This window comes from Felis catus, chromosome B4 (assembly GCF_018350175.1).
Source record: "Felis catus isolate Fca126 chromosome B4, F.catus_Fca126_mat1.0, whole genome shotgun sequence".
NCBI lineage: Eukaryota > Metazoa > Chordata > Mammalia > Carnivora > Felidae > Felis > Felis catus.
In genome coordinates this window covers 79,970,299-80,114,477 of record NC_058374.1, presented here as the reverse complement: position 1 = coordinate 80,114,477, position 144,179 = coordinate 79,970,299, and the positions used below count along the sequence as shown (strand labels likewise).

Sequence of the window (144,179 nt, the reverse complement as noted above, 5' to 3'; positions counted from 1 at the left end):
CTTGATGATCTTTTCTGGACTATCTGACCATGTGTTACCTATTCTAGGCCTTCCCCACCCCTACTCATCACCCTCAACATTGATTTCCCTCATTTTTGGAAAATTCCTCCTGTGGCTGAATCTCAGTCCTTCATTGAAGTGGAGGCCTTCCATTTCTGGCTAACACCCACTTCCCTCCAGGGCTATTTGTCGAGGAGGGGGTGAGTAGGGACTTAATGACATGCTTTCCTTAACAATCTTCCAAACCTATCATCTAGGATAGATTCATCAACAACACCCTAACAAAGTAGGTTAGTAGGATGAACCCACTACCTGTTTAGGAATCTGGAAGGCTGAGAAATATTTTTTGGGACTCAGGACTCAGGGGTTTTAGCCCCAGCCCCTCCTGTACCACGTGGGCTTCAGTAATTGCTCAGCTGCTCTGCTTGTCCATCTTCTACTTACCTTCCCTCCACCCCCACTGCCATCATCTCTGTGGCAGAATGAAGGCTAAGTTTTGCCTTACTTCCCACAGAACTAATTAAAGTCTACAAAGTACTTTGAGAACATTCAGTGTGGGGTTCTTGCCAAGACAGAATTACAGGTGGGAATGGCAAGGAATGTGAACAAACTAAAACTAGGGTAGTTGACTTGCACTACAGAAGGCTCCAATAAGCCTCTCTCCACTGAATCTTAAGGCTCTTTCTTTCCTGTTTGTTCAGCCGTCTCAAAGAAGAGTTTCACTTCTTTTCCCTTTTCACAGCCTCAGACACGAGGCAAAGCGGTACCTGAGTTCTGCAGCTCTGTTTGCCCTTTCCCCTTAAAATCACACACAGACCCTTTAAGTCAACACTTATCTTAGGAAAAGGGAATGGTTGGATTATGTCTTAGACTGGAACAAAGTCCTCAGATGCAGGATGTTGATTGTTTTATTTTCTGGGCTTTCAGCTGTGGTTGGTTAATCACTGCTCTTGAGCTTCTGCTCTAGCATCTCCTTGACATGGGCACCTCTGGGGGGAGATTAAAAAATTCCTCTGAAGAGTCAGGCCCTACCCAGGAGTTTACCTGTGGAGGCAAAACACACACAATAAAAGCAACCCAAGAACAATTACAAAGCAACACATTACTATAGGCAAATGAAAAAGCACTGGAAGGATTAAGGTTAGACTCCAGAAGAACTTCCTACCCATAACAGGTGTTATGGATTCTTTGTTTGGTAGGTTTAGGAATATCCCTACTTGAAAGCAGGAGCCTTTTGGCTTTTTTGAAATTAAAATTAAAATTTTATTTTAATTCCAGTGTAGTTAATATACATTGTTGTATTTGTTTCAGGTGTATAATAGAGCGATTCAACAATTCTATATATTATTCAGTGCTCATCAAGGTGTTTTCTTAATCCCCATCACTTATATCACCCATCCCCCCACCCATTTCCCCTCTGGTAACCATCAGTTTGTTCTCTATATAGTTAAGAGTCTGTTTCTTGGTTTGTCTCTTCCCCCCTACCCCCCATGTTCATTTGTTTTGTTTCTTAAATTCCACATATAAGTGAAATCATATGGTATTTGCCTTTCTTTGACTGACTTATTTCACTTAGCATAATACTCTCTGGCTCCATCCACGTCATTGCAAATGGCAAGATTTCATTATTTTTAATGGCTGAATAATATTCCACTGTATATATATATATATATATATATATATATATATATATATATATCACATACTTTTTTTTTTTATCCATTCGTCTTATCAGTACACTTGGGCTTCTTCCAAAACTTGGTTATTGTAAATAATGCTACAATAAACACAGGGGTGTATACATCTTATTGAATTAGTGTTTTCATATTCTTTGAGTAAATACCCAGTAGTGTGATTGTTGGAATGTAGAGTAGTTCTGTTTTTAACTTTTTGAGGAAACTCCATACTGTTTTCCAGATGGCTGCCCCAGTTTGCATTGCCACCAACAGTGAATAAGGATTCTTTTTTTCTCCACATTCTCACCAACACTTGTTTCTTGAGTTTTTTATTTTAGCCTTTCTGACAAGTGTGAAGTGGTATATTGTGGTTTTAATTTGTATTTCCCTGATGATTGGTGATGTTGAGCATCTTTTCATATATTTGTTGGCCATCTGGATGTCTTCTTTGGAGAAATGTCTTTTCATATCTTCAGCCCATTTTGAATTGGATTATTTGTTTTTTAGTGTTGAGTTGTATGTAGGAGTTCTTTATATTTTTTTGGATACTCACTCTTTATCAGATATGTCATTTGCAAATATCTTCTTCCATTCAGTAAGTTGTTTTTTAGTTTTGTTGATTGTTTCCTTTGTTGTGCAGAAGCTTTTTATTTTGATGTAGTCCCAATGGTTTATTTTTAAGGATTTTTTTAAATTTTAAGTAATCTCTATGTCCAACATGGGGCTTGGACTCACAATCCTGAGATCAAGAGATGCATACTCTACCAACTGAGCCAGCCAGATGCCCCCCAATAGTTTATTTTTATTTTTGTTTCCCTTGCTTTAGGAGACATATCTAGAAAAATGTTATGGGCAGGAGAATTTTGGCTTTAACATATTTTATGTTACAAAAGCCTCAGTTTGGAGGGCCTTATGTCCAGTTTTTAAGTAGGTCAACTGTACTTTGGGTGTTTCTGCCATTTCTTCTCTCACTGTCCTATAAAACATTTTCTGGCTTCATTTACCCCTTTCCCATATCCCAAATAGCAAAAGCCTTCTGCTATCCAAATCAACATACCCTTTTGTGGGACATGTCATAGAACTTGTCAGTATACTACCAGGTGAGCAATATCATTTAATATTCTTTATTACATGTCTCAAATGTACAAATGCTGACATCATGGGGCAGGGAGGATTAAGGCTGGCAGAGATGTCTACACCTCCTAAATTCTCAGGGATTAAGTTCCACACTCTTTAAGCCAAAGGCCTCCAAGGCCTCCAAGGCCTCACTATTTTAGGAAGGGTTCTCTGTTGTCTCAATTGTCCACACTTCTGGTGGCAAACTACGACACTGATAGCCAAGATAGGAGATCTCTGATGCAGTGTGGAAAGGGTCTGATCTAGCAAGAAGTGTTTATCTACTAGTAATGGATATCAGGAGGGATTTGTTTCATTGTGGGCTCACAACATGATAGAGTAAGCAGACGGCCAAGCTCAAAGACGCAAAGTAATAAGGACAAGCTGGACCAAGACAAGACATTTGCTGCCAATGATTCCAAAAATGGAGAACACACACAGATTCCAAAAACGGAGAACACCCACAGATATGGGAAAAAAGGAACAGACAAGGAGAAAAGGAAACTCATCAGAAGAAGAAACAAGGGAAAATAGAAGTCTAGTTTGGGGAAGGGAAAGGGATTAAGAAGATGACCCCCAGCACCAGGATTACCCTGAAGCTGTGTTTTCAGGCCAGAGTTCATGTTTTCAGACTGGCAAAGCTCATGCCTGTAGCCATGGAAGAGAAGATTCCATTCAGTGTGTGGGCTCAGCCAAGTCTAATGGGCCAGATTTTCTCATCCACCCCTATTTACTGCACAAGTTTTCTATTCTTCCCTACCACCTTCAGTGTACATGTATGTTCCTACCTTCTGTTTTCTTCGAACCACATATAAGATTTTTGGACTCCCCTAGATGCATTTAGGAAAGTGGATCAACTGTATCTTAATACAGAGCAAGATCCTCTGATATAGATCAAAATAACACATTTCATGGATTTAAACTGGCAGGTGGGCCAATAATAATTATTTGGTACCTGGGCAGGAACCCTGCCCTAAAACCTTTTGTGTAATTCAAATATATCAAAGAATAATATCAAAGCATACCAGCTCCTAGAGGAGCTTACAGTCTAAGTGGGAAAACAAAACACAAAGGTACATGAGAACAATCACAAAGCTCATACAAATCTAGGCAAAATTACATAATGCACACTAGAAAAGGAGGGACTGAAGCTAGTTTGGTTTTTTCCTCTTAACTATCATTTTTGAGCATTCACCATCAGCCAGGCACTGTGCTAGGAGGTACCTTATGTCCTTCTTTTCTATTAATCCTCACAAACCTTTGTGGTAGGTATTGTTACCACCATTTCAGAGATAAGATTAAGTGACTTTCCCAGGAATGTGAGTTGGAGCTCTCTTGGATTGAAATCCAGATGTATATGACTTGAAATTTATGCCTTTAATCACCATGCCGCATTGCCTCCTTCTTCAGAGGAGCTTCCTACCTTAAAAGAAGTCATAAACTCTTTCCTTGAGAAGAGGCTGTACAACTCTGAGGCAATAGTGTAAAAGTAGAGAAATATTTTGCATGAACTTCTATCTTCTAGTTGCCTGATGGGCCCACCCAGCACTAACCCCTGAGCTGAGAGAAGAACAAAAACAGAAACAAAAAACTATAAGCTCAAGAGTTATTAAGGTTGCATGAGCTTCCAGAAGCTTTGGGCTAAAAGGCACTTTGAGAAATCATTCTCCTGCTTTCACATAAAAACCTCTTTAGACTCCATAGTATTCACTTTAGGAAAGTGGATGAACTACATCCTAATACAGAGCAACTTCCTTTGACAGAGAAGATCACATAGAACATTTCACGAACCACTAGATTGATTAGTCCTCAGTGTAGCTTTCATTGTTCCACTGGACTCAGGAAAATTAACAGAAAAGGATATTCTAGGAATCTGTCCATTGACTTTCTAGCAGGCAGTTTTTCCTTATGTCTAGTCCCAATCCTTGCTGCTGCAAAACAAGCACAAGAATTTTACTCAATATACACTCCATGAAATATAAAACTATGTAAAATAGTCATTATTGTCCAAGAATGTATGCCCCTATACATGGGTAATTATAATAGAGGCAGGATTCAATATGGGAAGAGTATGAAAACAGCCCTTGGCTCTTAGTACCAACAACCCCTTTAGTCAATGATATTTACCTAGATGCCGGTGGAGCCATAATCTATTTGAGAAAGTTTTGAGTAAGAAAGCAGGACACTTGGGTCCTGTGCTTTAAGCCCACCTTCTCCCAGAATTCATGGAACATTTACTGGGCACTTACGGTGTGCAAGTACAGGGAATACAGATATGACTGTGATGTGACCCTACCAGCAAGGCGCTCCCATTTACAGTGGGGAGCTGTGTCCCATCCAACACATCCACTTTCAGCAAGGAAGTTAATTTGGGAGTGTAAGGGGAACACAGACATTAATGCTAAGAGTGCTGAGTCAACAGTTTCTCCACTCCCACTTCCTCAGTAAGTGGGGGAGTTAGAGGAAACCACATGAGTTTCACTAATCCCCCATCAATAGTACCCACTGCATTACTGGCCTCATTATTTCTTAATGGGACCTTGTTGATTACAGACTGCTTAATTACAGTGACAGCTTCCCTCTTGTTTGGCGGGGGGGGGGGGGGGGAGCTGGGGCAAGAAAATAAGGGTGAGAAGGTATGGGGGAGGGAACTATGAGTACAGGCAACCCCCCTACTCCTGCTATCCAGGGCAGGAGCTAAGGTGAGGAAGAAGTTTCTGCCCAGCAATATTGGCCCTCTCATCACTGCCTGCCCCCCAAATAGCAAAACCTCCAGGGATAGGGAAAATTAATCAACTTCTTCTTACAGCTGTTTTCCTAATATAGCCTTCTTTATTAAGATTTTTATTTTTTTTAATTTTTAATGTTTATTTTTGAGAGAGAGAGACAGAGTGTGAGCAGGGGAGGGGCAGAGAGAGAGAGGGAGTCACAGAATCCAAAGCAGGCTCCAGGTTCTGAACTGTTAGCACAGAGCCTGATGTGGGGCTCAGACTCATGAACTGTAAGATCATGACCTGAACTGAAGTTGGATGCTTAACCGACTGAGCCACCGAGACGTCCCTTTATTAGGCTTTTTAAATATCTGCTAATTAGGAGAAACAGCAATATTGTGTCACTATCAAACCACGAGTACAATATAATTCTTGGTCCATAGTAAGAACCTAATAGGTATTTGTTGAATAAATGAAAGATTACAGAGAAACAAAATAAAAGAGGCAAAAGCATACAAAAAGCAAATTGACAGTGGATCTATGTTGGGCTACTTGAATCAAGCTGCCCTTTCAGGAAAGCACTTTTCCCCTACTAAAATTACCAGTTGCATGACAGAGTTGACAACACTAAAAGGCATTTTTACCTCTTTTAAGATAGGATTAAAATTTTTTTCATGTTTATTTATTTTGAGGAAGAGAGATAATGATTGCAAGTGGGGAGGAGCAGAGAGAGGGAGAGAGAGAGAGAGAGAGAGAGAGAGAGAATCCCAAGCAGGCTCCACACTGTCAGTGCAGAGGGGCTCAATCTCATGAGCCATGAGATCATGATCTGATCCAAAGCCAGACACCCAGCAGACTGAGCCACCCAGGTGCCCTAATCTCAGACAACTCTTGATCATTCAAAAAAAATGAAGTGGACAACAAAATATTAGAAATTATCAGACTAATTTTTAAAAAAAATTTTTTTTTCAACGTTTATTTATTTTTGGGACAGAGAGAGACAGAGAATGAACGGGGGAGGGGCAGACAGAGAGGGAGACACAGAATCGGAAACAGGCTCCAGGCTCTGAGCCATCAGCCCAGAGCCTGACGCGGGGCTCGAACTCACGGACCGCGAGATCGTGACCTGGCTGAAGTCGGACGCTTAACCGACTGCGCCACCCAGGCGCCCCCAGACTAATTTTTAAATTTGGCTTTGCCCAGGGAGTTTACCAGAGCAATTATGATTTTTACATAAGCATCATTGCAAAGGGTTTGCAATGCCAATTTGGGAATGACCGGAGTAGGGTAGCCAAGATGCATGCTGACAGGCAAGGAACAGTCAGGTTAGGATTTTAAATTTTCTAAAGATAATTTATATGCCAATATTTATGAGTTGACTATTTGTACCCACATTCTGAACTATATAATTTATAGAAATTTTTCTAATGTCCCCATCTTTCATTTGTCATATCCATCATCAGAGGCAGATATATCTCAGTGTTCTTTCTGTCTTCTTTTATATAAACTGGCTTATTCCTTATGCTGGTAGAGTATTAAACTGTCTATAAAACTCCATAAATTAATCACCCAATAGTTTAAACATAATAAACATGTGAACTGCCTCTGTTAATTGGCCCAAGAAATTGTGTTCAACCCTAGAATCATATTTTTCTCTCTCTCACATTTCCCCTGTCACCCTGAGCTAATGTCATAAGCAAGAAAAATTGTTCTTGACAAATGCTAGATTCATATCCAAAATTAGAGCCAGAACTTAAATAAGAATTTCAGCAATAATTCGCTGACTTGGAGAATCATCAGATGATGTGTGGGCCAGTCACTTCTGAGATGGCCACCTTGTGTTCAGGGAGTAGAGGGAAATCCAGCGGTAGGCAAGGATATAGTCCCTTCCACCAGAGTTCAGTCCTATGGTGGAGATGGGATGGCACTCATGACATAGGGACCACAGTAAAGGGAGACAAGGACAGCCCAGGAGGCACCTTACTGAGCTCCAGAGATAAGTGCTGGAAAGCTGTGGAAAAACTAAATTGAGAGAAGCCAAGTCAGGGAGTAAAGGATTAAAATGGAGGCCTATGCACAAGATTTTATGTGTGTGTCTACATGTGTGTTTTGCAAGGAGTGGCAGGAAAAAGCAGTGAAAAAAGAGTGAACTTAGATCTGTAGAGAGAAGCAAGGAAAGGGTTCTATGTCCAGGGAAGAAAGCTAGGAGATACGAGACAGGAGGGCAAGTTGAAAAGGCTGGGGAAAACCAGGCCAGCAACATTCTGTCCTCCCTGACTGTCTATTCAAGTCCACACTCACCGCCAGCGGGCAGGCCAGTAGCTTTTCGCAAGGCTATTTGACCCATGTGAAGTACGTCTTCTGGGTCCAGAGAATGAAAAAGAGTGGACCCACTTACATTATGCCTCTTAGCCTCCACTGAGAAACACTTGGAGTTAAGTCCACTCTCATGTGAAATCATGGGGACTGGGGGACAACGGTCTTCAACAGCACAATGGGCTTCAGAACTCTGAAGAATTATTACTCACAGGACCACCAGCAGCTATTCTTCATTCTTTCTGGGGAAATAAAAATCATAAGGAAATAGAAAAAAAGCTGCAGAAGCAGGGATTGAGTTAGAGGAAACATTCTCTGAGTGAAACAACCCCACTCTTTGGTAGCTTATAGGGCAGTCATCACAGCCACCTATCAGGATGACTTAGACACCAATTAGCAGAGCTTATTAGAAAATAGTGTTAAATTCAATGTTTCATCATATGATCCAAACATATGTAAAATGGGTAAAATCTGTAAAATGGGTAAAATAATAACTTTTCACAGAGATGATGTGTGAGAAAATGCATAACTCTACGAGAGGCCCCAGTAAGGTGTGTGTGTGTGCGTGCGTATGTGTGACAGAGGAAAAAATCATTTCCTCAGCAAGTAGTGATCCTTTTTCTTTGTTTCCCCTCAGTTTTCTTAAATAAAATGGGCATGGACTATATCCTTCAGAGGGCTTGGTATGAAGATCAAAGGGGCTCAATGGATGGGAAACATTTAGAAATTGTAAACCACGGCACACAAAGGCATATGTTGTCCTTAGATCTCTGTGACAGTGTTTTACCAGCTGCCACAATACACAGACCCCTTTTGTTACAGGTCAGTGTCTTAGTTTCATGAATGTGGGCTATATCCATAATGCTTTCCACTGGCTCAGAACAACACCCCTGCACTGCTGAAGAAAAACCAGACCAAAAACTCACACATCCCTGCAGGTGGCTCACTCCTAGCATGGGAAAAGAAAGATCATAAGCTAGGAGTCAGTCAGGTCTGAGTTCAAATCTCAGTACCACTTTTTTTTTAAGCTTATTTATTTATTTTTTGAGAGAAAGAGAGAGAGGATGACAGATGGAGAGAGAGAGAATCCCAGGCAGGCTCTACGCTGCCAGTGCAGAGCCAATGTGGGGCTCAAACTCACAAACTGTGAGATGAACCTGAGACAAAATCAAGAGTCAGACCCTTAACAGATTGAGCCACCCAAGCAACCCCCGCCAAGACCGCTATTACTTAATATTTTTTAATCTTGGTTTCTGCATTTACAAAATGGAGGTAAGTAATATCTACCATTTGTATAGTTTTGAAGTTTCAATAAAATAAAATATATAAAGGGCCTGGTCTATTGGGAATGGTCTTTAAGTATTTGTTCCCTTTCTCTTTCTCTTTGACCATCTCATTTTAAAAGTTGCTTCACAGCACTCTCAACAATAGCCAAATTATGGAAAGAGCCTAAATGTCCATCAACTGATGAATGGATAAAGAAATTGTGGTTTATATACACAATGGAGTACTATGTGGCAATCAGAAAGAATGAAATATGGCACTTTGTAGCAACGTGGATGGAACTGGAGAGTGTTATGCTAAGTGAAATAAGCCATGCAGAGAAAGACAGATACCATACGTTTTCACTCTTATGTGGATCCTGAGAAACTTAACAGAAACCCATGGAGGAAGGGAAGGAAAAAAAAAGAGGTTAGAGTGGGAGAGAGCCAAAGCATAAGAGACTGTTAAAAACTGAGAACAAACTGAGGGTTGATGGGGGGTGGGAGGGAGGGGAGGGTGGGTGATGGGTATTGAGGAGGGCACCTTTTGGGATGAGCACTGGGTGTTGTATGGAAACCAATTTGACAATAAATTTCATATATTGAAATAAATAAATAAATAAATAAATAAATAAATAAATAAATAATTTTTTTAAAAAGTTGCTCCAGTGTGAGTACATGATACTTTTCTGAGATTCTGCGCCTGAAAAAATGGACCATGTTTGCATATCCCATTCCATGCTAGAGAAAGGAGGAAGGCGAAGTGGAGGAAAAGCCAAAGTCTGCAGGTGTGTTCCAGGTGCACCCACATGCACACACATTAGAAAATGCATCTGAATGGGGAGAGAAGGTGGCATGATTTGTATCTCATATCTTGTAATTTGTATCTTGGGAGGTTTGATATTTGGGTGAATGGATGATTAATGAGTGAAAACATTAGGTAACTATTGAAGTGTAGTGTGTGTATATAGATACCACTGTCTACTTAGCATGGCATGGGCATAGGTGTCAGTGTTCATTACTGGGAAATATGATGACAGAAAGCCACATGGAGATAGAACTCAATTAACAAATCAAAGTGGAAAGACAAAGATATGTAGAGAGAGAGATGAGAGAGAGACCTGGAATTAAATTTATCAGACAAAAGGCAAAAAAACTCACTTTTCCATTCTCAGTCTCTCAACCTAATTTCAGACTAAATCACTAGAATAAAAGCATCATGAAAGCAAGGATTTTGATTACCTCGTTAATTGATGTATCCTCAGCACCTAGAACCAAGAGTACCTGGCACATAGTACATGTGAGATAAATATTGAGATAGATATTAGAATAAATATCTTATAAATGAACACATTATTTACTTAAGCCACCCGTGGGCCCATTCCAGCCCTGCCAATTAATGGGGATTTGGGATGATGGCAAGGACAGACTACAATCAGATGAACACTGATCCTTGAGGAAGAGAAGGCATGTGAGGAATGAAGCTGGAAGAATCAATCCAGGCAGGCACCTTGGAGGGTTGGAGGGATAGAACAGAGAGCTCTCAACATTCTATGCAACAAGTTATCCACTGAGTGTTTATTCTCTAACATTTATGAGTATCTGCTGTGTGGAGGACTCAGTATTTGGTGGTATGGTTATAAAGATGAAAAGGCTGTGGTCTTTTTAAAAAAGTTTTTAAATTGTTTTTTTATTTAAAAAAATTTTTTTAATGTTTATTTATTTTTGAGAGAGACAGAGTGCGAGCAGGGGAGGAGCAGAGAGAGAGGGTGAGACATAGAACTCGAAGTGAGCTCCAGGCTCTGTGCTGTCAACACAGAGCCGGATGTGGGGCTTGAACTCACGAACTGTGAGATCATGACCTGAGCTGAAGTTGGACGCTTAACCGACTGGGCCACCCAGGTGCCCCTAAATTGTTTTTTAATTTATTTTTGAGAGGCAGAGTACAAGTGGAGGAAGGGCAGAGAGAGAGGGAGACACAGAATCCGAAGCAGGTTCCAGGCTCTGAGCTGTCAGCACAGAGCCTGATGCAGGGCTCGAACTCATGAACCATGAGATCATGACCTGAGCCAAAGTTGGACACTTAGCCCACTGAGTCACCCAGGTGCCCTGAAAAAGCTGTGGTCTTGAGGTATGCATTTTAGAAAAGACCAATATGAAAACATACAACCATTTAAAAATGGACATAGACCTTAGCAGAGGTTTGTAAAAAGTGTCATAGGAGCAGATAGGTTGGGAGAGGAGTCAGGCTTTAAACTATTTGAGCTAGGTTTTGAAGCATGAGTTCTCTTTCACTTGGCAAGTATAGAAAGGGAAAAGGTTTTCCAAGCAGAGTAAGGCCAAGTCCAGCAGGAAGGGGCTCAGCTTATTGTGCTGGAGGCAATGACACAGAGAATGTACCAGGAACCTAGGTTTTTAGATGCAAAGATTTCCTAGAGATGTTGTCTTGAAGTCAGATTATCTATAAAGCAAAAACCTAACAGCACATGTGCTCTATCCTAGCTGCATATGACACTGCTTTCATACTTGGAGTCAACAGCAGAAAGAAACAATGTGTGGAGAAAGGTTTTAAGAAGTTACATGGTGATTTTTATGAGACAATATCAAATGAACAGAGTTATAAAATGCAAATGAAAGGAACAAGGGAAATGGCTACCATAGAGACCATCTGAAAGAACATAAATCCACTAAGGGTACATGGGACACGGTAGAAAAATGGCTTGAAAACACTTGCAAAGCAACATATAAGTAAGTGTAAATAAATACAGTACATACTGAGTCCCTAGTGAACATGGAACACACAAGAAACCAAAATTGGGTGAGGAGGACTAGGGGCTGCTTCCTGGATGATGGAAATTTAATTATTGGAAATGCTGGAGTATGTGTACACCACATAGAGTTACCTGGGAATGAATCAACCCGCGGTCAAATAATAGAGTGAGAAAATTGTCAGAGACCAGCCAGAATTTGTCCCCCTGACTCACTTCCAACCTGGGTTGATTTTTTGCCTACCACAATGAACATGTTACTCATTGGCCACTTTGAACAGTCTGTTTTCATTTCTTATGCTGCAGACACCTCCTCAGATGCCCCATTCAGTTTCTCACAGACAATTATGGCTCTCAGATTTTCTGTGGCTCCAATGGTTCTAGGGCTCAGGTTGCCCTAGACCACAACGAGGCAATTATCCAGGTAATTTAGGTGTCAAACTACTTTATTTGAATAATCAAGCTCCTCCATCCAATTTTCTGTTTCCCAGAACCCTGGCAGCTAACTATCCTGAGACCAGCAACAAAGCACAAACTCTTGGACAACCTAACAACCTGCAATAAAACATGGCTGTGTGGATATTGTGTGGAGTATTTTGGGTCCCTCAACCCCCTTTTCTCTCTGTCATTTGTTTTGACATGCACAGAAACCTTCAAGAGCCTATGTCAATGTCCCACAGATGGAAGTGTGCAGACAAGCTCCTGGTTTTATCTGCTAGGTTTGAAAATCAATGTATGTTACTCACCTAGATGAGGAACGTGAGTCCTCACCATGGGGATCTCTAAGCTGGAAGATTTTAGCGCAGACTCCCATCAAAACAGCCTTCCTCTCCTAGAAGTAGATTTGAGAAACAATGAAGAGTTAAAACCGAGAGGGTTTCATCATTTAAGTAATGGTGGAAAGAGAGAGAAGGAGTCAAGAATGATGACCAGGTTTCTGGCACAGGCAACTGAATGTGCCCTACTGAAGTAGGGACGTCAAAAGGGAGAACAGGTTTAGAGGAAGCAGAGACGTTGTGCTTTGGAGCACCGTCAAATCTGAGCTACTTGAGGGTGGACAGCAGCTGGATACTTCAGTCTACACGAGACTTGCTTGCTCTGTGTACATATTCGGGTTCCTTTCATTCACATGGTCTGGCCCTCCTACCATACTTCACATCCTCAGAGGATAAGTCAGAGGGCTAATATTTCTTTAGTATTCAGCTTCAGAGCTTGCATTTGGAGCTAATACTTGTTGTTGATGAATAGGCTGGAAAAAAATATTTGAATGACCTTAAAAAGAAGCCTCCTCCCTCACAGCTCCAATCCTTTGTTTGTCTGTCTGTTTGCTTGTTTGTTTGTCTCAGGGGAGAGTGTTTCTTTGGACCCAGCATAGCCCAGTTTAGATAAAAGGCTTTACTGCTTTGGTCTGCTCATTTTCTTTTTTGAGATGGTACTGGTGTATCTAGTCATTGGGTTTTTTAAGTTGTTAAACTAGATATTAAGCTGAAGATAGGGAAGGTGATTTCATAAGTCTGTCATCCTGACTGCATTTCTTTTTATTCAACTTTATGCCACAAAATGGATCAAGAGCCAAACCCAGCTTGTTCAAACCCCATTGCAAATGTACACAATCAAATAGTAATACAAGGATACCGGGAAGGACTCTGATCCAGGAGACTGGAGACTTTTGAACCACCTTTTTTGTGATACAGACAACTTAAGTCACCACACATTAAGGAGCACTAGGGTTGACGCTTATCTCCTCACTGCTATAAAGAATACCTTTACCCACCTCCATCCCCAGGCCCCCAGGTCCACAAACTTGGAGCTAATTTTTAAATTTACCTTAATATTTGCAATATATAGTCAAGTCATTACCAAATCCTTCTCATTCCTCCATCGTATTCTCCATTGGACTTCCACTCTTCTGATTTCTTGGCTCTAGAAATCAGAGCCTGGAGCACAAGTTTATGGGACAATACCTTATTGAGAAATGCAATCCCAGGGAAGAAAGAGTGTAGGGAAAGGAAAACAATGCAGGAAAAAAGAAAGAGCAAATCAAAAGGAATGTGTTACATAGCTGGCCAGAGCTTCTTGAAAAGTGGGTTTCTTCACATGGAAAGGTGTCTTCTTACAGGCCACATGAAGCAATGCATCGCCAAACTGTATTTGAGGGAAGTAGGAGAAGGATTTAACTTCTAGCTATTATTCAATTTGTGTTCCTTGAGGTGTTAACTAACTACCCTACACTTCTGTGTGTTGTACACATATGTACTGTGCACAAGCTTCTTACTCATCAGTGGCAACAGGGAAGACCCAGGGTGGGGGACAAAAGATGCATAGCATAGGTGTGAAGTGAGGCCAGTCTGTGCATGCCCACAAATTACCTGAGTGACCTTGTTCAACTGTAATCAAGCTGCCTGACCCTCCAGCAACAGCAGACACCCCAGCCAGAAGGCAGAGCAAGACATAGATCTGGCCTGGCCTGGCCCATCAACTGAATCTGACATTTGCGTTAGTCCTAAATGTGGTCTAGACCAAACTGGTTATGTCTGGATTATCCTGACACACTCCTAACCACCTTTCACGCATCCAGTCTTTCTCTTCTTTAAATTAACCAGTCACTGGTAAAAACTCAACAATCCATAAAAGCTGTTTCATGCCAGTCAGAGTGGCCAAAATGAACAAATCAGGAGACTACAGATGCTGGCGAGGATGTGGAGAAACGGAAACCCTCTTGCACTCTTGGTGGGAATGCAAACTGGTGCAGCCATTCTGGAAAACAGTGTGGAGGTTCCTCAAAAAATTAAAAATAGATCTACCCTATGACCCAGCAATAGCATTGCTAGGAATTTACCCAAGGGATACAGGAGTGCTGATGCATAGGGGCACTTATACCCCAATGTTCATAGCAGCACTTTCAACAATAGCCAAATTATGGAAAGCCTAATGTCCATCAACTGATGAATGGATAAAGAAATTGTGGTTTATATGCACAATGGAATACTACTTGGCAATGAGAAAGAATGAAATATGGCCTTTTGTAGCAACGTGGATGGAACTGGAGAGTGTTATGCTAAGTGAAATAAGTCATACAGAGAAAGGCAGATACCATGTTTTCACTCTTAAGTGGATCCTGAGAAACTTAACAGAAGACCATGGGGGAGGGGAAGGAAAAAAAAAGGTTAGAGAGGAGGGCACCTGTTGGGATGAGCACTGGGTGTTGTATGGAAACCAATTTGACAATAAATTTCATATTTAAAAAAAAAAAGCTGTTTTAATAGGGTCCCCTCCTTATGCTGTAATGTTCATCATATCACATCAGAGCTCCTCGGTTTGGCTTTAACTCACCTCTTGTACTGCTTCCCCCTTCCCCCCAACTCTAATCCCTCCCTCTAATGGATTTCTTTTTTTTCTTAAGTTTATTTATTTTAAGAAAGACAGAGCTAGCACGAGTAGGGGAGGGGCAGAGAGAGAAGGCGAGTGAGAATCCCAAGCAGGCTTGGCACTGTCATCATAGACCCCAACACAGGGCTTGATCTCACAACTGTAAGACCATGACCTGGGCCAAAATCAAGAGTCAGATGCTTAACTGACTCAGCCACCCAGGTGCCCCTGTAGGTTTCTTTTCTTATGTCTTTGTATGGCTTTGATATCAGGGTAACCCTAGCCCCATAAAATTAGTTAGAAAGTGTTTCCTCCTCCTCTATTTTCTGAAATTTTTAGCATTGGTATAACTTCTTCATTCAGTGTTTGATAGGATTCACCAATGAAACTATCCAGGCTTGGTATTTTCTTCAGAGGAAAGTTTTTAATTATAAATTGTTTCTTTTTTCTTTTCTTTTTTTTTTTTTTTGTTTAATTTAAATTCAAGTTAGTTAACATACAGTGCAGTCTTGGCTTCAGGAGTAGAACCCAGTGATTCATCTCTTACATATGACATCCAATGCTCATCCCAAAAAGTGCCCTCCTTAATGCCCATTACCCATTTACCCCATCCTCCCCCACCTTCCCTCCAGCAACACTCAGTTTCTTTAATAGAACTAGAGTTATTCACATTTTGTGTTCATTGGTCAGTTTTGGTAACTTGTGTCTTTCAGGAATTTGTCCATTTTATCTAAGTTATCAAATTTATTGATATAAAAGTTATTTGTAATATTCCTTATTAGCCTTCTAAATTCTCTTGACTCTATAATTATATCTCCTGTTTTATTCCTGATATTTATAATCTGTATCTTCCTTCTGTTTCTCTTTCTTTCTTTCTTTTTTTTTTTTTAAGTAATCTCTACAAACAATGTGGGACTCAAGATCAAGAGTCACATGCCCTACCGAATGAGCCAGTCAGGTGTCCCTTCCCTCTGTTTTTCTTAATCAATCTAGCTAGAAGTGTATCAGTTTTATTAACTTTTTCAAAGGATCTACTTCTAGTATCATTGATTTTTTCTATTGTTTATTTTCTATTTCACTGATCCCCACTCTAATCTATTATTTAATCCTTCTACTTACTTTAGGTTTATTTTGCTCTTCTTTTATAGCTCCTTACAATGGAATCTTAGAACACTGATTTGAGACTTTTCTTCTTTCCTAATATAAACATTTAGTTATACATCTTGCTTTAGGTTCTGCTTTAGCTAGATCCCACAAATTTTAATATATTGTTTTCCTTGTCTTACAGTCAAAGAATTTTCTGTTTTATCTTGTGATGTCTCCTTGTTTCACAGACTATTTAGAAATATCACATTTAGTTTTCTAAAATGTGGAGATTTTCAGGGCTCCTGGGTGGCTCAGTCTGTTGAGTAGAGAGCCCTTGGTTTCAGCTCAGGTCATGATCTCACAGTTCATGGGTTCGAGCCCTTAGTCGGGCTCTGTGCTGCCAGTGTGGTGCCTGCTTGGGATTCTCTCTCTCCCTCTCTCTCTGCCCCTCCCTGCTCTTGCTCTCTTTGTCTCTCTCAGAATAAATAAATAAATACACTTTAAAAATAGATAAATAAATAAATAAATAAATAAATAAATAAATATAAAATACGCGGATTTTCCAGATGTACTTTTTGTTAGGTTTTTAATCTAATTTTGTTGTAGTCAGAGAGGATACTCTGTAAGATTTCAATCTTTTTAAATTTAGTAAGACTTGTCTTATGGCCCAGTAAGTGGTTTATCTTTGTGAATGTACCAGTACTTGGAAATAATATATATTCTGCAGTCACTAGGGTAATATCCTATAAATAACTAGGTCAAATTGATTAGTAATATTGTTCAAGCCTTCTCTATCCTTACTAATGTTCTGACCATTTGTTCTATTGATTCCTGAGACATGAGAGTTAAAATCTTCAATTATAATTGTATATTTGTCTGTTTCTCCTTACAGTTATGATAGTTTTTGCTTTACGCATTCTGATATTCTGTAATTTGCCAACTGTTTATTATTATTATTATTATTATTATTATGTGCTTCCAATGACCTAAATATTTTATTTATAAAATATTTCTTTATTTCTGATACTATTCTATGTTTACTTTCTCTGAGATTAACATAGTACCTCCAGCTTTCTTGTAATTTGCATTTGCATGTCACATCATTTCCCACCCTTTAACTTTTAACCTGTCTGTGTCCCTATATTTAAAATGCATTTTCTGGGGGCACCTGGGTGGCTCACTTGGTTGAGCATCTGACTCTTGGTTTCAACTCAGGTCATGACCTCGCACCTCGTGGGATGGAGCTCTAGCACAGAGCCTGCTTGAATTTTCTCTCTCCCCCTCTCTCTACTCCCCCCCTGCTTTCTCTCTCTCTCTCTCTCTCTCTCAAAATAAATAAAAATAAGTAAATAAAATGCATTTTCTCTAGACAACATATTGTTTGGTCATGATCTTTTAATTTTTTCTGACAATTCCTATCTTCTAATTGGAATATTTAGGCCATATATATTTAATGTAATTATCAATATAATTGAGATGAAGTCTATTGTTTTCAACTGTTTTTTGTTTCCTCTTGCTTCTTTTTGAATTAATTTCATTTAAGATTCCATTTTTATCTTCTCTACTGGCTTAAAAGCTATACTTTTTATGTTATTATTTTATTTGGTTGCTTAAGGGTTTACAATATGGATCTTTATCAAAGTCTACATTCAGGGATGCCTGTCTGACTCAGTTTTTGGAGTGTGTAACTCTTGATCTTGGAGTTGTGAGTTTGAGCCCCACATTGGGTGTAGAGATTACTAAACAAACAAACAAATAAAATAAAATTTTTAATTTTTTTAAACATTTATTCATTTTTTAAGAGAGAGGGACAGAGTATGAGCGGGGGAAGGACAGAGAGAGAGAGAGATACAGAATTGGAGGCAGGCTCCAGGCTCTGAACAATCAGAACCTGACAGAGCTAGATGCAGGGCTCAAACTCACGAACCATGAGATCATGATCTGACCCAAAGTCAGACGCTCAACCGACTGAGCCACCCAGGCGCCCCAATAAATAAAAATCTTTTAAAAGTCTATATTCAAATATTATACCATGTCAAATATAATGTAAGAACTTGACAACAGTTTACTTCCATTTCCTTTGTGTTATTCTCATACATTTTATTTCTATGTATAATCCCCATCATGTATTATTATTTTTGCTGCAAACATCCAGTTATCTTGGGGCACCTGGGTGGCTCAGTCGCTTGGGCGTCTGACTTCGGCTTGGGTCATGATCTCATGGTTTGTGAGTTTGGAACCCGCGTCGGGCTCTGTACTGACAGCTTAGAGCCTGGAGCCTGCTTCGAATTCTGTGTTTCCCTCTCTCTCTGCTCCTCTCCCGCTCATGCTTTGTCTCTCTCTCCTTCAAAAATAAATAAAAACATTTACAAATTAAAAAAAATAAACATCCAGTTATCTTTTTTTATTTTTATTTTTTCCAGTTATCTTTTAAAGCAATTAAAAAAATTTTTAGTGTGTATTTATTTTTGAGAGAGAGAGAGAGACAGAGCATGAGCAGGGGGAGGAGCAGAGAGAGGGAGACAGAATCTGAAGCAGGCTCCAGGCTCTGAGCTGTCAGCACAGGGCCCAACACGGGGCTCGAACCCACAAACTGTGAGATCATGACCTCGGCCAAAGTCAGACGCTTAACAGGCTAAGCCACCCAGGTGCCCCTTAAAGCAATTTTTTAAGAAGAATATTTGAATATTTACCCACACATTTACCATTTCTAGAACTCTTATAGGTCCCAGTTTCCATCCAGTATCATTTTTCTTCAATCTGAAAAAGTTCTTTTAACACTCAAAATTCAGTCAGCTTCAGTTTGTTTGGAAAAACAAAATTTTTTTTATTACATCTTCATTTTGAGAAACATTTTCACTAGACATAGAATTCTACGTTGACATATACTTTCAACATTTTCAAAATGTTCTTCCAATGTCTCCTGGCTTTCACTGTTTCTGGGAAAACATCTCTAATGATTCTTATCCCTGTTCCTTTATATTTAATGTCTTTTTCTCTGGCTACTTTCAAATTTCAAGCAATTTGATTATGATGTGCCTTGGTGTAATTTTCTTTTCTTTCTTTCTTTTTTTTTTTTTTTAAGTAGGCTTGACACTCAGTGTGGAGCCCAAAGCAGGGCTTGAACTCAGGACCCTGAGATCAAGAACTGAGCTGAGATCAAGAGTTGGACACTTAGCTGACTGAGCCACCCAGACATCCCTACTTGTCTTTGTATGAGGCCAGCTTGAAGTTCAGGCTCTTGAATTTGTAGGTTTACAGTTTTTATCAAATTGGGGGGGAAATTGGCCATTGTATCTTCAAATATTTTTTTTGGTCCCATTACATGGATGCTAAACTATTTGATATAGCTTCATGGGTCATTAAGGCTCTTTCTTTTTGTTTTTCAGCATTTTTCCCCCTCTGTGCTACGGTTTGTATGGTTTCCATGTTTTTAACTTACTGATTTTATCTTCTGCAGTGTCTAATCTGCCCATCAAGTAAATTTTCCCTTTCAGATATTATATTTTCAGTTACAGAAACTATACTTAAAAAATCTACTTCTGTCTTCTTTATGTTCATGTCTTCTTTTAAATCCTTGTGTATATTTATAATCACTCTTTTAAGGTCATTGTCTATTAATTCCATCATCTTTGTTATTCCTAGGTCTGTTTCTGTTGACTGATTTTCCTTCTGTTTATGGATCAAAATTTGCCTCCTTTTGTGTGTGTCTAGTAATTTGCATTGAATTCTGACATTGTGAATGTTACATTGCTGAACATTTGGATTTTGCTTCCTCCTTTAAAAAGATGTTGAAGTTTGTTTTGATAAATATTAAATTACTTACAGACAAGCTTTACCTTTTTGAAGCTTGTTTTTAAGCTTTGTTAGGGATGAGCCTGGGCTAGTTTGGCCTTAATACTAAGGTATCACCTTTCTGGAGCCTCTACTGATTACTCCAGATGTTTAATGATGTCTCTACTCTGAGTGGATGGAATTGGAATGTTTCCCAGCCCCATGTAAACTCTAGGATTTGTTCAACTTACCTGCTGTTCTTTGTTCAGCATCAAGGAGTTTCACCCTACCCATGCACAGATTAGTATTCAGCCAAAGACTCCAGGAGACTGTATTCAGACTTCTGAAGCTCCTTCCCTACATAGAGGCCTCCTCTCAAGCATTCTGACCCACCAGTTCTAGCTTCCTTTGCTTCTCTGAACTCCAATTTCTATCTCCTCAACTTAGAATGACCACTCTACTCTGCTTGATGCCTCCTCTCTATTGTTTGAAAATTGCCTCCAGGTTAGAATCCAGAGTAATTATAGAGTTCATCTTGTTTGTTTTCTCTCTGTCAAGGATCACAGTCCTGCACTGCTTCTTATTCCAATGTCTGAAAACAACTTTTCATATAGATTTTTTAGGTGGTTTTTTTTTGTTTTTTGTTTTTGTTTTTTTTTGTTTTTGTTTTTGTTTTTGTTTTTTAATAGCAGGAAGACAAGTTCCATATCAGTTACCTCTTTGTGGCCAGAATCAGAAGTCTCTTACCTGGCTCTTTCACCATCCCCTCCCACACACACACCTTCATTTGTCATGTTCTGCAATTTCACATGTTAGGTGTGGATATTTTTTTTCTTTATCTTATTTAAAGTCCATTGGGCTTCCTAGTAACTTTAATCAGTTTTAGAAAATTCTGTCATTATCTCCTCAAATATTGCCTCTGCTCTATTCTTTCTCTCCTTTTGTTTTGGAACTTTAATTAACGTGTGGTAGGTCTTTTCACTCTGTCCTCCATATCTTTTAACCCTGTTCCATATTTTCATACTTTTGTCCTCTGTGCTGCATTCTGGTTTTCTTCTAGTTTACTAATTCTCTTTTCAACTGAATCCAGTCTGCTGTCAGACCCAATCTACTTGGTTCTGTTTCAAATCCACTAGGTCATTTTTCATATTTTCTTGTTCCTTGCAACTATTTTCAAGCTTGTTTTATAATACATGCCTGACAATTTTGATATTGTCCAAAGCCTTTGTGAACCTGTTTTTGTTCTCTATTGTTTTTGGTGATTCTCATTCATTTGCCTTTTCTCCCTGTGTGCTTGCTTATTCCTTGCCTTTGAAGATTATTTGCGGGGATTCGAAGTTTAGGATGAAGGTGCATTCATTGAGGGAGGATTCTCATATATGCCTTTGCCAGGTGCTGAGGGGAAATGCTTGACTGGAATCATTTTAAACCAAATTCAAGAGTTGAGGTGTTTCCCCAACTACTTAGGTAATGCAAATTCAGGCTGCAAACCAGTTTGGCTTGGAAAATTTCCCCCTGCTCTGCTCAGCACCAAAGAAACCTTTTTGCAGTCCTTAGGCTGGAAGCAGAGGGGCTAGGTTTACTTCTGTTTCACCCCTACCTTAAAGGTGTAACCCTTTGATTCTACAGTTTAATGTGGGGAACATCTTCTATTAGACTCCCCACTTTGAGATCACATCGAGTTTTAACTCTTGAGACCATCCATCCAAACCAGAGTTCAAGTTTGCCTTGATCAGCAAATACTCTCTGGTGAAAAGTGGCCTATTTGTTCTACCTACCAGTTTGAGTTTTCAATTTCCATTAAATTTGGCCCGGCATTTTCTTACTATCTTGTCAGATTTTTGATGCTTTTAGGTGTTTTAAATATTTTATCCAGCATTTTAGTTGTTTTCAGCAGGAAAGTTGATTCGAATAACATACCTTGTCATGTTCCCAAAAATTAAAGTGGTTTTGGGGTTTTTTGAAAACAGATTCCATCAAATTGCCTCTGTAAGCAATCCAAACTAGCATTGATTCACTTTTTTGTTTTGGAGTTTTTGTGTCTTTGGTTGTTGTTTTTGCCAATTAATGTATCCTTCCAGAAAGAATGTAATTTTTTCAAAATCAAGTAATTGAGAACATATTCTATAATATAATATGAGACTTTGTAAGAATTCAAATACAAAGCAACTTCCTCTTTTCTGAGTAATTATTTGGAGAAGATAAAACTTCACCTTATATTTTTTAAGGAAATATGGTATATGAAGGTTCTTTCACAATACCCAGCATAGAGCAAGTATTTAATAAATATTAGTCTTTCCCACCTCTCTTCAGCTCTTCAGGAACTCCCCTTTATAAAAAATCTAAGTGGTCCAGTTGTTTAAAATAATGTAAGACTGTTCCTGCTTTGGGTAAGTAGCATGGTCAGTATGACATTTCTCTGTTTCTTTCAGTCCACATTGGTAATCACATGAATTGTTCATACATGCGCACACACATACATATATGTGGCCATATAACTTTATAAGTTACTGAGTTTTACAGGGATTACTAGGAAGTATAACAACCAATATATTATATAAGAAACTTGAGTTTCATTTAGAAAATAAAATTTTTAGTTCCAAATATAAATAGTCGTCTTTTTTCACTTATACAGGACTTGTGAAGTTTTAAGAAATAAATGAATAAGAACTTAATGTAGTGCCTTTCTTCAGTGATTTAGTGAGGGTGGGCCAGACTTTCCACGGTAGAATAGGCATATGTCTAGATACCAGGCCACTGGGCAGAGAATGTAAGGCTTAGGCCATAGCCACTTCACCATCATCTAAAACACATCACAGCAATTTTTGTTAAGATTGCAAGAGGATAAGGAGGCATAGGAGACTTCCCCCATCCTCACTAAAGGTTCATAATTGTTATCACCAGAACAACTTACACATTAAAATGGCTTTTTAAAAAAATCAATTATGTCTTTTTATTTCTGGCTTAAACAAAAATATTTATCACGGTTCTGAAGGCTAGAAGCCCAAGATCAAGTCATTGGCAGTTTTGGTTTCTTCAGAGTCCTGTCTCCTTGGTTTGTACATGGCAATCTTCTCTTTGTGTCTTCACATGGCCCTTCTTCTGTAAGTTCCAATGATGTCTTTTAATTTTTTCTTCTTCTATTCTGTGATTTCCCTGCTTGCAGAGTTCTGTCCATATTGGAGGAGACCAAAAAAAAAAAAAAAAAGATTCATAACATATTTAAAGTTTGAAGAATTCTTAGAGATGACTTAATTAAATACTTTCTTGTCCAAATAATTAAACCAAAAGGCCAGAGAGGTTATGAATTTTCCAAGGTTACAGGTCCACACTAGACTCCTGGACTTCTTGACTTCCTTGCCATTCACTACATATCCTTCTACACTATGCTGCCAGTTCCCTATATGCACCTCAGGGCTTTTCTCATCTGGACTTCATACTTAGAGACAGTAAGGTGAGGGCAGATATTGAGGCCAGCTGAATGAAGTTCTTTACATTGCTAGGGGAATCAGAAGCATTGGGAATATAGAAGGTTAGAAAGAGTTAGAAAAAGCAGGCTAGAAAGAGTTAGAAAAAGCAGGCTAGAGAGAGAGAATGGAGCAGGGTTAGGAAGTAATGGAAGGTCAGGACTGATGAGAGAGGGAAAAGCATTCCAGGTGGAGAAAACCAATGTTTGGAATCTCAGTCCAAAGCAAGGATGAGATATGTTGGGGGTGGAGTACAATAACAATAGTGATAAAAATACGGAATTCTAATTCAAGTCAACAATGCTCAGCTAACGAGGAAAATTTCAAATAATACTTTCCTCTTCTGGCATAAGGAAGATATGAGAACAAACTAACATTCAAGAAACATTATAAAAGAACTAAGACACTTTTATCTGGAAAGATATGAGGGACATGGATCTCCTTTCCACAAAGGGAAGTAATGGCTAGAATTGCCATAGGAAATTAACAGGACAACAAGGCAAACAGATGTGCACATTAACCAAAAGACCCTGAAAATTCAGGAAATCTTGAAATAAGGTCTGGAGGAGACACCCTTCAGTCTGGGATGGGTTAAGTTCAGTCCTGCCTGGAGGCAGAGGGAGGGATGAAATGTCCTGTCACAGAGTCTAGAAGTCTGGATCAGGGCCGATTCATGGAAACAAAGCGTCTCATTATGGAGAGAGGTGGAGAACAACAGGAAAAATCCCCAACCTATTTGCCTGGGGCTTCAAAGCAGTGTAGAAGCTCTCTGGCTTGATCAATTTTAGGCTCTGATTCTCACAAAAAAAGATTTCAGTTAAGCCAAAATGAAAGAACTCCTACGGTACTGCAGTGAGACTTGGATCTCTCTTACTAGGAAGTTTAGCAATTAGGAATAACTTGCAAGAACAGTTTAGACACAACTGGGAATGGAAACAGAGAGAGGGATAAAATTATCACTTGGTTTGGGACTTTCGGATTCGGCTCTGAGGCCTTGATAGTTGTCAGAGGAGGTTGGTTAAGGGTCCTCCCAGCCTAGTGGCTATGTAAGAACCTGCTTCTGGGAACCCACAGTGAAGGCAGGGTGTGTCAGAGCGTGTGCTGAATTCCTGGCTTCAATTACAGACTACTAGGCGGCTGAAGAGTCTGTCATTGCCGATGTCATCACATTTACAAGATTCATAGGTCCCCTTTCCAGTAAGACACAAGAATGAGGGCCTCTCTGCACCTGCTGACATGTCCACCGCTGTGTGCTCGATGAAGCACATAATTGAGGGAAGTAGAAGTGAGGGTCTCTCCGGTGTGTTCATTCATTCCCACCAGGAGAATGAAAGGAAATGGGATCTTGGAGAACTTATGCTGAGCCTCCACTGCCCCGATGTAGCCTCCGTGTTATAGGCTAGAAAATCTTCAAGGGGAGAGATTTTTGTTTATCTGGAATGAAGGCAGAAGCCTGGATAAGATTATCTCTCAAACTTCAATTGAAACACTCTATGATACTTTGCTGGTCTATGAATTGTCCTTTGCCCATTCAAATCCATTTAAATTCCTCTACTGCCAACATCCTGGAGGACTCAAAAGAGTATGGGTGCTCAGTCTGTCTTCTTCAACTAGTTGTTTCTAGGCTCAGCCCCTGGAGATACCATTAGAGAACTGGCAGGTATGGGGAACTGGCTTCTCCTTGCAAAGTGAAACTCCCAAACAACCAGCCCCACATTCTTCTCTGACTCATGCCACCAAACCCCCACCATGCCCTGCAGGTCAGTGGGCTGGGAACCCTGCCACATCTGGAACAATTGCAGCTGGGATAAGATGCCTATTCTGATAGCCAGGACACACCTCCTCTCATCCCCAGCCTTGGATCACTCTGTGGCCTGTGCCCCAGGTATTATGATAAGATGCAGCCAGAGATGGGCAGAGGACAGTCAACAAGAGGTCTACCCTAGGGCTGCTGGCCTCATCTGCAGAGATCTGATCAGTCTCTGTGGTTCACCTCTGATTCCTCCACTTGCCATAATACAGAATCCTCCAAGCCCCTGAGAAGTAGGCGATTCTCATTGTCCTAGTCAATGGATAAGAGCAGAGGCACACACAATTTTTTCACTTGTTGATTGTCTACCATGTGTCAAGTCCTGTGTTAAGTGGTGAGTATACAATGATGCACAAAATAGATGTACACCTTCTGTGTAGCTTACTGTCTAGTGGCAGAGACCACAATTAAACAGATTCATAAATAAATATATAAGCTCAAATATAATTGGTATTTAAAAAAGTGAAGTAAATTCACATTATGTTACCTACACAGAGTCATTCATACACATACATGTGCAAACATTCCATCTGTGTCCATCCCCAGTCCTAACACAATGTTTCTGCCAAACCCAAGGCAGTGAAAGTATGGAGTCTGCAAATCAGGAATGAAGAGTTGACCCAATGTTAGTATGAGAATTCACCTTGGCTATTCATCTAGATATGAAAATCATATCAAAAGTGGCCACAAAATTCTATTTGCACATCTAGGTTGAATACATTTCATCCTCAATTCCTCAAGGTCTTCCATCTCTGAAGCAGAAGGGCAAAAAAATCTTTGAGGAACCAGAGAGTCATGCAGTCTTAGGGAAGAGAGAGGCCTGAAAAGATCAGTGCAAATCACTCTAGCTTCCCATGTCCTATTCAAAATTCATTGAGGTATAGGTCTGAAGGGAGAACTTTGGAGATAGTTTCATCCATTCCATTGCTTCCAAAATCATACAGATAGTTGGTATTTGACCTAATTCTTGTAGCTCCCCAGATAAACTATACAATTTCCTTCCATCACCTCAATAATCCACTCTACTGGGAAGTTCTTTCTTTGGAAATAGAAAAAAAAATAGCATTTTTTCTTTCTCTATAAAATTTAATTTCTTTCTTGGTATTTTGTCTTTTTTTTTTAATGTTCATTTGTTTTGAGAGACAGAAATATCAGGGGAGGGGTGGGGGGGATAGAGAATGCCAAGCAGGCTCCACACTCAGCATGGAACCCGATGTAGGGCTCGATCTCACTACCCAAGTCAACTTCAAGAGTCAGACACTCAAGCAACAGAGCCACCCAGGAACCCTGGTATTTTGTCTTTTAAGCCAAATTTTAAACCTAAATTTATTTATTATCTTTCCCCCCTCATTCATATTTAAACATTATATGAAAAGTGGTCACCCTTTCCTTCTGCTTCAGAGGAGAGACCAGAAGACATCCAAGGTGGAAATATTTAAGTCTGGGAAGTTAGAGCCAGGACTCTCCTTCCAAGTGGTTAGTTCACATAACCCATTAGTTAGTTTACATAATCATATTAGGAAGACCTCCCTGTAACAGGCTGGGAAGATCTAGAGGCAGTGTATATTTCCTCCCTTCAAGCATGATCCATCCAGAAAGGTAGAGGTCAATGGTCATGGGGTGCCTGGGTGGCTCAGTTGGTTAAGTGTCCGACTCTTCGGTTTCGGATCAGGTCACGATCTCATGGTTTGTGAGATCAAGCTCCGAGTCAGACTCTGTGCTGACAGTGCAGAGCCTGCTTCAAATTTTTTCTCTCTTCCTTTCTCTCTGGCCCTCCCCCACTTGTACTCTCCCTCTCTCTCTCTCTCTCAAAATAAATAAATAAACTTAAAATTTTTTTTAAAAGGCCAATGGACAGATAGCAAGTGTGAACGTTTCTTTGCTTTACCACTAAATCTTGTTTTACAGGAAAAATGGGTAGACTAAAGAATGCAAGAAGCAATGTGACTGGGTAAGTTAACTTCTGCAGAGTCATTCTAGGATTCCAGAATAGAACCAAGCAAAATGAAGTACAGAGTCCATTTGGATAATTACAGCTGATATGTAAGCAATATTTAAAAAAAAAAACAAGCAAAAAAAGAAAGAAAGAAAGAAAGAAAGAAACCCCTAGACCTTAAGAGTAGAGCAGAGACAGGTGTAGGCCCTTATTAATATAACTGGCCTTTATTCTTTACCACATTTAAAGGACCTTGGTAGATAGTAACCAGAGTCTCCCAAACTTCCATCCGTTTTTCTTAAAAGCTAAGGAAAAGAATAAAAATTTTAGTGTTCCAAAATTGAGCCTGGGTTAAGTGGCCAACTATTGATTTTGGCTCAGGTCAAGTCTCACAGCTCGTGAGATCTGTGATTTTCAGCCCAGGATTCTCTCGATTCTTTCTCTCCTCTCTCTCTCTCTGCTCCTCCCCTCCACTCTCTCTCTCTGTTCTCTATCTTTCTCTCTCTCTCCCACAATAAATAAACATAAAAAATTTTTAGTGTTCCTAAAGTTATCTTATTTACTCCCCTGCCTCCAGCTGTGTTGGTCATCTAGTTTCTCTACCATTTCTACCTTAATCTCTCACTAGACCCATGTCTTTTGGTTTTTTTCTGCTTAGACCTTTGTGCTTCAACCAAGATAACCCATTCACCAAGCCCCACACCTTGACTCATCCCCACATCCAAGCCTGTGATTGAACATTGTCTCCTATCCCCAAGAATGTTGTCTTCCTGGCCTCTACTTCCCACAGTCTCCCATCAAAATCCAGCTCAAAACTCTTTCCTCGAAAGAGTCTTCTTTATTAACTCCAACTGATCTAAATGACTTCTTTGTCCCTGTTGCATCTCAGTATTTAGTTTCCAAAATATTTAATTGCATAAATTAGCACATGTGTGTGGTTTTATAGGATAGCTTGAGAAATGACGTTTTCTGTCTCATTTGTTATACTATAAGTTCCTTGAGGGTGAGGACCACGGTTCCTTTTTCTTTCCTTTTTTTAAAGTTTATTTATTTATTTATTTTGAGAGAGAGAGAGAGAGAGAGAGAGATGGCACAAGGGAGCGAGGGGCAGAGAGAGAGGGAGAGAGAGAATCCCATGAAAGGCAGAGAGAAAGACAGAGAAAGAGAGGAGAGAGAGAAGCGGGGCTTGAACTCACCCAATGCAGGGTTTGGGCTCACCTGATATGGAACTTGAACTAACAAACCATGAGATCATGAACTGAGCCGAAGTCAGATGCTTAACCAACAGAGCCACCCAGCCTCCCTAAGTTTATTTATTTATTTATTTTGAGAGAGAGGAGGAAATAACCAGAAGGGGAGGGGCAGAGAGAGAGGGGGGGGACAGAGGACCTGAAGTGGGATCTACACTGACAGCAGAGAGCCTGATGCGGGACTCAAACTCATGAACTGTGAGATCATGACCTGAGCCGAAGTCAGACGCTTAACTGACTGAGGACCCAGGAGCCCCATCTTGTTTAAAAAAAAATCTAGTCTCCCCACTCCAATCCTTAGAGTTCTTCAGTAAATGCTAAAATTATGGTTGAGATGGACTAACTGCTCATCACAGAATGAGACACAAAATAACCTTTTTGTATCAAGTTCTGAGAGATGGACAAATAATGAAAGCAATATCAAGAATGGAGAGAATGGCTAACAAAGAATAGACATCCTAATTCTGTGCTTCATCAGAGACTTCCAAACTTTCAATATTGTTTGGGAACATTTGATTAAGTAATTTCCCAAATCAGGCCAATACCCAAACACCCACTCAGAAAGAACATGGAGCATAAGCTATATACAGGAGAAAAGCATGGTAATGTGAGCAGCGTCTAATACATAGTAGACACTCCGCCAGTATTTGTGGAAGGGAGGGATCAAGAAAGTCAGCAGATTCTAAATTTCTCTTTATTGTTGCCTGTTAATGTTGGTTGACTTTCCAAGCAAGAGAAAGCTGGTTGACTTCTCTGACTAGAGAAACTGGAGGCTATGGGATGGGTACCGAGTTAAAAAAAAAAAAAAAAGTAATATCAATGTGGGGAAATGTGCTGTATGACAGGAAATAAGATACAGATAAACACAGAGAATAAACAGAAACATCACTAAAAGATTTGGGCTGAGGTCTAGTAATCTATGCTATAGAAGATGAGGAAAGGTTAAGGGCATTCCTGGAAAGGAGTCAGAGGATGCTTTCTGGAGGAAAAAGAGGAGATAGTAAGCCAGAGTTTGGCAAGAAGGTAGCTACAGAATTGAGCACCGAGGAGTGGTACTGAAGAAGTGACCCATGTGGGCCATTGGCAACAAGAGAGGCTATCAGCTTATCTTAGATCAGAAAGGCCTTGGGGAACCTGGGTGGTTCAGTTGCTTAAGTGTCGTGATCTCACGGTTTTGACTCAGGTCATGATCTCACACTTTGTGGGTTTGAGTCCCACATCGGGGTCTGCACTGACAGGGTGGAGCCTGCTTGGGATTCTCTCTCCCTCTCAATCTCTCTCTCTGCCCCTCCCCGACTTGCTCTCTCACTCTCTCTCAAAATAAATAAATAAACTTAAAAAACAAAAACAAAAACCAGAAAGGCCTTGTTGGAAGTCAGGAGAACTAATGGGGTGGGAGAGTGAGAAGTTGATGGGAGGAACTGGTAAGAGGCCTGGGAAGTTTAGTTTTGTCTTCTCTTAAGTATATGAAACATAAGCAGTCAAAAAGTATCCCATTCTTCACGTCCTACCAACAAGCAAATGGGAGCAGAGCTGTGATCCCTTCCTTAGACACCTGACAGGAAAAGTGCTCTCAGCGACGTTATCACAGCATAAAGAAACAAGCTTGGCACCAAGAGCAAAGTGAATACCTCTAAGCAAAGACACAGCCCTTTTTGGCGACATACAAAATCCTTAAACTAATCTCATTCCTAGAAATCAGTTTCTTCCAATATTCAGCTGCTTCTCCCTTGATCCTTGTTTCTCCCTGAGTGTCTCTGCACGACATCCCTTCAAAAGGCCTTTGTCAAGCAGGAAAGCTAATCTCAACCCAGTCCAGAAACCTTCCAAGGATGAATCTGTTTTCAGGGCCTTCTCAAACTTTTCAGCTCTACCTGCAGTCTAACTTAGATTACTTTAGATGCTCTGTTTTTACTATAGACAGAAGTTGAGAATACCCAAAGACTGATTTGGACAGCACAAGATGGTGACATGTTTGGGGAAAAACTGTAAGAGTAAAATAAACATAAAAACACAGCTTTTTCATCCAGTGAACTGATATTTCTTAAGGACCCACTGTGCAAAGCATTATGCTAAACACAGAAAGGAATTTAAAGTTAAAGTATATATAAACTCCACCTTCCAAAAGCTTACCATCTAGTAAAAGAGGCAAAAACATATATACATTACTCCAGTATAAAACAGTGCTACCATAGAGGTTCAAATAATGTGACATCATAGTTGGGGAGAGACAGAAATAATTGTCACTAGAGAGATCTAGAAGTATTCTTGGAAAATAAGATTTTAAGCTGGGCTTTAAATGAAGGATAGGACCTTGATAGGTTCATAAGGAAAGGAATGGCATTCTAAAGAGAAAGGACAGCATGTGCAAAGGTCTGAGGGCAGAAGAGCATAGAACAAGTTCAAGAACCTCAAATAGACCCATGAGGGATAGTCCAGGTTATATGAAGGGATGGAGACATAAATATAAGTAGTGTCACAACAGAGTTTGGATTTTATTCAGTGTATAATAGAGAATCAATGAATTATGATGATCCATGTTTCTTTGAAATTCCCAGATAACTGATTCAACTTTTGAAGTTTGAGGACAAATAAACTTCAAGTTATCATATGGAAAATGACATTTCACATGGACTCCACCATGGAAGCTACTGTCTTTACTAAATTCATCTGCACCTATATAATTTCCCTGGAAATAAAAACGGGGGGTCAAGGAGGACTATAAAATCTCCCACTTTGAAAGGCCTTTAATAGAAAAGAAATTTTTATTCACCTCAAAGGTGATGGTAATAGTTTTGTTTTCGGTCAGAAGGCTCATTCAGCTGGCCACAAAAAGTCTTTTCATGGATACAGGCAGACAATAGGACAGATACTAACTGCAAATAATACAATATTGAGGAACTATAGAATAATGGAGTCCTAGAGGCCACCTAAGGCCAATAAGGCAGCTCTCTGGTGGAAGAGACTTTAGGGCCAGTTATACAAAGAGGAAAAGGCCAGGGCTGAACAGAGAGGACAGAGAAACCTCCTAAGTTTGAAGGAGGAGGGAATTGCCTGTATAAACGTTTGGAGACAAGTCCCAGCAAGCACATGTGGTGAGTGTCATGTGTGGGAGACACAGAACAAATGAACTCAGCTGGAATGGACAGTCTGTAACAAGAGCTAACAAGGATTCAGTCTATAGGTAGACCAGTTTCCAGCACAAAAGCAAGAGTCAACACTGAATGCTACTCTTGGCCTCTCTAGAAAGAGAGGTAAGGGTTTTAGTCTCCATTTTCCCCTTACACTTTCATGAGATGTGGGTTACATTCCTGGTTGTTCTGGACATTGACTCATCCTCCTGTAATGAATCTGAGTGTCCTAGGGTATGATGCTGTCTATTGTACTGAGGGATAAAGTGAGGCCAGGGAAGAGAAGACTGTTGGAAACACATTCAAATTATACTTAAGAACTAAGCTCTGCTTGGGCTAAATTTACATTATTAGAACTTCACTCCTCACCCTCCTTTTCCTCTGTTTCCGCTGAACATCCCTTAAGGGAATGCTGAATTCTACTCAAGCCAGGTAAGGGAGTGGTTAGATGTCAAAGCAGAGGTTATTACAGAATGACTTCCATGATTTGGTTAGCTGCCTGCCATAGCCCAGACTCCCTAGTCTCATTTCTAATCCCATCTGCATTCACAGATGCAAGTGGCTACCATGGAAATTTCCTGAAAAGTCTGAATGCTGGAGAAGAAACTGCTCATTGACCATTGTGAACAATCAGTGAAGCCATGTTAGCCCTAAACCATGAAGAAAAACTGAGTTCAGTTTTGCTGAGTAGAGCAAAACTATCGTACAGCCCAACTGCAATTAGATGCTGGGGAGTAAGGCGTCCCTGAAACCCAGCTGGGGAATCTCTCCCTCATGTTCTTTCTGAGCTCCACATTCTACCACAGAAGACAGTAAAAAGGAGGTTGCCCCACACCCTTCTGCAGAAAAAAGGTACATTTTGGGATGGTTTGGAGGCATCAAAATGGTAAGCAATTTTAGGGTACAATTAAGACCTGGCTGCTGAACCCTACAATAAATTACCATCAAAGGCACTCACACGTCAATAGGGGAAAAAAACACATGTGCTTGCAAGACGATGTGTGTTTGATGCTCATAAAAAAGATAAAAATATAGGTCATCATCATGTAACGAGCTTGTAGGTGTCAGAACGTGTGCTGTTGGGGGAGGTAAGGGAGTGGAAATGGAGAGGGATCAGCAAACCAGAAAGAAGCTGAAATCAGACTCCTATCTCCAAGTTCTTCCCTTTGGTCGAAGTCCACAGATGCGCCATGGGGGCACAAACAAACCCTTCCCCCATTTTTTTTATTTCAGGGGACATCCCCTTCCTTGCACCCCCCAGCCAGATTTCCAACATATTAATCACCTCTCCCATTTTGAAATCAGCCGGTCAGGGTATTATTCAAGCATTGTTAATGACACCATCGGCCAAGGTATCAATTAGGCAAGTTGGGATAAGAAGAGCAGAGAATAGGGCTGGCCAGAGAGCAGAACAAGTCTGTTTTGGTGTAAGTAACCCACATGTCCACAAGAGCTCCTAGCTCCCCTTAAAGGCAACTGCAAATGCACTGAATTCTCCAGTCAAACCAAAACTCTACTTCCTAAGTATCCCCTACCATGCCCACTCAGTCATCCCTTAACTGGACTTTACCTATTCACATCAAATCACTCAGGATATGCAGGCAAAGGGCTATGACTAACCAGCTCTGGGCAGAGCGATTCCTGTGGTTGGGTCCTAACATGGAGGGAATGCTTCCCCAAACCACATTCTGAACTTACCTTAAAATCTAGCTCAATGTTTTCTCATCCAGGAAGCTTTTTTTTTTTCCAAATAAGGAAAATCTTCCTATTTGTTAATTCTTTATTTTAAAATTCAAGATAAGGATGTTATTTTCCTCAGCAGACTGAGAATTTCATGAAGACCAGAGATTTTTTTTTTTTTTTTTTTTTTTTTTTTTTTTTTTTTTTTTTAGATCTCTCTGCCTCAAACACCTACCTATTCTCCTCTCAGTCAGGACAGGCTCTGTTCAAAGGGGCTGTTCTGAACATGTGGGTGTAACGCTACTGAAATTTGGATTCTGGAGAAAGGAAGGAAACAAAGACTAGAATCAAAACTACAACATAGTAGGAGTCAATTCAGTCATCAAGATGTCAGATTTCCTTCCCATTATATACTTAGGGAGGTTTTCGGAGTGTTTTGTTCTAGACTCCAGTCTTGAGTCATTCCCCAGCTCCTTCTCACCTTTCCACTCTCCAGATGGATATAAGTCCTCCATGGCTTTCTTTCCACACCCACCAATTATCCAGATCTTCAGACAGATGTGAGAGACTAGAGTAGGACAGGAGGTCAATGTTTCATGTTTTTAGTGGCTTTCGTCCAAAAGAAGGTGGCTGGGCCAAACACCACAACCAAAACTAGAAATCTCAATAAAAAATATTCATGTTAGGGAGTCTTGACGATGCCATTCCTAACTATTAGACTGACTAGGAAAGTGAACAGGTTTCCCAGACATTTTCCCAAAAGACTTAGCTCCTTGAGTTTCTTTACGCCCTTATTCTCTGCCCTTTTTTCTCCTCTAATGTCTTCCTGCAACTTCACCCTAAACTCCAAAGTACTAAGTTATAGTTGCCCATAGAAAATAAACACATAAACTTTCAAAATGGAGCAGCCAGTGTTTTTAAGATGGAGAATCAACAAAAAAAATTTTTTTCAATTACCTTGTATTTTCCCTAAGGGCAGGCACTATATTATAATTTTCTCTTTTAATAAAAGCTTTATTGAGATATAATTCACATACTATATGATTCACCTATTTAAAGTGTACAATTCGGTGATTTGTAACATAGTCACAGTGTTGTGCAACCACATCACAATCAATTTTAGAATATTTTCATCACCCCAAAGAGGGATCCTGTATCTGTTAGCTTCCCACTGCCCCCAACACTCCTAGCTCTAGGCAACCACTAATACACTGTCTCGTTTTATAGATTCACCTACTTGGAACACTTCACATAAATGGAAACATATGATATGTGGTCTTTTGTGATTGGCTTCTTTCTGTTAGCATGTTTTCAAGATTCATCCATGTTGTAGCATGTATCAGTAGTTCATTCCTTTTTTATTGCCAAATAATATTCCATTATATGAATAGTCCCCTTTTTATTTCTTCAGTTGATCGACATTTGGGTTGTTTTCACTTTTCAGCTATTATGAATAACACTGCTATGAACATTCATATACACGTTTTTACAGGAACATATGTTTCCATTTCTCTTGGGCATATACTTAGGAGTGGAGCTGCTGGGGTCTCATGGTAACTCTAGGTGTAACATTTTGAGAAACTGTCAGACTGTTTTGCAAAACAGATGTATCATTTTATAATCCCACCAGCAATGTGTGAGGGTTACAATTTGTCCAATCCTCACCAACAGTTATTATTATCTTGTTTTTATTATTATTATAGCCATCCTAGTGGTTTTGATTTACATTTCCTTGAGAGCTAATGATGTTGAGCCTATTTTTATATGCTTATTGGCATTTGGAGAAATGCCTATTCAGATACTTTGCTCATTTTTAATTGGGCTATTTGTCTTTTTATTATTGAGTTATAAGAATTCTTGGTATATTGTACATACAAGTCTCTTATCAGATATATGACATGCAGATATTTTCTCCTCCTCTGTGGGTTGTCTTTTCACTTGATAGTGTCCTTTGAAGAAAAGAGTTTTAAATTTTGATGAAGTCCAGTGTACCTATTTTTCCTATCTTATTGTGCATTTATCTAAGAAACCATTACCTAACCCAAGGTCATGAAGATTTGCATGTGTTTATCTCTAAAAATCTTACAGTTTCAGCTCTTACATTTAGGTCTTTGATCCATTTTGAGCTAGTTGTTACATATGGTGTGAGGTAGGAGTCAAAATTCTTTTTTTTTTTTTTGCATGTGGCTCGCCAGTTGTCACAGGACCACTTAAAAAAACTATTCTTCCTCCACTGGTTTGTCTTAGCACTTGTGTTGAAAATCAGTTGGCTGTAAATGTAAGGATTTATTTTTGGACTCTCATTGTATTCTATTGATCTGTAAGTCTATCTTTATGCCAGGACCATACTCTCTTGATTACAAGTATTTTAAAAATTTTTTTAAATGTTTATTTTCTGAGAGAGACACAGCATGAGTGGGGAAGGGGCAGAGAGAAAGAGAGAGACAGAGAGACAGAATCTGAAGTAGGCTCAGGCTCTGAGCTGTCAGCACAGAGCCCGATGTGGGACTCAAACTCATGGACCATGAGATCATGACCTGAGCTGAGCCGAAGTCAGACTTTCAACTGACTCAGCCACCCAGGCCTCCCTCAGAGTATAATTTTTATATGTCTTTTGTTAAATTTATTCCTAAGTGTTTTATTATATCTGATGCTATTGTAAATGGAATTATTTGTCTTAAGTTCACTTTCAGATGATTGTTTATTGCAAGTATTATAATTTTATTTTAAATAATATAGTGATAAGCATAATTACTTACAGAGCACCTACCATGTGAAAAGTATGCTGCCAGGTTGAATGGGAAATAAACAATATTAAGACTTAGTTCCTAAATTCAAGGAATGTACAACCTACCTAACTAGACACAATACACAGGTTTCACCTGTAAAATTTTTGGAAAGTATTTCAAATATTTCATCTTTCTTGATTCCCAAAATACGATTCATTCACTTATTCAAAGGTATTTACTGAATGACTAATGCATGGAAGCACTTTGCTAGATGCTGGCAATTAAATGGAGAGGAAAAAACAAACACAGTCCCCATCTTCATGAGTACTACTGTCAAATTAGAAAGACAGATATTAATCAAATACAAATTACAAATTGTGATAAGTATCATAAAAGAAAGTAGGTAAGGAAGCAAGTAGGTTGAACAGTAAGTAGGGTAGGAATTATTACACCTATTTTGCAGAAGAGAAAACTGAGGTAAACAAGAGTATTCTAGACAGAAAGAGTAAGAATTCTATAAGAAGGATTAGACCCTTCAGCTTTAACATTGAGTTGTTTGATTAGACCTACAACATTTAATTTTTGTCTCCTCCTTTTGGCCTGTGGTAAGGGAAAGAAAGAGGCAACATGATCAACAGGGATATGAGTCGTCCTGTTGCAACCAGGTCAGGACCCTTTGGCCACCAGTCTCCTTCTGTGCTAGACTCAAGCAGAGAGAAACAGTATTCTATGAAGTAGGACACTATGCGGTCTCTGAACCCTGCCTGCTGCTTCTCTGCTCTAAGCACTGCATGGTTTTAAACTGTTTTTCAGCACTGGGTGAACTAAGTCAAATGAGTTCTATAATATTTCACTTTCCCCAGGTTCCAGCCTTCTCTGTACTAGTCAATCTGTCCTAAGTTTTGCCAAAAAAAAAAAAAAAAAAAAAAAAAAAAAAAAAAAATCAGTCTGAAGTTATAAATCCTCTTCCAAATAATTTTAAAATATCTTGGGGCGCCTGGGTGGTGCAGTCGGTTAAGCGTCCGACTTCATCCAGGTCACGATCTCGCGGTCCGGGAGTTCGAGCCCCGCGTCAGGCTCTGGGCTGATGGCTCAGAGCCTGGAGCCTGTTTCCGATTCTGTGTCTCCCTCTCTCTCTGCCCCTCCCCCATTCATTCTCTGTCTCTCTCTGTCCCAAAAATAAATAAACGTTGAAAAAAAATTAAAAAAAAATATCTTTAAAAAGATTTACAGAAAATTGGGAAAGGATAAAGGTGATAGGGAGCTAACATTTCATGAATGGATCATAGAATGAAAATCTTGGCTTTATTTCTTATGTATTATTCATACACTGGGTGGAGGGACAGTATATTTTATTTAGCCAGGGAAGTGGAGATGTGGAATTCATCCGGGATCTTCTCCTAATTTCCTCTTGACAAACAGTGATAGGGTCAAGTCACAAACTGCAATTGCAGACCCTGGACCAAAACCTAGACCTACTGACTCCTATTACAGTGCTTTTGCCACTGCAGAGAGACTTAATCGGGGCACGTGGGTGGCTCAGTCGGTTAAGCGTCGTACTTTGGCTCGGGTCATGATCTCACAGCTCGTGAGTTTGAGCCCCATGTTGGACTTTCTGCTGTCAGCAGGAACCGCTTGGATCCTCCATTTCCTTCTCGCTCTGCCCTTCCCCCACTAGCAGTCTCTCTCACTCTCTCTCAAAAATAAACATTAAAAAAAAAGAGACTTAACCAATCCTTGATCAATTCATTCAACGAGCATGGTATCATACGAAGGAGTAGGAGATAACAACGATGAATGAAATAAAGTTCTAACTCTCATCAATTGCTCCCCCTTGAGAATCCACCCTCACCTTGCCCCCCACCCCGATTGCTCCTTTGTGCTTTCATAATACCTCTTGCATTGTTTCTTTCACTATGCCTTACACATTGTATTATCCCTATTTGTCAACATGTCCATTTCTTCCATGAATACTGTGAGTACCTTGCGGACAGGACCTTGTTCTCTGCTACCCTAGAACTGCACACAGCACCTAGCACATAATGGGAGCTCAATAAATCTTTGCTGAATGAGTAAATGAATAGCTGGTACAGGACTCCTTGCCCCACTTCATTCTGCTGGTACAAACCTATTGGTATGTGACCACATACATCCCAGGTAAAAACTGGAAATCTGATATGTCCACATTCTGATGAATGGCATCACCAGTAGTATGGATGAAATAGAACAGCATCCATGAAAACTAACAGAGCAATTTGACTCTCTCTTCCTACATACCCAAGCCAAAGCGGATTCAAATAAAACAACAAAAGTTGTTTCATGTGGATGTATTTAATAAAGCGGGATGTTTGTGACCAAACAATTCAGAAAACTCTCTTCTATATTATCTTATCATTTTGGTTTTGCCAACAAGTTAAAAGGAGCAGTTAGGGGAATGAGATGCATATTTAAAGCTAAGTTGTTGCTGAGCCAACCCAGAGAGAGAGGAATCTTATTAAAACTCATCTATGTTATTTTTCATAAAAAATAGTCATAAATGGACCTTTAAAGCAGTGTCTTGGAAGACTCTGTAGTTGGCTCAGCCCAGTCTGTCTGCGGGAGACAGGAAGGTGGTAGTGGATGGCTTCCCTCCTGCTCTCCACCGTGTGACTCTGGAGGCAGTTTGGAGACACACAGTTCCAATATCTGTCCCAGCTTCAGATACAGAATCAAACTGGGAGGTAAGCAGAAATGTCATAGAAATTAGATAATGATTTTGTAGTTGTTTGTAAACAGTGTCTTAGGCAAGCCCTTTTGGGACAAAAGCACATCTCTACATATGTAAGCATGTATCTCCTATGTGGATAACGTGTGCTAGTCTGTTCTTGTCTCTGGAGACTGCTTAGGTTTGCTTCCTCCATCGGGCTTCTGTCAGTCCAGCCTGGAAAGACATTAGGTACAGTCTGACAAAAGGGAGTGTGCGTGCACCTGCATGTGTGCGCACCTGCGCTTATGTATGTGAGGATGATAAAGAATGAGAGATTCGATTCTGACTTCATCACAAAGCCAAACTGAATTTTTTCTCTTAGCTCTCTCTTGGATAGTTGTCCGCTATTTCTCCCTTCAAGAGTGCAAAAATAATTGAAAGTGGACCCAACAGGTCCTACTAGCTATTGACCACACACCTGCACCCCCAAAAGCAAAATGAAGTTCATTCAACTGGTTCACATTTTTAGGGGGAACCTCTATGTAACACCAAATAAGTAAAGATTTTAGAACTGGATTTTACATAATTTGTAAGCACAGATTAGCTAAGACCCAAAGTAGATTATTTGAGTCTGAATTGCTCACTCTGGCTATCCATAAAGACTCAGTACCCTCTCTCTGAAAAAAGTTTACATGGACAACAAACATCTATCTACAAAATAGAAAATATATACATAATTGATATATCTAAGTACTTGGAAGCACCAAGATATCAGTGAAATTTTCAGTCAAAATATGAAAATAGCTACAATTTCCAAAACCTATGCCTGAGAAACTGCATAATTACCTCCATGCCCCACAGAGCTAGTGAGGTTATATAAATATATTTATATACCACTCTACGTAAATCTATGCACATGCACATAAACATTAGGTAAGCCACCAATATATATAACCTATATATGTTTATATGCTGAGATATATGGGGATTCATAGGCACATTTATGTTATTTATTTTATTAATTCATTTATTGGATTTCTATTAGACATGTCTGTTTTGGTTTATTATCTAGTGTGAATCTGGCCTCACACAGTCCTGCCCTCTCTCTTCTCATATTCCTGGTTGCCAGGAGGGTTTGTACCCTGAAGCCTGGGGTTTTTAGCTACTTTCTTTAAACTGGGGAGAAGGCTAAGCATGGCTTAAATGAACCCATAAATGCTGCCCAAGTTCCTGGAATGTTCCTGCAGGGTCTGTCCTCTATACAATAACCTCTCTAAATAATCTTTTTTCTTTATGTAAACTGGGACAGTCCTACAATAGAACGGCCCCCTCTCTTGGAATGACGGAAGAGGGGAGCAACCATGACTTTCCGTCCCACCCAAGTTTAACTGTAACTCAGAGTTTGGATAGAAGTGACAAAACAGAAGAGACTCATAAATATGGAGAACAAACTGAGGGTTACTGGAGAGATTGTGGGAGGGGGGATGGGCTAAATGGTTAAGGGGCATTAAGGAACCTACTCCTGAAATCATTGTTTCACTATATGCTAACGAATTTGGATGTAAATTTTAAAAAATAAAAAATTAAATTAAAAAATTTTAAAAAAGAAGTGACAGATAAGCACTCTGCCCCTACACTTACATTATTTAAAATAACTATACAATGAGCCAAAAAGTCAAATTAGGCAGTTGAATTTGGGTTTCATGACCGTGTTTGCGTGTCTTTACTAATCACCAAATCCCCACCACTGGGTCCCTAACCCTGCATGTTAGCTGCACACGAGCACCGAGGAGTTTTAAAAAATACCTACGCCCAGGGACTCCCTGGTAGGGTGCAGAGCCCGCTTCAGATCCTCTGACCCTCCCTCTCCGCCCCTTCTCTGCTCGTGCTCTCTCTCTCTCTCTCTCTCTCTCTCTCTCTTGCTCTCAAAAATAAATACACATTTTAAAAATGCTGATGCCTAGACCCCACTCCACACCAGCTGAATCCATACATCCCGAAATAGGCATTACGCTGATTAAACGTTCCCTTAGCTGATTCTGATCCACAGTGAGCGTTGAGAGCCACTTATGTACACTGACCTAATTCAGTATAAGCCAGAGAGGTATCCCAGGGATTGGGGGCTGGGAGACGATCAGGGCAATGCTAGCCGAAAACAAACCAACACAAAACAAAGTAAGGTTCCTTTCACAGAAACATTTTTCACCCTATTAATATCCGCTCACAAAGATACGGCTGAAGAAACTGGGCTGGAAGTGGGTCAGGGAGGGGGGAGGGGGATGCTTGTCTTTTAGAAGCCTCACATCCGGGAACCCATTCCCAGAGCAGTTACCAGGAGAACTGGGGCATGCGCGCACACACGAACACGCGCGTGCACACATACACACCATGTGACTGCAAGCAACTTAAAACAAAAAAAAATTTTTTAATTGAATTTCGGGGCCTGGGGAAGATCTGAACCTATAATTATTTCTTAGCAAACTTGCTGAACACAGGGTTTCCCTCCTCTGGGACGAGATGAGACGGGTAGCATAATGAACCCTCTTTAATTAAAAAATAAAAATGTTTTAGGATAATCATATTCTTCCAAGTTACATTATTTTTTTAAAGGAAAAGAAGGATGGTGAGAAAAATGTCTATTTTCAAATGCCTGGTGTTAGGCTACCTCAAACGGTCTTGTTTCTCATTCAACCTTCTAGATTCAAAATTGGGTCCTTACGGGAGAGGTGGAAACCCTCCACTGTTCCGGGTGGGAAGCTAACTCTTCATCACCCCAGCTGTAGTCCCTCTTCCCTTAAAAGCAACAGGCAGCTTCAGCGTCGATTGATGCCAGCCAAGCAAAACTGCAGGCAGGGAGCAGAAGTTGAGACCAAAACGGAGCTCTGAGCCCAACAGCCCTCTGACCGACTTTTATGAGATTCTCTAGTAACTGTTCTGTTCATGCACTGTTCATGCCTCATGCTTCATGCACTGTTCATGGTTCCCATTGTAGAGTTCTTCCCTGGCTCCTTAGGAGGTATTTGGGATGTGGATACACAGACAGAAGTGAGCAAATACTCACCTGCATCCTAGGACTATGGAGGGGGCAGGGAGGGGAAGGTAGACAGAGGCACATTCTTTTATTAACTGAAAATGTCTCTCTTCAGACATGGGAACAAAACAGAGATGTCCATGGAATTGGGATGGGAGGGATTTCATCCTGCATTCTACCTCTCAAAGGGATCTACATGTATTGGCGGCGTTGAGGGACAGTCCGTGATCATCCACCAAGGTAAATAGAAGACATCTAATTCAGGACGTTTCTTTTGTTATTTTCATTTTCTTTGAATCCTATTTCCTCTTCTACTTTTTCTGGGTCCAACGGCCCTATCACTGAAATTTATGCATCTAACGAAGATCTCTCTTTTTTTTTAAGAGAATAAGTAACGTATTGGAAGATCTAAATGAAAGTCCTATTTTTCCCAAGCTTTTCCTACCCCATTTCCCTGAAAAGAAAAAGTAAAGATGTAAAGGAGCTAAAACCTATTACTGTCACTGACTTCACACCAAAGATTACATTCTCATAGAATGTGTCTATACTCCCAAGGGCAGGCATAGTGGCTAATAGTGGGCAGCTTCTTTAGCCACTTAAAATACATTGAAGCTCTTTCCCTAGGCAGTGTAGATCTATGTTCTCACAGCTAAATGGGAGACATCTACACTCCAAACTACATTTAGACACACACACACACACACACACATCCATGTACATGTTTCCTCCCTATAATCCTGACACTTGAGATGCATTCACTGATCTCAGTTGCATCTACATCAGATACCCTGGGATCCATTTATGATTTTTTAAAGTGTATTGATTTTATTTTTGAGGGAGAGAGAGAGCGCGTGCAAACAGGGCAGGGACAGAGAGAGAAAGGGAAAGAGAGAGAATCCCAAGCAGGCCCTGTGCTGTCAAAGCAGAGCCTGTTGTGGGGATCAATCTCACTAACCTAGAGATTGTGACCTGAGCCAAAATCAAGAGTGGGACACTCAACTGACTGAGACACTCAGGAGCACCCATTTATGATATTAGAAAGGCAAAAGGAAGGTGGATGAACATTTTCTTCCTTCAAAAAATGCAGAAGTGGATAGGTAAAAGTAGTAGGAGTGGGAAACCCATTTTCTGAGACTTTATTAGGCAAAGTACAGCAAGTGTGTGCGCTTTCTCTCTCTCTCTCTCTCTCTCTCTCTCTCTCTCTCTGCCTGCACCAGGAACATTCACCTGCTGTGGCTGAATGAAAAACTGAAGAGCCTGGAAATCTACCAGTGGGGAGGGACCTCATAGTCAACAGCCTAGAGAGCTTTGCCCTGGCCAGGTCTACACCTGCCCAGGGAGAATTTTGGTAATTTTAATAAAACCAAATTAAATCTTAAAGTAAGACCAGTTGGTGATTCAGTAGGGATGGCCCCAGACCATTATGGAGTGACTATAAAATAAAAATTATAGATGGATAAGAATAGGAGCAAAGCAAATAAAATCATTTTAATGGAGGAGAGAGGGAGCATGGCAGAGAAGAGGAAAAACTGCCAACTATGAAGAGGAGGTTGTTTACAGGATTCTCCAGGTAAATGGCTTTCGAGATGGGAGCCTGCTGATGACAGAGAAGATCGGTGCAGATCCTGGGATTTGTGCATCTTTGAGGAAAGGGGGGATGCTTGAGTGAAAATGCCATTCCACCCAAGCAGAGAAAGGGCAGAGAGGCCTGTGGTGCTGGAGAAGGGAGAGGGATATGAAGAAGAGCAAGCCAGTGAGATCCCTGCACACAGAGGAGCTTATCTTTTAATTACCAGAGCAAGTTTGGATATGAGACACTACTGTGCACTTTCTGTACACATTTTAGTCCTTTCTCATGACATCCTGTGAGATGAATTGTCTATTACTCAACTCAGATTTGGAAACTGAAGCTCAAAGGGTCAAGTAAGTTGCCCAAGGTCAAAAAACTCAAATATAGAGGATCTATGGTTTGAACCACGTCTGGGTCACTCCAAAGCCCAAGCATATTCTTTCTATCACCATGAAAGAGACCGAATATAACACTGATATTTCCCAAAGAGGCACAGATCTGAAAAGACACTCAGTGTCAGTTTGTCCAGTTGACGGCTTCATATGCTAAATCTCTGACCTCCTCGCTGGAGCCCCTTCCCTGGCCTGAGCACCACTGTGCGCAGGGCGTCTTTGGCTGAGGTTGGCTTCTTTCTACCCCAGAACCACTCCACCAGAAGAAGACATCAAAGATTGCGGCAGAGCCATAAAGAGAGGGAGGGTGTTAGGAGGGAGCCACCCTGGGCTTGTAAACTGGGTGGGGGGGACCCACCCATTTGTCAGGCGACGCTGCACCTCACTTTCCCCAAAACCTGAGACCTCAGCTCTTGCTTCAGGGCAGGCAGTGAAGCAAAGTGCATGTGGCGAGAGCTAGGAGGACACACAGGGTTTGGAGCCATTCTGACATGGAAATGGGGCTACCTCTCTATCTCCACTACTCTCGTGAAGCTAAGACATTCAGGTGGGTTCGTTTGAGACCTTGGCTGTAGTTTTGGTTCTGCTGCTCTGCGACTGTAAGCAGCTTCTCCCTGTCCCCTCAGCCTCTTTACCTTGTTCTAGAGTAAATCATCACTGCCCTTCCCCTCACCTTGCTAAGTGGCAGACTGGAGACCACCAGTGGAGGCAATCCACATGGCCCAGCCAAATTCTCTGTGCTGCAGCCAGGCTACATGTCTTGAAGGACAGCTAGAGACACCAAAGAGTATCTGTAGTCTCTCTTTTACCATCTCTCTCTATCATCATGCAAAACAGAGCCTCCAACCTCCTGTTAGGTGGTGTCTGAACCTGCAACAGTCATGCAAATTCCATAAAAATGCCTGTGTCTGGGGGCTTCATTAGCCTGGGAGCTCCCCAAGAACAGAAACTAAGTCTTGTTCCTAGAGGATTCTTCCACTGAATTGAGAGCTCTGTGCACAGTTGGGGCTCTTGAAATGGATTCAGCAAAGTCTATATGAAACAAGAAGTCTAAGTTCTCCTTAGCAAATTGGATAATCACAATTAAAATTCTCCCTTCCTCCTTATCATGTTCACCAAGAACTGCTTTTTTCCCTACATCATCATAATCATAAACAAGCATTTATTGAACATCACTAAATAGGGTGGTGTCCGAGCACTTGATGTGACAGATATCACAGGTCCTGTCATAAGGAGATATGACAGATACATTTAAAAATATACAGACAGTATCGGGATAGCATGAACTCTGGGTTGCAAAGGTCTGGGTTTAAATCTAAGCTCTCCTCTTTCCAGTCATGAGACACGGCAGGTTCTATAACTACTCTATGCCTCTGTCTCCTCAACTTTGAACAGAGAAAACAAAAGTGCATACAACATAGGGTTGATGTGGTGATTAAATTAGATGATGCATATGGAGCACTTAGTATAGTGATAGTGCCTGACACATAGTATGCACTCAACAAGGTAGCTATGGAGCAGAGAAGAAAAGTGGCATGATTAGGACCATGTTTTAGGGAGACAACAACAGAGTTTGGGATGGTTATGGGGGAGAGAATCGAAGGAGGGAAGTCCTGTTGGGAAGTGTTTACAACAAGGAAGCAAAAGCAAGAACAGCCCAAATCCGAGTGGAAGGAAATAATAGCACTTCATATTCTAGGAGACTTGACCTCTCCGAAAGACCTGAAACAACAAGTATTATTAAAAAGCTGGATGTGATCCGGATGGCCAACAGGCACATGAAAAGATGTTCAGCGTCGCTCCTTATCAGGGAAATACAAATCAAAACCACACTCAGGTATCACCTCACGCCAGTCAGAGTGGCCAAAATGAACAAATCAGGAGACTCTAGATGCTGGAGAGGATGTGGAGAAACGGGAACCCTCTTGCACTGTTGGTGGGAATGCAAATTGGTGCAGCCGCTCTGGAAAGCAGTGTGGAGGTTCCTCAGAAAATTAAAAATAGACCTACCCTATGACCCAGCAATAGCACTGCTAGGAATTTATCCAAGGGATACAGGAGTACTGATGCATAGAGCCACTTGTACCCCAATGTTCATAGCAGCACTCTCAACAATAGCCAAATTATGGAAAGAGCCTAAATGTCCATCAATTGATGAATGGATAAAGAAATTGTGGTTTATATACACAATGGAATATTACGTGGCAATGAGAAAAAATGAAATATGGCCTTTTGTAGCAACGTGGATGGAACTGGAGAGTGTGATGCTAAGTGAAATAAGCCATACAGAGAAAGACAGATACCATATGGTTTCACTCTTATGTGGACCCTGAGAAACTTAACAGGAACCCATGGGGGAGGGGAAGGAAAAAAAAAAAACAGGTTAGAGTGGGAGAGAGCCAAAGCATAAGAGACTCTTAAAAACTGAGAACAAACTGAGGGTTGATGGGGGGTGGGAGGGAGGAGAGGGTGGGTGATGGGTATTGAGGAGGGCACCTTTTGGGATGAGCACTGGGTGTTGTATGGAAACCAATTTGTCAATAAATTTCATAAAAAAAAAATAAAACATTATCTTCTAAATTCAAAAAAAAAAAAAAAAAGCTGGATGTGAGAAGAAAAGGCCAGGGGAGTTGACATTATTTAGGCTGAAGAAGCCTGAAAGGAATGAATTATTTATAAACCCATAAGTGGATATTACACTAGAAGCTTCTAGACAGCTTTCCAAATCTTGATAGAGAGAGATAGACAGACAGGCAGAAATATCCCCCCTACCCCCAATCCCACTAACAGATCTAGTGAGAAGGTAGCAAAAGAGATTTAGATTAGGCTAAGATAAAATTGGCAGGTGGATCAAAAATTGCAGTGGGCTCCTATTCCTCTGATTAAGAACAGGGCATCCACATGTTGATTGTATGGACTAGAAATGGTGACCTAGAGCCTCTGGAGTTTCCTTCTAAATCACACTCATTAGAACATCCAAATTTTCATCAATAAAATATTATTAGCTTGCATATGATGGCACGTCTTCCCCAGTTTTCTTAATATTGTCTTGACAATGGGGTTAGATTTAGTTTTTTATACCTCATTTGGGGGGGGGGGGAGGCACACCAAGACCATCTTATCCTGAGCCTATGAATTAGGAACGCATTTATGATTTCATTAGAAACTGTATTCCCCACCCTGGAAATTCTTCAGAAAGGGTTCCCTAGCTCTTCTTGTGATAGTTGGACATATGATCTTCGACAACCTGACAACAGTCACTAGACTTTGATCAAATGCCCCCTCTATTGCTTACTAGTTCCATAGCCTTAAGGAAATCATGTAAGTACTCTGTTTCTTTGTCTGTAAAATGAGGGTAAGAATTCCAAGCATACAAGGTTATTGTATGATTATAAATGAAAATACCCTGGAACTGTAAAATACCATTTAAAAAAATTTTATTTTTGGGAGAACACAAGCGGGAAAGGGACAGAGAGAGAGGGACAGAGGATCCAAAGCAGGCTCTGTGCTGACAGGCTGACAGCAGTGAGTCCCATATGGGGCTTGAACTCATAAACTGCAAGATCATGACTTGAGCTGAAGTTGGTCACTCAACCGACTGAGCCCCCAAGGTACCTCTGTAAAATACCATTTAAATGTTAGTTATTATTATTACTATAATATTTCAGCATTATAAGAAAGAAAAAGGAGGCAGCTGGCAGGAACTCTGACGCCAAGCCCCTTTTGACTTCCATATTTTGACTTTTTTCTAAATCATATTACATATTTGAAATCCTCAACAAACTGGAATGCTGGTCTTTTCCAAGTGGGTTGCACCTGGGAGTCAGGCTTGGTTAAAGTGAGTTTTGTGTGTCATTCAAAGAATGGAGCTTTTGCGGTCTTTCATAAAGAACTGTATGTTAATACCTACCACTGTCACTTCCTAGTTAGTTTTAGAGGACTTTTAGCCTCCAAACCCTGTGGAGGAGGCTGGGACAAGAGCTAAATGTGCAATGGGAGAGGAGTGTAAATTCTGCTCCAGGCATGAAAATGAGGCCTAGAGGGAATACACCAAAGAACCAGGCACACCCCCCCCCCTTCCCCCAAGTCCTATCTACAGTGGTTACAGCAGGATTGGCAGTTGTGGGCTAAGGATAGAGGGGGGGAGGAGCGGAGCTTCCATGAGCCCTGAGGATAGCAACTGTCTTGAACTACATGTCTTTAGAGTCAGGCTGATGGTTGTCTGGCTTCCCCAAGGACTAAACAATAATGGTCCTAATCATGCTTTAACATCAGGAAACAGTCATTAGTGTCCTGCTCCTTCTCTCCCTTCCCAAGAGTAAGGGTCAGATAGACAGAAAAGTGACACATCATGACTCAAGTTAGCCGGGGAGAGGTACCAGGTTCAGGAAAAAGCTCCAGGTGTTTCCGGTTGTTATTTCATCCACAGGCACAGGTTTACTCCCATAAAGATCTCTATCCAGCCACCCTGGATGCCTATCTGGATTTGGGCAATAGCTACAGTGGAAGGGAGGTGTGGTAGAGCATGAGCCCTGTCATGAGAGGGCATAGGGCAAAGTGGAGCAACTCTGCGTCCCTGAGGGGGATGACGCTCAGGGAGCTGGACGAGGTCACCTCACGTTTGGAAGCTTCTAGACTCTGCATTTTCAGTAATTTAGTCTCTCCATGATCTCTTTGCAACTAATGACAAAGTGCCAAGTCTTTCCTCTTGCTTTGCTTGAGTCTTGCGAAATCTCAAAGAAAAGAGAAAAGAAGGACCCTCAGGACAGAAGACTTCTCTCTTGTCCCCAAATTAGGGAGAGGGGCAGAGGGGAAGCACCTCATTCCAAGCAAGGCTGTTTACCAGGTGCCAGCCCAGACACACCCCCAACAGAATGCCATGGAGAATGATGTCGTGACTCATGGCTTGGCAGGTACCGGGATCATGCCCCAGGCTCCCAGATACCACACTGGCTCCTCTAGGTCGCTCTGGCTGGATCTCCTCCTCCTCCTTCTCCCCAGAGGCATTCCTCATCTTGCCCTCTCCTCCCCAACCCCTCCTCCCCTGAAATCATTCTATGCAGTGAAAGCGGGGGAGGGGAGCAGAATTGGGATTTGAGTTAGGCTTAATTTCAGGATCAGGATTAAGGATTGGGTTTGGGATAGAGCTACTTTGGAATTTGGTTTAGTCAGTGGACTTTTAGTTGGTAGAGACAATAGAACTCTACTATTTTACTTACATGCATTAAGGTCCTAGGGTTAGCCTAGATGTCTTAGTGGTGGGTCCACTTTCTTTGCGCTCAGATTAGAAGAGTTATAATCTGGTTTAGAAAATAGAAAATGTCAACACCTAAGGAAAGATGTAATCAAGAATCACCTCCTAGGAATCTGAGCAGAGATTTTTTTTTTTTTTTGGAGTCAACTACATTCCTAAGGATTGTAGATACCATGGAACAATTATGTCCATTCTCTAGGCACTGTGCAGTACTGTGTGACTTTACCTTGACCTCAGACTTAGAAGTTTCTAGTGCACCCAAGAGTCTTTCTTGTATTTCTTCTCCTAAGCCCCTCCTAGTCTTATCAAAGGAACTGTTTCTTTATCCCATCAGCATCAGGAAATGGCTAGGGGAATAGCTGAAGCACTGGGGCCCTGACATCTGGGTACCTCGGGCGCCGTCTTGGCGGAGAGACACTAAGCAAAGCATGCTGGAGCTTCCCAGACTGAGACATCTGTCAGCAAGGCTCAGGAGGCTCCCCTCAGGCAAAGGACAAGACATACTGCAAGTTCTGAGCTCAATTCCTGAGGAGAGGAGGAAAATAAAACTAGGAGAGACTGCGGAGCAGTAGGAGGGCCTGGAGCAGGAGGGCTCTCAGCAAGTCACAGAGGTCTTCCAGGAGAAGTCGCTAGATAAACTGAAGTGATGCCATTGGGTTGAATTCCTAGAAACACACATACATGCACACACACACACACCAACACCTTCTTACATAAATTGCTCAACCCAGAACAATAAACTAGCTGGCACCCACCCGCTACTGAGCAACCAAAATCTTTTCCATTTAGCATGGGCCTCAGTTTCTCTTCCTCCTCTCCCAAGTCTCCTTCTTCCACATCTGGCTCCATAGGTGCTTGGAGATCCTCCTGCAGAGGGGCTACGAGAGTTCGAAGCTGGCATAAAACCCACCTGAGCCCCGCCCTCTCCATGAGCAGCAGCAAGACGGTGATTAGCAGCTCTCCCCAAGGCTCAGAGGTAAGGGATTTTTTCTTCTTTCAAACATGTCACATCTGGCACATCTGCTTTCCTAGCAATGATGCATCCCAAGGGGTATAATCAGCAGTTGGGGCGGGGCCGGGATGCAGGTCTGTACTGACAGAAGCCTGAGCCAGAGACGCCGAGAGCAAAACTTAAGAACACCAACCACCCCCACTCCCACTCTACCCCAGGGGCTGAAGATGAGCCCTATCTATCCCTGTGCATCTTTCTGCCTTAAAGCCAAGCACCCTCCTCATGGGCCAAACCTGTGTTAGGGCACAGAAATGATGCAGTGGTGCATTTTGCTTTAGGAATTTATACAATCCTTTCTCTTGTCCAACTTTAAGTTCTCCTACTGAAATTCGAAGGGAAGTGGAAAAGAAGCAGTTACCCTTTCCCTGTCACAAAGCTCAGAAGCAATATTCAGGAAGGCCCTGGTGGTGGCTTCTCTAGTCTTCTATCCCCACTCCTGTTAGCTGCCCTCCCCACTTGCTATAACCCCTGCTATCTTCAAGCCCAGTCTCCCACCTCAGAACCCCATCACCCCGGATCTGGGCTTTCAAAGGTGCTAACCAAATGCCTCCCGACAACAGTTTGATGAAAAATCAACAGTGCTTTGACCACCCCCCTGCCCACTGGTATACGCTTCCTCCCAACCCTCCCCTTCCCTGTGACCCCCTCATTCAGACATGTCCTTCCAGCTAGACAAAACTGCCTCCTTCCCTGCAAGGTTCTCTTCTTTTACCTTAAAGGTGGTTCTTTCTCTCCTCCAAGGCACCTACCTTTCCTTTCTCTGGGTGCTAATCCACTTCTTCCAAACATCCCCCCACCAGCCCCTCCTGAAGGAAGTCCTCTGTCGAGAAGTCACCCATATTGCTTCCAGTAGTATTTCTCCATTCTCCACCAATGCCCTCATCCCCTCTGTCTGTGTGTTTGCTGTTGTCCCGGGTATCATACCAGTCCCATCTGCCTCCTGATAATAGGGATGTTGCCTCTCCTTCCAGTGCTCTGTATATTCCAGTTTCTTGATTCAGTAAAAGAAGGTAACTGAGTGGGAGAGAGAGGCAGAGGGCCCAATACCTACTCTGCTCCCACAGAAAGACATAACCAACATATGTACACACACACACACACACACACACACAAGTACACATACACACACATCCCAAGTCATCCCAAAGATGACTGAGCTTGTCAGATATAAATCATGTTTGGCTTTCAAATGCAACAGTAATTACACGGTATCTTAACTATCTGTGCAAACTGTCAGAGAAAATATATTGGCGATTGAGAGGAAAGAGGAGGGGGAGGCGGGAGCATCCATTGAACACCACCCTCACCTTCTCTGAAGTCATCCGGAGATAGGACAGCACAGAAGGGCAAAGACATGCCAGGGCCAGTCCCAACACTTTCAGAACCTAATGGTTTTTTTGTAAGATGTGCTGTCACAAGCTCCCAGGGAGGAGGGGACAGTCAAGATGAACTATATTCATCATCAGACTCCTAACGTGTTACAAGCAGCAGCAGGAGGGATTTTGGCTACATTTTCTGAAGATATCCTGACAAGGAAGATTCTGGAAACAGAGGCCCTAGAGAGATTGAGTCCTTCCTTCCTCTGAGAGTTTAGGATTCATCTGGTCTAACCTTTTGCATCTAGGCAGAACTAGATCAGGCGATTCCAGCAGGGGAGTGATGTTTAGAATACCCCATTTAAGACATATCATATTCAAATAAGTCTCTGTATCTGAGATTAGGATTTTTAAATTTCTACTTAGTTATAGTTACAATTTGGCGTGCTCTTCCCCCAGTTGCTACTCTATCTTAACATTCTTCCCAACCCCAGACTGATACTTGCCTCAGTTTCCCTTTTAGAAGCACTGCTTACCTGTTTCCAGGCTACTTTTCTTATCCATCTTTCTGCAGTGATTTTGGAGAAAACAAGATTGATGGGTTTCAGAATGAGGGGCCCAAAGGGATGTCCTATGCAGGGACAGGCCAAGGAAGGAGACATGAACGATGGGAGCCACAGTGAGGGGAGGGTGAAGAACAGTAAAGGGAGGGCAAGAGTGAGGGCCTGAGGTTGAGAATCTCATCCATGAGGGGCAGAGAGGTGGAGGAGGGCAATGGGGGAATGAAAAAGCAGAGGTTGCCCGGGGCTCCTCCAGCCCATCCCTCGCTCCCATGTACATTTCACACACACGTACCTGGTTACTCACCAACACCAAGCCAAAGAAATGTGCTGTCCAAGGCTGAGAAAAGAATAGTGTAAAAAAAAAAAAAAAAAAAAAAGAATAGTGTATTGACCAAGAAATTGCTCATGGACATTTCTAAGGGTGCATGTATAGATACTTTGGTGAGGTGGGCAAGAGGAGAAGGAAAAGCTGCTTCCCACAAAAGGCATATATGGAAGCAGAGGGCAGGGTCTCCTTCACTGGAGATATAGGAAAATCAGATGGAACTCCTCTTTCTAGAATGGTTCTGGACAGTTCATTCTTATATATTCCCAGGCCTTCCAGACCTAAGAAGCTAACAAAACAACAACCACAAACCAAAACCAGCACATGGCAGTCCCAATATAAATTTGCATGAAGAGTAGCCCCAATTCCCTAGTTAACATGTGGATGAACCCTGCTTCCTCAACACCCTAATTGTCCCACTAGGCCCTCTGTTAAAGGAATAAGATTCTCTCCATTTTTCTCATTTGGGGACCTTGAGCTCACAGGTCCCTATTTTAGAATATGCCCTACAGTATCCACATCTCATTCCCCAAAAGTTGATGTTCAGAAGGCTGATAACTACCCTATGAGTGGTCACTCTATCTATGGGCCACAAGTAGTAGGACAGTCACACAGGCAACAGAGATTCAGGACAGCAAAAGAATTGGTATCCCCTTGGCTGTGATTGGCACAGCCTTCCCACTTCCCCAGCAAGGTTAATTCACATGCTATGGGATGGGGAGTTGGAGAAGTGACAGGGGACTTTTTTCTAGTGTTTGGAAGATAGAACTCCAAGTCAGACCCTTCCCAAAATTCCTAGGGTTCCTAAAGATCCAGTATTCTTGAACTCCACACACCACAGGCCTGAGATTTCCTGACCTGTCCCCACAGAGCTGTGAAATCCAGTTATAAGGCAAACAAGGCCGTGTTTGTCCCATAAAACCACCATGTGCGAGCTAATTAAATGACATCATAAAACAGGGAGATAAACGCAGGCAGCGGGAAGCCCTTCTAGGGATGAGGATGGGATCAGATGGGTGGCTGAAATAAAGACATGCCAGGAGAAGAATTGGGAGCAAATATCCTCAACCCCAGCCTCAAGATTCTTCAGGAGCTGCCAACTAGCACCTACTGGGGAGGTGAAGGGAAGGAGGGTCTGAAGATAGAGAAAAGCTACACGAGGTGCTAGCAAAGGGAGCAAAGTCGCCTACACAAATGTGGATGTCCCCTCTCTTGACATATTCACTCACAGAGATTCCTACATATAATAGGTAAATCGATTTGCAAATACACATCCAGTCATGTGTAGAGACGTACCTAAGGAGTCTCACATACACATTCTAAACAGATAACTCTCCTCCAGTTCATCCCATAACTGAGGTAGACATCTTCTACTGACACACAGGGATGCATAAGCCATGACCAGGGAGGTCCTCTAGTCCTAGAAGAGTCTTTGATTTTGTGATCTCTGAGCACACTAAGAATGGCATATTTTATTTTATTCTGTTTAATGTTTATTTATTTTTGAGAGAGAGAGAGAGAGAGAGAGACAGAGCACAAGCCAGGGAGGGGCAGAGAGAGAGAGGGAGACACAGAACCCAAAGCAGGCTCCAGGCTCTGAGCTGTCAGCACAGAGCCCAACACGGGGCTCAAACCCACCGTGAGATCATTACCTGAGCTTAAGTCAGGTACTTAACTGACTGAGCCATCCAGGCACCCCGAGAATGACATATTTTATTTTATTTTATTTTTAATTTTTAAAGTTTATTCACTCAGAGAGAGAGCACAAATGGGGGAGGGGCAGAGAGAGAGAGAGGGAGAGAGAATCCAAAGCAGGCTCTGCACTGTCAGTACAGAGCCCCATGTGGGGCTCAAACTCACACACCGCGAGATCACGACCCAAGCCAAAGTCAGACATTTAACCCACTGAGCCACCCAGGTGCCTGAGAACAACATATTTTAAAGTGACATATGCTCACTGCTTCCTCTAAACAGCAATCCACTGAGAATGTCAACAAAATGATGAGGACATGGAGAAAACAAAATTCATGTTTTTATCTGGTCACAAGGCCCAGAGCTCTGTTGTTTGCCATGGAATGGATAAAGGCTATAATTGGCAAAGGTGTCTGTCCCAGATGACTACACTGGCAGGTGAGGGGCAGGAACTCACAGAATTCTTGAAATAAGCTTAAAATTTAGTTTCATTTATAGATCTTCTTAGGCAAAGTAAGAGTGAGTCTCAGGAACTCCTTCCACCCCTCTCTCTTCCATTCCCAGCCTGTGGACCTAAGGCTTCTCTACTCACTGCTCTGTCTAGGCTCATGTGTCACCCAGCGACATTGGGCTGAAGGTTCATTTCCTCATGCCCCTTCCCAAAGATGTTCTTGTTAGAAGGAAAAATTGGGAGTAGGGAGGAGGCCCAGACAATAAGACAAATTCAGGCATCTTGCCACTTGCTTGTTTCTACACTCACTCAGCTTTAGTAGTTATCAAGGGCCTTCCATGCACTGGACATAGTCTACCAGGCACATCAATGAGACAGAAGTAAAAACCCTGGCCCTGGTCTTGAAGAATGCATGTCTCCTTGGGCAAGGCTATCTGTCTCAGTGATCCCAGGATTCTGATGTCCTGTAACACTGGCTTCAATTTTCACCATTCAATCATGAGTCCTTTTTTCTGCTGAATGTGCAGAAAACTGGAGCTCTGATTCACTAACAGTGGAGGAGATGGTCTCCCTGGACACCTGAGTTCCTTTCCTGGCTCCACCCTGACTCCCTGGGCAGTTCTGGACAAGTCATGGACTCAGTTTCTCTACCTGGGAAGCGGGGGAGGCTCCCACTGACTTGTTCTCAACTTCACAGAGCAGCATGGTGATTAATGGGTTAATGTCCGTGGGAGGCTTTGAGCTCTTGGGATGAAAGACATCCTAAAGCCCTGACTCTATTGGAAACTCTGCCCAGCCAACATGATACCCTGAAACCAGAAAGGGGGCCTTTGATCATGTATTAAGGGTTCTCTTTGGAAGAATGAACTAGAGGGAATGAGTTGAAACAGCAGCAGGAATTGAAGTAGCATGAAAAAAGGACTTTCTGGCTCCTGGGTGGAGTCCCTCACCCAAGAGTTGTTTACAGATATTTCACCTGCCTTTAGAGAGGGATGGTCTGGATCATCTCTGGAAGCTTCATCTGGACATCCTACAGTCAACTCCATGTCAGATACTCTCTGACAAATATTTCATATTTAAGATTAAATATTTAATCTTAAATGGTTATCCCACCCCAAATCTGAAACAAGCCACTTTTCCCACTACACAAGCTGGTACTAAGCATAAGAGGGATAGTCCATTTCACACATAACAAAAAATGTTTCAATTGTTTAACAAAATTAAATGTGCAGAAAATATTTTCTATGTAATTTATCCAAAATCTATCAAGTATTCATCATCAAGACAAAATATAAACATAGAGATTAAAAGCTGGGTTATGGAGTCAAATTCAAGTTCAAATACTGGCTCTGCCATTTACCGGTTATACAACTTGGAGCAAGTTGCTGAAACACCATGATATTCAGTTTAATCATCTGTAAAATGGGAATAATAGTAATTCCAATTTGATATGATATTGTAAAACTTAAATTGGAAAATTCTAGGGCTACTAAGAGTTTGGCAAGAATGCTAGAACAGCAGGAACTCTCAGATACTCTGGTGAGAGGGAAAATTGGTATAACTACCTGGAAAACAATTTGATATTACTAAGTAAACTTGAATGTTCACATACCCTATAACCCAGAAATTCCACCACTAGATATAGACCCTATAAGACATGCTACAGGTGCACTAGGATACATGTTTAAGAATGTTCAGAGCAGCACTGTTTTCAGGTGATAAAAACTGAAAGGTGAAGATGTCTATCAACAGTAGAATGGATAAGTCATGGTATATTCATATTATAAAATGTGTACAGCAATGAAAATGAACAAATTACAGTGATGAGCAACAACATGGTTGAATCTCACAAATTAAATGCTGAGTAAAAAAATGTAAGACACAAAAGAATGCACACAGTTCAAGTATATTTATATAAGATTCAAAAAAAAGCAAAATGATATTGTTTAAGGATACATACATTGGTACCAAAACCATGATGAAAAACCACAAAATTATTATTACAAAATACAAGATAGTTACCTTTGGAGAAGGGACAGGATTGTGATCAAAAAGGGACATAACACGGACACCTGGGTGGCTCAGTCAGTTAAGCATCTGACTCTTGATTTCACCTCAGGTCACAATCTCATGTTCATGAGTTCAAGCCCCACATCGGGCTCCTCACTGACAGGACAGAGCCTGCTTGGGACTCTCTCTCTCCCTCTCTCTGCCCTGCCTTCTCTCTCTCTCTCTCAAAAAATGGGGGGACATGCAGGGGGGTTCTGGGGCCCTGGCTACGTTCTTCTTTTTTTTTTTTAATAAATGGTGCTTGCATGGGCATTTCTAAGTGCCACATTAATTCATTAAAATGCACATACATTTTTATACACTCTTGTGAATATGTGTCATTTAGCAACTTAAACACAAAAAAATTTAATTAGGCTACATATGTGAAGTGATTAGTAAATGTTAGCTATTGTACCCATTCTTTCACATCTCTACTTCAGAAATGATCTTTACTGTTCTTTCCCTACCACAATCACTGGAGATATGTGGATATGTGCTCAGTAAACGTTTACTGACTACCTACTACGTGCTGCATGCTGTACTAGGCAGAGATGAACAACAAATCCCCATCAAAGGTGCTTACTACAGTGACCCAGATGCACCAAGGCAGAGCCTGCTTTTCAAACCATCTACTTCACTTTCCACACACCTGGGTTAAATATTAACCCCTCAATAATAAAATTACAAACGGATTTTTGTCCTGAAGGAAACCCCCATCTCAAACCACCCATCTCCATCCCTACCAACGAACCGCATTGCTGCCCCAGACCGTAGGTATCAATCTATTCATTCTGCCACAGACACACCACATGCAGCCCACATCATATCCGCCACACCCTCAACATGGCAGAGGAAAAAAGAGCTGTGACAAAAAAAAATCTCCCCAGTGTCTGCACTAGCCCCCTACTCATCCCTTCCCACCCCAACCCCACCAACCCAGCTTAAGGGCACGAAATACATTATGACCCTGGGCCTTCGTTTACATGTAACAAACAGAGGTCAATTTATTTCTAAATCACTTTTTTTACGGCTCTATTGAACTATTTGCCACATTATTTATACGTTAATGGGCCAGGCCCCTCTGGGAAGCTCCCCATCTAATAAATAACGTGCCAAATCATTAAGCAAGGTGATAAAATCAAAGCCATTTAAAAATACATCAACCTGCGTTCCCTTCCAGTGAAATAAGCTCCAGGGGACCAGAGAAGGGAAGGGGGAGAAAACACCTTCTATTACTGAGCTTTGTCAGGTGTAGGTTTTTTTGTTTTTTTGTTTTTTTTTTTTTTGCAGGTTTTTTTTTTCTGGGCTTGAAATAAAAATCAGAGCTAGGAGATCTAGCTAACCTGACTGCTTACCCATACCCCCAGCAGCTAGGGGGAGAGAGAGTGGGTAGTATTACAATAGCAATGGTTGCAAGTGAGCTTCAGGCAAGAGGGAGCAAGGGCACCAGACTCTACCTCCCACCTGCCACCTGGGGGTATTGAGGGCAGGCAGGGAAGCCCAACTGAGCCCTCTGACTGAGAGTTTGATAGTTAAAGGGGAAATCCACGGCCTTCACCTTTCTGCCTGTATCCCATCACTATGATTCTTATGAATCTCAGTATTTATAATTGATCTGAATCACAGAGAAGAGCATTAGTAATTACTCTGGCTCCCCCACTCCCCATCCCTCACCACAGAGGGTTCACCATGCCCTTCTTCCCTATCAACCCACTCAGAAAACCTGTACAGAGCTAGCACAGCAGTAGCAACAGAACGTGGGCTGTAAGACTCACCCTTGAGCTTCCTAGGGAATCTACCTTGAGTTCCTTCCAAGTAGTCCAGAGAAAAAGGACAGACACATGAGAGCCCAGCAATCTATTTTTTTTCTTTTTTCTTTTTCTTTCTTTCTTTCTTTCTTTCTTTCTTTCTTTCTTTCTTTCTTTTTCTTTCTTTCTTCTATTTTTACTGTTTATTTTACTTTTGAGGGAGAAAGAGGCAGAGAGACAAAGCGTGAGCAGGAGAAGGGCAGAGAGAGAGCAAGACACAGAGTCAGAAGGGGGCTCTAGGCTCTGAGCTGCCAACACAGAGCCTGATGCAGAGCTTGCACCCAGGACCGCGAGATCATGACCTGACCTGAAGTTGGATACCACCCAGGTGCCCCCCGGCAGTCTATTCTTATCCTGAAACTCCCTGTGGGTAGATCCCTGCCATGGGTTCTATAAGGAATGGCCCAGATAGATCATCCCCTGATTGATGGGACAAACGAGACCTCCTCCCAGGACTCTGACCCAGGCTGAAAACCTAAGCAGCAATGCAGATGAAGGAGGTACGAGTATTTAAGCTGCGAGGGCACACAGAGCAAAGAATTTACCTGTGGAATTGGGAGGTTTAAATAAATACGTAAGACCTAAGCAAACAAACCAAGCAAATATTGTTTACTTTAATCCTTACAAAAGCCTTGAAAGATAACTTACAGATTCAGAGAAATGAAGAGATTTAATCAAGTTCACACAACATGTGAGTAGAAGGCCAGGGTTTGAATCCAAATCTGTTTGTCTAAACAAGGCTATATTCTTTTCATTAATTATCATGCCAATCATCATGAGCTTTGAGTTAAGTTCTAAAGGAAGAGACCCATCTGGATAAACTAAGAGAGTAGAGGAAGCAGCACGGAAAGAGCCCAAATGTCCATCAATGGATGAATGGATAGCATCCTGCATTTTTATTTGCTAAATCTGTCAACCCCTAAAACAAGCAATTCTTAAACCTTAAAGCAAAGCAAATGGCCTGGGTGAAGACTCAGAAGAGAAGGAAAATAATGTTTTCAGGGAAGATGAGCAACAGATTTGCTAACTGGTACAGGTAGTCCCATACTGGGAAGTCAGACACTAGGGAGATGAGCTAGCTTTGAGAAAGGCCTTGAAGAAGGGAATGTTTAGAATTGATAACAGGGAATAGAAAGTCTTTGGTTCTAAGCTATAAACTTTGAAAAATAGTTTCATAGAATTCAGAACTAGAGGGTGCCCGGAAGGCTCAGTCAGTTAACCATCAGAGCCTTGGTTTCAGTTCAGGTCATGATCTCAGTTAGTGAGTTCGAGCCTTGCATGAGACTCTGTGCTGAGAGCACGGAGCCTGCTTGGGATTCTTTCTCTCTCTGCCCCTCCCCTGCTCACACTCTCTCTTTCAAAATAAATAAATAAAATGAAAAAAAAAAGATTTTCTCTCTCTCTGTTCTTCTGCCCCTCCCCCGCTCACATGCACTTGCTCTCTCTCTCAAAAAAAAAAATAAAATTTAGAACTGGAAAGTACTCAGTTTATAATAACACAATGCCTTTTATTTGTAAGTATTTTACAGTTTTCAAAGTGCTTTTACATGCATAATTTATTTGATCCTCACTACCCCTGCATGGTGGACAAAATGGGTGTTCTTCCCACTAGCTGATCTCCATTCTCCCCTCCACTGCCAACATCCTAAAAGGCACTGCCCATCTCCACTCTACCTCTCTCCCGAAACTGTCCTCACAGAGTCTCCGGTGACCTATGCAATGGCTTCTTTTCAGTCTTTGCTCCGCTTTACCCCTGTTTGGCATCCAACACTGTCAACAACCCACTCTATCTATGATACTCTTCATCTCTTGCTCTCTTCCTACCACTTGGATCACTTTCTTAGGCTCCTTCACTGCTCTCTCATCCTTTCAGCCCCCACTAACTAGTAGATACTCCCAAGTTTTCATCCTTGGTCTTCTGCTTGGGTGATTTTATCCACTCGAGTTTCAACACTGGATGTGTGCTGATGACTCCCAAATCTATATCCCCCCACTAGTTCCAGACCCTAGATTGGGATTTTATTTTATTTTATTTTTAGATTTTTATTTTTTAAGTAATTTCTTTTTTTTTAATGTTTATTTATTATTGAGAGACAGAGAGAGAGATAGCATGAGCATGGGACGGGTAGAGAGAGGGGGAGACACAGAATCTGAAGCAGGGTCCAGGCTCTGAGTTGTCAGCACAGAGCCCAACACAGAGCTCGAACTCACAAATCTTGAGATCATGACCTGAGCCAAAGTTGGATGCTTAACCAACTGAGCCACCCAGGTGCCCCAATTTTTAAAATAATTTCTACACCCAATGTGAGGCTCAAACTCACAACCCCAAGATCAAGAGTCGCATGCTTCTACCAACTGAGCCAGCCAGCTGCCCCAAGATTGGGATTTTAAACGCTCTCCTATTCCAATTCATCCTCCTACTGCAACCAAATCCAGCCATCTTATTCAATTAATGAATAGTCCCCCCCTTACGTACATGATGAGCTCCAACTTTTTAGCAGGTTTATACATAGTTAATACAATTAGGGTAAAATTTGGTTGAGATCAGGAGGTTGGCAAGCTTTTTCTGTAAAAGGCCAAACAACAAATATTTGAGGCTTTGCAAGCTGCATGTGATCTCTGTTGCACATTCTTCTTTGGTGGTTTTTTTTTTTAATATAACCCTTTAAAAATGTAAAACACAGGGGCATCGGAGTGGGTCAGTCGGTTAAGCATCTGACTCTTGGTTTTGGTTCCAGTCAAGATCTCAGGGTTCATGAGATAGAGCCTCGAGTAAGCTCTGTGCTCACAGTCCTGAGCCTGTTTGGGATTCTCTGTCACTCTCTCTCTGCCCCTCCCCTGCTCATGTGTGAGTGTATGCACGTGTTCTCTCTCTCTCTCTCTCTCTCTCAAAATAAATAAATTTTAAAGTAAATAAATAAAATGTAAACAACAACAACAAAACATTCTGAGCTTGAGGGTTGTACAAAAACAGACCTTGGGTCATAGTTTGCCAACCTCTAATCTGGGGCCAGGCCTCCTGATTCCCAACCTTGTTCTGTTTTCCTTGCTTTGGGAATTTAACAACTTACATGTATGGGGTATTCACAGTTGAAAAAAATGCCTTTTGCACACATTATTTTATTTGCTCTCTCTTCTTCGGACCTCAGGGAATTTTATCTGTGCCTCTCTCATGGTGCACACTCCAGCTCACAATTATTATTCTATTAGGCTATTTTTGAAGCTAATGATTATGTCTCATTCATTTTTTTAAATATTCCTTTGGGCAACTAGCCCAATGTGTTATTCATAGCAGGCACTTTCAAGTGCTTGTTGAATGAATTAATGACCTAGTTTGAAATTTTTACTTAAATAGGAAAAGTGAAGAAGGGTCTGAAAGCAAACCCTCGTTCAGATGGCTGGTGCTGATCTGGACTTCAGGGATGGCCATGGGGATAGGAAGCAATGGAAAGGATCAGAGAAATTCCACAACATTCAGGTCTCTGCTCCTCCCACTGGGAGCTCCATCTCTCCAAGAGTTGAACTACCTAAGATTTACGAAGAGTAAACCCAAGCTGTCGGGGAGCTATACTGAGCACCAAGAGGCCTCCAGGCCTGATTGGAATGAAATCAGAGAATCAGAAGGGACCTTTGAGGTTCAGGTTACAGCCAACTACCAGGGACCTGGCTGAGGCAGCAGAGCTGTGACACAGCTCTCACCAAGTCAGTAGAAAAATAAAATAATTTCTTTTGGACTTCTAATGCAGCATTTTTTTAATCTTCCAAAAATGTATCTCTGCCCTTAGAATTGTCTTCGGGATTATGTCTGGCTGGGAAATAAAGGAGAAAGCAGCATTGACTAGGAAAAGATACTAGATGAGAGTTGACACTATTCCTGCAGCTCATCTGAGGCTGGGGTTTAGGGTAAAATCCCTGTATTTTAATATCAGGGCTTCAATAAATATTTGTTAATAAATTGATTGATCTACTCTTTTCATGAAGCTTTGTTCTCCTATACTTCCTGCCTTCTCCTATTAGTTTGTGCATTTGGAAGGGGCTAACAAAGAATTCCAGACATCTGAGCTTGGGGACTTCCAGAGGCACAATCAATAGACTACAGTAGAAGCCTTGAGGCTGGGACACTTTCACCAGAAATACCTAGGTCTAATTCAACTAGTGACCTCAGTGGAATGGAGGCAGAAGTGCCTCCACTGGTGGCCATCAACTAGGGTGCACTCAGAGCCTGCAGAGACAGGGCCCACACCCATGAAGTCTGCCCATTGCTCACACTCAGCTCTTTGCACAAGAAGCACAAAGATGTGTCAATACAATATCCATCTGCCAACCCCCCTTTTTTTGCGTGGGAGGATGGTAACTCCTATGGTTCATAGAACTGTTTTAAGCAAATGTCCTATCTATTCAGAAAATAACTCTGACAGTTCGTGACAGCACGAGTCAGAGAATGGTTGATATGGAGAAGTAATCAAGTGTAGAGCCTTAGTACCTAACATGTGGGACATGGGCCAACAGCATGTTCATCACTTGGGAGCTTATTAAAAAGCACAGAATTTTGGACCCCACGACAGCTTCACCAAATGAGAATATACATTTTAACAAGACCCTCTTATTAAGGTTTAAGAAGCACTGGTGTATTGGATATGGCTCTGTTACTTAAAAGCCATGTGACCTTGGACAAGTTATCTGACTTCTTCATAGCTCAGTTTTCTTATCTGTAAAGTTAGGATCATGATAGTATCTCCTCATACTGGTGTTGTAAGACCTTAGGTAACACATGTAAAATACTTAGGATTGTACCTGGCACCTGGCAGGCATGCAGTAAATGTTAACCATTATCACTATTCCCTTCGTTGCACTCCTCAAATCCTGCTAAGGGGAACTGGCTGAACTTAAGGTAACAGGTAAGGAAAAAGAAGGGGATTATTAGTCTGTGTGTATGGTGGGATGGAGAGAAGGGCCCTAAGAACAAGAGGCATAACCTTTTTGATTGTTAGTGAAAAAGTCAATTGTAGGAGCATTAGGCCAAGCTTGGGGTACATAGAGCTCCAGGAAGAGTGAATGGTCCTTCATATGATGGATTTATGAACATATCCTATAGCCAGGCCCTCTGCTGGGTACTGGAAATAGAGTGGTGAATGAGACAGACAAGTCCCCAGCCCAGAAATAGAGAAGACCTGAAGTGTCTACTAACACCGAGGGAAGTGAAGGCCTATCGACATTATGTTACTGTGGCCCATTTAAACAACCCAATTATGGGGCCTTGGAAACTTGGCTTAGCCCTCTCTCTAGATATTGTTAACCTGATAATCTCCTCAATCTGTCTTTCTTCCATGTCCTACAGGCAGCCAGTTAAGGCAGTTCTGTAGCTCACATTGGTCATAGCAGCTGCTGAGCTGAACACATCAAGAGTAAGAACCAGCTGTCTTAGATGCCACTTGTCCACAGAGTCCCAGTTTCTGGAATAATCTTTCTAAAACACAGACCTGATCTCTGTTTAGGAACCTCTAATGGTACACAAGGCCATTCACACTTTAGCCCCAAACTATCTGGCAGCCTCATCACAAATTATTACCTGTCCCTGGTATGCACCTGTTAATTACAAGAGTGGTTAAAAACTGGGGCTCTGTTCAGAACTGGGCTTCAAATCCAAGCTTTCTTGCTTACTGTATGTGTGAAACTGGACAAGTTATTCAACCTAAGCCTCAGGTTTTGCATCTGTTAATGAAACAATAAAAAACAGCCAATACAGGTGCCTGCGTGGCTCAGTCAGTTAAGCATCTGACTCTTGATTTTGGCCCAGGATGATCTCATGGTCATGATATCAAGCCCCACGTCAGGCTCTGTGCTGAGTGTGGAACTTGCTTAAGATTCTTTCCTTCTCCTTCTGCTCCTCCCCCCACTCACACATGTGTGTGTGCATGTGCGCGTGCACTCTCTCTCTCTCTCTCTGTCTCAAAAAATAAAAATAAAACTTTTAAAATAGCCAATGCTACTCCATATCAAGCACTGTTCCAAGTGCTTTCCATCTACTAATTCAACTTAACCTTCCTTCACAGCAGCACTACCTCATAGTGTTGCAAAGATTAAGTGAGCCGACACACACGAGTGTCTGGAACAACGCATGACATGAAGTGATATTAGCTATTATTGGTATTGGTATTGGTATTAATATCACAAAACAAACAGGTTTAGCATGCCTTCATGCCTTTAATAGTTCCCTCCCCATGGTATGACAAGCTGCCCTTCTCTGTGCTACAAATTCCTAGTGTGCCTCCAAAACACCCAGCTTTTTGAGCTTCCATATATAGACTAAATCATGACTTCCACACATGTCCTCACAGCACTTTAAATAGACATTCCTGTGTCTCACCTATCCTACTGCATTGAAAATCATGTTCGGATATCAGTCTCCACCACTAGACCATGGGCTTCTCAGAAGTAAAGGTCTCATCTTATTTATCGCTATGCCTGACTCTAACATATGGTGCATAGCAGGTACTAAATAAATGTTTGTTGAATGAATAAAGGAAGGTCTCACTGAATGGTTGAATACTTTTCAGGAAAGGGCCTAAAATGAAGAATTTCAGAGAGAAGGAAAGGTGGGGAGAAAACAATCTGCACATCTTCCGCCTTGCATCCCTCACCCCTAGAGCAGCAAAGCCATTCACCAGCACAGGCTCCCTCACTGTCCCTGGATTGATTGCACTTCCCCACTAAGAACACTCCCAGGTACCCTCTTGCTGTAGACACACCACTCGCCTCTGGCAGTGACAGAAATAAAGAGGATTACATCATTTGTTACAACAAAATGGTTATTATAGTAATAAGTATAATTAGCATTAGACAATTACAATAATAACACATTTCCTTGCTGCAGAGGTACTTTTTTAAAAAACAGGTTTATTTAATGCCCCCCTCACACACCCCCAAGAGAAAACAACTCTTTTCATGAAGGGCAGAGGCCTCTTTCATTCTGCTGAGATGCTATCTTAATGAAGGAACATTATTGACAAACCCCATAAAATGGGAGCAGATTCCCTCGGAGCAAAATCTCCTTTGCTCTCTCTCTCTGGTTTCTCTGGGGAAAAGAAAACCTTGTCCTCTCTTTCGAGGGATTAGAACAGGTTGAGGGATAGAAAAGATGAAACCAGGAAGAGACAAAAGAAGAGAAAAATCTTCTCAAGCAGCTAGACCTTAAGATCTGTGGTTGGCTATCTCCTACCCCTCCTTCCTGGTTGGACAGCCCAGGAAGGGAGATGGGCTATTTATTCATAGTGGTGAAGGGGTGTTTCAGGTAGTTTTCCAAGCTCCATAGGCATAAGGGATGTCTAGGGTGAGATGCCTCCAAGGAGGAGATCGCAAAAGGATAAAGAGCAGGGCATGCATTTCACTCCACATGGACATACCTACATTAGATGCTTGTACTAAATCTAGTTAGGTTCTCCTGCTTTTTCCAAAAACATTTGGGAAAGCTTACAATAAAATGCAAAGCAAGAGATGCCCGGGTGGCTCAGTCGGATAAGCCTCTGACTCTCAATTTCGGCTCAGGTCATGATCTCACTGTTCATGTGCTGGAGCCCCGCATCGAGCTCTGCACTGATGGTGTGGAGCCTGCTTGTGATTCTCTCTCTCTCCCTCTCTCTCTGTTCCTTCAGCACTCTCTCTATCTCTCTTTCAAAATAAACGTTATAAAATTCAAAGGTTTTTAAATTAGATGAGAAAATCAGGATACACACAGACATTTCATAAATGTGTTGACATAATACAAAAGTGCATGTGCACTTTCCGTACATGTATACAAATGTACCTCTACTCTACTGTATGCTCTCTACAGTTAGTAAATTAATGAACAAACTCACCCCTTAAAGCAAAGAAATACAAAAGTAAGTAACCCAAATAGATACAGCCTAAGATATAGGCCTGTTAATACATATAAACATGGATACAATAGGTATGTGAACAAAGTCCTCATGTATATAAAATTGACCACTATCCATATATACATGGAGTGCACCCACCATTTTATACACACACACATAAAATTAAGCCTCACCCTTTTACAATAGACACAGCCCTAGACATATAAGCACTTTGCAAACCCATATACACATATAAAACGCATTTCCACAGATACGTAGAGGTACACACTCACATAAACTCACATTCACACACACAGGTGCAGAGAGATCAAAACACGTGCGTGTGCACACACAAACAGAATGTAAATCAAATAAGAACAGCCATAAAGATAAGCGTCTCTGCTCATCGCTCTTATCTTCTCTAAATGACAGTGCCCAGAGGCATGAACTTAATCTAGGGCTCTAGCCCATCACACCCAAAGCAAGAGAAGGCAAAAAAGGTTTGGGCCACCCACTAGGGAATCCAGCTGTCTCTAGGGCCATCCATGTATGTGTGTGTGTCTTGTTCAAACACCCGGGGATTTTGACTTCACCACAGATTGCTGGGAGTGAAACGTGTTGATCTACTTTCCCAGGTGCTCCAGATAAAGCTCCTATTTCCCCTCCTTGACATCCAGTGTCTGGTCTGTCCCATCATACTTCCCAGATGAACCTTCTTCCATTCTCTGAATTTTCAGTCAAGGAGATTGCTCCATAGACCAGAGATACTCCCCCTCTCCTCACCTACCCCATAAGAAGAGAATATCCTCTTTCCTTGCTTGATATCAGTGAAGCTCTCTTCCAAGAAACTTCTCCAATCTTTCCCTTAAGACATTCAGCAGCACATGGAGCAACCATGTTTTCTTTCCACAAATAGTTTTCCTTTCCAGTAATGTCTAAAATGCATTTATTCCAGCTGTCTTTAGTTACATATTGGTTTAATGTGCTATTCCATTATTTGCATGTCATTTATGAGTATGTCAAGATAACTATCTTAGATTTTAAGTTTCTGATTCTTAGAATACTGAGCCTATCTGTGGATGCCTTTGCACAGTGCTGACACTGTTGTGTATTTTCATTCTATTTCCACTCTATCTTTAGATGGGCCCTGTCTTGGGTGTTTCAGGAAGATATACAGAGAAAAAGAGATATAACATCCATCTTAGGGGTTCTCAGACTGACCATAGGAACAAACATTAAGAAAGAAATGGGATAATAAAGAAAAAAAATTCTATAATATCAGAGCTAGAAGAAGATTGGGAGATGATTTAAGTCAGACTCCTCATTTTCCAAGTAAAGGAATGGAGGTCTAGAGAAGTTGACTTGCCCAGAGTCACCTAGAAAAGTGAGTGGCAGAGAGGGAAGCAATTCCAAGTTCCTGTCTCCTAGTCCAATATTCCTTCCACGACGTCAGCATTTCAAACTGAAATTTCAGGAAATGCAAATGTCCCCAAAATTGATAAGAGGTTTTTCTCTCAAAGGGGTTCTGTGGCCTAATGGTATCGCAAATCAGTCCCCTCTTGGAGATTCAAAATGAATATTAATATGTTAAAGGTTCTGAGAAGTCCTGCAGTTTAACATTTTGGTTTGTCTAGTCCTATATTTCCCAAACTGAGTTGATCGTGTGATTGTTTTTAAGAAACCCCTATTAACATGAACCTTCTGAGGATTACACAGTTTAGGAAACACAACAACGGGGAAGGTCTGAGTTGAGTTTCTTCTAAAAAAGAGAGGCAATTAGGGGCGCCTGGGTGGCACAGTTGGTTAAGCGTCCGACTTCAGCCAGGTCACGATCTCGCGGTCCGTGAGTTCGAGCCCCGCGTCGGGCTCTGGGCTGATGGCTCGGAGCCTGGAGCCTGTTTCCGATTCTGTGTCTCCCTCTCTCTCTGCCCCTCCCTGTTCATGCTCTGGCTCTCTCTGTCCCAAAAATAAATAAACGTTGAAAAAAAAAATTTTTTTTAAAAAGAGAGGCAATGAGCTGAGCAGAGATGTGAGCATAAGACAGCCTCCTTTTCTGTGGAGGAAAATGTGAGGCAGGTTTCTATGAAAAGCGAGGTGGGAATATCCCAAGAGGTAGAAACAATTCCACCAAAGGCTTAATGAAAGGAGATGGTTAGGGTTCATAAACCAAATTCTCCCAGTGGTGGAAAAGGAGAGAAAAGCTGTCACTATTACTGACTACTACTACTACTGCTATTACAACAAGATGCTAGGAAAGGGGGACTTTCAAATCATTTAGTCAAAAGTAAAAGCATCAGCACTCTCCAAAGTAGGAGCCAGCAAGCCCCCATCACGAGAAGAGAGAGCCTCTCTTTTCATAGTAGGCATTCAACAAATGTTTGTTGAATGAATGAATCTATGAAGCAAGTCTATTTGCCTCAAGCGATGGAGAGAGCCCAAGCCTAACAAATTTGAAGTTACTGATAGTCTTCTGCACCTCTTGGAAGGATTAATTTTCAATGGGAAAGAGGAGTAAGAATATATGACCAGAGACCCACAAGCACGGACTCTCTTATTTCCATAGGGTCTGAGGGAGTTTTCCGGGCAAAACCCAGCAATACAACTGAGTGCAGTTGTGGAGGGAATGAGTCAGGTTGAGCTGTTTGTTTGTTCTCCAGGGCAGGGACATGCAAGAGTCAATAAACACACTGGAGCCTCTTTGACTGGGCCTTGGAGCAAGAGATCAGCTTGTTTGTTCTAGAGAATTTGAACTTGGGTCAAAATGGCTCTCAGGGCCTCCCTTCCCTGAGGTAGAGACCTCCAGGCGGCAACTGAGGTCATCCACTGGGCAGCCAGGTGCTCCACCTAACAATGCTTTCCACATGGGACATCCCTTTCACCAAGCTGTTTTTCCTTCGTAACACACAATGGATGCACCAATCTGCCACCTACTAGTTGCAGGATGTCTTGTTCTTTAACACAGGCCACAGAATTGGTAACAGCATCAGCCTAAGTCTCTGGCATATCCAAGGTGGTGCACAAGGTTACAGAATCCTGGGACTGAAAATAACCTTAAGAAGTCATTTCGAATACCTCCCTGTCTCTAGCATACCCACTCACCTCAAAGACAGTCTCATTTCCTTCTCTCCTCTTCCCAAATACAGAAATAATTTAACTTTCTCAGACTGTCCAATCCCAACTGTCAGGTAACAGTATAAGATCCTCCCTGTGCATTCCAGCCCTTGCCATCTGAGTTTGTTGGTAGAACATACATTTCTATAAACTTCTTTCAAAATGCTTACAAAACAACAAAGCAGCAAACACAAACCAACAACTGGGCTGAAAAGAGGAAGAGCCAGGAGGATGGTTAGGGAAGGCTTCCTGGAAGAGGGAGTAGGAAGCTGGGCTAGAGAAGAAAGGGGCAGAAGGGAGAGAAAAGTGAAGGCATTCTGGCCTGAGGAGGGGAAGTGTGTGAAGGATGTTTCAGAGGCCAGAAAAGGTGTTTCATGGGTAGGAGGCCAGGAATAGAGGAGGACAGAAAAGATCTGAGTGGAAGGAAGTTGACAGAGGAGTCTTGCCAGTAAACCAGAGTCCGAATGTGACAGATAGTAGCATGCTGCAGTATTAAAACTCTTGAGGTGTGTGTGACTCAAAAGATGTGGGTTCTAGTCTTGGTCTACTACCATCTCAGGTGTCATAGGCCTCAGTTTTCCCATCTGTAAAACAAGGCCATTGGATCAGAGGACCTAGAGAGAGGGTCCCTTGCAGTTTGAAAACTCTCGATGCTCAGATACAAGAGCCAGTAAGGACTGCCATGGTGGTTCCTCCACAAATCCATTTAATATTTTTCCCTTATACAAGACAAGTCTAAGTTCCCTTTATCCCTGCGACTGAATTACAACTTGAGCATATTTACTACGTCAAAGATTAATCCTCTAAACCCGGCAAGCTCGCTGGTTGAGCAGCAAGGAAATATCTCTATAAAAAGAATAGACTCTATAAATTATTGGTCACTTACCTAGGGTTGTTACTAAATTATTTTAAAAGGATATATATTCTGCTCCTACACTCTCACTTCTGTCTCTCTCAGACTAATTGCTTCCTGAACTAGGAAGGGTGTCCAGGCAGAGACCTAGGAAGTTTGATATATTCCGGATCCTTCAACTGCTGGGATTCCAGATGATAAATAAACTGCACAGTGGAATTTGAATCAACCTATTCACAGACTAGAAGGGAGCAAAAGGGCAAGTCATTGAAAGTGCCCTCTTCCCCCCCCCCTTCTAAGCATTCCTACACAGTGCAATGCTTCAATTGGCTTTAATTGAGAAAGTGTCAGCTTCTACCTCAGGCTTTACCATATTGGATTTTAAGTGGTTATTTTTTCTGTCCACCACCCTAGACTGTAAGCTCCCTGCTGGCTTATTTGTCTTCAAATACAACCGAGCATAGTGACTAGCACCTGGTTAGTACTTGCATCTGACTGTTCAGTGCAGGAATGCATAGATAAAAAATGGTAATCTAATTGAGAAAGACTTTCTAGTGTCTAGCCTTAGTTTTATGCTACCACAACCACTCATCCCCTCTGCCTCCTGAACCAGTAAATGATAGCCCCTGCACCTGAGTTAAATGTATGCTCTTCATCCCCATACCCCATGCACACCTCCATCGTAGCTCTGACCATGTTGTATTATAAATGCTGGTTTACTTGTCTATCTTCCCACCAACCTCAAAGCACTCCACTCAAAAGGTAGAGATTTTGTCTTACTCATTTTTGCCTCCCTTATCCAGAGTAGTAGCAATCACAAAGAAGGACATTTCTCGACTGAATCCAAGAAGCATACTAGCTTATCGTTCCAGTGTTATGACAAAAGAAAGAATCCTTCAGGAGGATGTCACAGGTCAATCTCTATGACAAAAGATACACCCATAACATTAAGTCTACTTGACCAAAGAGGCTTGCAGAAGCAATCACATGGATACTCAAATTCTTTAACCATGTTTCAGAAAAAGTCTTTTAAAAAAAAGAAAAGAAAAGAAAAGAAAAAAGAAAAGGAAAATGGTCTACATGGATTAAATTACCCAGGTAACTATTCACCTCTAGCACCTTGAATTTTTTTTTTTTTTTTTTTTTTTTTTTTGAGAGACGGAGTGCGAGCAAGGGAGGGGCAGAGAAAGAGAAGGAGACAGAATCTGACACAGATTCTTCTCTGACAGCAGAGAGCACAATGCGGGTCTCCAACTCATGAACCATAAGATCATGACCTGAGCCAAAGTTGGACACTTAACCGACTGAGCCACCCAGGTGCCCCAACACCTTGGATTATTATGAAGTCAGACTTTCAGTTGCGCCAAGAGGGATGTGGGATGAAGCAAAAAGTGCCAACGCAGGCTCTGTTGTCAGGGACGCCCTGACTGAAACACATCAGTGAGGATGAACAGCAGGAAGCTGAAAACCATTAATGCTGTATAATTAGCCAAAGAAAGTCATCAGACAAGGTACGGCTCTGGGGTACTTGGCTTGGGAAATGAGCAGGAGTGGCCGGTCTTTCACATTTTGACAAGCTGCCCTCTCGTTGGCCCAAAAGAGCTTCTGAGGTGTAGTGAGGAAAGCACAGACTGTTAGAAGGATGAGAAAAAGACTGTCTAGTAGTTTGGGGGAAATCAAACTACTGAAGTGCAATATGAAACAATGTTCATATTCTTACATATGTCTTACAGGGAAAGAGTAAAGAGACCAAATCATCAATAAATAAGGTGGGCCAAGAGGAGGAGTGATGAGACAGGAAGCTCTTGCGCCTGATTCATGGAGTGTCATGAAATTGTTATAAAAACATAGGGGATCACTGGGAGAGACTGAATATGACCTGATTAATGGATCGGAAGACTGAAATGACAAGACTCTTGATGATGCATCATGGGATCTATGCTCCCAAGTTGCTCTACATCCCCATCTTACCCACCTCTACACAAGGGCCATTTTCCTCTAAGAATGACCTCTTCCTCTGCACACTTGCCTCCTCCAGGAAGCCTTCCAGAACAAATGACCCCCCCCCATGCCCTTCCACACATAGCTATTTGGAGGTTGGCTGAGCTATGTACTACTCATTCAATTCCAGACCTGCTGTCACTCACTGTCTACCTCTGGAGATTGCAGTCTGTCTGCTTTCAGTAGAAGGGCACCTGGAATAGAAATCACATTATCCTCCTTTTGAATTTTGCTCCCAGAAGTTGTTCATGGTAGGAAAGCACAGACTGCCTGAAGAAGACAGCCATCAGATGGCTCCATTCCCCGCATCATGGAGTCTGCGATGGGCTCCTCTCCACACTAAAGTTATGGAGCAGGAGTTATGGCTTTCCCTGTAAAAAGTCATTATAATTATGAAAAATGTCTATGGCTCTTTCCACCGTTTAGGCAAAGCCTCTGGCTGTCCCAGTGAGCAGAGATTTAAGATCCTGTTCTCCATAAAGATGGCTAGATAGCCTCAGAGATAGATGTGTTAACGCCTAATTGGTCATTGTTGAGTCATCAAATCTGTTTCAGGCAGCGGGACTGGACAGTCCTAACTGATAAGAGAGGGCAGCAAACAGCTCAAGAGGAAGGTAGCAGGGGATCACCATAGTGAGCCCTCTTTCTGCACTGTCTGCCCCCCTTCACTGTTCCTTTGCACAGGGCTCCTAACAGCAGTAGATTCCACAGTCTCTCAGAGAGAAGATTCTCAACATCCCCGCAAAGCCGTGCTTCTCCAAGTCTACTCCTAATCTTTCAGGCTGAAAGTCCAGCTGTTTCTGCTCTGGTCTCAGGGAAGGCCAGCATTCTCTTTTTCTCGAGCTTCAACACTTTAAATCCCCTGGTCAATATTCGCTCTCCTCCCTTCTTCCACTATCTTCCCCTCCTTTCCCGACCTTTCTCTTCTCCATATCAATCACAACTTTCTTTTTTTAAAATATAATTTATTGTCAAATTGGTTCCCAGACAATACCCAGTGCTCATCCCAACAAGTGCCTCAATGCCCATCATCCAATCACAACTTTCTTATTTATAATCTTTCACCAAAGCCATGTGACTTTTTAAAAAGATGTTTCTAGAATCCTTAATCATTGCAATGAATATCACTTAATCAGAGGGGGTGAAACATACAATTCAAACAATCATCATTTCTGGCAGCAAACAGTGCAGAGATGTAAGCCAGACCCCAAGGACCTGTGACTGGGAGGGTCTTTCTGGGAGGAATGTGAGTGAAGAAGATGGCGTTATTCATAATTTGTGGCTTTGAAAGCAAGGTAAAAGAGGACTATTGTGCGACTTTTAAAATGCTATGGGGCGCCTGGGTGGCGCAATCGGTTAAGCGTCCGACTTCAGCCGGGTCACGATCTCGCGGTCCGGGAGTTCGAGCCCCGCGTCGGGCTCTGGGCTGGTGGCTCGGAGCCGGGAGCCTGTTTCCGATTCTGTGTCTCCCTCTCTCTCTGCCCCTCCCCCGTTCATGCTCTGTCTCTCTCTGTCCCAAAAATGAATAAATGTTGAAAAAAAAATGCTAGAGTGTGTGACATCTTCATTTCAAACTTTTAAACATAAAAGGGTATCTCTCATGTTTGAGTTAGATTTTCTAGGAGGTAAAACTAACTTTCCGAGAAAATAGTACAAAGTAACTTCTCAAGGAAAATCTGTGCTTTTTCTTTCTTCCCAAGGAAAATGATTGGCTTTGTGGAAATGGTAAAGGAATGGTGTTTGCACCCAGAGTAAAGATGCAGGCAAGATGGGAAGCAGCAAGGGCCCTGGGTCCCTGTGCCAGTGACATTCCTACCTGCCCGCCCCATCCAGGTGGCTGCAAGAGCAATGGAGCGGCACCTCCATTTGAGTGACCCCCTCAAAATACTCTGCCATCTTTCACTATTATTAAGGACTAAACCCCACTCCTCTCAGGCAGAAACGTGGGATGTGATCGTGGCCTGTGGATTTATTCACTTAGGAGCACATACCCCTTAGGGTTATCCCCAGTATCTTTCTGTCTCTGGAAAGCTCTTCCACTTCAACCATCCAAGTCAAAGATAAAAGTTCTCTTTATTTAAACCAGTTCAGGGGCTCCTGGGTGGCTCCGTTGGTTAAGCGACTGGCTCTTGATTTCAGCTCAGGTCATGCCTCATGGTTCGTGAGATCGAGCCCCGCATCAGGCTCCGGGCTGCTTAGGATTCTCTCTATCCCTCTCTCTCTGCCCCTCCCTTGCTCTCTTTTCCTCTCTCTCTCAACGCAAATAAATAAACTTTAAAAAATAATCTATTAAAAAAAATGGTTCAGAGAAGGTGGAACGTCTCCACCACTTCCCTGGTTTGACATGTTTCCTCTCTTTCCTATAAACTTAACCTAAGTCCTGAGCAGCTTTAGTGCGAACCCATTTTCTTTTCTTCTCATGCCTACCCATCTAATTGGTTTTCTCAAGCTCCCATGTACCAACCATTCTCCTGCCCCTTTCAGTCCTAGAGACAGGAGGTCAAATGAGGTGGCCATCCTCCATCCTCAAGTCCCGAATGCTCCTCCAGTACCACTTGAGATGCAAGAGCTGGAACAGAGTCTAGCTGCTGTAACTCTACACTCCTCAGACCACTTCACCTCCTAGAGAATGAGCATTTCAGAGTTTCCTGAGCTTCCACGGTGCTACCTGTCAGGCTGCAGAGGGAAGATGGCAGATCGTTAAAGAAACCTTGCTAATGCCCTACCAGAATCCAAGGCAGATAGAGCAAGACAATTTGCCATTCCTCCAAGCCTGGCGCTCCCATGAGGGACAAAGGAAGCTGGATGCCCTGATCATCTAGAGTAATTGCCGCCGCCACCACCTTGACAATAATAACCCCGAACCACTGACAGCCTTTTTCATCTGAACGATCTCAAAGCACTTAGCCGCCAGGTGCTCATTAAGCCCTCTTGGATGAGGTTGGCTCTATGGGTCTGAGCCCTAGCTACAGACGGTCAGGGTCAGGGGGTGACTCAGAGAACCTAGGGAGCCAAATGTTGCAGAGGAGGGGGGCCCATCAGCTTCCTACACGTGGGAAAATTAGCCTCCTTGGCCCAGGTCTGGGAGCCGACTCCAGAGAAATGAAAAGGAGGCTAGCTCCTCCCCCAGCAGTCTACAAGTAGGGTCATGTAGAATTAATCCAACACAGAGCTCGTCTACCCCAAATACCAGACAGAACTGTTTACACCCCAAGAACTGGTGGGAGGCATGGGGAGTGAGCATAGGCAAGGGCAATTTTAGAAGAGAGTAGCAGAAATGAGGGAAACATCTCCACTCAAAGGAGATGGAAAATAGCTAAAGAAACACTCCCTAAATCAAGAGGGATCTGAGGAGGATGGTTCTGGGAAACTCAAGTCTTTGGAGTGGCACTGGATGGCCAAGCAGGGAAGGGCTGGTCTTCATTTTCCTGGGTATAAAAAGAGGCAACACCAGTTTTTCTATCGAAGTAGCTTATATACAAACCCTGAATGCAAACCCACAGTTTGTACATCAGAACGTGATTTCTGTTTACCAGTGTTCCTGTTCTCCTGCCCCACTTTACAGCCTCTGTAACACAATGCCAAAAGCTACATGGATCAAGTAAATGAAAACATCCCAACAAACCTGCCCAATTCCAGAGAGATCACCACACTGGAGTGAAGCCAAAATTATTTTGAATGGCTCTTTCTGATATAGACCACAAAGCTTGCCTTTAGAAAAATGGACCACAAACTAATTCCATGAACCATTTAGCTGGGTCATTAGACAATCTCAGCAAATCATATACTCTCCTCACTTCTTTTTGCTACTACACCTACCACAACAAAGATTGAAAGGGCTTTTGCCTGATGGCATATGTGGCTTGTGTAGGGTCAAACCTACATCCAAAAATATACTTTAAAATAATGGCATTTTTGGTGACAATATGGAAATGCATAAATGGACAAGATTGCATACCTGTCTTGCTTTCTTTAGATGACCCAAAGCCAAATCACAACTGATTCACCTGGTGGCACTTGCTGGAATTTCAGGTATAGGTGCCTTCAAGAAAACTACCTTCAGTGTGCTAACTTTAGTACTCCAAAAATGAAGGAAGACAGTAATCACTTAGTGGCCTTGGAGGCCTAAGGACTTGGAGGAAGATGACTCCCTGAGTATCAAACTCAGAGAACCAATTACTTAGGAAAATATGCCTTGAGGGAAGAGATGGGGTCAAGTGATAACTCACCAGCTTGCCTCTGGAACCAAAGCCCAGAAGCCCCCGGAAATCCAAAGAGCCCCAGACCTGTTGTCCCACTCCTGAAGGTTTCCATCTCCAAAACTCTGCAGTCGGAAGAAATATTAGGAGTATACTCTTTTAATTTAGTATACTCCTCAAGGTCATTTCTACATTCTTCTGCCCCAAAGAAAGAACCTGACCCCACCCTCCAAACTCAATTCTCCCAGACCTTAAAAAGAAGAAGGCATCCATTTGCCCAGAAATTGGGGGTCCCCACCCCCAACCTCCAAGAAGTGAGGGAGGCAGGGTAAAGACACTCATTAGCAAGTTGCAGGTGGTGTTACCAGGGTATTATTTATTATTTGTTGGCTGCCAAAGCTTCCCTGAGCCTGCAAAGACAGAGCCATTGCCTCGGGGGCTGCAAAGTCTGAGACAGACAAACAACACACAACCCAGGCATGAAATCCATCCCACTGAGGAGCTGGAACTTCAAGGATAGGAGCCATCTTCCTCTCTGGAGAATCCTCTGGTTCCTGAAAGTCTTGGGGAAGGCAAAATTGCAGGGAAGACTCTAGATCAGAGAGAAGTAGGCTCTCCAAAAGAATGACAGGGGCTCCCAAGAAAGGAGTGCAAGCACAGGTTGAGGCAAGAGGTCTTAGAATGGTGTGAGAGGTAGGAGGAAATGAGATCAGGGTTACAGGCTGGAACAGCAGGCAGAGGAGGCGGGTTGGGGGGAGAGGTGTTGCTGAATGGATGGGGGAGGCCAAGAGATGTCATCAGCTGTTGCGTGGGGGAACACTGATGCCAGAACACAAGTTGTGGCAAGAACGAACCACCAGAGGTACCGAATGATTAGGAGTTTAACCAGAGGGGAAGAGGGGCTTGGTCATCAGTAACACCCTATGTTGAGATGTTCTTGCTCCATGATAACTGCTCCATTACTAGCATAAAGCAGACTGCAAAGGAAAAGTCTAGCATATGGCATGGTAGGACTCTTTAAGAAAACATGTGGCCATGTATCCCTTTGCTGAGAGAAGCCCAACCATCTCAGAGAGTGATGAAAGTTTAAGTCTTGTCCATGACGTCTTTCCCTAGGAAAGTAACTTGAGGTTCACTATCCCCTAGGACGTCTATCCCCTAGAATCTTTGCTCTCAGTCCATATTCTTGGTCTGACCTCATCCTCTGCATGCACCTCACTAAAACAAGAGAGCTTGTTTGGAGGCTTAGCAGAGAAGACTCCTCTCATCTAACCAAAGAAGACACTTCTAACCAAAGACAAGCACTCCCCCCCCCACCTTTTTTTTAAAGTATGCAGCTGCAAGAGGGATGGACATGAAAGGGAGAGTGAAGGAGGGACTCCCATCTGGTCAACCCTGGAAACTGAAGTGGTGAGAGATGCCATAATGACACTTGGGCCTTGCACCAGATGCAGGGCAGCAGAAAATAAGGCCTGGGAGGAAGGCCAGAATGGCCTCTACACCAAATGAGTTGGTCATGTTGTGCTTACTGTCAGCAAGTCCTTTGCTAAGCCAGCTTCAGATTATCTCTTTGCCTCTTATTTGGAAAAGTACCCTTCTCCTTCATTTAGCTACCCCAGAAACCAGTTGTAAAAGCCCAAGCCACGTCATCAAACCCCTGAACCTGTTCTAAACTCAGCACTCCTGGGTACTCTTTGCTGGGCTTTTCCCAAGAATACGAGGTATACCAAGCAAGGAGCTCTGAAGACAAGAAACCCACGAGAGTTTATTTACCTTCTCCTTCAAAATATGAACCCTTACTCTTTGGAGGGCTCACCCCATAAAAACAACTTTATGCAAGCAAATGCTGTGGGACAGCTCACTCCTGCTCTTCGTGCCCAAGCAAAGAGGCCAGATGCCAGCCTCTTGCTCTGGATTCACTAAAGCTGTCTGCAACAGGTTGGGACCTTTCTAAAGGTCTGGTATAAGATGGTTCTAGGAAACCATAGGGGAAGGGAAGGAAAAATAAATTACAAACAGAGAAGGAGGCAAACCATAAGAGACTCTTAAATACAGAGAACAAACTGAGGATTAATGGGGGTGGGAGGTTGGGGGACAGAGAAAATGAGTGATGGGCATTGAGGAGAGCACTTGTTGGGATGAGTACAGGGTATTGTATGTAAGTAATGAATCACAAGAATCTACTCTTGAAGCCAAGACTACACTGTACACACCATATGTTAGCTAACATGACAATAAATTATTAAATACATAAATAGCTCTAGGAGGGGCACCTGGGTGGCTCAGTCCGTTAAGCATCTGACTCTTAGTTTCAGCTCAGGTCATGGTCTCACAGTTCGTGATCTCTGCGCTGGCAGTGCGGAGCTTGCTTGGGATTCTCTCTCTCTCTCTCTCTCTCTCTCTCTGCCCCTCCCCTGATTGCACTCACTCTCTCTCTCTCCCTCTTTCTCTCTCAAAAGAAATAAATAAACTTTAAAAATAAATAAATAAATAAATAAATAAATGGCTCTAGGAGAGACTTAAGCCAGGACATCTCTCTGTAGGGACACCTACAGGGTCACTGCAGAGAGCAGATATGACCTCCTCCAGTGTATCCCCAAACAGTAATGAACGGAAAAGTCTTCTGTCCCCAGCTCCCTCCTGTCAAACCGCCTAAATGGGATAAGAAATAGCCAAGACCATAATGCAGAATAAATCTCTCTGTAAGTTTCCACTTCCACCCTAGATTGTGAATCCTATATACGCTATAAACACTGGAAATGGAGAACATAGGCAATCCAAAAATGTTTGATAAATTTTCTAAAATCCATTTGGCCCTGAAATGTATTATGCAAAATTTTTGTACAAGATTTATCTGTGTTATTTAGACAGACATGAGATTGCTTTTCCTTAACACATGCTTGCTTGGAGCTGTGTGGGAGAGGTAAGTCTAAGGTTACAAATTCCCTGCAAAGATGTCCTAGAATGGAAACGAAATGATTGACCACGTTTAAATGGTCATTTCCTACCAAACTCTCCATCACTCAGCGTGGAGAAAGCCAGACCTACCATGCATCCACCAGGGGGCCAGGCGGCCCGCAATGTTCCCCTGCAGCCAACACAGGGGCTGAGGCAAATGAGGTATTATTACTAATTACAGTAGGCTCTGAGAGCACTGAAGAGTCTACTCGCATCTGTTAATGGTGGAATCAATTCTATCCTTCAATTGGTTTTCAATTTGACTAATTTATTGGAAGCAGGGAGGCAATCAGACCCGGCACGGTGGAAAATTTCCTAATAGGAATGCAGGCCTATTAACCTCTAGGATCCTAGACTGATTGCTTTAAAAGCATAGAATCTGTTTTCTTTTTCCAGCGAGGTCATAGGAGAGTCTGTCCTGAGGCAGCAGGCCTGGCAAGATGACTCTTCTGCTTGCTCAGAGTCTTGAATCTTCTCTCCTAGGGGAAGCCAGATCCAATATCCAGAAGGTGAGGGCTGCAGTGTTATTTTACAAACAAGCCCTCCCTATATCAACGCCACTTACTGTACTGGAAGCCGGTATTAAGTGAACCGCTAGTGTAGTGCATCAAGGGCTTATTGAATATTGATTCCCATTTACGTGACAGCAAAATGGCCTAAGAAATCTTCTCTGGATGCCTCAGCCCCTTGATAAAGAGGGTGTTAGTTTTGTTTTATGAAGCCGGGATCCAGGCCAGTCACATCTTATAGCTCCACTTACTTTTATTTAATAAAAACAAGGGATGGTATGAGTGAGGAGGGGGGAGTATGTGGTGTCGTGTTGTTTTTCAAGAGGATTTGATCTGTTAGCAAAGCAAGAGGAGCAGGAGTTAGACTTCGGGAAGGATTTCTGCATCAGATCAGGGGCTAAGGAAGGGAATGGAGAAATCCTAAAATGGGCAACCCCAAAAGCAGGTTTAAATCTTTCTTCCAAGAAAAGAACCCCTACCTGGGTGGAATAGGAAAGCGATTTTGCTGGCTAGCAACTGCCATACCAGCAAACAATGGAAGAGACTGCTTTTGGTAGCAAGAGCAGAGTCGTAGAGTCTCTCTTTAGGGCAGCAGGGATCCAAAGGTTGCCGTATCTCTTCCCCGTGTGCCAGATCTCCCCCAACCCAGCCCTTAATCTCTACGGGAATTCCTCCTATGCTCTGAGTTTTCCAGAAAAAAAAAAAAGAGAGAGAGAGAGAGAGATTACACTATGTTTTCCACCCCACCCTCAATCTCTAGCAGAGAAAAATTTCTTAATGTTAAATCTTAGCTCAATTCACCAATTTCTTCAAATGTTCCCCCTGGAAAATAAGCCACACTATTTTTATGGAAATGAACCGACAGCTCCATCCCAGAACAGCATGGCAAGAGTTGGGACCACGGAGAACAGGGGTGAGGCTTGGAAGGTGAATCCTCTCCCGGCTCTTCACCCGCACCCCACTCAGCCTCCGCTCTTCAGGTGAGACAACATGACAAAACTACTCAGTATGGAGAGCCGCAGAAGCCTTTTCCCTCTAGCCCAACTAGACTGGGTGCGGAGGCAGAGGGATGCCAAGATTGGAGACAAGACAACAAGGAGGGGGGTGAACAGAGGAGCTGGGAAATGACCACAAATCGGTCAGCCTGCCAAGAGCCACTGACCCCGTTTTAATATCCCAGAGGTTGGAGGCGAGAGTAGAAATCACAGGCTCCAGAAAAAACAATCTTTGAAAGAAAATTGCCTGTCGCAGCTAGAGATATATGAAAGCGCTGTTACAGTCGGGGGGAGTGACTGTAAAACTACACCTGGTTATTGCACTGACTGGCTGACACCATGATGCTTTTGCACTCCAAACAGTTGTGTTCAAAATGAAAAATCCCTGTGGACTTGAGTAACTATGATGGTGCGGGCCAAGGTGCGTGGACGAACAGGGGGCGAAGTTGCTCAAGCCTCAGGGTAGAACCATCTCTGGTGACCGGATTGCAGAGAAGTATCGGAGGAGGACCAGGGACTTAGAACTTGTGTCCCGCAATAGCAAGGGGCAAGAAGAAAGCAGGAATGCTTTTGGCCCAGGGATCTTATGCCAGCTTCCACAAATGAATCGTTCACCCCTGTCCTCTGGCAGTCTTCTCTGGCTTCCACTCATGTCCTTGCCTTTCCACCTGACTTTATCTCTCCTTTTCTTTCTCTTTCCTTTCCTTGCTCCTCTCTCCGTGTCCATCTGCATATCTATCATGGTCTCTCTGCTTCCTCCTGGTATTCACTATCTGTTCCTCAAACTCTAACTGTGTTTGTGTCCCTGTCTCCCTGGTGTCTGTCCCTCTTGTTGTCCTCCTGGTTTTCTTTTTTTACAGTCATCCTCTTACGTCCATCTACTTGGCCATCACTCTTTCTCTGAATCTCCACTCTACCAAAAAGTGGCCAGGGGGCACAGAGAGGGAGTTCTAAAGAAAATTGTTCACTGGCTTTTACTGAGTACTCAAGCTCTCACTTAACAAACAGTCTCTTACTTAATCTGTACAACTAGTCTAAGAAATAGGTCTTATTCGCATTTTACAGATGGGAAAACAAGATCAAAGATTCTAAGTAAGTGGTAGAGCCACGATTCAAACTTACGCCTGCTGACTTCCAATATCAAACCCTTAACAATTAATGGGCAAGGAAAAAAAGATAAAAACAGGCATAAAAATAGTAAAAGGGCAAGTATATGGGAAAGATCCCAGAAAACACTATGAAGGCAGGAGTAAGTAAGTGTTCCAGACCAATCAGTAGGAGCAACTAGGTGTCAGTCTTTAACCTGCATTCCTTAAAGCCTGATAGACCAATTACCAGATCTGTCAGGGAGATTATCAGCCCTACCCTAACTCAAAAGTTGGGTGGAAGGGAAAAGAGAACCACTAGCCCCAAAAGGAACATCCTCCCCCCTGTCTGGGCCAAGTCTTTTCTAAACCTCCTAAAATCAGTCCTTTTCAACTGAGCCCTCAAATCCTTTGTGGGAAAGATCTGGTTCCTTGTGGCTTGAGATGACACTATCTCCACAGCCAAAGACACTTGTCCATTTGTTATGCATAAATAACACCACCAAGGCTATGTTGGATCACAAAATTCTCAGGCTGGAAGACAGGTCTTTTATCTGTCCCCAGTAAATCTCTTTTGTTTTAAAACTACAGTCCTCTCCACGCCCCCCTTCTAGTACTTCACACCCTTCCTGTCACAGTTTCCCTTAGCAACCCCTGTCTCTCTCTCCTGCTAGAACTGAGTCTTGCTCATAGCACTCCAGTCATCCAGTTGTATAAGGGATGGTGTCTTCTAGCTCCCATGAGTGCCTGGCATGTGCCATGGAGCATGAGATGGGATCTCTGTTATCTCAGCATCATTACAAATGGAATAATTGGTCATAAAAATTATGCAGCCTGTTGGAAAAGAAGTAACAACACACACACACACACACACACACACACACACACACACGGAGTCATTAAAGATACTTGAGATACTTCTCCTGGCTAAAATTTCATGACTTCTCCATTTCCCAGTCATCAGCAATATCCCCCCACCTCTGAATATTCAAAACACTGAGTCTGCTCCAGAAAGAAGTCAGAGATAGAATATAGGCTCAAAACTACAGCCTTGTCACAAGTTCTGCCCAACTAAACCAACATGACCTGACCCAGAAGTTGAGGGGTTTTTTAAGAGTGCCAGTAACCTCTCTCATAATGGAACTATGTGTAAACAAGTCAACATCTTAAGTACTGTTTGAAGTAGGAAGGTGGGATTCCCTTAAAGGAAGCGTTCAGTCTGATGGAGAAAATGGACACGTTTAGAACACTGAAATAGTGCACTGAATGATAGAGCAGTGGTTCTAAGTTCCCAGATCTGGTACAAAGTACAAGAGTGAGATATCCTGGTGAAAGATGAAATGACCAACCCCGTGCTGCACCGCTCCCCACCCCACCCCCGAGAAGAGAGAAGTGAGGAGGTATTATTATTTACTGAAATGCTGGAAACTAACTGTATTCTGAAAGGTCTGGGCTACAGTCTCCTCCTGGTCCTAGACACCAGGCCCAGGGCCTCACCCTGCCACCCCCAGTTTTGCAATGACACTCAAGGACTAGATTATAGCATGTGGTAAAAGGGCACTGCTTCTGAGGGTAAATGCTTTTGCAGAGATGACAAGAGACACACATGAGTTCTTTGCTCAGGTTGGATGTGATCTGAAGGCCTCTGTTCTAGAAATCACTTCTAGGAGAAGACCAAGAAATACATGTCTCCACCAGTAGAGCAAAATCCAGAGACCTAGAAAAATGGGGGAAAGATTCAGAGTAATCTTTTCCATAACTCTGGGGGAAAAACCTCTCATTACATTATTTTCCCACACAACATACCATGTCTTCCCAATTCCCCTAAGCTGCTTTGCCCTCCAGCTCCTTTATAATCCCTTCATGCCCTAAAGAGTAAGCAGCAGGGCCAATGGATCCTGCCATCCTCTTCTGAAGATAAGCAAGGAGGGCAAGGCACTAGCCTAAAGAATTTCAAACTCCTGCCTCTGGCCTATGCTTCTGTGCCTTACAGCTGTCCTACATCTGGAAGTGGGAGAGCAGGGGGAGATGTTACCCGTTCCCTTTAATTCCGGTAGGGAGAAGGAACAGAAAAAGAGGGAAGCTGAATAAGAGCCAAGCAGACTCAGAGACTGGCTCCTAGTTTTCCGGGCTGTGGACTCCACTTCTTGGAGTGAGAGCAAAGAGTGAGATGAGGCGTTTGCTATGTGAAGAACAGGTTTGACTCCCACACCCTGTCTCTGTTCTTCATGACTCTCCTCACTCCCTCTCCATGGGGTGAGGAAGGAGAGAATTACACCAGCTCCTCAGCCATTCTGGGCTATGGTCAAACCTCCCACAAAATATGAATCAGCACCAGCCATGGAGACAGAAACAAGGAAGGCTATCTTGAAGGCTGAAGCTCTGCTTCCCCTAGAGCTCGATGACAAATATCTGCTGGGGAACAAGTGCTTAATTCTAGAGGAACACCACCAGCGAATCTCAAAGTGAATCATGGGAAACTTTGTCCCTGATCTGCCTAACCATGAGATAGACACCTAGGGAGGTCCTTCCCCTTGAGGTCCTTAACCTTGAGAACACTGACTCCTGTTCCTTTTCAGCTTTCTAGGCAATTCTGATAGAGACTCATAAATTCAAAAGACACAAAATATCCTCCTTCCTCCTCCTTGAAAATAGCCACACAGTTTGAATCTAGCCTAGAAGCTTTACTTAGGTAGCTTTTACTCACACTCACCTGCAATATAAATTACTTGTTCCCCCCTCCTACAGAGGTGCGTCTCTCACTTAATGTACATGTCAGTAATCTGGGGATCCTGTTAAAATGCACATTCTGGTTCAGTAAGTCTGGCGGGGGCGGGGGGTGCTGAGATCCTGCATTTCTAACAAGGTCCTGAGTTAGACTAATGCCCCTAGAGCCCAGAGCATGCTGTGAGTGTTGAGGACCTAGAACAGAGTACCTGAACCCAGAATGGATTTCACCTCCTGCCTTGAGGTGGCCTCCAGTCTGAGAGGGAACATAGAGATAAAAAGGCAAGAACAGGGTAAGAGCAACCAGGCAGAATACTACAGAGATTAAGAAGGGGAGTCATATGGGGTTCCTGGGTAGCTCAGTCGGTTAAGCGTCTGACTTTGGCTCTGGTCATGATTTCACCGTTCGTGGGTTCAAACCCCATGTCGAGCTCCATGATGACAGTATGGAGCCTGGAGCTTGCTTCAGATTTTTTGTCTCCCTCTCTCTCTGCCATTCTCTCTCTCTCTCTCTCTCTCTCTCTGCCCATCCCTCTCTCTCAAAAAAAATAAATAAACATTAAATTTTTTTTAAAAAAGAATAGGAGGCATATAATAGAGGCTGGTACATCTTAGAACATCAGGGAGGATGTCTTAAAACAGAAATATGAAGATAAGGGCCAGTGGCACTGAGGGGAAGACTCAGGGGCAACATGTGCAAAGGGTCAGGTAGGAAAGAAGGATATTCACACAAGGGCATGAGCCTAAATTTGCCTCTCAGAGTGAGATTCTGGGCCAAGAAATGATAGGAGCTCATCGGAGTGAGTCCATAGGGGCCAGTGGAGAAGGGTCTTGAAATTCTGTCAGAGGAGCTGAGATTTAATAGAAGATAAAATAGAGCCTCTGTGATGAGAATGGCACTTTAAGAAACTGAGTAAAATCGTAGTAGTGCAGGCATGCCAGGGGCTGGGGGCAACGGGGGAATGGGGAGTTGCTGGCACAGAGTTTCAGTTTGGGAAAATGAAGACATTCTGGAGATGGATGGTAGTGATGGTTGCACAACAATGTGAATGTACTTAGTGCCACTGAACTGCACACCTAAAAATGTTTAAAATGGTCAGTTTTATGTTATGTATGTCATACCAAAATAAAAAATCATAGTGGATGGGGCGCCTGGGTGACTCAGTCTATTAAGTGTCTGACTCTTGATTTTGGCTCAGGTCATAGTCTCGAGGTTCATGGGTTTGAGCCCCACGTCACACTCTGCGCTGAGAGCACGGAGCCTGCTTGGGATTCTCTCTCCCTCTCTTTCTGCCCCTCCCCCTTCTAAAAATAAATAAACTTTTTTGAAAAATCATAGTGGAGGCAGGGGCCATAAGAAGTTGGTGCTATAATCTAAATATGACTAAGATCCAAGCTCCCTCTAGGCTGAGGAGATGCTGAAAAATGGGCCTCCTGAAGTCAAAATAAAATCTGGAACCACCTCTCAGCCCCAAACTCCCACCTCCATTTCACTGTTCCACCATAAGATAGGTCACTTATGTTCTTGACGATTTGAAAGAAACAACCACATTACAAATGGTTTTCTGTTGTGACTCTGAGCTAGACCTGCTCGGCTTGAGTCACCGGGCACTGCTCTGCGGGCGCCATGTGTGCATCTCCTTGCCCAGCAGCCAGCAGAAGCAGGCTTATGAAGAGGAAAGGTGAGCTCTGCAAATGCCCAGGCTTGGAGTCCCGGGGAACACACAGCTGTTTTCTGGTTTCATAAGGGACTTGGGGAGAAAAGGGATAAGCTGAACTGGTGGAGAATGAAAATAAACTGAAAAGAACCCACCAACCATCAAAATTGGAAACATTCCCAAGAAGAAAATAGTGGTGTCTGCCCTAAGAAGCCAGAGAAGCAAAGAAACCGCTCTGCCTCAAGTCAGAGACATGGGAGACGCAGACCAACAAGAGTGGAAAAAACCCAAAAGTGCCACTTAGGTTAGCAAAGGTACCACACAACAAAATGCCAGCACAATGTGCAAATGTTTCTACCAGGCACAGGCTGTGAGGTACGCTGGCCTGAAAATACAGGATGAGCCTCAAGTCAGACAATAGGAAGAAATTCCTGACAGGATTATTGGGGGGTGGGGGACAGAGAAGGGAGTTTGGAAAACCAAAAACATTTTTTTGGGTCAGTCTGGAGGTAGACAGAGGAGAAAGTAAACTCTAGAGAAGTCAAGCAGTTTCCCTGAAGCCAGTTAGGCTGACCCATCCAGTGTGGAAGCATCAGAATGATCCCCCACTGCACCCTATCCATAAGGGTGAGCCCCGTCAGCAAGGGCTCCACCGAGCTGGGAAGAGTCTGGCTTCCCACCCTAGGATTCAGGGAAGTTCTCTGCCCCTAAGCAGCTTCTGTCCCTGCTCTCTGCCTCCACCCTCTGTAGGTAATGGGGTGAATCCAGCAGCTGCTCTTAAGTCATTAATAGGAGCAGAGCTTGATGATATTTTCTGACTCAGGGCAGCCTCGTCAGACCCTTAATTTCTTTTTGGAAATCCATCATCTGGGATCAAGCGTCATACCACTCTCCCATGTAATCCTCGGGCTCCTCCCCAGTCATCATAGCGATCCCCTGTCTCCAACGATAACGCAAAGGAATTGCACTGTGATGGGGAGGATTTCTTCTGTTATTTATGTCCTCATATGTAGGTGGTTAAGGACTCCTTTCTGAGGCTCAGTCCCTAGTACTACATTGAAAAGCATTTGTTCTCTTCAAGGCAAAAAAATTTTTTTAATTTTATTTTTTATTTTTTAAAATTTACATCCAAATTGGTTAGCATATAGTGCAACAATGATTTCAGGAGTAGATTCCTTAGTGCCCCTTACCCATTTAGCCCATCCGCCCTCCCACAACCCCTCCAACAGCCCTCAGTTTGTTCTCCATATTTATGAGTCTCTTCTGTTTTGTCCCCCTCCCTGTTTTTATATTCTTTTTGTTTCCCTTCCCTTATGTTCATCTGTTTTGTCTTTTAAAGTCTTCATATGAGTGAAGTCATATGATTTTTGTCTTTCTCTGGGACATGGATCTTATTGGCATCAGAGGTCAAAGAATTTCCATTTGCAAATAATGAGTAAGTAGAAAAGAGACTAAAGGTTGACGCAACTCATAATTATTTAAAATTATCTTTTGAGCTGTACTATTTGTAGGAGGAAAAGACTGTCCTCTATTTCCACTGAGAAGAGGGAATCACAATCTAACATTCACAAAGTTTTTAGAGAACTTTTACACCCATTATTTCAACCAATCTTCACAAACATCCCATATGGGGCTGGGGAAAGTAGGCATCAGTATTATGATGCCCATTGTAATTAAAAACTATGGGTGGCTCAGTAGGTTGAGTGTCCAACTCTTGATTTTGGCTCAGGTCATGATCCCAGGGTCATGGGATCAAGCCCCACACTGGGCTCCAGTCTGAGCATGAAGCCTGCTTAAGACCTCTCTCTCTCTCTCTCTCTCTCTCTCTCTCTCTCTCCTCTCTCCTCTCTCCTCTCTTTCTGTCCCTAAAAATAAAATAAATCTTTGAAAAAAAAAGTATAGGTGAGTAAATGGAAGCCCAGGAAATGATCTTACCTGCAGGACAAACTAAGGCCAGACATTGAGAAGAACTTACCATCTGCAGGAATTGTGAAACTTTGGAATGCACTACTAAGGGATGTGAGTCAATCCAACTTGTCACAGCTGAAAGAGGACTCTGGAAAAAGGCCAAGGGGCTTCGCTTGTCACATTATATCAAAATTGAGTGAGTTCTTTGTGCTTTCTCAAATTGCTTAGAGCCTGTGTGCCCTCAGAACCAACAAGGGGACCTGGCACATAATAGGTACTCGGTAAATGTTTGATGAAGGAAGGGGAAAGAGCGAGGGAAAAGGAGCGTAAACAGGGCTAAGGACATTGTAGGGACATGAGCAGAGGTTGACAGGAAACTAGAGGAAGGAGACAAAAGCTAAGGGGACATAGGAAAAGGTGCAGGAACTACCGGTGGAGAAGAAATAGGCATTGTGGGGCATAGAAGCAAGAGACCTAGGGGCCACCGTGATACTAGTGGAACCAGAATGTGGCAGGGTCACAGGAAAAAAGAAGGTGGGGGGAAATATCTGCACAAGGGACATTCCCTTATAGCCTCACAGTTGGTGCCTACTGTCGGAGGAGGTACCTTCTCAGGGACCCTGTAAGTTAGGTGCCAAAGATATGATGACTAAGAAAAACTGAGCACAGGACAGACAAGCAGGAGACAGGTATTTTTTCAGCAAACATCCCCGTAGCAAATCTCTGAGAATGGAAGAGCCAGCCTTGGCAGCTGCCTTACTCTGAAGTCACTAGACAAGTCAGGCAGGTGGAAGGAATTTGGGGAGCACACAGAGTCTACTGTGCCTAAGACATGATCTCATTATGCTGGGGACCTGGGCACCCACTTAAATTCAGAGCTGATTATGAAGGGGTATAACTGGAGCAAAAGTCAGGGTACTCTGGGACAGGAAGTGAGTTTGAATCCTTAGTATGCTGGGTATATCTTTTGGTAAGTCACTCAAGTTCTCTGGTCCTCACAGAGAGGGTGAACAATTCTATAGCCAGGAGTTTTACAATATCCAGGCCTTACACATGTGACACTTGAGCTGTTGCAGCTACAGCTTCTTCACTGGCCTTTCTTACCCACCCACCATCATCAACCTCTTCTCCCATGATTCAATGCCCAGTGCCTAACAGCAGTCAGACTGTGTTGAGGGTTCTTGAAGAGACTCAGAAAAAGGTTCCTACTGCCACGAAGGCAATTTCAGGAGGGATCATTGGACTATGAGTACCCAAACTTAGTCTCTGGTTTCAGAGGAGAGGCCCAGCTGGCTACACTCAGACCAGATGGCACTACTTGAAGGACTCCCTGAAACCCCAGACCACTCCACTGGCAAGAAGGGTCTCTGGATTCTGCTGCTTCCTTCCATCCACAGACTTTTTAAATATAACTAGAGATATAAGGAGATAACTCAATTAATCTTGGAACTAGAGACTCTACCCCCACCAAAAACCCCTACTCTCACCAACCTCCCCAGCCCTAGATCTTGATTCTTTGGGGGAGGTGAAAAAGTAGCATTCTCCCTTATAGCTTTTCCTGACCTACTGCAGAAATCAGGAGAATAGAAATGAAGATTTTGGCCATCACCATGGAAACAGGCAGTCTCTCTGTCTCCTCCTTACACACACACTCCCCCTAGCACCTCCTTCCCTCCCACCTTTATGTCACATCAGTTCATAAGATTTCTTTGTGGCCAATACACCAATTCATCTGAAACAAAGACCAGAAAAATCACTGGTTTGCAGGGGAAAGGCTGACCTCTGGCTTTCTAACCTCTCACCTGAGCTGAGGTTCCCTCCCGGATCATCATTCCTCTTCTGCTATCTTACCACACCTCTGAGCCCTCCTCCCTATTCTCACACAGTTGTCCCCATCTAGAACTCCCTGTTCTATTGGTCCCCAAATACAGATCCTTTAGCTTCATAAGCCCCCCAGCGCAGACCCACTCACCCTCAGACTGCCATTCTCTGAGGCCATGTGCCTTCACCCCCATCTAGGCCCTTTTTTCATACCACCCCCATTTTACTACCCCCATTTTCATGTTCCAGAGCCTCCATTCTTAATATCCTCCAATTCAGATTCCTCATCACGTATCCTGCCCCCAGATTCTCAAGCACTCTGTAATAAAGAGTTCTTAGAAAATATCAATATTTCCCATTATCCATTCCCCTTTTGCCTCACGGTCCTATTTCAACCTCCAAACTGGATGTTTGAACAGCGGGGTCCCTTGAGAGAAGAGGGAGAGAAGAGAAATCTCTCAGTGCTCCCTTCTCCTAACCTTGGTTCTGCCCTGGTCCAGCCCTGGCCCCCAGTGGGGGCTGTGAGACTTAATTAGCCTTCCCAGATTACCCTGAGATTTTTGAGAGAAGATCCAAAGACTATACTGAGCTGGGAGGAATTTTATCGGCGTCTTTTATGGCTTTGTTTGTTCTTCAATTTCTTCAGCTCGGACTCTTTATCCGAGTCTCTTCAGTCATAAAACAACCTCAAAAGGACAAGCTGAAACCAAACTGCATAGAACCACCTTGATGCCTGCCCTCAGCCCCACCCTGTGATTGGGAAGGGGCACCTAGATCCCCACTGCTGTCCCCCAACCTTCCTACCCACCCACCATGTACCCATCCCCAAACATAGTATCTCACTGCCCGCCCCCATCTGGGAAAATGGAAGCAGAAGATGACTCAGGGGGTCAGGGAGGATCAAGGCTTGTTTAGAGCTTTGAGATCTCTGGATGAAAAGTAAAAAGGGTGGGGAATTGTGAAAAAGTAAACTGAAGCGTCTGGGGCTCAGGAGCAAATCACTGTCCACCCCACCCACCCACTTCCCAGACTGAGGTTTTTAGTCTTTCATAAATGGGTGCAAGACAGGTTTGCATCGAAGCATGAGCACTTTAAGCTAACCTAAACAGAACTGCCCAAGTATTTACTTCTTCTCTAGGGAGTTGAAAATTGGGAAGACAGACACATTTATTTAGGATTGACTCTGTTTCAGCCAGATGAGCTAAAAATTTTCCATCAAAATCCAGCCTATTGTCCTGGTCAACATCCAGAATTCAGTGGAGAAGAGAACTCTTACAGAGGGCTGAGCATAGGGTCTTTTATGTTTCCAGAGAGTTATTTAACCTCACCTCTCAAGAACAAGACAAGTAAAGAGCTGGTGACAACACCGGAAGACATTAGAGGTGGTCCTATAATATACTCTCTCCTTTGTGATGACACCTCCAACTTTCTACTTTTCCCTCTAGACACCTATTTTTTTTTCAATTATCTCATCCATTTATTTTCAAAGCTTCAATGATTATTTCTATGTGGGTGAATTCTGAATCTGTCCTTCCAAACCTGACCCCATTCTCTCTAGCCTTCCACTTCCAATGTATGATGAATTTTCCTGGTGGTGGGGAGGTTCTACCAGCAATTTAATCTAAAACAGAATTCATATTCCAAAACCAGCCTCTTCTTCTAACTTCTTCTTTTTCTGTTAGAATCACCACTATTCTACCAATCGCCAAAGCTGAGAACCTCCAGCTTCATCTTTGACTCCTCTTTCTTCTTCCCTCTTCTCCCATCTTACACACCCTCCCCACCACTAGCCCATCAAAGTCCCTCAATGACCAGGTCTGTCCATTATGCTTTCACAATGCTGGTACCTCCACCCTTTCATGTCTATTCCCACGCCATTGGCCTAGTTTAGTCTTGTAGTGCCTCTCATCTAGACTTCATTAGCATACTAACTGGTCTCTCTGCCTCTGTCTCTTCTCCAAGCTATCTTCCCACTGCCTCAAGAATAATCTCATTTAAACCACTTTGCATGTCATTTCATTGGCTCCACTACAACCTACCACTCAATTCGTATCTCTTAAAAGATCCTCACATGAATGTTCTGTGCGAGATAAATGGGTCATTCATTCCTTCCACAAATATGCATTTAACATCTAGCCACTATATCTTTGGTGTGTTGAGAAAGCAAATGTGAATATATATCATCCTTGACCTTAAGAAGCTCAGAGAAGGCTCTATTTACTATCCCCAGAATATATCTTTGGCTTTCCTGCTTCCATAACTTTGTGCCATTCCATTCATGCAGAAAGTTCTGTCTAGTCTTAAATTTTGTCTTTAAAATCCTACCACTTCCATGCAGCCTTCCCTAGCCATCCCATCATGATTTCCCCTCTTTTTTCAGAATTCTAGTAGCACTTAATTGTCTGTATCACTCACTAGTCATTGTCTTACTGCCTTGATGTATAGTTTGCCAATGCTATACTTAAATATGCACTATAAGTTTTATATATTGCTTATATACACTATATATGATATACATATAATCACCCCAAATGACTTCAAGTACCAAAGGGTAGGGACTCTGGCTTTCTCTTTTTTTAATGTTTATTTTTGAGAGAGAGAGACAGAGCGTGAGCTGGGGAGGGGCAAAGAGAGAGGGAGACACAGGATCCAAAGCAGCTCCAGGCTCTGAGCTGTCAGCACAGAGCCTGATGCGGGGCTCGAACCCACGAACCATGAGATCATGATCTGAGCCAAAGTCAGACACTTAACCTACTGAGCCACCCAGGCACCCCGGGACTCTGCCTTTCTTATTGTCACCCCAAGGCATTTAGTACAGTGCCTTAAGCACATGATTGTGCATATAATATGATTGGAGACACCATACTGGCCAACTGAAGAAACAGACTTCCAGGATGAAAATGCAGTGTAGAGTTATGGAAAAAACAATGGTTCTCAACCCAGAAGAAGTGAGTTTGCTTTCTAGCTCCACCAGTTATTAGAGACCTTAAATTCTGAGCCTACTGTGCCAGGTTTTATGAGGATTTAACTTCATGAGAAAACATATGGAAAGAGTAGATCAGTGCCTACCACCTACAAATAAATGCTCAGTAAATATTTGTTTCCTTTATTTATTTCAGTTTGGTTGTGGTAAGAAAGCAGGTTGGATGGAATAACCTCCCTGGACCTTCCAGCTTCAGCCTGTGCAGGTCTCAGGAAGCTAACAGAGAGAGAAGCACTACCTTATTCAATCACTGCTGGCTTTCTCTCCATCTTTATTGTTAAAATCCTCAGTATTCAGCCTATGTTTTATAATTACATATGCCAACCCTTATTTTCTAGGAAGCTTCCCACTCTACTTTTACCTGGGATTCCCAAGCTATAAAATTAATCCCAGAACTCCAAGTCTGGAGAATTTATTTTCTCCATCTTACCATTTCCTAGACCTGACATCATCTATTAATCTTTTCTGAAAATGCTTAGGCCTTCTAGGGTATTAGGTCACAGGGTCTTAACTTCCCTTCAAGAAGTCCAATCTCCTCATCAACCTCAACCCCCACCTCTCCCAGAATCTCACAGATACTGTCAAAAATCTTAAGACACTGACCTGAGTAATAAAGTGGCCATAGAAGGCTCAGGAAAGTCTAGCACCTCCCCATGCAACTGAAATAAATCAAGGGTCATCCATCCCAGAAGGAGGGGATATGACTAAAACATTCCTTCCATTTTTCTTTAGATTCAAGTGAGGTTCAAAATACAAACAAACAAACAAAACACAAAAGGATAAAACCCAGGGGTCCCGGCCCAGTAGAGGCAGAGGTATCTCTCCCATCACTGCTACCTTGAGCAGCCATGGCAGGTCTCCACCGGGGCCAGGAGAGCTCCTCTAATGGGGAGAAGGGGAAAGGGAGGGATGAGTCAGCAGGAGCTGGAAACAGAGGGTTTTGTTCAAGAGGAAGATGTCTATGATGCAAGCTCTGGGGAAACAATGTGTTCCCTGTATCTTCACCCCCTCCCGTCCACCTCCTCTCCCCACGCCCCAGACAGGTCATTGACCAGGTCTTTGGTCAGAATCAGGACAACAGGAGACGCTTCCTAAGAGCCTCTGGCTAAGGTCTAACCATTCCACACTCATCAACCATGACTTTCACCATCATCCTGATCTTTCCTTTTCTCATGGGCTGGAGGTAGCTCATAATCCTCGCTCATTTTAAATTATTATTTCTCAGGGCGCCTGGGTGGCTCAGTCGGTTGAGCGTCCGACCTCGGCTCAGGTCGTGATCTCGCGGTCTGTGAGTTCAAGCCCCGCATTGGGCTCTGTGCTGACAGCTCAGAGCCTGGAGCCTGCTTGGGATTCTGTGTCTCCCTCTCTCTCTGTTCCTCCCCCGCTCATGCTCTGTCTCTGACTCTGTCAAAAATAAATGAACATTTTTTAAAAATTATAAATTACTATTTCTCAGCTTAAGCTTTAGAGCTTAAGCTTCAGGCTGCAATTCCACAATGCCTTCTTTGCTTTAAGCAAAGCAAACCTGTTTCTATCCTTTCTGCCTCCCAACCTTCACACTGACTTCTGCATAGCACATCCTTTTCTCTTTTTTACCTAAATCTATCCCTTCCTTTCTTTCAAGTCCTGCTCAGTGTCCTCCTCCTCCAGGAAGGCTTCCTTAAGTAAGCCAAATGTCCAATTCCAAGCTCTCTTTTACACTATGTACAGTTAGTATCTGGTACTCCGTTTGCAATTTCATGTGTATGTATCTGTCAGACTTGAACTTGTATAGCCTGATGCTCCTCCTCCCCCTCAATAAGTTTGAGAGTTTTATGTTTGGAATCAAGCATAAAAAGAACCCAAGTTACAGAGTTATAAAAACCAGAATGGGCAACCTGGGGAGGGAGGAGGCAGGCAGTGATGGGTGGAAGATCATGAAGGTGGGAATATGGGATGTAGAATTGATGTAGGAGACAACCCGACATAAGAGCACAATCATTAAGCTTTTCTCCATCATCTGTCTACACTTACTTCTGGGCTGAGTTATACAGAAAGAAATGATATAGATAGGCTTCCTGCACGTTCAAGTTTCATAATATAGTCACAATGATATAATAAATAAAGGACAGATGAACCCAAAAAAATCAAAAAAGAAAAATCAGAAGGTTGAAATATGAAATAATAATATCCCACAGAAATTAGAAGTGTAATTGTGAATAGAGACCAAGATGTATACAAAATGAGAGGGAAGGACAGGGTTTGAGAAAGGGAGTGGGGCAGGGATATAACATGAGGTTGGGGTCAGGGGCCCAAGTCCAGCCATTGTGAGCCCAAGGAAGTCACCAGCTCTCCTCTAATCCAAGAAGACATCCTTGAAGTGAAGGAAATTTTGGAATGGTTTGAAGGATAGGAAAGGGATGGTTTGCTAAAGAGCACAGACCCTGTTTGAGAAAAGGTGAAACGTAAACAAGTAAAAGAGGATTGTAGCACATAAGCCTGAGTGGGAGGCAAGTTGGGGGCAGTGTTCTGTTCCCATCTCAATCCTACACTGGTCAGCACTATAATCCCAGGTCCCCATAGCACCCTGGAACAGAGCACTGTTCCCAGCAAGACTGGCCTGCTGTGAATGAGTTCCACCCCTTAGTACCCCTTCTCTTCCCTTGTGGAGTGCAAAACTTCAAATCCTGAAATAAATCTGTTCACCAATAGCGTTTACAACTGTGGCATACTTCACAATTTTCAAAGCACTCTCATAAGTCTCTTCTCATTTGAGACCCCCACTCACTACTGAATTTCTATTCTACCCTCTGTGCATAATAGTTAGACCCTGTATCACAAAATAGACACAGTGCTCCTAGTTCCTATTTCATATGTCTGGCACATAGCTGGTGCTCAATAAACACCAGAGAATAAAGGGTCGATAACTGATCAAATGTTTTAATTTCAACAGAACGGGGTGAAATTTGATATCAGAAATGACTTCCTACCTGTGTGGATGGGAAAATAGTAAAAGCCAAAAATATTCATGGGCACAGAATTCTTCCACAGATAATCAGGCCAACACAGACCTCTCAAATGTCTTTTCAACTCCATCCCTCACTTCTAAGAAAGAAGGAAGGTGACACTTGGTATCTCCCCAGTATGTGCCAGTAGTAGGCATGTTTATAAATATAGTATTTCATTTATGCAAGCCATATTCCAACCCAGCCCTTCCAGAAAAGTGCTTATACTTTTTCCTTTAATATCTTGCAGAGAAGGTAACTTCACACATTTTACATGGGGTCTTCCTACTTCCATTATTAAGGTTTTCCTTTTGACTAAAGGCAGTACTTTATGGGGCAATTTAAACTCATTTCCATTCAAAGTTTCTCTCTTATAATCCCTACCTTATCCTTCTCCCTCTCTTATCCCCGCATCCCTACATATACCCTGCATATACTTTATTTTCTTCTCTTCTCGGTTCCTTGCTCCCTATTTCCACCCCAAAGGCAAACAACCCTCCCTAAACCAGTAAAAGGTAGATGGAAAGGAAGGAGAGGACACTGGGCTAAGATGGAAGCCTTGAGCCCAGAGAGACTAACGAGGGCGGGAGGAGAGAACCACCCGCCCTCCGTCAAGGTGGCTTTGCCTGCAGTTTTTATTATGCATCGATTTTCTTATCCATCTTCTTTAGAGCCTCTTAGATCTTCAGGCTGCGGCTGTTTCTCCAAATTGTCATTCACTCCAAGCTCTCTAGCTCCTTGCAGCAGCTAAGAGGGGGTGGGGGAGAGGGCTGCGGGGGGGGGGGGGGTTGGTGAGGGAGAAGGCAACCAAGAGAGGTGAATGAGGGTTGCTAAGTAACCGTTGCCAAGGAGCCAGTACCAAGGAGCATCCCAAGCTGCCTGCTTATTCCAACCTCCCCCCTTCTTCATCCTCCCCTCACTTAAGTTCTCTCAGGTCTATAAAGCAGCTTGATTCTGTCACCTTCACCAGCTGCAGAGCTATTTCCTCAGCTGTTCAGGTGGAGGGCTGCAGATTCCAGTGACTGAGAATCTCCCATTCCCAGCCCAGGGCTGGTCATCATGGGCACTCATGTGTGGTTCAGAGGACACAGTTAAAAACAAATTATTAAAATGTTTTAATACATTAACAAAAAGAAAAATCCCATCTGCTTAGGCAGGTTATTTGTCATGGTCTGAGTTCAGAGGGTGGACCTGGTGGCCAGGTGTAGAGCCAAACTGTGTCCAGCTCCCTGAGAGGATCCGAACCCCTCAGGGAAGCTCCATCATTTGATCTGAAATTTTGCAAATTTGTAGAACAGAAGATATGTCCTATTCCTACATCAGGATCATTTCCAAACTAAAATGATATTTTAATTGTTCAAAATTCAGAAGATTTGCTGATTAGGATTATTCATGACTGTGCACGCAGTTGAGGCAGATAGACCAGATAGCACTACATAATATTTTATAACAAATTTACCTTATTAATTCTATTTGACTCAAATAAATAGGAGTTTACATCCCTGCAGAGGGAGTAGATGTATACAGCAGAAAAAACTGAAGGGGTAAACAGGGAGAGTATCACTGAGGAAAGCCAGTCTAGAATTCAAATTCTGCCACAAATAATCCAGAAGGCAGATAATCATTCTTCTGCCAAAACTCACAGGTAACCTCAGAGTCACCATCCCTCTAAGGCTAGTTCAGGGGAACTTGGGCATTACCGTGGGCTCTCATAAGTATCCCCATGGCTAAATCGACTAAGGGCATTCTCTTCACTAGACCCACAGCTCCTATCATATGCCAGATATTGTTCTCAGGATGGCCAAAAGCATCCCCTGTCTTTGGTCAGAAGGGTCTCTCAGTTGTCCTCCTGTCATTACTGAGGAAAACGTATTCCACAGTCTCCTTCAGAATCTGCCAGTTTTCTACTCCCAAGAGTAAATACATCTTAAATTTTCCTGATGCTGTTTTCAGGCTGATCAGCAACACTAAGGTTAAGAAGTCTATTTATCTAAAGATTTCCAGGGGTGCCTGGGTGACTCTGTGGGTTAAACATCCCACTCTTGATTTTGTCTTGGGTCATGATCTCATGGTTTGTGAGTTCGAGCCCCGTGTCAGGCTCTATGTTGACAGGGCAGAGCCTGCTTGGGATTCTCTCTCTTCCTTTCTGTATGCCCCTCCCCTTTCCCTCTCTCTTTCCCTCAAAATAAATAAATAAAATAAAAAAAATTTTAAAGATTTCCAAAATACAGTTGTACAGTATAGCACCGTGGTGGGTAAAAGCAAGGCTTTAAAGTCAGATCGACATAATTTCTTGAGCAAAGAACTTCACCTCTCTAAGCTTCCATTTCTCATCTATAAAATGAAAATAATATCACCTATTTTGTAGAATTCTTGTAGAATTACAGAAGGTGGGATATTATTTAATATTTGTATATATTGTGAAATGATATGTATAGTGTCTTAACATAAGTGCTCAATAAATAGTTGCTGCCATTATTACCATCATCCTTATTATGATGATTCTGGTCTACTCAAAATTAGGCAATGGATAAATCAAAATAGGGAACAACTCATCAAAAAACCCGAAGTTTATGTGGCCACCCAACTTTCAAACCTGAGCTAATTACCAATGAAGTGAAGCCAGAAGGCTGAATATACATATCTAAGGAACCATATGGGCCAAAGAGGGTAACCTCCATTGAAGCTGGGATCAAGCTGCAATTGAGGCCATAACCTTGGCCCATATTATCTTCTTAAGGATCCCCAATTACCTTATAAGCCCACAAAACAGAAGTCTGAATTAAGAAACTGAGAAGAACGAATGGATAAAGGAATATGTTCTATAGGACCAAAGGGAACCTTTGCTTTGATCCCTTAATCTAACCAACTGTATTTAAGTCTCTGTCACTTGCACCTCAGCCCCATCTACTAGGGAAGATGGGTGAGAAGGCACCTGCCCCAAAGGCCACACAAGTCAGCGCTTATCAGCTTCTTCTTGATGTCTGATCACCATGCCTCTTACTGTGCCCAAAGCCCACTCCCTCACAGATGCAGTCCTTAAAACTTACCTTCCCATCTCTTCAAAGTTGGAATCATAGATTAAGAAAGTTGAGAGGGAAAGAGAAGTGGAAAGGAGAGAAAAAGAAGGCACAAATAACTGACTAGTAAATACAGCAGAGTTACCAGGATAGGAGGTAAGGAGGGAGACATTGCAGGGGGAGAATCAAAAGACTGAAGAAGCAAGAGTAGCAGGAATAAAATGTATAGAACATTATCCCCAACTCTACTTGGTGGTTATAGAAAGAAACAGGCCTGGTGAGGAGGGAAAGAGGAAGAAGGGAGAGGAATGGAGAGGAAGGCAGACAGCTTTTCTGTAGGAAAACAACATGAGTTTATGTCTAAGGGGAAATTTCCCAATACACATACTGCTTTGGTGTTGCAGAGCCTTATTCTGGAAAGGACTTGGGACTTAAAGCTGTTTCCTAGAAGAGATGGGTCATAGGAGTATCTGCTGAAGGGAAACTTGACAAGATATACTCACATGATGTGGAACGGAGGACCAAGGAAGTTATTAGCAATCTATTTTCAATCAGTTGGATTGTGGTAGAAAAGGGTTAATGGAGACTGTGATTCCGGCTGAAGCCTCCCCTTCTCTCTCATCCCCTAATCCAATGGACCCAAAAAAGATAATTGGACCCTTTCCTTCCTCTATCTACCATCCCCTTGTCCTCTATCTTTTGAACAAAGCTCCTTGAGAAAATATGTCCATATTCACCCGCATTAATGTCGGCTCTGGCACCAGAATCTGCCCTGGCCTGCCCTGAGCTACATGCCCTATCCTGTCTGCCTCAGAAGGGAGCCAATAATGCTGCTGCCCACTGAGGGAGAGACTCCAGAAAGGACCTTCAGCTAGAAACTAGAGTATTAGTACAGCTTACAGATTATGAACTCTGCCCCATATATAAATCTGGGCACCTCGGGTTCAGGAATCAGCTTCCCCATTCCCCTGCCTCCATGTATGTTCTGGCCTCACTCTTCCTTTTCCTCTTCAAGCAATGTTCATTCTATCCTACCCCATTTCCCTGCACCCATAGCATGAAGTCCCCTGCCAGATGTAAAATCCACTTCAGCTCATCTCTGGTGCTGGCCTTAGTGCAAATGTTAGAAGATATACCTCCTGCTTCAGGCACAGCAAGCCCAGCTTGGACAAGGACTTGGATGTCTGACGTCAAGGGCTATGTGGGTACCACAATTCCAAAGTGCCTGTCCATATCCGATGTTCAGAAGTGTGTCTTGTGTATGCCCTGAGCAACTCAAACGAGGTATAATTCTTCCTCTTCCAACAAGTATCTCTTCAAACAAAGCAATGTGAGTCGAGTCCTCTAGGCACAATTCTGGACTATGGAGCAGAGAGGTAGGGTTCCTCTTGAAGCAGAAAGAAGTACAGCCTTTACCCTTGTGCAGGATACCACTTGCAGAGAAGCTGGGGTGGGTGGAGGCTGAAGAGAGGTTAGGGCTACAATTTCAATGAGAGAAACTTCTGGTAATCTCAGTAAGACGTTCTCAATAGTCTGAGGTGTCCCTCAGCATGACCAAGGAGGTCAGGATCTTTGTGAGGAGGAAACCATTACTCTTGAGCCAGCAACCAAAATGTGTTATCCCAACAGGAGACAGGGCTCAGGAAAGGGTTAGTGGGTACAAAAGCTCCAGGCACCAGTCTCCTATTCTTCTTACCCACTCCCAAGCCTTTCTTAATGTGACCACTCCTCTACAAGAGGCAGAAACTAATGCTACCAACTTGTGCCATGAGAAGGGGAGCAGAAAAGTAGTCAAAGGAGATCCTGGTAATTAAAGAACTACCTGAGCCTGCCGGGAGATTGGCAGACTCTGTGCTCCTCACAGCCTTGGTTGTCTTCAACTTTGGAGCATGGATCCAAGAGTGACCAGGGCAGGTCTCAAAAGTCACTCAGGGGATATCTTCCCACTCCCCAAAAGCCGAAAGCCCTGACCAGCTCCCCCATGAAGTACAGAGCCCAGAACCCACTGACACTGAGACGGGAGGTAAAAGGGAGTCTCTGTGACAGCAATTTGCCTCTCTGTGTACTTCTGTCTCCATCTCTTCCCCAGCTTCTCACATCCTGGGGCATTATTTCAGAGGCCTGTACCTTGATCTGTCTCCAAGTCTCTAATAAGATCAAAGCTCCTAACACCTGTTTTGCTTGCCGACTCTTAGGCTAGAGAAGAGGGGGCAGGGTCCTTCCCGAGGCAAGGGGAGGGCCTTGACTTCCCCACTTCCCAAGGCAGAGGGGACGCTGGGAAGTTGGACCAAAGAAACTAAACCTAAGGTTGGGTTGACAAAAACGCCCCCTGGTGGGAAGGCTGTTATTCTTATTCTGTTATTGATTTTATTATTACTTCTCTTCAGGTTACAAATTGAATTAACTCATAATAATAGTAGGATATATATATATTACAGAGACCACAAAGGTCTTTCTCCTAACCTCCATGCCTAAAGAAAATTCCCTGTTATTCTTTATCACAAGAGCCTGTTTATTTCCTTTGAGTGTTTAACACAATCTGTAATTATTTGAACATTTGTTTTCTTGCTTATTGTCTATTTCCCACTAGGAAAACTCTATATTTGAATGAGAGAAAGGATTAATGATGAATAAATCGACTATATGGGAATAAATCTACTGGTGGGATAAAAATTTCCTAATAATATGATCTATATCTGAAAGTATCATGTCCATTTATTAACAATAATACCCTTAATCAATACTCATAATGCCCCTATTCTACATCTCTACCCATAGCCTCTTTCCCTACAACTCTATGCCATGCACAAAAGTTATTTAACAATTCTTTAGCTCTGTGTTAAGCACTACAGAGAGAATATAAAAATATACAGGGTACAGTCTCCCCATTCTAGTAGCTTACAGTTGAGTAAGGGAGAAAGGGAAGGCACACGGTAACTACCACTGAAGACAGCGTGCAGAAAGACTGACACAAAGACTGGAGGAGGTCAAGGGAAATAAATTGCTTCTGATGCAGATTATCCAGGAAGGCTTGGGCAGGAGGTAACATTTAAACTGGACTGTGAGGGGCGCCTGGGTGGCTCAGTCGGTTAAGCGTCCGACTTCAGCCCGGGTCGCAATCTCACGGTCCGTGAGTTCGAGCCCCGCGTCAGGCTCTGGGCTGATGGCTCAGAGCCTGGAGCCTGCTTCCCATGCTGTGTCTCCCTCTCTCTCTGCCCCTCCCCCGTTCATGCTCTGTCTCTCTCTGTCTCAAAAATAAATAAAACGTTAAAAAATTTTAAAAAAAAAATAAAAATAAAAATAAACTGGACTATGATGGGGGCGCCTGGTTGGCTCAGTCGGTTGAGCGTCTGACTTCGGCTCAGGTCACTGTCTTGCAGTTCATGAGTTTGAGCCCATGTCGGGCTCTGTGCTAACAAACAGCTCAGAGCCTGGAGCCTGCTTCAGATTCTGTATCTCTCTCTCTCTCCCTCTCTCTCTCTCTCTCTCCCTCCCTCCCTCCCTCCCTCCCTCCCCTGCTCATGCTCTGCCTCTCTCTGTCTCTCAAAAATAAATAAATGTTAAAAAAAAATTTTTTTTAAATAAACCGGACTATGATGGGGGCACCTGGGTGGCTCAGTCAGTTGAGTATCTGACTTCGGCTCGGGTCATGATCTCATGGTTCATGGGTTTGAGCCCTGCATCAGACTCTGTGCTGATGGCTCAAAGTCTGGAGCCTACCTCAGAGTCTGTGTCTCTCTCTCTGTCGCACCTCCATTCATGCTCTGTCTTTCTCCAAAAACAAATAAATAAAACATTTTTTAAAAAGTTTAAAAAACTGGACCATGATGATTATGTAGGATTCAGTAGTCAGAGATTGGGAGGATGGAATTCCAAGGAAAAGACACAGCTACTGGGAAGGATTTCTTGACTTTGGGCATCATTTGATATTGAATTCTGTTTATCATTAGAGAGTGAAATGCAAGGACCAGCGAAACTCAAGATAAAACTGCAGAAGCCAGAGGCTTTGAACAGAAAAGATAGGAGCCAGGACCTGGGCCCCACCTTGGGTTCCATTTATCCCCACTTGTCTTGCATCTGATCTTATTTAAGGGGTATATGGTTCAAATGGGACAGGGTACCCATTATGCCTCCATCTATATGTCTCTCATCTCCTCTCTCCCCCCACTGAGTTCTTTATTAACAATGAAATGATTTCTTAATCTCATTACCGAGAAGAGCACAAAGCACAGAAACGCATATGCTACACAAATTAAGTTAGGTAATTTGCATACCTGGAGAAAGAGAGAAACCCCCTCCTCCTCCTTCTATCTCCATAGTCAATTTTCCTCGATCTTCTGACACTCTACGTCAATAAATATCTATATTTCCTCCTTCTCTGGACAAGAGATGCTGTTAAATGTCAAATGTAAAGTAAAGTTTGTCATAAAAATCCCTCATAAAAAAATCTCCCAACTACCAGCATCGGAAGCTGGAGGAGGGGAGTTCCTGTGCTGTGTTTGCCTTTGAACCATGTGTCCTGCCTCCTGCTTCCAGGAGCTTTGCTTCAAGTTTTCTAAAGAAGTAAACAGAGGGGCGCCTGGGTGGCTAGCTGGTTGAGCGTCCGACTTCGGCTCAGGTTATGATCTCACGGTCTGTGGGTTCGAGCCCCGCGTCGGGCTCTGTGCTGACAGCTCAGAGCCTGGAGCCTGCTTTCCGATCCTGTGTCTCCCTCTGTCTCTGCCCCTCCCCCACTCTCACTTTGTCTCACTCCGTCTCTCAAAAATAAATAAAAAATGTAAAAAATTAAAAAAAAGAAGTAAACAGAGACGTTCAACTCCTCTTACCATTGCTGCTTCTGTCAAAGCTCATTGCTTTCTATGAAATTAGTTTCACAAATGACCAGTTTCTCACAATCTCAACCCTAGATTCCTTAATTATATAATTTTTAGTTCTCTTTTTTCTGGGATGGCTCAAATAGAGAGTCCTACTTGGAAGCAAAGAAGTAAGTGAAATGACTCCTCTTAGTACCTCCCATGAGGGGGTTCTAGGAGAGGGGAGGTGGTTACGTGGGTGGTGTACATACAAGGGCGGCTGTGTATTAGGCTAGAAAGTAAAAGACAGGAGGGGATTGCCTTGCGGCTGCTGTTTCTCTTTCTCTACAAACCTCCTCTGATTATAGCAGATTTATAGGGGCCCCAAAGCAGCCCAGCATCTTAGCCATAAACTTCCCAGAAAGAAAACTCATTGAGGTTCCCTTGAGAGGTGATGAAAATAAATATCAGGGTTTGGTACAAACACATCAACCAGGGCCAGGGGTGGAAGGCAGCCAGTTCCTTATAGCTGGTTTAACTCCTTCAGGATTTGTACACACACACACCTCATACCCAAAAAGTCTAACAAATATGTTCATGTTTATAGACCTACTGAGATAAACGTACCCCACTCCTTGGTGCATATTTCCACTCAAATTCAAACATTTATGTCCATATAGTAGGCACACACACATGACTTTCAATGAGTTGCTTTATGAACATAATATACGCAGCCTCTCCCCCTTCCCAAGCTCCTGACTGCAGGGTGGGGCACAGTGAAGGTGAATGAGAGAATGTCTGAGTAGAAGCTTGCATGTGTCACTAAGTGTGTCTCTGACTACATACCACAAAACAAATAGAAATTGTGTTTTCATTATTCACTATTTGGAATTATCCGCTGTCTTTCAATTACCTCTATGCCATCAAGTTTCAATGGCCATCTATCCCTTACTAAGCTGCTATTCCATGCAGACTACAGCTTAGGGGTTAGCAGCAAAAGCTTTGCTCAAACTTGGTACAAATCCTAGCTTTACAACTCACTTTGCACAAATACCTTAACCTCTCTGAGCCTTAGATTCAACTTTTGTAAAATGAGGCTAACAATACTCACCTCACTGAACTTCTGTACTAAATAGGTGATGATGGAAAGTGTTTGGAACAAAGTATAGGACAAAGTATTCGCATATGATAGCTATATTTTCATCATCACTCTATGGGCATTGGAGATAGAAAGAAGTATTATGCTAAGCGAAATAAGTCAGAGAAAGACAAATACCGTATGATTTCACTCATATGTGGAATTTAAGAAACACAACAGATGAACATAGGGGAAAGGAAGGAGAAATAAAATAAAAACAGAGAGGGAGGCAAATCATAAGAGATTCTTAAATACAGAGAACAAACTGAGGGTTGCTGGAAGGGAGGTTGGGAGGGGTGCGCTAAATGGGAGATGGGCATTAAGGAAGGCACTTGTTGGGATGAGCACTGGGTAGTATATGTAAGTGATGAATCACTGGGTTCTACTCCTGAAATTGATACTACACTGTATGTTAACTAACTTGAATTTAAATAAATATATTTTTTAATTTTTTTAACGTTTATTTATTATTGAGAGACAGAGAGACACAGAGCATGAGCAGGGGAGGGGTGGAGACAGGGGGAGACACAGAATCTGAAGCAGGCTCCAGGCTCTGAGCTGTCAGCACAGAGCCCGACGCAGGGCTCGAACCCACAAACTGCGAGAACATGACCTGAGTTGAAGTCGGTCACCCAACCAACTGAGCAACCCAGGCACCCCAAAATAAGTAATTTTTTTAAAAAAGAAGTTATACATAAAAGAGTTGCTCTTTTTCCTTATGAGTTTTTAAAATCTCATCAATGGAACAAGATAAGTACCTGGAGAATGGAAAGACATAGAAACCTAAAACTCTCATTCAAGCCCTAAAATGCAATTTATTCTCTTAAATCCAAGCCCTATTTTAAAATTTTTAGCAGATTTCAATGTTCTAATAAGATTGCTTTTTTCTTCCGTCATTCATCATTCCCATGCCTCACTGTCTTACATACTCCACACATCCACCTCAGCCTCTCATTTAAGGCGTTGACTGGAGAATTCTGGGGATAAAAAAGATAATGAGAGTTCATTCTGTGCATTTCCCTCATTCTGGGCAAGAGACCATCTGAAGCATTCCAAACCCAAGTGAGACAGCCATACACATGGCCAGAGACTGCACCTTCCCATCTCCCCTGGTCACCCTTTAATCTCAGAAAATTCTTCCTTATGTTCAATCTCATTCTGTTTTCTTTCAACATTGGCCTCTCCTTATGACTCATCTGATTGGGAGTGAGGTACACAAACCCTCAAAAGCTTAAGAAAATTCTCCAACATCCACATGATAACATTGTTCTATTGCTTATCACCCTAGGTCTCTGAAATTTTAGGTCCCATGTATTTTGCTATTAACCCATTAAAAATCATCAAAAGATCCCTCTAAAAGCATTAATTTGGTCCCTACCAGGGTGTAACCCCTTATCCAGTCATCCGGTCTCTCCTTAAACTTTTGAAAGATGAAAATAAATATCTTTGAGACATGAAAATATCATGATAATATCTTAACTGCCAGGACAGTTAAGAACTCCTATTTCAGTCCCTCCAACCCCCATAGTCTCTTCAATTAGTATCACCAAATTATCACTCATTTGACTAAGGGACAGTACAACCCTGAGGCGGAGCATGACTAATATGACCTCCCCAGTCCCTTCCAGTCCATCATATGAAGTAGGGGAAACAAAATTGGCAGCAGTCATGACCCACGCAATGCTTGCCCCAGGGGAGCCCCTGAGGACCAGGCAGACTCCAGCGTGGGCATGGCAAGGTATTTTCCCAAAGTGGGCAGAGTGCCAAACCCTGGCATAGTGACTGGCGTGGGAGGCCTGGAGACAGAAGAGGAGCCAGGGCCCACACTTCTCCCTCTTCCCCAAACTCAATTTCCCCAGCCTAGGCCCCTCCTCTTAGACTCCCAATTCCAAAGTTTTCAGGCCTTCTATAGTGCTCATGTGAGGACAGACATGTATTATCGATCATTTAAGGCCAGTGCTTCTCAAGCCAAAAAGAGCATACAAATCACCTGGGAGCTTATTAAAAATGCAGATTTGAATTCATGAGGTCTGGGTCAGATTCATGAGGTCTAAGATTCTGCATTTTTAACAAGCTCTCAGGTGGCACTCATGCTGGTGGTCCATGGACCATACTTTGAAGAGCAAGGATCTAGATAGATGACTGTAGTAGTTTCTACAACTGTCTCCCAGGAAGAGTCTATCTATCTATATCCTGTCTATCCTCCAGATTGCAATAAGAATCATATCTCATCTTCCTGATTCAGAAATCTCACTCCATGGCACAAATACACAATACAAACCTGGCTCATAAATTCCCTTCAAATGTGAAAAAACACATCCCTTACAAGACATTCTTTCATGACTCTTAAAGGTCTGTGTAGCCTAGGATTACTGTCCCATTTCTTTTCCAGCTCACCTATCCTTCTTTTATTTCCCAAATTTCTCCAGAGGCATCCTCCTCCAGGAATTTTCTCTTGGCCAATACCTCTTTCTCAGTTTCTACTCATACCTTTCCTTCCAAAGTCATGATGTCTCAATCCTTAACCAGTTCCTAATTCCTTTTATTTCAGTCCAATTTTTCTCCCCATGCAGTATAAATTCTCTCTCCCCAAAGAATCTTAGATGATCTCACAAGATTTTTTTAGCAGTCTCTCAAAAAGAGTCCAAAGGAATTGGTAAGTATATGGTAATTCTCCCTCCAGCAGGTTTCTCTGGAGTCAACTGCTCCCTGTTGCAAATATGAGAAATTCCACAAGTAAGATAGTAGCTTCCTATCCCCCTCTCTCAGGGCAGGCCCCATACATAAATAGAAAGACACTGGTCCTTCTATGCCAAAACATAGAACTCTGACTGCTTCAAGAAAGATGTCTGTTGTGCCCACGCTGGAGACAGTCTAGACTTCAGGGATTCTGTGGAGTCAGGTAGAATGGGTTGGGTCTTCTATCAATTTCACTACTTCCTGCTCCTCCCCAAATCCCATGGGAATAGATGGAGAGGGACCAGAGGAGGTAGGTTCAGGCATTCTCCTGCCCCAGGGCTGTATTTTCCCTGTTGCTCTTTGAATGAACAACACTGTTCTTTCTGCTAGGTCTAGAGGAAGGAGAGAACCTCCCCTCTTGCCCTGAGCAAGATTCCACTGTGATGGAACAGACAGGATAGGATAGTCACCAGAACTCAGGCATAGCCAAACAAAGGCAAAAGTAGAAGTGCCTGGGTACAGTTCTAGACGCTGGGTTCTAAATGGAGAGAAATGCCATTTGTCAAGGAGACTGTCCTAGGAGATAGTTTTAAAGGAGTAGCACAGTGCTAGCATGAGAAGAGGGAGAATTTTCTACACCAAAGACACATGTAAGGCTTAATTCAATTTAACATAAATTGATTAAATGTTCATTATGTGCCTGGCCCCCAGCTGGATGCTCTGGGGGAGTGAACAAGATACACTCCTTACCTATGACCTACAATCTAGGAGAAAAAATAAAGACACACAGATAACCGTAGTGTTTTATTTTTTTATTTCAGCTTTAGTGAGGAAGTATAACTGACATATAAAATTGTAAAGCTATGTAAAGTGGACATTGTGGTGATTTGATATACACATACATTATGAAATGATTCACTATGATTTCCCCACTGTGAAAGACTTAACAATGGTATTTTAATCTAAATGTTTCATTAAATGAAGGTAAATGTTAAAAGGGCACCTTTGTTCCCCTCACTTCATCTTTACATGTGGAAGGGCTTCAGCAGGAGCTTTGGTTTTTAAAGTGTGGTCCCTGGACCAGCAGTGTCAGCATCACCTGGAACCTGTTACAAGCTTGTTTTCACAAGCCCTTCAGGTGAGGTGACAGACACTCACTGAAGTTTGAGAACCGCTGAGCAGAGTACTATTCCTGGCCTCTCTCCACACCCCCTCTCTCACTGTACCTGATTAGTGAGCTGAAGAGACAGCACTGAGCATGCCCAGCTCAGCCTCTTCCAGTTATTTGTTGGTTTTCTTTTTTTATCCAGGGCTGACCTGCCCACAGGACACATGCATTCAACCTGCTCATACATGAGAAAAAATCTAATAAAAGCAGGCTCTCTACTGTGATGGATGGCCGGGGGTGCTCAGTACTACTCGTGATGAGTAAGTCTGTCTAAAGTTGATGGTTTAACCACCTGTCTCTGTATCTTGATTATCGATTGGTTCCAAACATAGGAGGGGGGACATGGGGTGTTATTTACTGTACCTCTATTGCTCCAACAGTGGGTCATCGTGAAAAGTGGGCAGGATACAGGTTTAGATTTCGTGCAGTAGACAGACCTAGTTGAGAGAATAACAGGACAGAAAAAACAGAGGAAATTCTTGAATTTTTTAACTAAGTGGAACTTTAGAAATATCCTGTTCTGGGGACCTGGGTGGCTCAGTCGGTTAAGCATCTGACTTGGGCTCAGGTCATGATCTCATGGTCCGTGAGTTGCAACCCCATATCAGGCTCTGTGCTGACAGCTCAGAGCCTGCAGCCTATTTCGGATTCTGTGTCTCCTTCTCTCTCTGCCCCTCCCCTGCTCGATCTCTGTCTCTCTTTCTCTCTCTCAAAAATAAAATAAAAACATTTAAAAAAATTTTTTTAAAGAAATGATCAGTTGTGACCTCTTGTGTTACAGATAAATAAGCAGAGTGTTGAAGGAACTGAGTGGCTTGCTCGAGGCCACATTGCTAGTTAGTGGTGGAAACAAGACAAAACCCAGGACACCTGGCTCTCAACTACGCACTTTCTGAACAAGTGGACCAAAGCAGACAATAGTAGAGAAACTTTAAAATCCAGGGATACAGATATTAGCAAGTAGAAAAAACCAATCCCAGGGATTTTCAGCATGGGTGGTGGATTCAAAGCCAAAGTGCTTTGTGCTCAGAGGAAGGCTCTGGCTCCAATCCACCTGTGCATGGCCTGTTGCCCTCTCAGACAGCCAAGCCTCTGCTTCATTTTCCTGTACGTTTCCTGGTGTTACTCTCTCTGCTACAATCTCTCCCTGCTGCCCACTTATGGCAAAATCCTATCTGTCCCTAAAGAGAGCCAACTCAAATGCCATTCCTCAACAAAGTCTTCTCTGATTTCACCGATCAACCCTCACCACTGTGCCAGCCACAAATGATCAACCTCCACTCCAAATTTCCAAGACCCTTTATTTGTATGTTACTAATGACAACACTTGCAGCTATGCTTTACTCCTTGTATTAGAATATAAGCTCCTGGGGCACCTGGGTGGCTCAGTCAGTTAAGCATCTGACTCTTGATTTTGGCAGGTCACAATCTCACAGTTCATGAAATCAAGCCCCACGTCGGGCTCTGTGCTGATAGTGCAGAACCTACTTGGGATTCTCTCTCTCCCTCTCTCTCTGCCCCTCCCCTATGCTCGCTCTCTCTCTCTCTCTCTCTCTCTCTCTCTCTCTCTCAAAATAAATAAATAAACATTTTTAAAAAAACACAGAAAAAAAACACAGAATATAAGCTCCTTAAGGGAAGGGACCATATTTCAGTTATATATATTTTTTTGTCTCTTTCTAGTTTACTTTTTTAGTGAAGTATAATTAACATACAGTTTCAGGAGTACAATATAATGATTCAACAATTCTATACATTTCTCAGTGCTCATCAAGATAAGTACACTCTTAATTCCCTTTATCTCTTTCACCCTTTCTCCCACACACCTCCCCTTTTGTAACCACCAAGTTTGTTCCTTGTATTTAAGAATCTAGGGGGGGATTTTTTGTTTGTCTTTTTGTTTATTCATTTCTTCTACTTCTTAAATTCCACATCTGAGTTAAGTCATATGGCATTTGTTTTTCTCTGCCTGACTTATTTTGCATACTCGAGGGGCTCCTGGGTGGTTCAGTCGGTTGAGCATCCGATTTGATTTTGGCTCAGTTTATGATCCCAGGGTCATGGGATTGAGCCCCTGTCAGGCTCCACACTGAGCATGGAGACTGCTTAAGATTCTCTCTCTCTCTCTTTCCCTCTGCCTCTCTCCCCACCTCATGCACTCTAATAATAATAATAATAATAATAATAATAAGCTCTAGCTCCATCCACGTCATTGCAAATGGCAAGATTTCATTCTCTTTTATGGATGAGTAGTATCCCATTGTGTGTGTGTGTGTGTGTGTGTGTGTGTGTGTGTGTCACAACTTTATTCTTTCATCTATCAATGGATGGGTTGCTTCCATATCCAGGCTATTGTCAATAGCACTGCAATAAAAATAGGGGTGCATGTATCTTTTCAAATTAGTGAAAGTGAAAAGCTTTTGCATAGCAAAGGAAACCATCAACAAAACAAAAAGGCAACCTATTGAATGGGAGAAGATATTCACAAATGATATATCCAATAAGGGGTTAATATCTAAAATACATAAAGAACTTACACAATTCAACACACACAAAAAACAAATAATCCAATTTAAAAATGGGCAGAGGACCTGAATTGACATTTCTCCAAAGAAGACATACAGATGGCCAACAGACACATGAAAAGATGTTCAGCATCACTAATTATCAGGGAAATTCAATTTAAAACTACAATGAGTTATCACTTTACACCTGTCAGAATGGCTAAAACCAAAAAGACAAAAAAATAACAAGTGTTGGTGAGGATGTGGAGAAAAAGGAACCATCATGTGCTGTTGGTGGCTGTTGGTGCAGCCACTATTGAGCCAGTATGGAGGTTCCTTAAAAAATTAAAAATAGAATTACCATATGATCCAGTAATTCCACTACTGGGTATTTACCCAAAGAAAACAAAAACACTTTTTCTAGTTTCTTTTAATAATAACTTTTTAAAACCAGTAAACAGTTACAGACACAATTGAAAAGCAGCTAAGTTAAAAAACAAAAAAAACCCCTTTTTTTAAAGATGAGAAAGAGCAAAGACACATCCTTCACAATACATACAGAGCTCTATTAGTGTTTCCCCATCAATATCCCATTGATGTTGTGCTCCAAAGTACCCTCCAATATTGTGCAAGGAAACCAGACAGCATCCAGGTGTGATGATGTAAAATCGAATATGTACAGGCACTGCAGAGTTCAAGGTCCACAGTTCTGGTCCTAACTCAAGTGGGGTTAATCCTGCATGCATGGTGGATCCCATAGCCAAAGTAGATAGCAAACCCAATCAGCATCCAGACACCAAAGAGGGCCCAGGTGCCAAGTGTCAGCTGCATCATAAGGTAAACATTCATAAAGACGCTCATTATTGGGAGGAAAGGCAGAGCAGGGACCTTAAAGTAAAGGAGAGTGGGGCTCTGTGGCTGTCTCCAGATGACCCCAGTGATCCCAGTGATGAGAATCAGGAGTAGCACAACCACTATAATCAACAGTGGGTTTTCAAAAAGCAGTAGAACTGGCCACTGGACCAGCACCAAGCAAAGAAGAAGGAGGAGCAGAGCAAGCAGTGAGAAGCAAACGTAGACAACCCGGCCAGAGAGTGGAGTGGGGGTGGAGCTGCCTGGACAAAATAGTCTCCACAGAGTCAGCTTCTCTGCTGCAGGCCCATTCTCCTCCTGTGCCTCTGCTTCATTTTCTTCATCATTCAATTCAGGCTGATACCTGACAATGAGAATACAAATAGCCACCAGGGAGTAAGTGAGCAGGGTCCCAAATGACATGAGGTCCACAAGATCAGTGAGTCTAAAGAAGGATGTCATCAACGCTGTGATAATGCCCGAGACCACAGTGGCCACAATGGGGATGCTTGTTTTGGAGTCTATCCTGGCAAGGACACCGAACAGGAGGCCATCATCTGCCATCACGAAGGTCATCCAACGAAGGAGAAACATAGAGTCCAAGATGCTGGTAGAAAGAGCACAGAGGGCTCCAATAGCCACGACATAGCGGGCAGGGGCCCAGCCAATATGGAGAAATGCCTCAGGCAAGGGGCTCCCAGGTTGAAGCTGGTAGTAAGGCACCATAAGCGTAAGTGCTGAAGAGACCCCAAAATACACCAAAAAGCAGATGAACACTGAAATCACAATGCCCATGGGGACAGAACGCTGGAGATTTTGGGCTTCTTCGGCAATGGTAACAACACTGTCGAAACCAGTAAATGCATAGAAACAGGTCGCTGCTCCACGGAGAATCCCCTGGAAACCGAAAGGCACAAATCCTCCATAGCCCAGAGGGCCCAAGGGAGAAGTGTCATTGAGTCTAAACATGGTCATTATGTAGTCCTCTTCCGTAAGCTGCCAGTTGTGCAGTTTCCCCTTAAGGAAGCCAGAGATGATGACAAAACCAAGAACCAAAACATTCACCACTGTGAACACTGTAGTAACCAAGACAAACTCACTAGCCCTGACAGCCAGCAGTCCGGTGAACAACAACATCAGGCCCATGGCAAAGAAGTCTGGATATTCTGCAAAGACATGAGGAATATTCAGTGGGATGCTCTCATGCAAGGTCTGAGAGATCTGGTTCCCAATCAGGTTGTCAAAAGCTAAGCTCCAGGCCCGGGCCACACTGGCTGCACAAGTAACATAGGAGAGGATGAGGTTCCAGCCAGTGATGAAAGCCCAGAGTTCACCTACAGTGACATAGTTGTACAGATATGCAGAAGCAGACTGGGGAACCCGGGCGCTAAACTCTGCATAGCACAGAGCAGCCAACACAGAAGACAGGGCGGCCACCAAAAAGCAGATCACAATGGATGGTCCTGCTTTATCACTGGCTACCTCACCAGCCAGGACATACACTCCTGCACCCACTGTGTTGACCACACCCAAGGCCACTATATCCAGAGTGCTCAGCCTTCCGGCAGTGGAAATCTTAGCCACGTATTGCTCCAGTGTATGTCTCCGTACCAGCTTTTGACCAAATCTGTGAAGTGCCTGATACAACATTCTAGCTGGAATTGAAGAGGGTTCTAGGATCGGAGTGCTGTAGCAAGCCCAGTGAGCAGAGAGTCTCAGATTGGGTTCAGTGAGGCTGAGTTAAGCCGAGTTGAGTGGAGGCTGCCGAGTTCGGGTGCTCAGGTTTCAAAGCTGCTGCTTCGTCTTTCATCTTATATGTGCTATCCCTCCATAATGCCTAAGACATAGTAAACAATAGATATTTACTGAACCCATATTCAACCAACCAACCAAAGCTCAGAAGTCACATGTCACCTGTTGCAGCCCCAAATCACAGAAATTGACACCAGAGGACACTCCAGAAAAATCAGCCCTGCTTTCCCCCCAGAAAAAGTGCCAAATACCTCCCAACATTCTGCTTTTTTACGCACCACATGACATAATCCCATTTGGGTTCGTCTAACTCATGTAGCTTCATGTACTAATTAAGCTGTAAGACACAACAGGGCATGAATTTATTGTGCAATAATTCACACGCGGGATGTTTGCGCAGTGCTTGGGCGTGAGTTATGACACATTAATTCACGGCCTAGAGGGCCTCATTGCAATTACAGAACCATTTTTTAAATATCATCTGAGTTTAAAACACAAATATTGGTCCCCCAGTCTTAACACCCTTAGCCCCAAAATCAGCTACCCAAGGTCAGACATCACTTTGGTTTCCTTTCTCCTCATTCTGCATCATCCATTTAGCTGTACTGATGGAAAAGAAAGTACAGTCCAACCCTTGGCTTTACCTACCTAGGCCCACAGAGGTGCTGTGAGAAGAGAGGAAGTGGGAGAAAGGAGCAGGGCCTTTATAACTACCTGTAAGAATGAGAGGAGCAGTCTGTCGGGCGAAGAAACACTGGAGAAATGAGTGTAGCAGCCAACAAGGCTCCATTACTAAGAAAGGAGAAGAACCAGAAAGGCCATTTTATGAATCCTGACATTCAATATACTTCACCCAAAGCAACCAGGCAAAATTCACTACAATTTTTATGTCCACAGTTATGAGAGTGTGATGGGTAAGGAGAAAGAAATAAGTCACCTAGCTCAGTAGCTCACAACCAAAACAATTCTTTCTGTCTCCTCCCTCTCTGGGTTCCGGGAGAGAAGGTGAGCTCACTTCTGCAGACGACTCTCCTCTCTGGCCACCCCGTGCTCTATAAACACATCCGTGATGTCAGCCGCCAGCCACCTGGAGAATCTGCCCTGCTCTGTGAGCTTGTATTAAAACACTCACTTATAACTCCCTATTAATTTTTCACGAGGAGTTATTTTTAACTCGCTCAAACCATTGTCTGAATATGCCAAATATATTTTCTTAATGAACGAACCCGGCGTGTGGTTCCTCCTTCCTCTACTCCCCTGCTGCTATTCAAATGGTCCCCTCCTCATGGGGAGCAAGGCTTTGGATGAACAATTCACAGCAATGCCCCGGAAATGAGTAGTGGAGAACAGAGAAAACAAAGTCACACAGCCCCCATTCTCCTCCCTACTCAGGCTTTGGTTTTGAAAGAATTTTAGCGAGTATTGTCAGGGGGTTTCAAAGACAGAAGGATCAAGTCAAATTTGAAAATTCTTCTCTAAAGATTATCAAAAGGAACCCTTAGATTATTGGGTCAGCCCTTCCATCTACAAATCCATCAAGATTCCTTATTTGCCACCCACCAGTTCCGATGTTCTGATTTACTAACAAGCACACGAGATAGACAAGGAGGTCCATTCCTAACTCACGGAACCTTTATACACTATAAATGTGATTGAGGTGTCCCCACCCCACCCCCAGGCTTCAAACCCTTCAGTGATTCCCTACTGCCCTTCCTTCATAACCTGACCTGTGTTTATTCCTCTAGCCTCATCCCCTGCGCAGTTCATGTTCCAGCTGCGAAATTCTACACTCATTATGTTCCCTTGCTTCTAATGCCCTCTTTGCCCCCTTCATTAGCTAAGCCCTCCTTATCTTTCAATTCCCAGCTCAGAAGTTGCTTCCCCAGGAAGGATTCCCTGACCCTTATGCTGCCCTTTCTGTGTACTGTCATAGCACACGGGCTTACCTCATTTGTCATTTATCCTAATATATCAAAATTCCAGTTCAACTACCTGTCTCCTTCTCCTCCTCCTCCTCCTCCTCCTCCTCCTCCTCCTCCTCCTCCTGCTCCTCCTTCTCCTCCTCCTCCTAACTGTGAGTTAGGTGCTTAATAAATATTTGTTGAACAAATGTACACACGGAGAAGAGAAACCTGCAAGAGCACATAATCCAGAATATCCTATCTACTTGACTTTGAGATACATACCTTGCAACCAAGCAACCTTATAAACCTGGCTCAGGTAAATATATAAATGGCATTACCCTCCTTGTAGAAGGCAATCAAAATGAAAAGTGTGAAGGGAAAACCAACTATGATAAAACCTTGACCACAGATCATTCATGGCAGGTATAAGCCATACATAGGTGATAAAACATTGTCTGCCTTTGAGGACACTTGTTTTAAAAATATCAGGCTGCCTTGGGTTACAGGCAATGAACCACCCACACCCAGTTAGAGAAGTCCTCCTTTTTTTTGAAGGCATCACGTTCAGAATCTCTAATCCAGGTAGGATGCCTAGGGCAGAGGTTCTCAGTTCAGGGACAGAGGGAGACATAATGAAGACAACTGGGGAACATTTTCAAACTTCAGATCCTCTCCCTCTGGATATTCCTGTCCACCTAACCCCTCACTTCCCATGACTGCTCTAAACCACCCCACTTGACAGGAAGTTGTCCTCAGTTTCAAAGGGAAGAGATTCTTTTTTTTTCCAAGTGTGTAATAGTAATTTATTTAAATAGTCATCCCGCCTTTTATTAGTCTCACAGATTTTTTTAAATTTTTCACTGTTAGTATACATAGCATTTCCTTTTTATTTTTTTATTTTTTTTAATATGAAATTTATTGTCAAGTTGGTTTCCATACAACACCCAGTACTCATCCCAACAGGTGCCCTCCTCAATGCCCATCACCCACTTTCCCCTCCCTCCCACCCCCCATCAACCTTCAGTTCATTCTCAGTTTTTAAGAGTTCAAAGGGAAGAGATTCTAAAAGCTTCCTTCACAGGAAGGCAGCACAGTTTAGGAGTTAAGAATAAAGGCTCTGCAGGTAAATTGTTCAGGTTCAAAACTCAACTCAACCTCATAGCTGGGTGACTCTGGACAAATGAGTTCACCCTTCAGTGGGAGTAAAAGTAATCACCTCACAGAGTTGTTGTCAGGAGTAAGTGACATGATGCTTGGAAAGTACTTATCTCGGTGCCTAGCCAACAATATGCATGTAATATAATCTACTTAATATTTAATATTAAAATCTGATCCAAAGTCCCCAAACTTTGAAAATGAATTAATCTTTATAAATGTCTAGCCTCAAAATCATGCACTAAAATTCAAGCTGTTAGCTAGCCTTCATGATAAAATGAAAACAGTCTTAATCCATATATTTCACCTTGAAATTCTAAGGACTCTAATTAGACACCCACATACATGCTAGTGCTAAACACTTTGGGGTCCTAGACTGACTGAGTTAGACCAGGCATTGAAAAATGCAAGTCTTGGGGCACCTGGCTGGCTCAATGGGTAGAGTGTATGATTCTTGAACTTGGGGTCATGAGTTCAAGCTCCATGTTGAGTGTGGAGCCTACTTAATTTTTTTTTTAATTTTAATTAGAAAAATAGAGTAGAGGGGCGCCTGGGTGGCGCAGTCGGTTAAGCGTCCGACTTCAGCCAGGTCACGATCTCGCGGTCCGTGAGTTCGAGCCCCGCGTCGGGCTCTGGGCTGATGGCTCGGAGCCTGGAGCCTGTTTCCGATTCTGTGTCTCCCTCTCTCTCTGCCCCTCCCCTGTTCATGCTCTGTCTCTCTCTGTCCCAAAAAATAAATAAAACGTTAAAAAAAAATTTAGAAAAATAGAGTTTTTAAAAAAAGAAAGAAAAGAAAAATGCAAAATAATAATAAAAATTAAAAATTAAAATAATAATAATAATAATAATAATAATAATAATAATAATAATAACAGTAATATCTCTGGAAGGCCCTTGAGTGGCTCAGTCGGTTAAGCTGACTCTTCATTTTGGCTCAGGTCCATGATCTCTCAGTTCACAAGTTCGAGCCCCGAATAGAGCACTGGCAACTCAGAGCCTGCTTAGGATTATCTCTCCCTCTCTCTCTCTCTGCCCCTCCTCCACTCACATGCTCTCTTGCACTCTCTCAAAATAAATAAATAAACATTTTTTAATTAATTAATAATAATAATAATAATATCTTTGTCTACAGATGCCTCATCTTATTTCTGAAAGAGTCAGTGCTGGGTACAGTAGTGGTAAGAGCAAAGAACATTATGTCAAAACTTTTGAATTTGAGCCCTGGCTCTTCCGCTTGGCTATGTAACTAGAGTAATTTGCTTAATCTCTCTAAGCCTCAGTTTCCTCCTCCATAAGGAACTTTACTTGACTTCCCTTACTGGATCATCATGAGAATTCTATGAGAAGATACAGACTACCACACACTGCTGGTGGGAGTATAACTGGTGCCACCATCTTGAGGCATAATCTTAGTGGAATTAAGAGTGCACACCCCCTCCAACCCCACAATCCCTCTCCTAGGTACATACCCCAAGGAAACTCTGCTGAGTCCATGAGGAGACCCATGTGAGCATGTTCATCACAAAGTCCTACAGTATTTGTCACTCACCCAGCTACCTCTCAGGCCTTCTGTCTCTCTCTCTTCCCACTCATTTTTCTCTAGCCACTGACCTTCTAACCATTCTGGTCTCCTAACATACCAGACAAGACCCTACCTCAGGGCCTTTGTACTTGCTGTCCCCTCTAACTGGACCATTTCTACCTCAGATATCCACACAGTTTCTTCCTTAACAGTGTTTGTTGAAATAGCACCTTTGTTGCAACGCCTTCCTTAATCACCCCATATAAAACTGCAGTCTGCTCCTGATCCCCCTCAACATATCTTATCCCCTGGCCTGCTTTTTTTTTTTTTCCATAGGGCTTATCACTATTTGAGGTACTACATGTTTTACTTATTTATTTGTTCCTGATTTGTCTCACTCCAAAAGAATGTAAGCTCCATGAAAACAGGACTTTTTTTATTATTTTGCTCCTGGTTGCATTCCCTGCACCTATGACTGTGCCTGACACAGTTGGCACTGTGTGGTCGTTGAGTGGATGAATGTATCTAAATACACATATACAGCATGGATTGGAGGAGCATTTGTTAAAGACACTACACAAGTGCCCCCAGCGAGGAGGAGAGATGGGAACAGAGAAAGGAAAGAAGAAAATGAATCGAAAAGGGGTCTTACAGAAAGGGATAGAGCCAACATGCCATGATGGAGGAAGGGATTGATTCCACTCTGTGCACTTCAGGTTCAACAAAGGAAATGCATGACGTACTGTTGTGAGAGGACTTGGTACATAGATTGGTAAACAGCAGACACTCAACATATTTAAACTGAAGGGGAACCAGAGTCCTGCCATCATCAGAACATGGAGAAAATAGGGAAGGAATACCTGCTAGAAAGAGGGTGGAGAACAGGGGAGGATGGGGCACTCTTCTTACCAGTTCCCCTGAACCCATGTCTCTTTTCCCAATTTCTCTTTCTCCCTCAGCTCCTTCAACTGTCTCTGGACGCTCCTGTGGTTGGCCCTAGGGATGCTTGTACCATGTTTCTCTCTCTGGGGAACCATCCTCAGCCACCTACCTCCCAACAAAGACACAACAGTGGTTCTTAACGTTTGTTGAATCACAGACTCCCTTGACGTTGCCCTTCTCAAAAAAATGTCCTACACTCTCCTGAAGTTCAGCCATGGGCCCCGAGCAAGAATCCCAAAGGAGGACCACCTGAATGGCAGGGTCATACATGTTTTTGATCATTTCTGTTTCCCTCAACTTTGTTATGCAGGATGGTCCTTGGGCTCTTCCCACTTTTACTGAAGATGAGTGAAAGTGGGCTACAGACGAAGTACGAAGATACCAGAGAAGCAACCCAAAGAACAAAACACATGGAAGTTAAATAATCATATCTTATGACTCAAACAGAAGCAAGCAGAACAAATAAATGAACAACCAAACTTGTAGAAGAAGAAGCAAACCCATGATTGGGAATCCTAAGCAAGTCTCCTTGCAATCCAGCTTATACCAATACAGAGGAACATCGTCCTCAAACGTCATGTTCAGAAATACCCTTTCTCTTGTAATAATCTTCAATCATTCCAAAAGTTTATATTCAGTCCAGACTCTCTGACCCAGCTGCCAGAGCTCTGCCCTAATTCTCCCCCTACCCTCAGGCCCATCACCTCCTTCCTCACTCAGCTCCTCACATCCTGATTTACCCTTCCTGGGATGAGCCTTTGGCCTGGGTAAGTTACCTGCCCTGCCAGGGATGCCCTCTTCACTCCTTTCTTCCAGTCTTGACCCTCCAGCTCTTTTTAACTCTATTCTACAACTTTTCCCCCCACATCTAGGAAGCCATTCCTAAGCCATTCTGACTAATCCCCCATTTCCAACCTTCCTCCCCTTGTCACCAGCACTTACAGCCGATCCTGATGTTCAGCTGAAACTAATTTCCCCTTTCTGGTGGAGTCCTGGGTGTGTCACTTAAGTTCTTTTACAGTCCAAAAGCTTCCAGAGGGCAGGGCCAGGATTCATATACCTCCTCCTTCTGAATTCCACACTCCTATCCCCAGCCATCACTACCCAGGACAAGGATCTGCTCATAATTGTACCAAGAAACCAAAAGAGGCATTTAAGACAGAGGAAATGTACATATAGTGTATTGATTGATTGCTATATCTGAGATTCCTAGAAGTAAGGTTTTTTTCATTTTTTTTTTCTTTTTTGGAAAGAGAGAAAGGGCCAAACAGAGGTGGAAACAGGAGACTAGAACAACTAGAACATGCACACTCATCTATTTCAAGAGCATTTCCTGAGGACATTTCCTAATGAGGGCCCTGGGCCTGTGAATCTCAGTTTAATTAGGAAACAGTCTCTCCCAAAGGAGGTGCTTGGCGCAGGGGAGGTACTTAAAGAAATGCAGAGAGAGGCCAGGGAACATGAAGCCAGCTTGTATGAATTCCATAATGCCCCCCGGCTCCCCGCTTCTCTCCCTCCTCCTCCCTGTGTTTCTCTCAGTCTCTGAGCTCATTCCAAACTCCAAAACAAAAGTTCCATCCCAAGTCGCCAAGAAGAACTCCTGTCAAATCCAACAATCCACCCACTAAATTGCAGGCTGTCTTGCTTTCCCAGCCAGCCCCACCCACTCTCCTCCATCCTGGAGGTCACTGTGTTCACTCCTCTGTCTCTAAGAAGGGTACTGCCCTCACTCTGGACCTTTCCTTTCCAAAACATTTTTCCAAGGCAGTTAAGTTCCACTGCCTATTGTTGGGTGTTACTACCCCTACCAATCAGGAAGCTGGCCCTGTGGCTCCTCCTGTAGAGCTTCAAACACAGTTTGGATAGAAGTTTGATAAAGACTTGGGAGGAAGGCTAATGAGGCTATTAAATAATTATTTTCTCAAAGGTTCTCAAAATTTCAGAGAAGTGGACTTGAAACGCAACATCTCCAGAGATGATATTAATCTCTTTCCATCCAAGCATAGCTTCTTCCTGAACCCAAATTATATAAATTCTCTCCTCCACCTTAAAATTTCAGGAGAATGAAAAGTCCCGAGCCATTCAAACCAGTGGCTCTGAAACAAACAAGTGTAAAGTCTCCTGGATAGCTAAGCCTCCCAGAGTTTCCCAAGTCCTAATTCAAGCAGCCCTGCAACTCTGGGGAGCAGTCAGGAATACAAGAGTAGAGGCTCTGAGTTCAGGGCAACAACCTTAAGAACAGTAAGTGTGGTGTCTGTGGAACACAAACACTTCCAAAGTGGAAACAGTTCAGAATACATACGAAAAAGTAAACAGAGCAAAAGCCACCATGAACACGGGCGAGTCTCATAACCAAACGTAGAACTTAGTTAACAAAATGAAATGAAAAATGGGATTTTCCCATTTTCTCTTTCTGTCTGTGCCTTCTCTAGAAGTGTATGTCTAACCATGGTCATTCATTTATTTATCAACAAATATACTGGTCCCCAGTTATTCAACACTGCTATAAAGCAAAGAAAAATACAAAAATCCCTCCACTCAAGATGCTTACATTTCTGTAGGAGGAAGCAGACAATAAACAAATAAGTAATAAGAATATATATTGTGTTGGATTTGTGATCAGTGCTGCAGAGCAAAGTAAAGCAAGAAAAAGTTCAGATATGCTCAGGACGTGTGTTGGGATTTTAAAATGGGTGATCCTTGGGGCGCCTGGGTGGCTCAGTCCGTTAGACCTCCGACTTTGGCTCAGGTCATGATCTCGCGGTCTGTGAGTTCGAGCCCTGCATCAGGCTCTGTGCTGACAGCTCAGAGCCTGGAGCCTGTTTCAGATTCTGTGTCTCCCTCTCTCTCTGACCCTCCCCTGTTCATGCTGTCTCTCCCTGTCTCAAAAATAAATAAACGTTAAAAAAAATTTAAAAAAATAATAAAATGGGTGATCCTTAGGGTGCCTGGGTGGCTCAGTCCATTAAGCATCCAACTTTGGCTCAGGTCAGGATCTCATGGTTCATGGGTTTGAGCCCTGCATCAGGGTCTCTGCTGACAGCTCAGAGCCTGGAGCCTGCTTTGGATTCTGTGTCTCCCTCTCTCTTTCCCCTCCCCAACCCACACTCTGTCTCTCTCTCAAAAATAAACATAAAAAAAATTAATGGGTGGTCCAGGGGCTCCTGGCTGGCTCAGTCAGGGGAGTATCAGAGGAGCACATGACTCTTGGTCTCAGAGTTGTGAATTGAGCCCCACTCTGGGTGTAGAGATTACTAATAAATAAATAAACTTTTATAAATAAATAAAATGAAAAGGGTGGTCCAAGACAGCCTCACATTGACACTGTTGTGCAACTATCACCACCATCCATCTCCAGAACTTGTTCATCTTCCTAAGCTGAAACTCTGTACCCATTAAACAGTAACTCCCCATCCTTCTCTCCCCCCAGACCCTGGCAACCACCATGCTACTTTCTGTCTCTATGAATTCAACTACTCTAGGTACCTCATATAAGTGGAATCATACAATAGTGTCCTTTTGTGACCAGCTTAGTTCACTTCGCATAAGGTCTTCAAGGTTCATCCATGTTGTAGCATGTATCCGATTGTCCTTCCTTTTTAAGGCTGAATAATATTCCGTTGTATGTATATACTACATCTTGTTTATCTGTTCATCCATTGATGAGTATGTGGGTTTCGCCTTTTGGCTATTGTGAATAATGCTGTTATGAATATGGGAGTACAGATATCTTTTTGAGTCTCTGCTTTCAATTCTTTGGGATATATACCCAGAAGTGGGATTGCTGGATCATACTGTAACTGTATACCTAATTTTTTGAGAAACCATCATGCTGTGTTCCACAGCGGCTGCGCCATTTTACATTCCCACCAACAGTGCACAAGTGTCCCAATATCTCCACATCCTCGCCAACACTCATTATTTTCTGTTTCTTTAATAGCAGCCATCCTCATGGGTGTGAAGTGATACTTGGCGATCTGGAGGGAATAACAAGGAGGCCTGTGGGGCCAAGATGGAGTGAGTGAGTGGGAAGAGGTAGGGGATGAGGTCAGAGAGAAAGTAGGAAGCCAGATTCTTCACTTAGGGTCTGAGAGTCACTGTGAGGACTTTTACTCTGGGTGTGATGGAAACCCTAGAAAAAGTGATAGTTTTATATGTTGGCTACTTATTTTCATGTTCTTTGAACTAAGCGTTTGGTTCTCAAACTAAGGAAAGGCCTCCTCCAGAGTTCGAAAACAAGACATGGAGACGGTTTCTGCAGAACTCTCAATAGACGTTGTTAGATGTCCAGCGCGTCTAACAACACAGTGAGGGCTGAACAAGCTGCGTTCTTGCATCTGCCTCCCTCTCGAGATGCCAAAGAAGAGATGCCATAGAGTCAACCATGGGAGCGTAACATGATGGATTGCTTTCATTGAAGCTGTTCACTTTATGGATTATCTCTAGGCAGGATTTGATCACTTAAAAATCAAACAAAAGTCATTTTAGTATCATTCACTCTTCTAGGTTATTCCCACCATGACTGGATAATCAAGAGCTGACATGGATACAAAGGGCCCTTTTTCTGGAACCTGGTGAAATAAGGGGCTGCAAAGACAGGGGTAGGTAGACTCTCAGAAAGGGGGCAGGAACCATGTGCATCAGGCACTCGGAAGCCTTGCAGAATTAAATAGATGAATCCAGTCCCAAGCCCCAGATGCCTCAGGAAGGACTGTCAGAAATGTCTGAGATGATCAGAGCTGGAGAGAGAAAGGGCCCCAAAGGGAAGCCTGAAAACACATTTCTGAGAGGCAAAGAGTACCTCTCATAACCTCACTTCCCCCAGGCGACAGGGATGAAAGCTTCTACATCAAAATGAGAAGTCCAAGGAGTTATAGATTTTCTCAACAATAAATAATCCGGAGAGAATGGCCGCCCAACCACCGTTTATAAATGTTAGAAAATACACACTTGTGTGGGTGGGGAGGGGGGAGATGGAGGGTAGAGAAGGAGAGAAATATGGGGTTGTCCCCACTGCGAAAGGAGGAGGGACAGAAATCAATTTTCACCAGGCCATTCTTAGGATTCAAATGGGAGTTAGGGGAGGGAAGTATAATAAAATCTGGAACCCTAAATAACTAATTTCTCTCAGCAAGGAAACAGACCATGTACTCTTAGGTTCTGCATGCTGTGTTTCTTTCCATCTGAGGACCACCTTATTCACCGTCCAGTCTCAACATAGTATGATCACCACCCACCCCCAGGGTAAAGAGACTCCACAGCTTGCCTCACATCATAGTCCCCACCTCATTTCCCTTCTCTATGGGCTCATTACAGAGGTCTTAGGTTTCCTTTAAGCCTTCAAACATGTCTAATAAAAATGGGAACAGGATATAGGAGAAGGCTGCTCTTCCTCCTCTCCTCAAGTAGAAAAATAATAGACCTAGGTAGCAGTAAAAGTCTTTGGTCATTCATTCATTCATTCATTCATTCATTCAACAGTAAGCACCTTCTTAGAAGGACACCTTCTAAGTCCTTGTGCTTGATCTTACAAACATAATGGGAAGGAAGAAAACATGCTCCCTGCTTACATGGCACCCTTGTCTTTAAGAATGTTCTTATATAATATTACTGCCCAAAATGTGTAACCTGAATCTAATGATAAAAATGATCAGTCTAGGGGCACCTGGGTGGCTCAGTCATTTAAGTGGCTGACTTTGGCTCAGGTCATGATCTCATGGTTCATGAGTTCAAGCCCTGCCTCGAGCTCTCTGCTATCAGTGCAGTTCCTGCTTCAGATCCTCTCTCCCCCTCTCTTTCTGCCCCTTCCCTCTCCTCTGCTCATGCACACTCTCTCTCTCAAAAATAAATAAAAATTAAAAAAAAATTTTAATGATCAGTCTACAAAACAACCTTCTACAGAAAGTTAACTTTCTATAAAACTGTTCAAAACTGTCAGTGTCAGGAATGACAGCCTGAGGAACTGTTGCAGATTAATGGAGAATAAAGAGACACAGGGGTTCCTGGGTGGCTCAGTGGGTTGAGTGTCCGACTTCAGTTCAGGTCACAATCTCGTGGTTCACAGTTCAAACCCCATGTCAGGCTCTGTACTGACAGCTCAGACCGTGGAGCCCGCTTCGGATTATGTGTCTCCCTTTTTCTCTGCCCCTCTCCTGCTCACACTCTGTCTCTCTCTATCTCAAAAATAAATAAAATATTTTTTTAAAAGAGAGAGACACAACAATGAGATGCAATGCAAAACCTTGGATTGGACCTGGATCAGGGAGAAACATTTTACTATTAAAAAAATCGGACAGTTAGTAAACTATGGACCATATTTCATACACAAACACACACACACACACACACACACACACACACAGGAGCACTGGAGAGAGCATGCAAATGTAGAAAAATATTAACAATCAATCCTGGTGAAAGATAAATGGGTGTTAATTACACTATTCCTGCAACTCTCTACAGGTTTGATATTTTTCAAACCAAAAAGTTAGGAAGAAAACAAGAATGTCCCAGTAGTAAAGGTTACGGATTCTTATTCCCTGAATGGCCTTTATAAACAAGCTTGCCATCACTTTTGGTTGCAACAAAATCCCACCCAGAATGATCTAGCCCAAATCAGGAACTTTAGATCAGAGGAGTGGGTGGGAAGATAGAACTCCTTTGTCTTTGATTTACAACCAAAATTGTCAGCAAGCAAAAATGCCTGGAAAGAAACCACAACCTTGGCTCATGTTAGTACGGTTATAAAAACTACATACTGTTATTGTCATTTTGTGGGACTAACACAAATTAATAAATCAGGGCCCTAGGCTTGAACTGTAAGAGGCATGGGGGGAACATGTGCAGAGGCTGGAAGCAGAGAAAAATTATATCAGGCAAATAGGGGGACCAGATATATATGAAAGAATTAGGGATACATGGAGAAAGGGGTGAAGGAGAATCAGAATTTGTTAAGCTGTAATGCACATATGTTCCTTCATTTAACCCCCATAACAACCCAATGAAATAAGTGTTATTATTCCAACTTTAAAGACTGAGAGGTGAGACAACTATCCTAAGCTCATACAGCCAGTAAAAAGAAGAGCTGGAATTTTAACTTGGTTCCTTGTTACTTCAAAGACCATGTTCTTTCTACCATGGCGCCTTGCCTCCATAAAGGGTCAAGACTGCAGCATGGCTTTTAAAGGAGTGTTTGAGCCAGTTCTTATCTTTGTGTCTAGGTCACCCTCTGCCAATATCTTCCCTTTCATCTCAAATAGATACTGATGGGCCAGAGCTAGAAGTGGAGGAATCATTAAATCTGAAAGCTCCATCTAAACCATGTCCTGCTAAAATCCTAATCCAAGCGACTGGGGAAGGGGCAGGTACCTGGCTGGCTCAGTCAGTACAGCTTCCAACTCTTAATCTCAGGGTCTTGAGTTCAAGACCCACATTGGGTGTAGAGATTACTTTAGAAAAAAAAAAAAAAAAAAGGAAAATCCTAACCCAATCTAGCGCCAAAATGTCTCCAGACTATATTTTTAGATGTCAGGAAAGATTCCAAACATCCCCATAGCCATCCCAATAGTTCCCAGATATAATTTTACAGCTAATTAGAATTCCTACCCACAATTTTAGCCCACCTCCTTTAGCTTGGCTTTTAGTAGAAATATAGGATAATAGATCTCTAGATGCCAAATATAAGTCACCCTCCTGAGACTTCTTTCATCGTTTTACTCTTTCATTGTCCTATTCCAAATATTTTCTAGTCACTACCTCATTCTTGAGAATAAAAAAAAACATATTCAGTGAGGTTAGGAAATGCTAGAGAAGGTAATGAAACTTTCATTCTCATCACATAAAGGAAGAAGGGGGTGGGGAGCAGGTATTTTTTAAAATGGGAACCCAATAGCAGGAAGATGGTTGCAATTTCCCTGAAAGCCTAAAAACCTCCAGTTTTGGCCTTCCCAAACCTCAGCCATCACCCAAGCCTTCCAGATGTTGCTGGCACACACCGTTAGGAAACATCTGTCACGAAGGACAGCCCCAACTGGGACAAAAGAGAGTAGTAAGGCAGACGGTGCCAATTTAATGAGGATGGTTTAACAAAACATCTTTTCAACCTCCCTAATTCACTTGGCCATTTGCTCCCCAGACTTGGCCCCCAGTCAGGAGCAGACTGGGAATGGTTGCCAGAAAATGGCAATCTCCTCTTTATCCTTAACCCAGAGGAACCCAGTACCAGAAAAATGTCAGCTCACCAGTCACTTCCAAAATACGATTCCCCCATTCCAGAGCTAAAACTTCACGGTGATGCTGGGGAAAAGGACTTCAGCTGTGTCAGGTTGATATTCTGGTTTGGTGGTTGTTGATAACCAGACACCTGACCGAGTAGAATATAAAAAATGAGCACCAGCCTTCCCCATTGTGACCCATGTCTGTGACCAGCTCTGAGCTCACAGCACCTAGAGCATTGTTAGTATTTATTAAATCATCCTTGGAAATAAGCACGAAGACTGATGGACATCAGACATCGATATGGACCTCTTTGTCTATTTTTGTATCTCCTCATTATTTTTTCAAGTTGTTAAAGAATATGGACTTAAGATAAAGAATAATGGGTATTCTCAACATGCTATTAGTATAGGAAGATCAAAAAAGAAGGTAAAGGATTGCCTTTCTATTTTAGTTTCAAAAGGAGGAAAACCCTGAATATGTCCAAAAACAAGACCATTGACAAAGCAGCCTCTAAGGATCCTGACTTTATTGGGGGAAATTGCATAAAAATTTGGATTAAATCTAAGGAATTCCAACTGAAATCATTGGTTTCAGATATTTGGGGATCAACAACCAGCCTTCAATTCAATTCAGCTGACATGAAGTCACTTAGACACTTAGCACACCTTGTCTACACTAGACCTCCATCTACTAGGTTCCTACAGTTCACGAATACTGTATATCCAGGGCCAGCCTCCTGCCATAGTCTCTGGTCCTCCCTCCTGGTCCATAAAATTGGTAACTCTGAACAATCACATCCTCTGGGCTCTCACTCAGATTCACCCAGCAGCCATCAGAGAGTGCTGCCCTTCCTTGAAGCAGGATAAAGCCCTAAATCACATTCTTCCTGACTACTGCATTGCAGCAGATAACTGAAGTGTGAGTGCCCTCTACCCTCCTTCTGGAAAATGACACTTTCTTCAAGTCTTACAAAGATTCTCTCTCTCTCTCTCTCTCTCTCTCTCTCTCTCTCTCTCTCTCTCTCTCTCTCCCCGCCCCCCCGTGTCTCCCCTCCTCCCCTCCCCACCACCAACACAACTAGACCTGCAATATCCTGCTCTCTGTTAAATCCAAACTTCTAAGATTGTATTTCCAAGGCTTCCTTTTCAGTGTTCTTCTACCATTTACTGTTACTACTAACCTTCTGTGTCTCTTTGCTTGACCAGGACAAATCTTTCCCCACACATGCACATCTTGCTGGCATTAACATCAGCCCTCACACAGACTCCCCCTCTCTGCCTAGAACACGCTCTTTCCAAACCCTGTTCAGCATGACCCTCCTTCCAGAAGCTTCTCTGGCCACACTTATAGATAGATATCTGATCTCTCCAGCATGCTCTTCCTTGCCCCTGCTCTCTCCTCATTACTATCCAGTGGCATAACTCAGTGGCCTAGAACTTCACACTGGGAGAACACCCCTTTAGGAAAGAGGGTAAGAGTAGTTGTGTGGTGAGGTGGAGCAGAGAAGCACAGCTTCTGCCTGGTGATGCTTTTTTTCCCCAGCTGAAGCCTGAGGTACCTGGCCACAACCAAGGAAGTACCCCAGGGTCTACAGCCCAGCTTGGCAATGTCAGAGATATGAAATAAGAACTGTGGTCCAAATCTCTTTCACCACAACAAAGTGAAAGTATAAAGGAAGTAACCCACGTCGGCTGAGACCAAGTGCATGATCTGTGACATTTACAATTTGCTCCAGCGTCATCCCCTTGATGTGTGACATCTGAACAGACAGACAACACAGAGTTTTATTACTTCCACTGCTTTACTGAATTTGGAAAATAAGTCATCTAATGCTTTGGCAGTAGGCACCATGACATGATACTCAAACTGCAATAACTACATTTAACGCTGGCCTGCGGAATGGAGGAGTGGGACGATAGTCAAAGGACAGAATGGTGTGTACACCAGGACGTCACTTGTCTCGGGAGGATGGGGAAGGATCCATGAAATGCCCTTGTACTATAAGCTCCCAGAGAAAAGAATGTGCTGTATTTGCTATCATTTTCCCTGTACTGTCGAAATCACTACACAGATGGATTCTCTATAGCTTGGGTTGGGTCTAAAGCGAGAAACTGGATGGTCCCGCAAATGGAAACCACAAAGAGTTTCTAAGTGAGAAAGACTGGATTCAGTCTATTGAAGATCAGATTTCAACTAAGTGTAAATGAACACAAAGGCAAATTCCAAATTGGAAAATTTAGGCGCCACAGAGACTCTTTGTGCAAAAGAATTTAAGCAAAAGCAACATTTCCCCCATAAATTATTAACACCACCACCACACCCCCAAATCACCACGCATTCATTTACACACAGTGCAAGACAATGGTGGCAAATAGAGAACGCCCCTCTCTGGAAATTCACAATGAAGGGCATGTTGTGCATATTTCCCCACCTGCCAAAATAAGTAAAAAATACATAAACTATGAATCAGTAAGGCTATTCCTAAATCAGAAATGAACTGTCATAGCAAGGGGATGTCAAGATCCCAGATGGCTTCATAGTTGACAGAAAGTTAGAGTAGAAAAGACCTCATTTTCCAGTGTTGGCAAGATTAGGGAGTATCTTCTGTACACCGTCAGTCAGCCTGGGAAAATTGTCCCTTCTTGGCATTTTGTATGACTGTTTCCCAGTTCAACCTACATCTTCACCTTGGGCCATGGTCCAATTAATAGAGCATCTTTTAGGACTTCCTTCCATGTCCCCAAACACACACACACACACACACACACACACACACACACACACACAAATCCACCACACCTTGAAACAGTAAATCCAGTTTGCTCAATTATACAGATCCAGTTAAATATTTGCTATAGACATTAATACAGATCTAGATACTAAAATATAATAATAATAATAATAATAATAATAATAATTCTCAGTCTTGGTCTATGCAGAAAAGGAAAAGAGAAAGAAACCATTTCAGTAGTAATAAATGTGTTACTTCTCCCCTGGGAAAAGAGAAGTTAAGGTCAGGCAGCTTCCCTGAAAGGTTGGAAAGAAAGCTGAAGTAACCAAATTCAGCTTATACTAAAGAAAATAAATATCCAAACTTATCTCCCAGGAGTCTTCTGAGAACAACCTCACCAAATGGATCACTTACCAGTCATCTTCCCACCTATGATCTTACTTTGTACCATATTCTGTTTGAACGTTACTTAGAAGAATCCTTTCTAGGGGTGCCTGGGTGGCTCAGTCAGTTAAGAGTCTGACCAGCTCAGGTAGTGGTCTCATGGTCCATGAGTTGGGGCCCCATTTTGGGCTCTGTGCCGACAGCTCAGAGCCTGGAGCCTGCTTCGGATTCTGTGTCTCCCTCTCTCTCTGGCCCTCCCCCTCTCCCAAAATAAAATAAACGTTAAATTTCTTTTTAAAAGAGAGAGAGAGAAGAATCCTTTGTAAAATAAAAACTCCTTACGGTAGAACCTGCTTCATGTTCTCTCAATGAGGCTAGAAACCCTTATTCTGCAAGTAAATATTACTAGGGGCAACTAAGACTTGAACTTGAAGGCATGGCAGCCCCAAACTGTCTTCTCATTAGACCAAGAGGAGACACAGCCACCTCCTCCAACTCATCTACCTACCCTACCGCCCCCAGTACTGCACCTCTCCCATCCCATCCTACTCTGGCAGAAGCTGAATTCCGAGTCAGCAAAAACCCATCCTGACATAGACTAACACACTCCAGACCAAATGTATGTAGATAAAATCCACCCACCCAAATGCGGACCAAAATCTATGTAGATGTAGACTAAGACATTTTTGCTTCCTTCCCTCAATATCTATGGACTCCCTGCTACATGCAGACATGATACTAGTAATATTGTACCATTATTCAGGTAAACAAGCAGACAGCCAGGCTTTCTCTAGAGGCTGTATAGACTCCATATCATCTAGTACCATTCTGAGATGGTTGTGAACAAGGTGTCTTCTGCGAAGACAGAGGTAAAATTGGTGTTCCTCACTCATAATCTGACCTCATTTACAGGTTTCGTTTCTGTCAGAATCCAGTTTTGGAAATTCTTAACACTTCTGTCACACCAAAACAAAATGATCAACTTCGACAAATCAGACAAGCCTGAGCTTCTGCTCCTAGAGGTCTTCAGAAACTACATGGGCTACAGGAAGAATCACAATTAGATTTTCCAGGGGCACCTGGGTGCCTCAGTCGGTTAAGTGACCAACTCTTGATTTTGGCTCACGTCATGATCTCACGGTCATGAACTAATGGTCGTGAGACTGAGCCCCATGGTGGACTCCATGCTGACATGAAGCCTGACCAGGATTCTCTCTCTGCCTCTCTGTCTCTCTCTCAAAAAAAATAAATAAATAAAATTAAAAAAAAAAAAACAGTTAGATTTTCCAAACAAGAATCAGAAAGAAAGCTGAGGGAAGCCACCAAAGAGGCACAATTAAGGGACTCAAAAGTGATGGGATACATTGATGTTAACAGTGGAAATTAATTTCTTCTCTACTTCTTCCTAAGATTCTCTACTCCCAACCTCTCTCAACCCCAAATCCTGTCAATCCAGAACACCTAATAAAAGTCCTCAGGAAAAAACAGTAGAAGGAAATCCATCTGCCTATCTACCTATTTTCCAAACTACAACTGTAAGGGTGGGATAGCCTTTATCTACAATGAGTACTGAGTCACACTCATTTTTTCCAAGATGCTTTGCTAAACAGCTGGTTCCCCCCCAAATCCTTCCTTTCCTGGTAAGTACAGAATCTAGAAATCCATCCAGTGGTCCCATCTATCACTATACCCTGTCTCCTCTTTGAGACGAGCAGTTGTGAGTGGTCATAGCGCACGGCTCCTTCTTCCATGTACCTCCTCCCAATATACACCCTCAGCAATACATACACTTCACACAAGGTGGCATAGGAAAGGCGGGCTATCTCTCTGGTTATCTTCCCTCATATCTTTTTTTTTTAATTTTTATTGTTTATTTATTTTTGAGAGAGAGAGAGAAAGCACAAGCAGGGAAGGAGCAGAGAGAGAGGGAAATGCAGCATCTGAAGCGGGCTCCAGGCTCCAAGCCATCAGCACAGAGCCTGATGCGGGGCTGAAACTCCCGAGCCATGAGATCATGACCTGAGCCGAAGTCAGATGCTTCACCAACTGAGCCACCCAGGCGCCCCTCCCTTCATATCTTTAAATGTATCCTTCTGTCCTCCCATTTAAGTACTTGACTGTCTCCTTCTCTTTGTCCTCTCTCACCAGACTGTGCTGGATTCCTGTCATAGCCCCACATAGCTGCCCCACACTCTCACCGTCTCCCTGGTTCAGTCAATTTGTTTTGTGTTGTTTTGCTGTAGGAAAGATACCAGATTGTCTGAGTCATATGAAAGTTGTACCATGTCTCAAAGTCCTGAGTTCTTATCCAAATATAGATCAATATGACTCCTCCATCAAGACCCATCTCGGGGTGCCTGGCTGGCTCAGTCAGTGGAGCATGAGACTCTTGATTTCGGAGTCATGAGTTTGAGCTCCACATTGGGCATAGAGATTACTTAAAGACGCTTTTTTAAAAATTAAACAAAAAAGGGATGCCTGGGTGGCTCAGTCGGTTAAGCATCCGACTTCAGCTCAGGTCATAATCTCGCAGCTGGTAAGTTCGAGCCCCGTGTTGGGCTCTGTGCTGACAGCTCAGAGCCTGGAGCCTGCTTTGGATTCTGTTCCTCCCCCACTTGTGCTCTGTCTCTCTCTCTCTTTCTCTCTCAAAAATAAATAAAGAGTAAAAAAATTTTTTTAATTAAACAAAAAAGACCCACCTGCCTCACCCCAGCTCATGCATCATAATGTACAACAAAGAGCCTCCGCCACCACTTTTTTAAGGGACACTCTTTATCCCTATTTCCTTGTTGTTTCTAATCCCCAGTCTGCTTTGTGATTTCTGCAATAACAAAATAAAAAGGGACAAAGATAAACCAAGAGAATATAATCCAAAAATCATTTTTTATCAATTTGGAATATGCTTGGAAAGGAAATTCACTTTTCCACATGATTTTGCTTAAACTAAGGTTAAAATGAGCCTGCCTTCTGGAGGCACATAACACATATCAATTGCTAATGGAGAAAAGGTGCCCAAAAACTGCTAGAGGGGAAGATAAAGACAAGCTAGAAAGAAACACTTGCCACATATAATCAATAAAACCGGCGTCATGCATAGATAAGTGTTGTCTGGGCTTCTGGCGAAGGGGTACTGCCCACAGGGTACATGACTGGGGTAGGGGGAGCCTGGGTGGAGAACAGTGTAAGATTCCAAGAGCCTTAGAAATTAAAGAGGTGCAAATATGTTTTGCAATAAGAGCAAAATGTCTCTTGGCGACCCAGGAAGCCAGTCCTATTTCAGGCTTCTCCTCCAAGCCTTTATCAATCAATAAATATGCCTATCATGTACATAAAATTGATAGATTCCAAGAGAGAGAACAGAGCCATCAAGTTGCAAGGTTTATTTAGCACTGGCTCGTTTACAATATATTTGGGACCTCAGACAAGACTCCATACAGTGTTTTAAAGACCACTAGGCAGCCACACCCCAGTGGAACTCAGCAATCTTTCCTCCTATAGCCTGACTTGGCTTATAATCAATCCCCACCACAGCTTGTTTACATTAGATAAGAAAGGCAGGGAGATACCTTCAGCAGCTGTAAAAATAGATATCTAGCTGCTTGAGCATGGAGGAAGAAGACCCAGGGACCCTCTCTCTCCTTATGGTGGGCCACCTTACCAAACAGGACCTGCTCTTCTGCGAAGCCCACGGCAACACCCCCGTCCCACGAAGATATGACACAGAGGCTTTCAGAATCTCCAGTGAGAAAGCATGACAAAACATGACAGAGGCAGCAGAGCCAGGTGGAAGAACCTTCATTCCCTCAAAGAACACATCTAAGCATACTATGTGCTGGGCCCTGTGGGAAAGACAAAGATGAACAAAACAAGTTCTGGACCAGGTCAGGAAGGAAAGGCCAGGAAGGAGGGCAGGGCAAAGAGGTGGGAAGGGACGCTGAAGGAGAAGCGCCAGGGACTAACCTCCCCTAACTCGTTTTCTTCAGCAGAGCTAAGAACCTTTCTGGTCTAGAGAACGGAGTCTTGGCCTCCCCATCACTCTGACCCCAGCAAAGCCACCTGCCCTTCCCCAACTTGCAAGGCCACTGGTCTGCACCCCCCAATCCAAGTCTAGCTTGGGCACCGGCAAATAACCTCTGCTCACACCCCACAGGGCCTGGACAGCCAGTGGCACTCTAAGCCCAGACTTCTTCCTCTCTGGCTCGGTCCCAGTGTTCTTGCCAACTCCATAAACATGAGAAATCACTTACCCATGGGTTTTTTCTACCTCAGAGGTGAGACACCTGAGAAGAAAGTGCAAGCTAAACCCAGGAAGAGGTAAGAAGCTTGGCCAAGCAGAGTCAGGATATGGAGCTGAGTTTAGGGGTGGGCGGGCCCTGGAGGGGGTATGGGGGCGGGGCTCGGGCAGGTGGGGCAGGGTGGGGTGCTTTGGGAAGAGTGAAAAGTGTGAAGAAGGCGGCTCAGCCCCCTTCTAGGAGGAAAGCTAGAGGTGGGCAAGGGAAGACTAGCGGGGCCCTGTCTGGGCAGCAAGATGTGAATTTAAATTTTTTTTAAGTTTATTTCTTTATTTTGAGAGAGACAGAGACAGCACGAGTGGGGGAGGGGCAGAGAGAGAGGGAGAGAGAGAATCCCAAGCAGGGTCCCAGCCACCAGCACAGAGCCTGATGTGGGTCTTGAACTTACGAAACCGTAAGATCATGACCTGAGCTGAAAAGGGTCAGACGCTTAAACGACTGAGCCACCCAGGCACCCCTAGGTGTGAATTTAGAAGGAAACACTCTTGGGGTGCCTGGGTGGCTCAGTCGGTTAAGCATCTGACATCCACTCAGGTCATGATCTCAGGTTCGTGAGTTGGAGTCCTGCATTGGGCTCACTGCTATCAGCGTCCGGATCCTCTGTCTCCCTCTCTCTCTGCCCCTCCCCAACTTGCCCTCTCTCTCTGCTTCTCAAAAATAAACACTAAAAAAAAGAAGAAGTAAACACTCTTTCCAGGGTCCTGGGCATGGAGGAGGTCCCAGTTGACCGGAGAGTGTGGGGAGCCAGTGGAGCCCAGCCTGTGGTGAGTTGGGATCCCAGATCCAGCTAAGGAACCCACTCAAGAGTCCTTTAAACAAAGATAGAAGCACCCACCAGCCACCTCGCCCGGTTATCCTACTAGGTTCCTCTACTACCACCATCCATCCCTACCCCCTCACCCGCATTTCAAATCACTCCAGAAATAAAACTAAAAGGGAACTGGCACAAGTTCACCACGAGGGATTTCATGAGACAGTCATTCAGCGTTCATAGCATATTCTAACAGAATGTGCATTGAGCATTGTGCTGCAAGAAATAAAGAAACAGATACAGTCCCTGCCCGGAGAGGTTCCTGCTCTAGACATTCAAAACATAGGGCTTCCAACATGCTGAAAGAGCGACCAGAGGAAGGTGCCTCCTCCTTCCCTGAGCCTTAGTCTTCAAACAGAAGCAAGAATTCTCAGAGATGGAGAAGGTGGGGCCTATTTAGAGACCGAGGGCTAAATGCACAAGTGAGTGGCCCAAGAAGCCAACAGTGTCAGGGAAAGGGGGCACCACTGCCTTTACTTGGTAGTGCTGAGATTCTTCTACACCCTAAATCAGGTGTGGTAAAGACTGGGGTGGAGGTGGAGGGAGGGGAGAGGAGGATAGCGGCAGGACCGTCAAGGGATGGAGTCTATACTAACTATACTAAGACAGAGAATTGAAATTGGAGCAGGAAGGATTGCCCCAGATCCCAGAAAGAACCTCCAACTGAGGAAAACCTTAAAATTGCATGGACCCTGCCCAACACATCTCCATTAGGCATGGACAAAAGGTATTAACTGAGCACCTCCTTTGTTCCAGGCACTACGCTGGGTAGTGGGTGAGTGGCCCAGCCAGGACTACGGAGCCAAAATTCCTAGGGGCAAAGGAGACAGGCAGGAATTGGAAGGATGGCTGTAATGACAGAACAGTAGGGGAGGGGCATCTGGGTGTTTGATTTATGTCTGTTCCAACAGTCCTAGGCTGTCTTCCCCTGCCTCAAGCTGGGATTTTCCCAGATGTGCATCTGCTTGAGGGAAAGAAGGGCGGGTGAAGGGGGAGGGTCTCCGTGTCCTTGCATCTGGTCCCGAGAGCAATCCCTTCCCCTTTCTCCCTGTGCTATTCACTGCCTGCTGGGTAGAGGGTGGGAGGCTGGGGGGAAATGCCAGGGCCCCCAGATAATCACCAGGTAATGAAAAGAACTGGCCCAGGGCTGGGGGGGTGGGGGGGGGGAATGCAGAGGATGCGAGGTTGGGGCCATAAATCTCTCCCAGAGGAGGGGGTACAGAATGGGGGGACCTGGCAGTTGGAGCCCATCCAGGTGATTTCACACGAAGTATCTGCACCTTGAGGGGCGGGAGGAGGGAAGTGGAGAGGAGGCAGGGATGTGAGCTAGAGGCAGGGAAAGAGACAGAGATAAGAGAAGCAAGGAAGAGAGAAGGAAGGGAGGGCCAGAGAGGGAATGAGGATGGGGGAGGCAGCAAAATTAGAGAGACCGGAGGAGATGTGGATGGAGAAACTAAAAGGCACACACGGTGAACCTCATAAAGATGTGATGGGAAGAGAGACCCTCAGAGACTGAGGGAGGGAAGCAGGGAGGGAGACAGGGAGACGGAAAAGCTGAGGGCAGGCGCAGTCCTGCAAAATCGCCGACCAAAATATACTTGGAGTCAGACAGACAGAGAGACGGATAGACAGACAGATCTGCCTGCATGACGGAGATAAAGGTGAAGGAGGCAAAGTAGGAACAAAGAAAACAGGGAGGCAGTGAGGAGGGGGGAGGGAGCAAGACAAAGAGAGAGAAGGAGGCAAGTGTGGAGCAGGAGGAGGGAGCGAGGCCGGGGAGGGGGATATATATTTTCTTTATGATTCTCTTCAATCTCACTCGGCTCGCTGCTGAGCCAGTTCTCCTCTCAGGTGCTGCTGGGTGGCGGATGTGCCCAGAAAGCTGATAGGGTGAAGCCGCTGCCATCACTGCCCCAGGCTCCCTCCCAGTGCCAACCTGGGGATCCCAGAGACCGCTACTCGGATATAAAAACTGCCTCCCTTACCCTCCTCCCCAAAATGCTGCAATCAAAGGAGGCCTGAAGCTCGGCCCTAAATTTTTGAGAGTGAATGCAGCCTAGCACGACCAGCGCGCAGGGGGAGTGGGGGCCAAGGAGAAAGTGAAACAGAGGCAGGCAGACAAGGGAGGCAGACAAGGTCTGGAGAAAGTGTTGGGGACAGACTGGGGTTAGGGATCACTTGGAGAAGAGTGAGGAGAGGGTGAGGACGGGGACAATGTCTGCATTGAGAGCTACATAAGCACCATGCAACGTAGAAGCAAAATAAGATGCTGGTGACTGTCCGTTAATTTGGAATCAACAACGTAGACACATTCTGAGCAGTCACGATCAATGCCTTTAAGCAGCTCTTCACTAAAGGGCCCCACGAATATACATATGAAATCCACAAAAGGAGAAACTGAGACAGAGAGCAGAAACCTTGAGGCCAGTGTACATGAGTGAATCTAGGTGTTAAGGGACCAGTGAGAAAGCAACCAGTCAAATTTCTGAAGACCTAACACAGCATGGCAAGTGGGACCCTGCCCTTTGCCCCCAAGCTTCCTCGGGGCTCTGCAAAGCCCAGCTCCCCTAGCTCCCCTGAGGGGCAAGGGAGACCCTAAGAACATTAACTCAAGCCATCTAAAGAGGAATTGTTCTACTCACCCCCTTCCCTGCCAGCCACATTTTCAGGTCCCAGAGGCCAGATGTCTGGTTATAGGTAGAGCCTAAGGAGTCTCTTTAGCAGCAGGAAGAACGTATCACAGCTGGTTTGGGCCTCCCAGAGCAAAGCTCAGAGGCTTCAGGACAAGAACTGAGGTCACTTTCCTCTTCCTACACCCGTTCCAAAGCGGTATGGGTAGATAGCCAGATGGCCACCAGGGAACAGAGTCAGAAGGACTCCACAAACCAGGGAAAAAAGAGGACTCGATTCCCAGAGTCCCTGGCAACAGCTCGGTAGGCCAGTATATCTGGAATAGGGACCAAAGCTGGGCAGCCCAGGCTCCAGGCCGGCCAAAGGACCCCCCAGGCAGCTCTACACCTATTTTGTTGGCTGGGTCACACAAAAAGCCGGCAACTAGGAAGCCCTGCAGTACCAGAGGGGACCGCTAGGGAGTGCTCGCCAACAGCCAGGCTCCGGAGAGGCAGGGGTAGGCTGACTTGTAGGAGACCGGAAGACAATCGATCAGAGTCGCCCTGGCAACCGGGCTGAGCCTGAGACAGACAGCACGTCGATAATGAAATCATCGTTAAATGACTTCAAGCCCTAATTAATAATCCGGGCCAACCGAGGCCATGCCTGACTGGGGTCGGGGAGGGGGGGGGGGGGGGAGGGGATGTCATTGTTGGGGGAGCATTGGAAGCTTCTGGACAATTAATCAATTAATCCACTCACTCAATAATTGGCTCCTTTGTCCTCTGCCGTGCCCCCTCCCCCACCCCGTCCACCTCTGACTGTGGAGAGGGTAAGATGAGATGCCGTGCTAATCGTTTCCAAGGGCCACGGGGCCTCCCTCTCTCTTTTATATCCACTTGTCTGTTTCCTGGACCAACTCACAAAAGCCTTCAGCAAGATTGGACTTCCCTGGTGCTCTTCTACAAAACCCACCAAAGAGTGAATATTCTAAAACCTGGAGCTCTAGCTGTCTAGGTACCTCCCCATACCCCCCTACTCCTTATCCCATCTCATCCCCACCCCGGTGCACATGCACACACAGACACATCAGCCACCCACAGCCTACCCTGATGGAGTAAAGAGTACTGAAGTGAGAGTCATGGGAGTCAGGTAAATCCCAGTCACACCAGCCCACCCTCAGATACATGACTTGGAGCAGGTTGCATGCCCTCTCCGAGGCCTCAGTTTCCCCATCTGTTACCTGAGGAGCTCCAACTGATAGCTATGACTCCTTCCTGTCCTGTCATCTATTATACTAATCATGGGACCTGGATCATCTCCCAGTCCTCTCTACTCAGTTTCTTTATTTCAGGGAGGGAAGAGGGGGGTGGGAAGGAATGCCAGGTACTGATTTCTCAAGCGCCTCTTCCCCAAGGAACTCACCTTGAGAGCTGGAAAGGGGGAGATGGCAGATGGCAGAAGAGTGGATGGAGGGATGCTTCCCCAGCCCATCCCCCACCTGCCCAGTCATTCTGGCCTGCCCACCCACCTTGCTTATTGCTCTCCACAACCCCCAGCAGGAAATGAAAAAGGTACAGGAAATTGCACTTTAAATCCCCCAGCTCCTGGCTCCCTCCACCAAGCCAGGGAGCTTGGGAGGGACTAACCTCACAGACCAGGCTTTCTGTTTGTAATTAGTAAGCAGCTTAGGAGGAGACAGGGCTCCCTGCCGAAAGAGCCCCTCTCTCCAAAACAGTTAAGTGGGTTATCAAAAAGCCTGGGGTCAGGGGAGAGCATTTGGGTTTAGCGAGAAAGATAAAGAGAGCCAATGAGACACCTGGGCTGGACAGGTGATAGATGGCCTTCTTTCTGGAAGAGCTAATTCGAGCGCCACCTGTAGCACGGCGAAACATGTGTAGCCAAAGGCTGGGGATGGGGTGTGAGGGTAGAAAAGAGAACCCTCCAGCGAAGTCCTGCAGAGAAGACCAGGGAATAAAACCCACCAGATCGATCCCACCCCCATGGACACTTAGAAGTTTAATAAAGTTCAGAATGTCCAGGGCTTACATGTAATTAAAGCCAGGAGCCGCGTAATTACATTTCTTCTCCAAGTTCTACCCTTGACTCTCCTCCTCCCCCACGTATACACATCTCTTATGAAAGACATTGAACAAGATCCTGGATTTTAGAAATTGCCCCCACTAAAGAGATGGGCTTAATTTCAGCAAAAGAAATTTAGAATACACCTTGGGAAGGATTTCCTTAGAGCTAGGGTTGGTAAATGCTAGAACAAGAGAAACACACACACACACACACACACACACACACACACACACCCCAAACAGGAAAAGGAAAGCCGTCTCTTGACTGCAATTTCTTTTCATGTGGGATTGACCTCCAGATGATGTATCCCCACGCCAGGGAACGAAATATAGTCTCTCTAAACATTAGGAAAATAATTCCCTGCTAACCCTTAGCTCCAGGAGGGAGACGATTGTTTCCCTCCCCCAGTCATGGCAAACATTCTGAAGAAGAATTACACAAGGTAAGAGCCCCACAAGTAGACACCTCGTTTGCTGTCCTATCCCCCGAGGCCTCCCTCTCCGGTTTGATCTCAACCTCTCTGCACCTCTCACTGTCCATTCTTTGGAATTGCCCGGTGAACGCACCACAGGGGGAAAAGAAGGCATCCCAAGGGAGGAGAAGAAGAGGGCCCTGTTCTCTGGGATGTGAGACGAGAGAGAGAGACACACACACACAAGACAAGAAACCCTGGCAGAGGGGGGAAAAACTGCATATAAGGTAATGGAGTGTAGCCACACCCTTCAAGTGCTGAGGGACCTACGGAAAGGAGACTGGAAACAGAGATTGAAAATATAAAGCAAGATCAGAGGGAAGGAGATGCCAGATTCAGAGGCTGGGGGGCAGGGGGCGGGGTACAAAGGGCTTGGGAGACAGGAGGCTGACGTGCTCAGTGGATATGTGGAGAACAAGTTGAGAAGATAGCAAAGTATATTTGAATTTACAAATCTTTACAACTGTACACAGTTCTTTTGCAGAAATCTCACTTTATCCTCAATAAGTAACTACAGAAGCAGGTGTTGGTATTGCTGTTTTACAGATCATGAAACTAAGGCACAGAGAGGTTCAGCAACTTGCCTCAAGTCACAGAGCTGGTCAGGGGCAGAGCAAAGAATCAAACAACTGCATCGTGGCGCCTCCCCCCTGCAGCTTCTGCCCTGGGAAGCAGCCAAGCTTGCGGCCTAGTTGTGTAAGGGAGACATTACTCCCCAGAGGGCAAAAGACGTGCCTCCCTAGTACCCTTTCCAACATATTCTGCCCAGGGAAGCTTTGCCAAGTTTAGGCCTTATCTGTGAAGTGGATGTAGTATCTTCCCCTCCGAAGACGAAAGGCGAAACCAGATCCTTTACTGAAGATTTTTTTAGCTTTAAAACACATCATTCAATCCACGGAAGGGGTAGGTAAAGAAGATAGGATAAAGGTCTCAAAGCCTTCAGTCTTCTCATTACCCTTCCCTATCCCCATCCCTGTCTCCTCTCCCTTTTTCTGTCTACTGACCCCCAGAGGCCTCTTCCCCACGTTTCATGGCCTGAGCAGCTGTCTCCACCCAGCCATGGCTCACTAGCCTATGAAATCCAGGCTCATTCATCCTCGCAGCATACGAGGACACATCAAGGCCAGGGAAGTCAGCCTAGCTTCCCAGCATCTTGCTGGCCCAGCCCAGGGTCACCGTGGAGCTACGACCATGGTACATCTTACATGGCTGCCTCACATCCCCACCACCACTGCCACCCCGTCACATGCCACCCCTGGAGGGCCAACCCAAGCTCTCTGCCCCCTCTCTCCAGCGGACCCTGCTTCCTCCATCCTTCTGCTTCCCTAGCACACATCCCCCAACACACACACTCACACAAATGCACACCTACACATTTCCTCCTCACCTGTCTCCAAGGTTCACATCTCCGGTCCCAAGATCATGTGCTTGCTGAGAGCTCTGGCTTAGCTGATCCTCTCCTCTCCGTTTTCCCACTCCTTGCTAACTAAATGGATATCAGTCTCCTTATCTTCATGGAAAACTTCTAGACTTCTGTCTTCCTCCATCTTCCCTCCTTTGGTCACTGCCAGCTCCAATCATCTGAGGTATGGGGCCTGGTCCCATTGCTCTGAATCCACTCAGATCACCTACATTTGCTGAGGGAGCACCCAGACGGGTGCACCTCTCTGTCTTGGCTCTAAGCCTCATCTTACCAGTGGCCCAGGGGCTCCCGCAGGGCAAGGCCCCTTCTCCTCCCTTGGGATCTCCCTTCAGTGCCCAGCACACATAGAGAGGGTAGAGTGTGTGACTCAGTGATTCTGCTCCCTGGAAGAAAGGAGGGAACTGAGAAAGAAACCCAAGCAGGGACAGAGTTCTAAGCCTACACTGCCCCATGAGGCTTTGTGTCAGGGAAGCAGCAGCTGGAAAGAATGGATCTCTAGTGGGGTAGTGCTTTCTTCTAGAAATTCCAGGGCACCTTTAGGGGTGTGTGTGTGTGTGTGTGTGTGTGTGTGTGTGTGTGTGTCACATGCATGAAAGGGAGAAGAGGACATAGGCCTGAGGCTCCAGGAGTCCAGTTCCTGTCTGGAGATGAGAATTTGGGGGGAGCTGAACTCCCAGACGCACTGCAGTGCCCAGCAGACACAGGTCCGGGACTGCATGGACAGAGGACTGCAGGGACAGCACTGCCACCGCAGGATGAGGGCAGGTTGGACTTTGGGCAGCCTCCATCCTCCCTGGGTTTGAATTTGCTCCGGCCAGTGCACCCATTCACATGGTTTCCTGTGTTCTGTGGTTCAATCCAATCCCCATCCTCCCTTCTTGTCCACACTCACAGGCATTTCCTGTGTTCAGACTGCAGAGCATTTGTTAGGTTGAACCGTGTGAAATTCCTGATATTCAAGCGGTTTGGGCTTACACAGTCTCTTACTTTGGTTCTTCTTGCCTCTAAATGTTGTTTTTAACTCCAGTCTAAGGAGACCGGGGAGCAGATTTGAGTACATACTATGTGCCGAGAATGTTGTGTTCCTTACCCCGGCGCCAATTCTCACTGCAATCCCATGATGCCCCTAAAATTACTTCCCACATTTTACAGGTGAGTGAGTCCAGGTGAAGAGGCTACATGGTGAGGAACAGGGCTAGGATTCACACTCAGCCCAAGACCAGCTTAACCACCGTCCCCCACGACTTGGGAAGAAGTACTGAAAGAGACTGGGAACCAGCAAGCAATGCCTGAAGCTTCCCAGCAGGAAGGGAGAGGAAGAGACAGGCCAAACTTGAACTCTGGCTGGGCCGGAGGAGCCCCCAGGAAAGGGGGCGGGGGCAAAGCCCAGGGACCACACCTGAAACCGGGAGAAGAGCCAGTCGGAGAAAGAACGCGGGCAGAAACACAAGCAGAAACAGACTGAGGGGCAGGACTGGGACTGGGAGCCGGCAGAGCGCGGAAGGGCGGAGGAGAACACGGGGGGGGGGGGGGGTGTCCAGGCGGGTGTAGACAGCCCCGAAGGGCAACGACGCGGTGGAACCGGGCTACGGGGTCTCCCACGCCAAGGAGGGAACGATAGCTGGGGCCTGGGGAGGAAAGATAAAGTCCAGGCGAAAAGTCTGAAAGCGGGAGGGCGGGAGAGACCCCGCGGAAGAGATATGGAGACTGCGGCAAAGAGAGGGATCGAGGGCCAGGGGCAGCAGCAGCGCGCGGAGAGGGGGAGCTGGAGTCCGCTGCAAAGGGTGGGAGAGGGAAAAGAGGGGAGGGGGGAGAAGGGAGGAACAGCTAGGCCCGAAAAAGAAAGC

The 144,179-nt window shown here is 43.4% G+C and overlaps 1 protein-coding gene across 9 annotated transcripts; it reads right to left on the bottom strand.

Moving 5' to 3' along the window:
• Nucleotides 1-23,001: 23,001 nt before the first annotated feature.
• Nucleotides 23,002-134,983, bottom strand: LOC109501595 (cationic amino acid transporter 3-like). 9 transcript variants are annotated; one of them, XR_006600736.1, is made up of 3 exons: nucleotides 134,887-134,983; nucleotides 109,040-109,113; nucleotides 23,002-23,248 (listed from the first exon to the last, which is right to left on the bottom strand). XR_006600736.1 is itself a non-coding variant. In XM_045061878.1 (2 exons), the coding sequence occupies exon 2, from the start codon at nucleotides 113,680-113,682 to the stop codon at nucleotides 111,901-111,903; it is 1,782 nt and encodes a 593-aa protein (XP_044917813.1). In that variant the 5' UTR covers nucleotides 113,683-113,869; nucleotides 134,887-134,976; the 3' UTR covers nucleotides 111,595-111,900. The 9 variants fall into 9 exon arrangements, 2 of the variants coding, with proteins under 2 accessions (XP_044917813.1, XP_044917814.1); XR_006600734.1 differs by lacking the exon at nucleotides 134,887-134,983 and adding an exon at nucleotides 127,548-128,512; XR_006600738.1 differs by lacking the exon at nucleotides 109,040-109,113 and having other exon boundaries at nucleotides 134,887-134,975.
• Nucleotides 134,984-144,179: the final 9,196 nt, after the last annotated feature.

Excerpts from the sequence above, each read along its gene's own strand:
- LOC109501595 (XM_045061878.1), bottom strand. The coding sequence starts at position 113,682 with ATGTTGTATCAGGCACTTCACAGATTTGGTCAAAAGCTGGTACGGAGA.